The following is a 120,196-nucleotide window of genomic DNA, read 5'->3' on the forward strand; positions in this document are numbered from 1 at the left end:
TATTAACATAGCCACTCCAGCTTTCTTATGATTACTACTTGCATGGCTAATTTTTTATCCTTTACTTCTAACTGATTTGTGAACCTAAGTGTAACTTTTGCAGACAGCATAGAGTTGGCATTTGGTGGTGGTGGTGTTTTCAATCCAGTATGACAGTTTCCGCCTTTTTGGAGACAGGGTCTAGCTCTGCCACCCAGGCTGGATTGCAGTGATGTCATCTTGTCTCACCACTGCCTCCTCTGCAACCTCTGCCTCCTGGGCTCAAGCCAACATCCCACCTCAGCCTCCGGAGTAGCTGGGACTACAGGCACATGCCACCATTCTCAGGTAATTTTCTGTAGAGACAGGGGTTTCACTATGTTGCCCAGGGTGGTCTCAAACTCCTGGGCTCAAGCGATCCTCCCATCTCAGCTTCCCAAAGTGCTGGGATTACAGGCTCAGGCCACCACGTGGTTTCCTCACAGCCTTTTGAGTTAAGGCAGGTAGTATTTCTATTTCCAAAAGAGGAAACTGAAGCTGAGATGAGGCTATGCTGTAGAGAAACTTGAATGCTAGGGCAATTGATTTTACTTAATCCAAAAAGATATGCAGTACTAATTATATATGATTAGAGATGTAGTACGGTCAGGCTAGGCATGGTGGCTCATGCCTGTAATCCCAGCACTTTGAGAGGTCAGGAGTCCAAGACTAGCCTGGGCAACATGGTGAGGCCCTTATCTCTACAAAAATTTAAAACTTCGTCAGGTGTGGCAGCATGCATCTATCTGTAGTCTTAGCTACTTGGGAGGCCAAACTGGGAGGATCCCTAGAGCCCAGGAGCTTAAGGCTGCAGTGAGCTATGACCACGCCACTGCACTCCAGCATGTCTCTTAAGAAAAACTGGTCATGTAAAGAAGGCACAAGAAGAACACCATGTGACAATGAAGGCAAAGGCTGGAGTTACGCAGCTGCAGGCTAAGGAAGTCAAAGATGGTGGAAGCCAGCAACCACCAAGAGGGAGAACCATGGCCCCAATATTAGACTCCCACCCTGCAGAACTCAGACAACACATCTGTTGACTTAAACCACCCAGCTTGCGGTACATTGTCATAGCAGTTCTAATGAACGAATACAGAGAAAAGTAAACATTTTGACTGTTACTTTGGGTTTGCTTATTGCAGCTGATCCTGATCTTAACAAAGGGTATGGTCAGATTTTTTTTTTTGTTTTTTGAGATGGAGTCTTGCTCTGTTGCCCAGGCTGGAGTGCAGTGGCATGATCTCGGCTCACTGCAAGTCCACCTTCTGGGTTCAAGCAATTTCCAGCTGACTTTTGTACTTTCAGTAGACGGGGTTTCACCATGTTGGCCAGGCTGGTCTCGAACTCCTAACCTCGTGATCCTTCGCCTTGACCTCCCAAACTGCTAGGATTACAGGCGTGAGCCACCACACCCAGCTGGTATGGTCAGATTTTATTATCAACCTTATCTGCTGCCTATAAAAATATTCATAAGTTATCAGTATTCTTAGCACAATTTCTGTGGTTTTATGAGGAGAGGCTGTGAAATGAACAGTGATGAAATGGAAGTCACCACTGTTACAATGGTTAAAAAAATCTCAGATGTGAAGGTGATTTGAGAAATAGCACCTAAATTTATAGACTATCTATTGTATCTGCTATTTTGTACACCTCATTAAATTCTCACCAAAATGTGTGAAGTAGACTTCTAACATTTTTACCATTTACAGATATAAAAACTGAGACCCAGAGACCCAGAGACCCAGGTGGCAAAAAACTAGAAATTGAACCTGGCTCCCCAGCCCATACTTGGTTCACTCTAGCGCACAGGGCTGCCAGAATCGAGACAAGAGAGGGTTGCCCGGGAAAAGTCCAGTCTGCTTGGGTGCCTGGGAATGCTGCCAGTGGGAGGGAGAGGATACAAGAAACTATGAGGGAATTGCTACCGAGTTTTAACATGCAGCACTTTCAACACATAATGCTTGATTTGTACCATATGAGCTCAGGGAAGAGAGTGGGGTTACGTTTCTAAGTAATTCATACTGATAATGGCATTATCTCCAAGCTATCTATAGTGTTACATGAAAAGAACAAAACACAGAACAGTATACTATTTTCTTCAACATGCCTAGAATCCCTCTGAAAAGATAGAGGAGGGTGATAACTGGGTGGGAAGAATTTTCACCTTTCGTAATTTTGAATCATGTCAATGTCTTTGTCTTAAAAAAAGCCAACACTGAGCATAAAAAATAAGGTTTTATTTTCAGCTTAGATTTTAGAAAGCTCAGATAAAATTGAAAGAAATTTTATAATTCCATGACCCAAAGATTACCACTGTGACATGTGCACACAAACATCTTGGTGCATCACTTGGCTTTAAAACAAACTGGGGGTCAGGACATGGTGACTCATGCCTGTAATCCCAGCACTTTGGGAGGTCAAGGCAGGAGGAACGCTTGAGCCCAGGAGACCAGCCTGGGCAACACAAGAGATCCAGTCTTTACCAAAAACTGAAACATTAGCTGGGCGTGGTAGCATGTACCTGTAGTCCCAGCTACTCCAGAGGCTGAAGGCGGAGGATCGCCTGAGCACAGGAATTCAACGCTACATTGAGTACAATCGTGCCACTGCACTCCAGCCTGGGCAATAGAGCAAAGCTCTGTCTCAAGAAAACCAACCCACTTTCACACTCTTGACGCTGGGTAAGCATCTTCTATAATGGGTATATTTAAAGGATTTGGGATTAATATTGTAGTAGGCAAGCACTATTTGTATTCTAGAATATTGCCTTTGCTTTCTACCTTTAACATTTGCTGTCTTAATTTACACTATTTGTACTACGTAATATTCGCTTTTCTTTTGGTTGTCATTCTGTTTTCAACACTATTTTCATGACCTATTTGTGTTCAGAGCGGCTCACAGATAAGGAAACATTTTGCCCAGGTCGTGGAAGATAATAGGGAGAGTAATTAACTGCAGCATATGTAGGCAAAAGGTTATGACAAAACATGGCATTATCAGGGCTTGAAAGGACTTTTATTGCGGCTGTGGTGAAGCAGGCCCTGGTCTTGGCAGATGATACCAGAAGGGCACTGAGTGTCAGCGTGCAACTTGAATTTGATCCCATAAAGTTAGGCATCAGGAAGCCATTCAGAATTTTTCACCCGGTCAGATGCTCAGATTTGCTAGAGAACTCTGGTAGTGGCAAGAACCAGAGCTGGTACTCAGAATTGGGACAGAGGCATTGTCTCCCCCATCCCCCTCCGCCAAAAAAGCCCAAACCAGAGCAGTGGCAATGTAAGTGTAGGGAGGACATGATGTGGGATTGTTTAGAAAACAGGCCACTTGACATACAACTACTCCGCAGATACAGATGAAGCAGGAATCAGGCACCCAATAAGTCTCAGGTGCTTTCAAGTAAGGGCATGTAGGTGGAAAGGTGCAGGACTCTGTGTTCCATTCTAAGTAACTGAGATAGAAGCAACAGTGGAACCTCCAGATACAGATATCCACTGACAGACTGAAATATGATCTGGGGACAGCAAGGAGGTGGCAGCTTGAGAGAGGTCTACAATCCATCTAATGGTTTAGAGTCGCCTGACTACCAGGCCTCTGTGTGGATAGGAAAGTCCTGAGGATTGGACTCTGGAAAACCACCACACTTACAAGACAGAGGAAAAAGAGCAGTCACGGAGGTAGGTCACGAAATAGGGGTCAACAGGACCCCTGAAGAGTTCAGGATACTGGAAAGCACTGGCCATGAGTGCCGGATCTCCAGCACACACATCATGAATTTGCTTCTCCCCAGAGGAAGAGAAGCTCCTTCAGGGTGGTGCCCTGGCTCAGGGTAGCTGGTCAACAACTAGTTTTTTAAAAAACAGAGACGAGGTGTCACTATGTAGCCCAGGCCGGACTTGAAATCCTGGGCTGAAGTGGTCATCCCACTCAGCCTCCCAAAATGCTGGGATTATAGGTGTGAGCCACTACTTGTTGAGTGAATGAAGAGGTAGGAGCTGGGCTGTGAGTGGCCACTGGACTTGCTGATTAGAAGGGAGTGATAACATAAATCACGGCCACTTTCAGGACAGCAGCCTGCCTTCTCTCCTCCCACACCTATCCTGTCCAACCCCTAAGCATAGTAAGTACCACTGGGAGTCTGTCTCCTCAAAAGCAAGAATGTTCAGGTACACACGTGTGAGTTCACCTCTGAACAATAGGGGAGAAAGCCTGTCTTTATGTGTAAGTCTCATTCACCCATTTTGACCAAAACCCTTCAGAGGGAGATGCTGTCATTATGATGGGTATCTCTTCAAGCCTATACAACAGCAACAGAGCATATAAAAACTACACAGAGGCCGGGTGTGGTGGCTCACGCCTGTAATCCCAGCACTCTGGGAGGCCGAGGTGGGCGTATCACCTGAGGTCAGGAGTTTGAGAACAGTCTGGCCAACGTGGTGAAACCCCATCTCTACTAAAAATACAAAAATTAGCTGGGCGTGGTGGCTCACGCCTGTAGTCCCAGCTACTTGGGAGGCTGAGGCATGAGAATCGCTTAAACCTGGTAGGCAGAGATTGCAGTGAGCTGAGATCGTACCACTGTACTCCAGCCTGGGTGACAGAGTGGCCTCAAAAAGTAGAAAAAAAAAAAAAAAAAGGCACACAGAACACAAGCAAGTACTTTTAGATTAAAATTTGTCTTATGTGAATTATGGCAAATGAAATCACCTCACTGTTTATCTGTTTTATGAGTTTTTACATTTGCTTAAAATTAGCATACTTCATCTTTTACAGTTCCCACCTCTACCAATTAGTGTTGGCAGCTTTCCACTATATGTAGAAGCCAAAAGATCAGACTTTAAAAATATCAGATATTGTGATTAAGAGCTCCAAACAAGCCTTGCAGTTTCGGAGGCAGAAACCCACCCAGCCAGTTCAGCTGCTTGGACTTCAAAGCCCTCCACCTGGCCATCTCAGCCAGGCTCAGGTTCCTTCTCTCACCCATCAGGCCAAGCAGGACTTGTCAAAAATACACATTCAAGTTCCTAGCACACAGTAGGTGCTCACTAAGTGGGAAGTGATTATAAACTTGAATTTTTCCTTCAACAAATACCCACCTCTCCTGTCCAGCTTGCCTCAGATCTTCAGGTTCTCTTCACTGAGGCAGTTAAGTTTCTACATCCTTCAGGAAGTTTCCTTTACTTCTCGACAGAAGACAGTTCCCTTTAGGCCTATCATCTCCAAATGCAACTGGCTTTCCATTTTCCACTTACTCAACACTCCACAAAGTACATTTGCTACATGGTATTTATTTAATGACTGTATATTTAGTCACCACCTCAATCACTGCTAAGCTCTCTTCATGTCTATCTGTACCACAGTTCCCCATCTTAGATTGTGACGTCAGCTGGCAAGGGCTGGCTATTGGCCGATTCACCATGACCGACATGGTGTGTCACAAAGAGCTCCGAATAAATGCCGTGAAGGAAGAGGATGAGGATGGAGATGAGGATCCTGAGAAGGGCCCAGACTGGCTGCCCAACCCATGGACCTGAGGCCTGAATAAGGCCTGGGAGCTGCTTTCCCCTCTGCCCAGGAGGCCTATCCAGGGGCGATTCTAAGGCACAGTGGTGAAGGACATGATTGGTCCCCCAAGTGTGGTCCTCAGGTCTCATGGCAGCCACTCGCCTGGGAACAGTGCAACAGGCATTCCATTTAGAAGATCTTCCAGAACACACACAAGAAGCATTGTCTAATGAAAATGGAGACAAGGTCTTTCTTGGAAGAGAGTGCCCAAGAAGATACTCTCTGCCCCAAGACTAACCAGGTCCCTTTTAAGGTCCCTGAGAACAGCAGCCTGGGAGCAACCAAGACTTTCAAAGGCTGACAAGGCACAGAGTGGATGAATGGAACGAACAATACATGAAAAAAACACTTTGGCTGATAAAACCTCCAACCTGAGGCACGGACAGTGTCGCTTGCTGACATGCAGAAACATGACTGTAGCAGAGATGATGATGATGAGAAATGCATCACATTTCCCACACTGCCGATATCCCAAGCCCTGCGCTACCACCCTCTCCCCAAACACACAGACACACAGACACAGACACACACACACACACACACACAGCATCTGCAGAATAAGTCAGAGGTTGACACCCAGAGCCTGACGTCAGGATAGGACTCTTGGCACTCTGCACTGAAACACCATTAGTCCCAACTTGACAGCAAAAGTAACGCCAGACTAAGCTTGAAATGAAGGGTCCGTCTTGTGAAAAGTTAGGCTGCACCCAAGACAGCCGGGTCTGGAAAGTCTTTCACTTCTCCTACTTCGCTGAAAGGCTGTCCACCTTGGTTGAATGTCAGCTTGTACCGTAAGCGGATAGGTTCCTGGGATAGAAGAGACAGAAGATGTTAAATCAGTGGAGAGCAACCCAGGAACAGGGTGACCATGTTAAGTCAAGTGAGTGCTTCAAACAATTCTGACACAAAATACCTAGGATACTCACTTTGGGACTACAAACAAGGGGAAATAGGCACATATCCTGGGAACCCTTCGATACTTCTGCAGTCCTGAAATCCTGAGATGGGCTGCAATTCAGAGACCAGCTTAGGAAGACAGGCCTTGCCCTTTCAGAGGATTCCAGAGGATTAGGGAGAGTTCATGTGTCCCTCCCTTGGTCCCCAGCTATGACAATCCATCTGATCTTCCTTCAATGAGCCCCAAAGACAGACTCCAGTGAGGGATATTCCACATATACCCCTACCACCCAACCAAACCAGAGACTGACTGACTTTCTTCTTTCTCTCTTTTTTTTTTTTTTTTTTTGAGACGGAGTCTCGCTCTGTCGCCCAGGCTGGAGTGCAGTGGCCGGATCTCAGCTCACTGCAAGCTCCGCCTCCCGGGTTCATGCCATTCTCCTGCCTCAGCCTCCCGAGTTCACCGTGTTCGCCAGGATGGTCTCGATCTCCTGACCTCGTGATCCGCCCGTCTCGGCCTCCCATAGTGCTGGGATTACAGGCTTGAGCCACCGCGCCCGGCCCTTTCTTCTTTCTCTTTCCTCTTTTTTCTTTTCTTTTTCTCTCTCTCCTTTTCTGTCATCCATCCATCCATGCATCCATCCATGCATCCATCCATGCATCCATCCATGCATCCATCCATCCATCCATCCATCCATCCATCCGGTGGAGTCTCACTCTGTCGCCAGGCTGGAGTACAATGGCGTGATCTTGGCTCACTGCAACCTCTGCCTCCTGGGTTCAAGCAATTCTCCTGCCTCAGCCTCCCCAGTAGCTGAGACTACAGGCATGCGACACCATGCCCAGCTAATTTTTGTATTTTCAGTAGAGATGGGCTTTCACCATGTTGGCCAGGATGGTCTCAATCTCTTGACCCTCATGATCCATCTGCCTCAGCCTCCCAAAGTGCTGGGATTACAGGCATGAGCCACTGCACCCGGCCGACTTTATTTATTTATTTTTTTTGAGATGGAGTCTTGCTCTGTTGCCCAGGAGTGCAGTAGTACGATCTTGGCTCACTGCAACGTCCACCTCCTGGGTTCAAGCGACTCTCCTGCCTCAGCCTCCTGAGTAGCTAGGACTAAAGGCGCGTGCCATCACACCCAGCTAATTTCTGTATTTTTAGTAGAGATGGGGTTTCACCATGTTGGCCAGGCTGGTTTCAAACTCCTGACCTCAGGGTGTCCACCTGCCTCAGCCTCCCAAAGTGCTGGGGTTACTTGGGTGAACCACTGCGCCCAGCAAACCAGAGACTTTAGAGCAAGGCCTCAATGTGCCTCTCTCTACCCACAAAGTTACCTCCTCTTACAGTTCAGGGGCCCCCATCTCCCTGCTACCACAGACACTAGAACATACTTTGTGTGGATTGTCAAGCAGCAGCATCTGAGATATCACAGCTGGAGGCATCAAAGGACTGAATGCAGGAAGCTTGGAGCTGGATGCCGGCTGCAGCTTCACTCTCATTGACTATGGGGGAAGAAAACCAACATGTAACTCATTCCTAACCACAGCTTCCAGGATGAAGATCAGGTGAGGGGGAGCTGGACCTCCCCAACACCCCTCCAAGAGGAAATGGCCCTCTTAGACGTGGTACCCCGAGGCACCTATGGGAGCCCAAGCAGACAGACTCCCACTAATTGTTAAAAGGATCTAAGAGGCCTTTCCTTCCACATACAGAATGGATCTGGAGTTGTGTGGTCAATAACTGGCATCTGAGAAGCAGCATCAACAGCCAGGGCACATTTTAGGTTGAATTCTAACTGCTTCTCACTAGCTCTGTGACCTTGAGTAAAATATTTAATTTCTGAGCCTTGGGTTAACTTATACAACAGGTAGTAGCAGAACATTCCCTACAGGACTACCATGAGAAGTAGAGACTGCATGTCATATTTTTGTCTGTCTTGAATCTTTTCCTTTCAGGACGGGCCCCTTCCCCTGTGACTGTGGGGTGCCTGTTAAGCAGTAGGGCCCCACTTCCTTTGAAAAGGGCTGGATATGTTATCTCACATTGGCCAAGTGCCTCATATCCCAGGACACAAGTTCCTGGTCCAAGGTATGGAAGAAACACCAACAAGGCCAATCAGAGCCCTTTCCTGGGTAATCAGTATACATGCTTCATGCCTGGTGAGAGTTTCTGAGATAAAGAAGGTTAAGGACCATGCAACCCTGGAGCTGTGGGTAGCCACTTTCCTGCTTTGTGGAGAAACTGTCAGAATGGAGACAAAGAAAAGCAGAGTCAAGAGATACAGACAGACTCTAGAGGCATCGTTTAAGAACCTATCTGGATCCACTCATATCTGACACCAGATATTCAGGAATCCCCAGTCAGGTAAGCCATTACATTCCCACTTTATCTTCAGTTAGTTTGAGTGAAGATTCTTTCCTTGACACTCGACAGATAAGTCCCAGCAAAGAACTTGGCACTCAAAAATGACAGCCATTACTGAGAAATCCACAACAGATGACTCACCTTTGGCACAGCCACCTGAAACATGATATCCCAGACAGGCTGGGGAGCCGTGCTCATCATGGTCAACAGCAGCACCTGTACCTCTGGGTGCCCAGGGGCTCCCGTCTGGGAGAAGTGGAGCAGAATTCTGAATCCGTTCCGGTCATACACGATGAGAGGTGGAAGGCTGCCTGGTAGAGAGGGCACGAGCAGAAGGGTTAACACCACTACAAAACCCCCCAGACAGCCAGGCTGGAAAGAGATATACATGTTATCCCCAGATGCTACTGCTTCTCCATGCAGAACATGTCCAGGACTGAATTTCTCTGCACTACAATATTCCAAGTCCCCATGACTCCAGCTGGACTCCTATGACCCTCCAAACTGACCTCTCCCCACCATTCAACCATCAGACACACCACCAGTTATTAAAAAATCACATTTTTTGGCCGGGCGTGGTGGCTCAAGCCTGTAATCCCAGCACTCTGGGAGGCCGAGACAGGCGGATCACGAGGTCAGGAGATCGAGACCATCCTGGCTAACATGGTGAAACCCCGTCTCTACTAAAAAATGCAAAAAAAGTAGCTGGGCGAGGCGGCGGGCGCCTGTAGTCCCAGCTACTTGGGAGGCTGAGGCAGGAGAATGGCGTAAACCCAGGAGGCAGAGCTTGCAGTGAGCTGAGATCCGGCCACTGCACTCCAGCCTGGGCGACAGAGCGAGACTCCATCTCAAAAAAAAAAAAAAAAAAAAAAAATCACATTTTTGAGGAAGATATGATCATGATTAAAATCATGCATGAACACTATAGAAAACAGAAAATGATCAGCCAGGCGTGGGGGCTCATGCCTGTAATCCCAGCACTTTGGGAGGCCGAGGAGGGTGGATCACTTGAGGCTAAGAGTTCGTGACCAGCCTGTACAACATGGCGAAACCCCATCTCTACTAAAAATACAAAAATTAGCTGGGCATGGTGGTGCACGCCTGTAATCTCAGCCATCTGAGAGGCTGAGGCACAAAAATCACTTGAACTCGGGAGGCGGAGGTTGCAGTGAGCCGAGATTGCACCACTGCACTCTAGCCTGGGTGACAGAGCAAGACTATCTCACAAACGAAAAAACAAACAAAAAAACCACATACACACACACAATCATAAAAAAATAAAATAAATGCTCTTTTTTATGAGATGGACTTTCACTTTTGTTGCCCAGGCTGGAGTGCAACGGCATGATCTTGGCTCACCACAACCTCCGCCTCCCAGGTTCAAATGATTCTCCTACTTCAGCCTCCAGAGTAGCTAGGAATGCGCCACCATGCCCAGCTAGTTTTATGTGTTTTTAGTAGAGATAGGGTTTCTCCATGTTGGTCAGGCTGGGGGAGGTCAGGCTTCAAACTCCCAACCTCAGGTGATCCGCCCACCTCGGCCTCCCAAAGTGCTGGGATTACAGGCATGAGCCACCGCGCCCAGCCAATGCACTCTTAATTCTACCCAGAAATAAACACTTATTTCCTTCTAGTCTCTTTTGTGTGACTACAAACACACACACATGCTCACACACACACACACACCACCTTATATTTAATTGTACAAAACCGTAGATACCAAATCACCTCAAATTAGTAAGTTTAATAGCATTCCAATGGAAATTCTAAAGATACTTTTAATTTAGCTCAGGAGTGACTCTAATGTTTATTTGAGGGGGGAAAACTATGTAAGACCAATAAATTTAATAAGGGGGGCAGGGCTATAGCAAATACACAGATAAAATTACAATTCAAGTAAAGTGGCATAAAACAGAACATGCAGAACAGATCTAAATGAGACTGTAACATAACATATCCTTCAAAAATCAGGGCTGGCTCAATGAATGGCACTCAGACTGCTTAATCAGCTGGGAAAACACTTTAATATCAAAATATACATTACTAAAATATAGCTTAGATCTGGGTATGGTGTCTCATGCCTGTAATCACAGCTACTCAGGTGGCTGAGATGAGAAAATTGCTTGAGGTCAGGAGTTCAAGACCAGCCTGGGCAATATAGTGAGATCTGCCTCCCATCCCCAAAAAGACAATAAAAATTTGCTGGGTATGGTGGTGCATGCCTGTCATGCTAGCTACCTGGGAGTCTGAGGCAGGAGGATTGCTTGAGCCCAAGAGGAATTTGAGGCTGCAGTGTGGTATAGACTTATAAAGTAACAGTAAATAGAGTAACATTCTGTACACACTGTGGTATAAAATTATTAAGAACTGTGTATGTACAAATATACGTACATGATAAGACAAGAAGAAAATCTATCAAGACATGAACAGAATTTCCATCTCTGGCTGATAATGGTATAGATGATTTTACTTTTCTAGTACATCTTTTTTTTTTTTTTGAGACAGAGTCTTCTTTGTTGCTCACATTGAAGCACAGTGGCACGATCTCAGCTCACTGCAACCTCTGCCGTCTGGGTTCAGGTGATTCTCCTGACTCAGGCTCCTGAGTAGCTGGGGATTACAGGTGCATACTACCACACCCAGCTAATTTTTGTGTTTTTAGGGTTTCACCATTTTGGCCAGGCTGGTCTCAAACTCCTGACCTCAAGTGATCTGCCTGCCTCGTCCTCCCAAAGTGCTGGCATTACAGGCGTGAGCCACTGAGTCCAGCCTATTCTATCTTTAATAAAACTCTACATTTTGAACATGTATTTTTAACTTTTTTACTTTTTAAAGTTTGCTTTGTAATAATTTCAGACTTATAAGAAGTTATAAAACTAATACAAAAATTTCTATATACCCTTCATGTAGCTTCCCCAGATGTTAACATCGTAACTACAGTACAATTATTGAATTCAGAAAATTAACACTGAACATGTATTATTTCTTAAATCAAAAATCAATAAAGAAATGTGCAAAGAGCTCCCACTGTTTACCAACTCTGTTTATTTACAAATTTGTCTGCCTGGCTTTCAGGGCTCTCTGAAATCTAACCTCATCACAAAGAGCCATAGGAGGGCTCTGTGCTAAAGAGCCCAGGCCCTGGAACAGATGACCTGAGTTGTGTCCTGCTGTGCATACTACGGTCTCTGCGCTAGTATGCACCTTGATTAGCTGAGCCTTCCATTTCCTTCCCTTTGTAACATAGGTAATATCCACTTTTCTGCTTTAATGAGGATCCCTAGAGAAGGATTATCACTAGACAAATTCTTCCACTCATTTGAATTCTACCTCTTGCCAGTCATTTCAGGCCACATTAAACATTCCCTTCTTGAATCCCAAATCAATGAACATTATGTGCCTAAAGGCTTGCCCATATCCTTGACAGTGTCAATACTAAGGAAGGCTAAGAAAATTAGCTAAAAGACAAAGAAGCAAACTTTTTTTTTTTTTGGGAGATGGAGTCTCACTTTGTCACTCAGGCTAGAGTGTGGTGGCATGATCTTGGCTCACTGCAACCTGCACCTCCTGGATTCAAGCAATTCTCCTGCCTCAGCCTCCCAAGTAGCTGAGACTACAGGCATGCACCACCACGCCCAGCTAATGTTTGTATTTTCTGTAGAGACAGGGCTTCATTATGTTGGCCAGGCTGGTCTCAAACTCCTGGCCTCAAGTGATCACCTGCCTTAGCCTCCCCATTTTTTTCTTCCCCCCACCAAATAGAGACAAGGCTATCTTGCCCAGGCGGGTCTCAAACTCCTGGCCTCAAGTGATCCTCCCACCTCAGCCTCCCAAAGTGCTGGGATTACAGGCATGAGTCACCATACCTGGCCACAACCTCTTACTTTTTGCCCTCATGCAAAATCTCTCCCATTCATCAACCAAATTTAAGGGCTACCTCTACCAAACTGCAGTGGAAAAAGCTGGGAGTCTAATAGATTCCCAGGAAAAAAAAAAGGTGGGGAGCAAAATTGTACTTACTGGGCTTAACAGACTCCAAAGGGACAAACACTTGAGCCAGAGGTGTATTCTGTGAAGATGGGGAAGGAGCCAACGGGCCAGCCTCCCAGGACCAACCTGGAGAGGACTTAGTACCTGGGGGCACTTCCTTGGGGACACTTTTCTGCGAAACATAATTCCTACAAAGAAATAAAAAATATCAAAGACTAGCAAAAATTGTAGCGATTTCCTGCAATTTAGGCTTATTACAGAACAAGGGAAAAAAATCACACACACACACACACACACACACACACACACACACACAGAACAAGGGAAAAAAATCACACACACACGCACAGTTAGATGTTATATGCCTTTTTTCTTTTTTTTTTTTTTGATGATACAGTGTCTTGCTCTGTTGCCCAGGCTGGAGTGTAGTGGAACTGCCTCGGCTCACGGCAACCTCTGCCTCCCAGGCTCAAGCAATTCTCCTGCCTCAGCCTCCTGAGTAACTGGGATTACAGGCACCTGCCACCACGCCCGGCTAATTTTTGTATTTTTATTAGAGACAGGGTTTCACCACATTGGCCGTGCTGGTCTTGAATCTTGATCTCAGGTGATTCGCCCACCTCGGCCTCCCAAAGTACTGGGATTACAGGTGTGAGCTAATATACCAGATGTTACATGACTTTTGTCAAGTAATCAAACTCATACCTCAGCTTCCTCATCTGTTAAATGGAAAAAACAAAAGTAATTTACCTTGTAGGGCTGTTACAAGATTCAAATGAGACAATGTGTGAAAAGCACTTAGAGGCTGGGCGCGGTGGCTCATGCCTGTAATCCCAGCACTCTGGGAGGCTGAGGCAGGTGGGTCATTTGAGGTCAGGAGTTCAAGACCAGCCTGGCCGACATGGTGAAACCCAGTTTCTACTAAAAGTACAAAAATTAAAAAAAAAAAAAATTAAAAATTAGCCAGGTGGTGGTGGCGCGTGCTTGTGGTGAGCTGAGATCATACCACTGCACTCCAGCCTGGGCAACAGAGCGAGACTCCGTCTCAGGAAAAAAAGAAAAAGAAAGAAAGAAAAGCACTTAAAATGTCCACACATAATAAGAACCCAATAACCTAGAGCCTTTGTTATGAGGGCTGTTCATGTTGTACCTGTCAGGCAGTCCCTGACAGTAAGTAGCTCAGGCAGGTTGTTTTCCAGGTGTGATCACAGAGGGACGTAAGCCAGGCAGATGATACACAAATTAAACCAGCTACTATCCATTCCATGATTTTGTCCATTTGGGACACAAACTGAAAACATTTTAGAAAACTAAAGTCCCGCGAGAAGAAATAACCCACCCTGCCCAAGTGGCTGAAAAAAAGAAGACTGCAAGAAATGACCTCTGGGCGGCAAATGGGAATGAACTCCCAGGACATCCCACTTCTGCCAGAGCCAGGCGGTTTCTATCAGGAACATAGGCACTTTCAGGCTGTTTGGGTGAAGGTAAGCTGCACTTTTCCAGAGACAAAGGGACAGGATCTATGAAAATGTTGTTACGTTCACACCTTAGAGAACCTCTCCCGGCCGGGCGCGGTGGCTCAAGCCTGTAATCCCAGCACTTTGGGAGGCCGAGACGGGCGGATCACGAGGTCAGGAGATCGAGACCATCCTGGCTGACAGGGTGAAACCCCGTCTCTACTAAAAAATACAAAAAAAACTTAGCCGGGCGCGGTGGCCGGCGCCTGTAGTCCCAGCTACTCGGGAGGCTGAGGCAGGAGAATGGCGGGAACCCGGGAGGCGGAGCTTGCAGTGAACTGAGATCTGGTCACTGCACTCCAGCCTGGGCGACATAGCGAGACTCCGTCTCAAAAAAAAAAAAAAAAGAGAACCTCTCCCTTCAGGGATCTGTACTATAAGGCACTCCCCTAAGCATCTCCAAACTGGAAATTATGTAAATGTGCACAAAAGGGAAATGATCAAATACATCCATGCAATGAATTATAATGTAGCTATTAAGAAGACTGAGGCATATTTATAGAAACTGATATGAAATGCATCACAGATAATGATATGAAAAGGTCATGCTGGAGTGCAGTTTGTAAATTAAAATCCTGTTTATGGCCGGGCACGGTGGCTCAAGCCTATAATCCCAGCACTTTGGGAGGCCGAGACGGGCGGATCACGAGGTCAGGAGATCGAGACCATTCTGGCTAACACGGTGAAACCCCGTCTCTACTAAAAAATACAAAAAATTAGCCAGGCGTGGTGGTGGGCGCCTGTAGTCCCAGCTACTCAGGAGGCTGAGGCAGGAGAATGGCGTAAACCCGGGAGGCGGAGCTTGAAGTGATCTGAGATCCGGCCACTGCACTCCAGCCTGGGCGACAGAGCAAGACTCCGTCTCAAAAAAAAAAAAAAAAAAAATCCTGTTTGTGCAACAAGCCACAAGAACGCACCACTACTTGTACAGAAAAAAAGCAAAGAAGGAACATTCAACCTTGTTTTTAGGGAGTGGTACTTTGCACTTTGTTGTATATTTCTCTATGGATCAAATTTTACTTAACTTCAATTACATGGTTATTAGAAGGGAAAACAAAAACAAACAGCAAAAACCTCATGTTCTATTATTCCTAGTCCTTAAATAAACCCCCTTTCAGATGTCTTGGCCAAAGCAGGTATTTTCCAACGACTTAGGAAAGGAAGTAAAATGAGAAAAGGGAAGCAGCATATTAAACTTTTGTTGAGACAGGGTCTCACTCTGCTGTCCAGGCTGGAATGCAGTGGCATGGTAATGGCTCACTGCAGCCTCGACTTTCCGGGCTCAAGTCATCCTCCCACCTCAGCCTCCTGAGGAGCTGGGACTACAGGCATGAGCTACTACGCCTGGCTAATTTTTGTGTTTTTTGTAGAGATGGGGTTTTGCCATATATCCCAGGCTAGTCTTGAACTCCAGGGCTCAAGCGATCCACCTGCCTTGGCCTCCCAAAGAGCTGGGATTACAGGTATGATATGGTTTGGCTGTGTCCCCACCTAAATCTCATCTTGAATTGTAGCATCCACAATTCCCACATGTCGTGGCAGGGACCCTGTAGGAGAGAACTGAATCATGGGTGCAGTTTCCCCACACTGTTCTCATGGTAGTGAGTCTCATGAGATCTGACGGTTTTATAAGGGGAAACCCTTTTTCATTTGGCTCTCATTCTCTCTTGTCTGCTGCCACATAAGACATGCCTTTTGGCTGAGTGCAGTGGCTCACGCCTGTAATCCCAGCACTTTGGGAGGCAGAGGCAGGCAGATTATGAGGTCAGGAGATCAAGACCATCCTGGCCAACATGGTGAAACCCCATCTTTACTAAAAAAACACAAAAAATTAACCAGGTGTGGTGGCATACGCCTTAATCCCAGCTACTCAGGAGGCTGAGGCAAGAGAATTGCTTGAACCCGGGAGGCAGAGGTGGCAGTGAGCTGAGATTGCACCACTGCACTCCACCTAGGGTGACAGAGCGAGACTCTGTCTCAAAAAAAAAAAAAAAGAAAGAAAACATGCCTTTTGCCTTCCGCCATGATTGGGAGGCCTCCTCAGCCATGTGAAACTATGAGTCCATTAAACCTCTTTTTTTTTTTTTTTTTTTTGAGACGGAGTCTCGCTCTGTCGCCCAGGCTGGAGTGCAGTGGCCGGATCTCAGCTCACTGCAAGCTCCGCCTCCCGGGTTTACGCCATTCTCCTGCCTCAGCCTCCCGAGTAGCTGGGACTACAGGCGCCGCCACCTCGCCCGGCTAGTTTTTTGTATTTTTTAGTAGAGATGGGGTTTCACCGTGTTAGCTAGGATGGTCTTGATCTCCTGACCTCGTGATCCGCCCGTCTCGGCCTCCCAAAGTGCTGGGATTACAGGCTTGAGCCACCGCGCCCGGCTTGTTTTTAAATTACACAGTCTCGGGTATGTCTTTATCAGCAGTGTGAAAACGAACTCATACAAGGCATGAGCCACCGCACCTGGCCTAAACTTTCAATAGAAAGATGATTCTCAGCCAGGCAGACGGATCATCTGAGGTCAGGAGTTTGAGATCAGCCTGGCCAACATGGTGAAATCCCATCTCTACTAAAACTTAAAAAAAAATTAGCTGGGCATGGTGGCATGTGCCTGTAATCCCAGTTACTCGGGAGGCTGAGGCAGGAGAATCGCTTGAACTCAGGAGGTAAAGGTTGTAATGAGCCCAGATTGTGCCACTGCACTCTAGCCTGGGCAATAGAGCGAGACCCTGTCTCAAAAAAAAAAGAAAGATGTTTCTCTAGGGCGAGAGGATGTCTTAGAGCACCATTCTTTGGCCCTTGTCCCATGAGAAGGAACTGCACTCAGGAGCCACACTCTCCCACTCCCCTTGCCCAGAAGACTCACAGAGGGCCTGGAGCTGGCTGTGGTGAGAGGAGGTCCAACAAATTCCTGTCTGCAGAAGGGTTCTGAACGCCACCGCCTGGCAGTGTGCTAGAGGAGGGATTCCTCTTTTCCTCACAGCAATTCTGACCAGCAACCTGTCAAATCAGGAATGGCTAAAGACCAGGGTATGAGTGACCATCAGCCACAGTAAAACCAAGGCACAGCTCTCCTGAACCCACCCAAGCTGCTGTGGCCCAGGGTGGTGACATCTCTTGGGGCAAGAGGGGAAAGAAAGGGCAAGATCACACTCGGCTCCTGGGCAGACCTCCAGGAGGCAGGAGTCTGGTGTAACCTGTCTCCCCTGGGGTACCAGCCAGACAGTATGGGTGAGGAAGAGGCTTTGGACCTCCAAGGCCATGATTCCACCGGGACAGTGTAGGAGCACCTCTCTGCTCGCCAGGCAGTGCTGCCTCACAAGGGCAGGTCTGAGACCCTCCCCTTCTCTCTCTGGGCCCTGGGAAGAGCACCGTGCCCAGGAGCATCCTCACCGTGCCTGTAACAGGAGCATCACTGATTCCTGTAAGAAAGGAGTGGAGTGAGATGCATAACATTAACTCCACCTGCTTCAAGATGGTGATTAATGCCACACCCACCCTTTCTAGGACATCCAGAAAGTCTAGACAAATAAGCAACTTACTGAAGGTCATGTGACTCATCCATGGCCAATCTGTGACTAATATGCAAGGGGGACCCGCTCAACTGCCCAGAACACCTGATTCCCTCGGCAGCAGGTATGTGCTCCCTGAGGGAACCAGCTCACTCCCCTACTCACAACCACCTTGATTCCCTCAGCAGCAGGTATGTGCTTCCTGAGGGGACCAGCTCACTCTCCTCACAACCATCCTGACTCCTTCAGCAGCAGACACGTGTTCCCCGAGGGTCCAGCTCACTCCCCTACTCACACTCATCCTGACTCGCTCAGTAGCAGACACGTGCTTCCTGAGGGGACCAATTCACTCCCCTACTCACTCCCTCAGCAGCAGGTACGTGTCCCCAGAGGGAACCAGCTCATTCTTCCTATTCACAACCATCTCGACCCCCTCAGCAGCAGGCATGTGCTCCGCGAAGGGAACCAGCTTGCTTCCCTACTGGCACCCATCCTATGCCTGCTCCCCACAAGGACCTGCCCTCACCCAAGGCTGCCAGGTCTTGATGAAGCAAAGATGGCGCCACAGTCCCCGCCTGCGCAGGTCCATTGTCCACCTCCAAGTCAATCAGGGGGCAGGTCTTCATGCAGCCTGTTGGATTCTGAAAGACTAGAAAGCCCAGGGTTAGGAAGAGAAATCAGTTGGACATGAGAGCAAAGTCTCCACATAAATCCAATCAGCTTCCCTCAGGCCACCTCCTAATCAAATGGTAATGCCCTTCCTGCCCTTCCAAGAACCTTCCACTCAGGTGAGTGTCCTGACACACAAGCTGAGCTGGCATCCAGGACAATAGGGAGCCAAGGTCTGCCTTCCTACCCCAGGGATCACAGGCCATCATGCAAAGGTCCCATCACCCTGGAGGAGAGCAGATTCGGCCTTCTCCAGCTCAGGCCATTCCGAGGCTTCTGATCACAGGTGATCAAAATCACTTGCAGTGCTTGAAAGACGCAGACCTCCAGGCCCAGCTCCAAGCAGTCTTGATTTAGAAGGTCCAAGCCAGGGACCTAAGCAGTGGCAGTTCAACCAGTGCTCCAGGTGATTCTGATACAGCTGACCTGGCACTAGGAACCACTGAGGAAGACCATTTCTTTTGTCTCTAGCTCCCATATGCAAGCATTTATGAGAATTCAAACCCAGGCACAGCTTAGCCATCTGCTTCCGTGTGTAGTCAAAGCTGGGGTCCAGCCCGGCAACCAGCTCATGACGATTCCTGTGGCTGGGCATGGCAACATGAAACCCGCTTTCACAGGAAGGGGAACAAAGGGCGAGTTCTCTCATTTCTATTCCTTAACCCAGACTATGTTTAGGACCCATTTTTTTTTTTTTTTTTTTTCTGGGAATTGCAGGTTGCCCTGAGGCAGAAGGCAAGGAGAGGCTTTCAAACATACCTCTGGAGACAGGGATGTCTCCCACTGAGCTGGTCACTCTGTTTCCAAAGGTGACCCGGCCCTCCATCACCTGTTTGTACAGCAGAACTCCTTGGGTGAGGAGGTCATTTGCCTGGAGAATTTCCGCTGAAGAATGAGGGAAGAATCAGAACCCCCTGGTTTGGTGACCAACAATCTCAATCCTTTCTAAGCGTTTCCATAAAACAGCCTTCATATGGCTCGACTATGTTCAGTTTATCCACACCTCCAGCCCCTAGATTGTGTCATCGGACCCTATCAGGCCTAGTCAGTTAACCCGAGTCCTAACATGTTAATAGTTCTCAATGCAGAAGGAAGCAAATCTGTTTACCTTCTACACCTGTACTGTCCAGAGTACTGGCCAGCAGTAAGCACTCAAATTAAGGCCCTTTAAATAACAAACTTTTAACTTTAACTCAGAACCTGTTGGCTGGGCGCAGTGGCTCAGGCCTGCAATCCCAGCACTTTGGGAGGCTGAGGTGGGCGGATCACCTGAGGTCAGGAGTTCAAGACCATCCTGGCCAACATGGTGAAACCCAGTTTCTACTAAAAATACAAAAAGTTAGCCGGGCGTGGTGGCAGGTGCCTGTAATCCCAACTATTCGGGAGGCTGAGGTGGGAGAATTGCTTGAACCCAGGAGAGGGAGGTTGCAGCGAGCTGAGATCACGTCATTGCACTCCAGCCGGGGCAACAAGAGCGAAACTCTTTTTCAAGAAAAAAAGAAATATCAGAAACAGAAACATTAACAGCATCATGGGGGATGCGACGAGCAGAACTGAGACTGAGAATACTCTCAATTCAGAGGGCCTATTTTCATGCAAGGAGAAAAGGCTGTGCGTGGTGATTCATGCCTGTAATCCCAGCACTTTGGGAAGCCAAGGCGGGCAAATCACTTGAGCCCAGGAGTTTGAGACCAGCCTGGCCAACATGGCAAAACTCCATCTCTACGAAAAGTACAAAAATTAGCCAGGTATGGTGGTGCGCAACTGTAGTTCCAGCTACTCAGGAGGCTGAGGCATGAGAACTGCTTGAACCCAGGAGATAGAGGCTGTAGAGGCTGCAGTGAACTGAGATCACGCCATTGGACTCCAGCCTGAGCAACAGAGTGAGACTGTCTCAAAAAAACGAAAAAGGATTGCAGAGGGCATGCACATGCTATCCACTAAGAGAGACTAAAGAAATATAAACCAATTATACAGTATGGCTTTTCTTTTGCGTCTGATTTAGAACAATTTTTTTTTAAGTTAGCAAGAGATGATTAAGGAGAAATTTTATCAGGGAAATCTGAACACTGACTGAATCTTTGATTATTCTGAAATGTCCAGAGGCTGGGGATTGTGGCTTACGCCTGTAAGACCAGCACTTTGGGAGGCCACGGCAGGCAGATCACTAGAGGCCAGCAGTTTGAAACCAGCCTGGTCAAATTGGTGAAACGTCATCTCTACAAAAATACAAAAATTAGCCAGGTATGATGGTGGTTGCCTGTAATCCCAGCTACTTGGGAGGCTGAGGCAGGTGAATGGCTTGAACCCGGGAGGTGGAGGTTGCAGTGAACCAAGATTACACCACTGCACTCCAGCCTGGACGATTGAATGAGACTCCATCTAAAAAAAAAATTAGAAGAAAAAGGAATGTCTAGAATTTGCTTCAAAACAGACTAGGGAATGGGTGGGTACAAAAAGAGGTACAGATGAAACAAGATTTGAAAAATCAGCTATGAGCTGGTAATTATTAAAGATGAGTGAAGAATACATAGGATTTATTTTACTATTCCCGTCTCTCATGTTTTGAGATTTTCCATAATAAAGAGTTAAATTTTTTTTTAGTAACTGTGGACAATTTTTCACGTCCCTACGGATGTCCCTTCCATTTCCAATCGGCCAGGCTCTCTTAGGTGACCTACCTGGCCCCTGAAGGTACAAAAGCTGGTGATCCCTTTGAGACACCACCCACAGCTGTTTCTCTGGCCCCTGAGATTGATCAGCTTTTCCTGAAGCCTCCAGAGGGATCTTTCTTCTACCTCTCACACCCCAATCTCCATGGTCAATTTCCACCCCTTTTCAGGCTTTAGACCTGCTGCTGATTTCTTACTGAAGCCTGGATCCTGCTGGAAGTCAGTTCTGAGGCAACTCAAGCCACACCCTACCTAAGCACAAGCTCCACGGAACATCAAGTCCACTCTGTCTTGTTCCTGGCACAGCAGCGTGACAGGAGGGACTGAATCTGTCTTGCACCCGTGCTGCTAGCTACACTCAAAGAAAGAAAACTTACCGAGTGCATCATCGTCATCAGTGGTGTCACTCGCCAGCCGGAACAGCGTGGGCCGCAGCTTTTCACACCTCTCATATACGACCTGAAAGAGCACAACGTGGTTCATGACACATGCCCAGGCACCCCACAACGCCCCCCTTCAGGGCCCCAGGAACCTCTGATCAGGCAGGTGGCAGTGTCTGGGGCTTCCGGAGGCCTCCTGTTGGTCCTGACTTCGAGAGCGCAGGTTTGAAGTAACATGGCAGAGTTTCAGAAAACGATTACAGGCTACAAGTGTATGATTTTTGAAAATAAAAGAATCTGACTGGGCAGGGTGGCTCACGTCTGTAATCCCAGCACTTTGGGGGACTGAGGTGGGCAGATCACCTGAGGTCAGGAGTTCAAGACCAGCCTGGCCAACATGGTGAAACCCTGTCTCTACTAAAAATACAAAAGTTAGTGGGTGCCTGTAATCCCAGCTACTCAGGAGGCTTTCTCTTAGGAATTTGGAAAGACAGTAGTTCATTTCTGCTAATCTTATGAAGTGGAAGGAGTTATGTGGGGGTTGGATCTCCTGTGCAGAGAAACATTTAAAAAAAAAAAAAAAAAACTGGAATGCAGAGGGAGATGGCTGAAACAGACCTGCAGAAGGAGGTGGAGAACAGAGCTCCAAGAGAGACCAAGAGCATGGCTGCCTCAAACCTGCCACAGAAAGGCTGTGGTTTCTTTTTGATTGTTTGTTTGTTTTTGAGATGGAGTTTCGCTGTTGTTGCCCAGGCTGGAGTGCAATGGTGTGATCTCGGCTCACCACAACCTCCGCCTCCCGGGTTCAAATGATTCCCCTGCCTCAGCCTCCCAAGTAGCTGGGATTACAGGCATACGCCACTATGCTCAGCTGATATTGTATTTTTAGTAGAGATGGGGTTTCTCCATGTTGGTCAGGCTGGTCTCGAACTCCTGAACTCAGGTGATACACCTGCCTCGGCCTCTGAAAGTGCTGAGATTACAGGCGTGAGCCACTGCACCCAGCTGGACTGTAGTTTCTTAGATGTGACAACAAAAGCACCAGCAAGACATTTAAAAAAAAAAGAAAAAAAAAAAAAAAAAAGAAGGCCAGGCATGGTGGCTCATGCCTGTAATCCCAGCACTTTGGGAGGCCAAGGCAGGTGGATCACCTGAGGTCAGGGTTCGAGACCAGCCTGGCCAACATGGTGAAACCCTGTCTCTACTGGTCAGGCACGGTGGCTCACACCTGTAATCCCAGCACTTTGGGAGACTGAGGTACGCGGATCACCTGAGGTCGGAGTTTGAGACCAGCCTAACCAACATAGAGAAACCCTGTCTTTACTAAAAAAAAAAAAAAAAAAAATACAAAATTAGCCAGGTGTGCTGGCACATTCCTGTAATCCTAGCACTTGGGAGGCTGAGGCAGGAGAATCGCTTGAACCCAGGAGGAGGAGGCTGTGGGGAGCTGAGATCACGCAATTGCACTCCAGCCTGGGCGATAGAGCGAGACTTTGTCTCAAAAAACAAAACAAAACAAAACTTTCCCGCTTCAAAAGATGCTATCAAAACAGTGAAAAAGATGGGAGAAAACTGTCTGATAAGGAACTTGTATCCAGAATACATAAAAAAACGCTTGTAACTCAAAAAGACACTCCAAAAGATGGGCAACGGATTTGCAGACATGTCTTCTAAGATGTACAAGCTGCCAATAAGCATAGAAAATAAACGAGCCGTTAAGAAACAGAAAGTTGCAACGAGACAGCACTTCACACCCTCCAGGAGGGCTCCGATCAAAAAGATAACAACAAATGTTGGCAGGATGCAGAGAACTGGAACCAATACATTGCTGCTGGGAATGTAAAATGGCACAGCCACTTTGGAAAACAGTTTGGCAGTTTCTCAAAATGTTAAATATGGAGTTACCCCAAGATCCAGCAATTCCATTTCTAGGTATATACCCAAGAGAATTTAAAACCTATGTTCACATAAAAACTTAGACAAAGTTCAAAGTCATTAATCGTAATGAATAATTCAAAGGCATCATTCATAATAGCCAAAAAGTAGGAACAAACCAAATGCCCATCAGCTGATAAATGGAGAAACAAAATGTGGCATAGCCAAACAATGGAACACTATTCGGGCATGAACAGAAATGGAGCAGTGACACAAGTTACCAGATGGATGCACCTGCAAGCATTAGGCTACGTAAAGGAAGCCAGACACGAAAGCCCACGTATTGTGTAACCGCACTTGGACAAAGGATCCAAATAGGCAAATCCAGAGAGACAGAAAGTGGATTAGTGGTTGCCAAGGACTGGGGAAAGGGGAGTTTGGGAAAGGGGGAATGACTGTTAATGGGTACAAGGATTCTTTTAGGGGTGATTAAGATATTCTATAACTAGGTAGATATGATGTTTGCTTTTATGGTATGTTAATTTTTATCTCAATAAAGATGCTATATAAAAATTAAGATCTCAAGATGTGGAGGAGCTAGAACTTGCATATGCTGCTGTTAGGATTGTAAAATGGTGCAATTACCCTGGAAGATAGCTTAGCCACTTTGTTTCCTAACAAGTTAAATATATACTTAGCATATGACCTAGTAATTCCAGACATTTACCCACAAGAAATGAAAATAGATGTTCACACAAAATCCCGTGTACACAACTGTTTATAGCAGCGTGATTCATAATCACCCAAAGATGGAAACAACGCAAGGCCCATCAATAGTTACACGCTGTGGTACATCCAGGTGATGGGATAGTACCTGGCAGTAAGAAGAAACAAGCTACTGCTACGCACAGCAACGGGATGGATCTAGAGTGAGATCGAGAAGCCAGGCAAAAATAGAGGGTTATGTACTGCATCATTCCATTTATACAAGAGTCTGGGAGTTGTCAGCAAATCAGAACAGAAAGCAAATCAGTAGCTGCCCGGGGATTGCAGAGTAGGGGAGACAGGAAAGGAGAACAAAGCAGCACAAGGACATCTGGGGAGGTGTCAGATATGTTTACCATCTTGACTCTGAGATGGCTTCATGGGTGCATACAGGTGAAAGCACTGCGAACTCACTTTAGTAAACACGTGCAGCCCCCTGTGTTACACCTGAAGATTACCTGCAGGGCCTCCTGGTCGGGCAGGGCCTGCCCTGGCCTGCGGTACATGCTCAGCATCTCCTGCAGTACCTTCACATGGCTTCGCACTTCCTCCACCGCACTGACCCTCTTGGACACCTTCTCCGATTTTTCTTGTTCCTTTTGGGAAAAAGAAGAGGATGGGAGTGAAGGAGCAGAAACTCTGGCTGAAGCCTGAACAAGGGATGGGAAAGAGTCACTATTGAGAGAGCTCACTCAGGGGAGTCACCAGGACGTTAAGTGCATGGGAGAGCTCACACAGTGGATGAAAAAATACTCAAAAGCCCAGAATTCCTGGGGAGGAAACTGCAGTTTGGGGAATGGTGACCGTGACCTCTGCCTCTGTGCCACCAGCCTCAAGCCCTTCGAAAAGCAGTTTTCTAAACCTGGACTTTGTCCATACCAATACCTGTTGCTGGGACCGAAGCTGGTGTCTAGGAAATGCTTTGAGCAGCATGGATGAAAGCAGCTGAGAAGTACGGCAGCAGCAGGGTTTCTGCTTCCAATCACCACCTTGCTGCCCTCGAGGGAGCCTATGGCTGTTCCCCAGAGTTCAGGGCTAGGAGCCACTCTTTCTCCCAGGCAACCATTCCTCTATCCCTCAAGCATAGGCTCATGCGCACTGTCCTTCAGCCTCTGTCAAATGCTGCTTCTACTGAACCAACTGGAAGAATGCCCACCTCCTTGACCAAATTCTTGATTAACCGGTTTGCGGCCTGAAGGTCCTCAGGGTGGTTGCTCTTTAGAAGCCTTGTCAGAAGCTGGAGAGAGTGAACAGGAAGAGTAGGTGAGACCACAACTCCCTCAGGACCAGAGCAGAAGCAGCAGCTACAGAAGAGTTAACACTAACAACGGCGCACACATTTTACATGCACTGTCTCACCAAATGGTCCCAAGGACACTATGATGCAGGCACTCTGACTATCCCAATACACCACTGTTTTTTTTTTTTGTTTTTTTTTTTTGAGACCGGGCCTTGCTCTGTTGTCAGGCTGGAGTGCAGTGGCGTGATCTTGGCTCACTGCAACCTCTGCCTCCCAGGTTGACACCATTCTCCTGCCTCAGCCTTCCAAGTAGCTGGGACTACAGGCGTGTGCCACCATGCCCAGCTAATTTTTGTGTTTTTAGTAGAGACGGGGTTTCACCATGTTGGCCAGGGTGGTCTCAATCTCTTGACCTCGTGATCCGCCTGCCTCGGCCTTCCAAAGTGCTGGGATTACAGGCATGAGACGCTGTGCCCAGCCCGCCACTGGTTTTCAGTAGGATAGGGGGACGTGGGGGATTACTTCTCCCAGGGGATGTCTGGCCAAGTCTGGAGAAATCTGGTTGTCACAACTAGAGAGGGTGTGCTACTGGTAGCTCGTGGGTAGAGTCGGGAATGCTGTGAACATCCTACAGTGCACAGGACAGTCCCCAGCGACAGGGAATTCTCTGGCCCAAAAGGGTGCTAGGTCTGCAGTTGCCCTGGACCATGTGCTTTATGATGCGACAGACCCTGGTGATCTTGTTCATCCCTTCATTTCCAATGCCTAGCAGGATGCCTGGCACAGAGAAGTCACTCAATCTTCATGGAACGGATGGCAGGAAAAGTGGGGAAAATGAGGGCTAGTAACACAGGATTCTTTCTCAGAAGTCACACCATACCTCCTTCCTAGCTCCTCCCACCCTCTGCAAACCCAAGGCACCAAGCAGGAGGAAAGCCAGGGAGAAAGGCGGCCCGGAGCCTAGACTAGTCTTGCTCATTCTAACAACAGAGACCTGATGGCCACAGAGTATCTAGGCCCAAGGAGTGGGTACAGGGAGGGGGTGCCGTTGGCAGGCAGACCATACCACACAGAAATGAGTACATAGCGTGTAGCCTTCCAACGCTCCATGAACTAGACCTGTGACTGACCAAGAACAGTCATGACCGAAAACCCTGCCAGCACTAGGCCAAAGGGTTCCCCACTCACAGGCATCATAGAGTTATCCGTGGGTCTTGGCCACCTTACTCTTCTTGTCCCTCTAGATACTGATGTCCAAGGAACAATGATTTGGGGAGTTCATAGTGGATGAAAAATGGATAGGGCCAGGCTCACTGGCACTGAGAAAGAGCTGAACCAACACACAGCAGCAAGTCCTTCCACCTTCCCCACCCCAATACCACACCCATAGAGGACATGACCCATCACCCACACTTCCCATGAGCTAGCCTTCTGCACCTTCTTTCCCCAAGGAAGGCTGTGCAGAAAAGGGAGAAGGCACAAAGAGCCCAGCACCTTTTTAGTCGGCTTATCTGTAAAGAATGCACCCAAATCTTCTGCTACCTCACTCCTAAGGGCCTGTCTGGACAGGAGAATCCACGTAACCTGCCCCCCTTCGCAATCTGATTCAAGCATCAAAGGGCATTTACAGTCCCTAAGGGAAAAGGTCTGATCAGACACCATGTAGGTGTGGTTCTTTACCTTGGACTTTTCTTCATCAGCATCGAAGATGGAGCTCTTGGGCCAGGGAGATGGTGGGGGTAAGATTTTATCCACTGGTAGTTTAGGGTCTTGTTTTATAATTCCTAAAAATGCAATTTACAAAGTTAAGACATCAATATGGTACCCAGAAACTTCAGTCAGAATCCAGTATAAAGTCCAGAAACCCCTGGTTCCTGATACCATGCTAGGAAAGCACTGTCAACAGCCTTCAAAGACAACACCCAGTCTATGAATGAAGTTTTACATCATCTCTTAGGAGAATCCAAGGGACCACCATGGTGCCCGGGACATCAGAGCCAACTATGTCAGAGAAGAGCCAGTCCTGAAGGCCTGCAGTCTGTGGGCCCTATGCTATAAAAACATGAATCAGTTTATCCAGCTACATAACCTCCCAGGGATCAAAAGCGTCTGGAGGGTCCCTGATGAAGCTCCTGAAAATGCTGAGTGCATGTGACAGGGAACAACAGTCCATTCTGAACCCGGGTTCCTTTTTTTAAGAGCCCAATATAAAAAGGAATTCAGATTCCCATCTTCCAAACAGGACACACAAGGGTGGGAACTATCACCCCCACTGTGACAACAACAAAACACTGGAAAGTGCGCAAATTCACAACATTTTTGTTGTTTTTGAGACAGATTCTTGCTCTGTCTCCCAGGCTAGAGTGCAGTGGTATGATCACAGCTTGCTGCAGCTCAAACTCCTGGGCTCAAGCAGTCCTCCCACCTTGGCCTTCCAAGTAGCTGGGACTACAGGTGGGTACCACCACACCCAGCTAATTTTTTAAAAATTTTTTTGTAGGCCGGGCGCGGTGGCTCAAGCCTGTAATCCCAGCACTTTGGGAGGCAGAGACGGGCGGATCACGAGGTCAGGAGATCCAGACCATGCTGGCCTACACGGTGAAACCCCGTCTCTACTAAAAAATACAAAAAACTAGCCGGGCGAGGAGGCGGGCGCCTGTAGTCCCAGCTACTCGGGAGGCTGAGGCAGGAGAATGGCGTCAACTCGGGAGGCGGAGCTTGCAGTGAGCTGAGATCCGGCCACTGCACTCCAGCCTGGGTGACAGAGCAAGACTCCGTCTCAAAAAAAAAAAAAAAAAAAAAAAATTTTTTTGTAGAGATGGGGTCTCGCTATGTTGCCCACACTGGTCTGAAACTCCTGGCCTCAAGAGATTCCTCACCTCAAACTACTAAAGTGCTGGGATCATAGGCGTGAGCCACCATGCCCAGCCTACAACTTCTTTGAATCCATCAGAGAGCTCAGATCACAGGGCAACAACCAAGTAACTTGAAATCTAAGGAAAAAAACAACCTCCAAGGATTGACAAAAGGCAATACCAATAGTAACAACTAAGCTAGAATTATTTTAAAATTGTTTACAGGCCAGTGTGAGCTGCCAAGAGAATACAGAATTTCTGGAGGCTGCAACAGAAAGAAAATAAGCTCTTCTCCAGAGGCTCACAAAAACAGCGGGAAGGCCTGAAGGCAGGATTACAGGGAGAAGAGGAACAAACGCTGCAGCCTTAGAACACTGGTGGAACCCACAGCAGCTAGAGAAGAAATAGGGGAGAAAAAACAAAAACAAACCCTAGTACCCTAGGAGGAGGAGCAGGAATTATGTCCTGGACCCAGATCTACACTGGGGTGAGGCAGGATCACAAACAGATCCTACCAAGACCCAGGATGCAGTGCCTGCCTAAGAACCAGGGTGAACCAGAACAAAGACTGGCCCTGCCCACCACCCTATCCCTCTGACAAGGGACAGCTGTCTACTGCTACAAGTGGCAAGAACAACGAGAAAGGCTCTCTCTGAGGTGCAGAGGAAAGTGAAGACCTACAGCTGAGAGAACAGATCCTGAAAAAACTAACAAACTAGCCCCCAACCTAAATACAGGCTAACACCAGAGGAATCTGAAGTCTGATGTAACTACAGCAACAACAAATCTCACACCCAGTTCAAATCCTGCCTACCAAAAGGAAAGCTCTACCCAATTCCAGGGATTAAAAACTCCTTACCTCACTGATGGATATGCCAATTACCCTGATTTGATCACTACACATTGTATGCATGAACCAAAATATCACATTGTCTCCAATAAATGTGTATAAGTATGTGTCAATTAAAAATAAATCCACGGCTGGGCACAGTGGCTCACGCCTGTAATCTGAGCACTTTGGGAGGCTGAGGCAGGCGGATCATTTGAGGTCGGGAGTTCAAGACCAGCCTGAGCAACATGGTAAAACCCCATCTCTACTAAAAATACAAAAATTAGCCGGGCATGGTGGCGGGTGCCTATAATCCCAGCTACTTGAGAAGCTGAGGCAAGAGAATCGCTTGAACCCAGGAGGCAGAGGTCGCAGTGAATGGAGATCATCCCACTGCACTCCAGCCTGGGCGACAGAGTAAGACTCTGTCTCAAAAAAAAAAGTACTGAAAGATCTGTCTGCACATTGTTACTTTTATCACAATAGCATTTTTCACACTCTGGCTCATAGGTAGCATTTATCTGTACTTCACAGTAAGGTTCCACTATTTCAGGAAAAGAGGTTAAAGATGGACATGGCGGCTCACGCCTGGGAGGCTGAGGTGGGAGGATCATTTGAGCCCAGGAGTTTGAGACCAGTGTGGGCAACATTGCAAGACCTTGTCTCTACAAAAAATAAAAATATTTGGTGTAAGTAAGAGAGCAAGTGAGACAGAGACAGAGATAGAGAGAGACAGAGGGAGAGTGAGTGAGTGTGTGTGTGTGTGTGTGTGTGTGTGTGTGTGTGTGTGTTGGGGTGCGGGTGGGAGAATAATAAGTGAATAAATCAGCTGGGTATGGTGGCACACGTCTGTAGTCCCAGCTACTTGGGAGGCTGAGGCAGGAGAATGGCTGGAGTCCAGGAGGTCGAGGCTGCAGTGAGCCATGACTCCACCACTGTGCTCCAGCCTAGGTGATGGGGCAACACCTTGTCTCAAAAAAAAAAAAAAAAAAAAAAAAAAAAAAGAAAAGGTTAGTTTTTAAGCAACCAAGAATTTTAAAAGATAAATAAGTGCTTTAGTGACATACGTAGCTTGTATTTTGACTTTTCTCACGCTGTGGTTTCCTATGATCCAAGCAACAGGGAAAAAAGCAAGCCTTACATCATCTTTCTAGGTTTGCACTATGGCTTTTAAAGGTAAGTAGATAAAAGATTTATTGCGTAAAAAAAAAACAAAACTCTACCTCAGTGTCTATGGTCCTACATAAGAAGTCCAGCTTTCAACAAAAATTATAAGGCAGACGAAAAAGCAGGAAGATATAGGCCAAGCCAAGAGGAAATACGACACAGTAACGCAAGTCAGACCTTGTTTCTTCAGCATCTGATAGGCATCTCGGATCTTGATGTCTTCCGGAAACCAGACTGTCCAACTAAAGAGTATTTCAATGACTCTTCCTTTAACTTTTTCTGTGGCCCAGGACCCCAGGTACTGAAAGTAAAAAGGAAAGAGAATTCTAGAGCTGGAAGAGACTTGGGAGACCGACACTTTAACTGAAGAGGTAGCTGCTGAGGCCCAGAGACACGAGCAGTACGAGTGTGAGGAGAGACTAGAGGCCACCCCATCTGGTGCCCAGCCCCGGAGTCCTTCCCGGCATTCAAGGAATTGATCTCCACAATACTCACACTAAACCCCACCATGCAGAGGCCTAGGTCAGAGCCTGTTCTACACCACTGGAGACAGTCATTTTTATGCCTCAGACAAGAATATAATAATAAAACTTGGTCTTTGTTTCAGTTCCTGGCACAGAACTTCAGAAACCCTCGGAATTTCCTGAGTCATAAGAGTGTCTTGTTATTCAAGAGACACTCTCGCAGGGTGCACCTGAGTTTTCACTAATGACTTACAGTGAGTGCCTAGAGAGTTTCAAGGGCTGGCCACTCCAAAGAGATCAACCCTGTGATCAGAGGGCTGAAACTTTCAGCCCCATCCCCTGACCCGTGCCCTCACATCCCCACCGACGGAGGTGGCAGGGGCAGGCAGGGGGGTGTGAACTAGAGATTGAGTTCAACTACGTGGCCAATGATTCGACGGATCATGCCTAGGTAATAAAACCTAGAGCTAGTTCAAGCCAGCAATGATGTGTTAAAAAAAAAAAACAAAACAGAAAAAACACTGAAACAAGGAAGCTCAGAGAACCTCTCAGTTGAACCTACGATGGGAGGACGGCAAGCTCAGAGTCCAGGAGAGGGACAGCAGATCTGTCCCCTCTTGCCCCACCAAGACCTTGCCTATGCATTGCTTCCATTTGTATCCTTTATAATAAAACAGGGATAGAAAGTATAGTGCTTTCCTGTCTATGTGAATCATTCTAGGGAATTATGGAATCTGTGCGGCGGCGGGAGGCGGGGCGTTCATGGGAACCCCTGAATCTGCAGCTGGGGATGCAGAAGTGCAGCAGTTTGAGGACACATGAGACTCATGGCTGGCAGCTGAAACATGGGAAGCCTAAGCAGCACTGAGCCCTCACCGCATGGGGTCTGGGTAGTATGCAGCTCTGAGGAGCATCAGAACTGAAATGAACTGTGGGACCCACAGTCAGTGTCAGCACTGTTGTGAGAACACAGTAAGGCAGGGCTCAATGTTGGTTACCTGAGACTGGCTGAGCTAAGACAGGGGCCAGAAGGACAGGTGCAGAGGACAAGGGAGGAGGTGATAGGATAACTTCAGGCCACCCCTGGGATCTCTCACTGTCTCTACCAGGAACCTGTGCCTCCAAGCTGGAGTTCCTCATCTCCTCTAGGCCACATGTCTCCATGGCCTTCTTACAGGGGAAATGTGAAAACGCTAACAGTGAGGGGCACAGGTCAGCTGATGAGCAGAGCCTCTTCCTAGAGCTTGGAAAGAAGAGCGCTTTCACAGGCAGGAGCAGGTTTTGCCCATGTGTGGGCCTGCCTCTGGCCTGAGGAGGGCACCAGGAGTTTGATGGCGGGCATAGGTGTGGCACAGTGGGCAGAGCCAAGCCCAGGTACTCACCTTTGGGGACAACACTTTGATCAGTTCGTTCAGGAAACGAAATTTGGCCACCTCACTGTGGAACTTCTCCCCACAGTGGTTCATGCACATCTCCAGCACCTGCATAGACACAGGACCCCCGTGAGAAGGTGGAAAGCCAGTGGTCCCAGGCTCCCCTCTAGACTGGTAACCACTTGCTGGAGACTGCGCTGGAACCACGGCTAACCCTGCCTCAAGCCTATGAGGACACTGAAGTTTTGATGAAGAGGACTTTTTCAGATCAAGAAAAAAATGCCCCCTGTTCAATCTTGCTATAACTGCCTCAGGTTTATGCCCAGGAAAGAGCTTAGTGGTGTATGTCAAACCCTGAGGTCACTCCACCTTTAAGGAGACCCTTTGAGAGGTAAAAGTGGCTCAAGAACCAACTCCTCCCCAGAGGCAGAAATCTGGTATCCAGTGCCCAAGACCAGCCAGATATCACCCACTGGCACTCAAGAGGCAAGCTGGGCCTGCAGACCCCTCCTCTGGTCCATACTACGGCTTTCAACACTGAAAATTAGTCACCAACATCTAAACTCTCAAACATATACAAAGACCTAAACTAGCAATCCTGAGCCCATACTCATACCTGCCAACAGTCAGTGGGCCCTGTGCTAGAGCTGCCCTCTTTAGACAGGGCACATGAACTTGCCAGCCCTGGTCTAAGAAGGGCAAATGAAATAAAACCTTCCTTTCCTTCTCCCACAGTAGACTCAATGTTGTCCTGAAGAAACAGATGAGAAAGAGAAGAAGGGTGGGGACCCTGGCCCAGAACTCCCTCCTCCAACCTGCTGTGAAGGTGAACCTCTCAGAGGAGCTCCCAGCCCCAATGGAAAGGATCTGGGTGGAAGCAAAGTGCTTCTCAGCTCTCTATAGGACAAGGATAGGAAAGCTTAGGCTACAAGGCAAGCCAAACTCACCGTTAAGGCATAAAGAGCTTCCTTCTCTTGCGGAGACTGGATCTTGTGGGCCAGTAGCCAGGGCGCATGTGTGGGGCTATAGGGAAACAAAAAGACCTAGACTCTGGGCAGGCAAGAAGAAACTAACCCAAGTGGCTGAGCATGCTCAGTAAAGTCACTTTTCTTCCAGGGGCTGGTGTCCAAAAGCAGAGGTGGAGTGTGCCTGACAAACAGCCCTCGTGGGGGCCCTGGAGACGGCCACCTCCCACCCACCCTGGTTGCACCTACAGCACACAAGTTCCTCCTCCTGCCCAGGGCATACTGCCCTCACCTCAGCCAACCCCCAGCCCCCAAACTCCAAGCTTCCAGTCCCAGCCCATTCCCACGCATAGCCAGAGCAGCACAGGCCCTGTATGGCTGTGATAAATGCCCAGGAAATGCTAGAGCAGAAAGTGCGATCAAACTCTGGGTTCAAACTGGCCAAATATGTGACACCACACAGATTAAACATCTGGATGGGCCAGGCACAGTGGCTCACACCTGTAATTCCAGCACTTTGGGAGGCCAGGGCAGTTGGATCACCTGAGGTCAGGAGTTTGAGACCAGCCTGGCAAAAATGGTGAAACTCCATCTCCACTAAAAAAATACAAAAATTAGCCAGGTGTGGTGGCACGTGCCTGTAATCCTAGCTACTTAGGAGGCTGATGCAAGAGAATCACTTCAACCCAGGAGGTGGAGGTTGTAGTGAGCTGAGATCGCGCCATTGCACTCCAGCCTGGGTGACAGAGTGAGACTCTGTCTCAAGAAAAGAAAAAAAAAAAGAAAAGAAAACAAAACAAAACAAAAACAAAACATCTGGATGACTCACTTGATTCTGAGTCTTCAGGTCCTATCCAGATGCTGTGGAAATAGAATTCAGTAAAACCTTCCCCCTTTCCTTTTTCTTAAGATTACATTTAAATGGTGGAGAACACACCGATCTCTTAAATAGGTAACGTGTCTATATTGTATCAGTAACATTCAGAGTTCTCCTCAGCATTAGTGTTTTATAACACTATTTAAAATTAATAACTGCTAGTTGCAAATGAGCTATCCTGTGTTTTTTTTCCCCCACATGAATTTGCTAATTTTAGAAAAATAACATTCTCAGGATTATGGGGGAAAATGACAGCATGAATGCCGGCCTGACTGTATTTCTATTTTTTTGAGACAGGGTCTCACTCTGTCACCCAGGCTGGTCTCAAACTCCTGGGCTCAAGCGATCCTCCCGCCTTGGTCTCCCAAAGTGTTGGGATTACAGGCATGAGCCTCCAAGCCTTGCCTAGAGAACTTAACCCTAAAACAGTCTTGAGAGACAAAGGCCTACACTCAGTGTGGGGTACCCCCAGAGTCAACTATGTGTAAGTCACCTTACCCATTGGGGTCAGTGTTCACCTGCTCACAGAAATTCTGGATAGCTGACCAATCCTGTTCCGACATGCTTGGGTCTGTGGCTTTGTCTGTCAAATAAATAATAAAGTTAGAATATGCATAAGAAGAAGAAATTTACACCCCTCCCCATACACACGGTGGCCAAGGGCTGTCTTATCACGGATCTACAGGATCAGACCAGTGGGCAGACAGCTGGAAGGAGAGGAATTGTGCCTACGCTGCCCACCACCATCCAGCACAGTGTTGGGCACATGGTATGCCCTTACTGAATATTTGCTAATTGAATGAACCAGCAAATTAAAGAACAGCTGGCTGGCCATAGTGGCTCATGCGTGTAATCCCTGCATTTTGGGAGGCTGTGGGGGGATCATTTGAGGTCAGGAGTTTGAGACTAGCCTGACCAACATGATGAAACCCCATCTCTGCTAAAAATACAAAAAAATTAGCCGGCGTGGTGAGGCATGCCTGTAATCCCAGCTATTTGGGAAGCTGAGGCAGGAGAATCACTTGAACTTGGGAGGTAGAGGTTGCAGTGAGCCGAGATCGCACCACTGCACTCCAGCCTGGGAGACAGAGGCAGCCTCTGTCTCAAAAAAAAATTACCTGACAAGTTATTCCCCTGACAGTGGCTTCACTTTCAGTGTAGAGGTTGGCCCGGGTGTTGTCTTCACACCCGAGTTGGGATGCCCCCACCTGGCCTGCGACCAGCGGAGACAGAAGAGAGGCCACCTGGAAGCGTCTCAACTGTGTAACAGGAAGACAAGAACACGCCACCAGAAGGAATATAATCCTGCCCATTCATAAACCTTCTAGTGGCAGCGCGGTGGCTCACACCTGTAATCCCAGCACTTCATGGGACTGAGGTGCATCACTTGAGCCCAGGAGTTTGAGACCAGTGTGGGCAACATGGGGAAATCACGTATCTACTAACATTTAAAAAAATTAAGACCAGGCACAACGGCGCACGCCTGTATTCCCAGCACTCTGGGAAGCAGAGGCAGGTAGATCACCTGAGTTCAGGAGTTTGAGACCAGCCTTGCCAACATGGTGAAACCCTGTGTCTACTAAAAATACAAAAATTAGCTGGGCGTGGTGGAGTGTTCCTGTAATCCCAGCTTCTCAGGTGGCTGAGGCAGGAAAATTGCTTGAACCCGGGAGGTGGAGGTTGCAGTGAGCTGAGATGGCACCACTGCACTCAGCATGGGCAACAGAGCGAGAGTCTATCTCAAAAAAAAAAAAAAAAGAATTAGCTGGGCGTGGTGGCATGTGACTGCAGTCACAGCTACTCAGGAAGCTGAAGTGGAAAGACTGCGTGAGCCTGGGAGGTTGAGGCTGCAGTGAGCCGAGATCAGGCCACTGCACTCCAACCTGGGCGGCAGAGCAAGGCCCTGTCTCAAAAACAAAAAAACAAAACAACAACCCTTCCAATTCCCCTCTGGCCATCCAGTCCTGGCCTGACCAGCTGCTCCGATGAGAAACCGTACTAGTTCTGACAGAGCAGCTCTTTTAGGCTCTGGAAATGAGGTGTTGCTTCTCGGGGCAGTACTTCTGATACCATTATTCTCCTGGCCGGAGTGTCAGCTCTGTGCCTTTCAGTGCCCTATCCATATTCTTCCAGACCCGTCTGAACTTCCAGCTCCTGCAGAAAACTCCCTCTCGCTACAACAGCCCCACTGCTTCTCCCTCTGATTACTCAACACAGCCCAGAGTTGAACTTTTCCTGACTGCAGTCACATTTATGTCACGTGGAAGTCGTGTATCCAGACAGGGAGAGTCATCGGACAGGTAATTACCATCTTCCTGCCCACTGACTCCATTCTAAGTGAAGAGAGAACACAAGGGCGAGGGAAGGATCAGTGATTCCTATATTCTCCTCCCCACTCCCCCAAAGCTCTCTCCCTATGTTCTGTATCTTAAAATCCTATCTACCCTTGAGTTCCAATTCACATTCCACCCTAAAGACTTCTCTGATCTTTTTATCTCCCGTCCCCATAAAACAAAAGCTGTCTCCCCCTCCTCTGAACAGATATTTTATCTGCCCCTTCTCCGATAGGGATTTCCAGCTACACCCCTTATTAGTCACAGGTACTTGGACTCTCTGAGCCTCAGTTCCTCAAATATAAAATAAAATAGGAGTAGGCGCTGGAGCTCATGCCTGTGATCCCAGCACTCTGGGAAGCCAAGAGAGGAGGACTGCTTGAGTCTAGAAGGTCGAGACCAGCCAGAGCAACATAACGAGACCCAATCTCCACAGAAATTTTTTTAAAAAATTAGACAGCTGGGCACAGTGGCTCACGCCTTAATCCTAGCACTTTGGGAGGCCGAGGAGGGTGGATTGCCTGAACTCAGGACTTGGAGATCAGTCTGGGCAACACGGTGAAACCCTGTCTCAACCAAAATACAAATAATTAGCTGGGCATGGTGGCATGCATCAGTAGTCCCAGCTACTCAGTAGGGTTAGGCAGGAGAATCGCTTGAACCCGGGAGGCGGAGGTTGCAGTGAGCTAAGATCACGACACTGCACTCTAGCCTGGGCGACAGGGTGAGACTCCGTCTCCAAAAAAACAAACAAACAAAAAAGGCCAGGCATGGTGGCACTCACCTGCAGTCCCAGCTACTCAGGAGGATCACTTGAGCCCAGGAGGTCGAGGCTGCAGTGACCTATGGTTGTGCCACTGCACTCCAGCCTGGGAGGACAAAATGAGACCCTGTCTCAAAAATAATAATAAAAACAGTCTGGGCACAGTGTCTCATGCCTGTAATCCCAGAACTTTGGGAGGCTAAGGTAGGAGGATTGCCTGAGCCCAGGAGTTCGTGACAAACCTGGGCAACATAGTGAGGCCCCATCTCTCCAAATGAAAAAATAAAATAGGGAAAATAGTACCTTCCTCATGGGACTGTCATATGATTTAAAGGAGAAGGTGTCTAAAATGCTTAGTACAGGACCATGCAGTTAAGAGGTCTATAAAAGATAATTGTTCATTATTATGTACAGTCTCTGGATTTTACTGTAATATGTACACATGCTTTGTCCTACCTAAAGAGAATGAAACCTTGAGGGCAGAAACCATATCTTCCTTACAGTGCCTTACCCATAGGTACAAAATAGAAACTCATCAAATAAATTATTTAAAGCAGTGATTCTCAGCGATTATGTCTGAATCACCTAAAGTCTATACCATTTAAGCTTCTGTTTCAGTTCACTACAAGGTCAAAGTTGACACTTCAAAAGAATTCTGATCTCACATGTGACTGGACCTGGAGGGAGAGAACAGGAGAGGCAGGGAGAGCACAGGGGGAGGCAGGGAGAGAACGGGAGAAGCAGAGAACAGGAGGCATGGCCCAAACTCCCCTCACAGAATCCAGCCTTCTCCCTCCTCCCTGGCTGCCAAGTAAAAGAGACACAGCACTGATGGGCACCAGATTTTTTTTTTTTTTTTAATATGGAGTCTCGCTCTGTCACTTGGGCTGGTGTGCAGTGGCACGATCTTGGCTCCCTGCAACCTCCGCCTCCCGGGTTCAAGTGATTCTCCTGCCTCAGCCTCCCAAGTAGCTAGGATTACAAGTGCCCGCCACCACACCTAGCTAATTTTTTGTATTTTTAGTAGAGACGTGGTTTCACTATATTGGCCAGGCTAGTCTCGAACTACTGACCTCGTGATCTGCCCGCCTTGGCCTCCCAAAGTGCTGGGATTACAGGCGTGAGCCACCACACCCAGACGACACCAGCTTTCTTAAAGAAAGAAAAAATCTCTGAGGTTAAATTACGTTCCAAACCCTTAACCAAGGCCAAACAGCAAAATAATTTACAAACCGTAAGGAGGTTTCTTTCTTATTTGCTAGAACTTGTATCATGAGGACTCAATCAAGATTTATCAGTAACCCCAGCACTTTGGAGAGGCCGAGGCAGGCGGATCACCTGAGTAGGGACAGGGTTTCACCATGTTAGCCAGGATAGTCTTGATCTCCTGAACTTGTGATCCACCTGCCTTAGCCTCCCAAAGTGTTAGGATTACAGATGTGAGCCACCCTGCCTGGCTTGGTTTTACATAAGCCTCTTCGTTTGCTGAAACCGTAAGATGTTCCTCACATTGGAAAAACCTGAAAGCTCCCAGCAGCCAGCAATTGAATGAAAGGTAGGGGCGGGGCCGCCGGCAGGGCGGAAACTGGTGAGCCACGTGCCTAGCCTCCCACATCACAATGGGGGCGAGGGCGCGTGGAGGGGACTCTGGGCCTGATAGGTTCCTGGGAACCAGGAGGGAGCTCTGGTGGTTGGCAGGGCAACCTCCTTCAGTTGGTGGGAAGCAGTGGCAGGAGGAGCTCCCTGTGTGCTCTCTTCTCCGCAATCACAGCTCTCAGGCTTGCTGCATCTAGACCCATTCTAAAGAAACCAAACAGGTTCCCAAGGGACCCTTGTAGACAAGTCAGCTCGGGGAGGCGGCTGAGGGGGGTTGTGCGCTGCTGGTGGAGTGCAGCCCCATAGCCAGGCGCTAGCCCTGCCAGCATGCCTTTGCTGGGAAGAGGTGGAAGTGCTGAGCTCTGCAGACTTGGAAGCAAGGGAAGGCCCAAGTTGCCAGAGAGGAGAGGAGCCAGGAGCCGAGCTGCCTCATGGGGAACACGCTGAGCTGTTGCTTGTATGCCAACGCCAGCCCCAGGCAGGGTCTGCCCAGGGGGTCTGCGGAGCTGTACTGCGGCTCTGACATCTATGAGGCGGTGGCAAGCAGAGGTGCAGGCCAAGGCAGAGAGGAGCAGAGGTGCAGTAGATGGAACATGCTGTTTCCCAATGCCAGCCCCAAGCGGGGCCAGCACAGGGGGTCTGGGGAGCTGTCCTGCAGTGCTGACATCTATGAGGCAGCGTCAAGCAAAGCTGCAGGCCAAGGCAGAGAGGAGCAGAGGTGCAACAGATGGAACATGCTGCTCCCCAATGCCAGCCCCAAGCAAAGCCAATGCAGGGTGCGGTGGGCGGAACCGCCCTGCAGCTATAACATCATGGAGGCGGAGGTGGCAGTAGTGCCACACCCCACTGCTGTGGAGCCTGCCTAGCCGGATTTAGGAGCCCGTGAGGGCCATGACCTGCAGCACATCAGTGACCAGGAGATGCTCAAATATTTTGCTTCTGACCATCCAAGGGAAAGCACACTCTTTTTGAGAAAATATCAAATGAGTGTGCAAGAAAAGAGGAGGAGCTCTCACCTATATTATATACCTCCATGGCATCTTGATAGAAAATACAGCTCTTGTTCCACCATACTGCTAGATAACAGCACAGTCAGCCAGCCTGATCTTAGACACACATTAGAAAGTGTGACTTTGGCAATATATTACAACACAAAGCACAGATATGCAAATAGATCTGTGGCTATTTTTGACAAGCCAATATATCTACTTTCACAAGAGAAGGTTCCAGGCAAATCCTTCGAGCATGATCCCAAACGCAACTGTACTTTCAGATATTTCTGTACTCTTTCAAGTCATAAAACTAACAGCTCCATGTGCAGTCGTTGCTTTGGTGTACATCCAATGATTTTTAACTAATGCTAACATCGATCTTTGTCCTACTAATTGGAAAAAGATTGCCCTCGGAGCCATGCTTCTTGCCTCCAAGGTTTGGAGAACTCGTGGTCTGTGGAGTGTGGATGACAGCCAGAATCCCAAGGACATGGCAGTTGAGAACATGAGCAAGATGGAGAAGTGTTTTTTGGAGCCACTTGAGTTTAATATTCATGTGTCTGCCAGTGTTTATACAAAATATTACTTCGACCTGCATGCCTTGGCAAATGACCGTGACCTGTATTTTCTATTTAGTTTTCTTCACAAAGATAAAGCACAGGAACTGGAGGCTGTGTCACCGCCGCCATGTGAATACAAAGACTTGCATTGACATGCCGCTGCTATGACAAGGGCTATCAGCATGAATTTCATTGGTATTCGGTGCACTAATGCCATCTTAAAGAGAGAAATTAACGTTATAAAATCCTGAACTTCTCAACTGTAAAGACTAGAAAATATCACTTCTGCTGAGAGAAACAACAAAACTAGGCTTTTCTTTTTTTCTTTTTTTGTTGTTGTTGTTTAGATTTTCATCGAGAGGAAACATCTTCACGTTAGCCATATTGTGAAACTGGGTGACAGTGGTATGAACAGTGGGTGCCAGGTGCTTTCTGCCCTTCTTGTTCCACTGGGTCCAGATGGCATTCCTAGGGCACCACCTTCTTGAACTGTTGGGGAGAAGGAGTGTCACATGGACACAGCACATCCCTGCTCAGAGCCCACAGTCACCCACAGTCTCAAGCAGGTACCAGTGGTGTCCACAGTCCCTAGCTGGTGACAGTGGTCTGAGCTGAGCTGGAGTCCAAAAAACTTTAATTGGCTCCAGATTTGTGAGAGCACCTGCGTTTGGTTCTCTGTCCACTGAAGCACTGAATGCATGATGGCCCAAAACTCAACAATGGTGGGAAGAGAGTGGCATCGGGGCACAGCTGTCACTACTCCAAGCACCAGGGTGGCTCAGGCCTGCTCATCTAGTCTTTGGAGGGTATCTGTGCATGTGAAATGAGGCCCCCATGTCATGGTTATAAAGGAAGAGATGAAATCAGCTCATCTTCCCCCAGACCGATAAGAGATGAAATCAGCTCATCTTCCCCCAGGCTGATAATGGTCACGCCACCTAGGGAAGCAGTAAAAGACCTGGCCTTGGGATTGTTAGGGGAGCTATGGAAGTGAAAACTGAATTTACCCAGTTCCAGGAAAACAACAAAGGAGGAACATCTGGGTTCAAAACTTTATGAAAAGATCATTTTCCCAGCGAATCTTGTCGTGGTGCATTGTATGGTCTCAGCTCTTGTCAACAAAACAAAAGCCTCTTAATAATTCTAACACAGGGACACACTGTGACTCACATTTTCCAGTGCACCTCAGTGGTTCAAGAGATTGCTGGTGCTGCCTGCATCTGTCAGTCTGTTCACATATGGAGAGGAGCAGCGGTTCTCACGGGAGCAGCTTCTGCATCCTGAGGAAGTTTGCCCAGGTATTTCTGGTTTTAATAACTGGTGGCACCCACTGACATGCAGTCAACAATGGGAATCCTATGGTGCACAAGACTGCCCCCCTTCTCAATCAAGAAAGAATTTTCTGGCTTCCAAAACAGAAAGTGCTGAGGATCAACTGCCCCAGAGTCTACAAGGGAAACATTTTCTGAGACTTTTTTTCTTACAAGAACACCAGATCCCCACCAATGTGAGATGTTAGATTAAGTTTTTGTGCAAGGATGGATGTGGGGGACAGAATCCTAAGACACCCCATGATCTCTGCTATCTTTTGTTATACTCTGAATCCTCGTCTTCCCTTGGATATGGCCAGACCTGTGCCTTGTTCTAGACATCTGAATACGGCAAAGTGAGGGAGTGGCTCTCTAGGAGTTACCTTTCCTTTCCTTTTATCGGGAACAATAGTAATTCCTATTTTCTTTCTTGGGTTTCCTTTCACAATACAGTGGTTTGGAATATCCCACTGTTGATTTGCAATTTCCTCCTCCAACCATAGTCGATGGCCCTTTATATGTAATTAAATATTTTCATGTATTGATTTTTTGTGTCTGAAGATGAAATGTTGGATGAACCATGTCAAAACATTTCATGCAAAGCCTTCAGTGGTTGTAGAGTCTACTCTTTGGTGAATACATAATTCGATCTATTTTACATATTGAAAATTGTATTAGTTGTAATAATGGTATTTTCCTTTTTATCTTTACTTGTCAGATATAGTTACTTTTTCCCAAAATTAATGATATTGTATATTTGATTTAAAATACTTCTAGAATATTTGGATAGTTGAAAATAAATGGCAAAATAAAGAGTTGCTGAAACCTAGTGATAATGTACTTATGATGGGTTATTATCCCTATCACTGTTAAATGTTTAAATTTCCATGAAAACCTATACATAAAAACTTAAAATTTTGTGTAAAAGCCTTCGTGCCCTGCACTTTAGCCCCACTGCATAATGAATAAAAGGAAAACGGATTCTCCTGCGGCGGGGAAGAAAACAAAAAGATTTATCATGGCTCAAAAGTCACGGTGTTCATTGTCATTTTAAAAAGTACCTACTATGAGGCCAGGCACGGTGGCTCATGCCTGTAATCCCAGCATTTTGGGAGGCCGAGGTGGGCAGATCACCTGAGGTCGGGAGTTCAAGACCAGCCTGACCAACATGGAGAAACCCCATCTCTACTAAAAATACAAAATTAGCCAGGTGTAGTGCTGCGTGCCTGTTGTCCCAGCTACTTGGGAGGCTAAAGCAGAACTGCTTGAACCCAGGAGGCGGAGGTTGCGGTAAGCTGAGATCATGCCATTGCACTCTAGCCTGGGCAACAAGAACAAAACTCTGTATCAAAAAAAAAAAAGAAAAAAAGAAAAAGTACCGACTATGAGCCAGGTACCATGCCAGATGACCTCAGAACCCAGGGTGGCACAAACATCTACACCATTTTACAGATGAAGAAACCTACCCAGCCACAAAGCAAGGGAATGGCAGAAACAAAAATTCAGTTGCAGGCTGGCCCAGCTCCACAGCCTGGACGTGTTTCTAACCACTCTCGCGGTGAGGTCTTCAGTTCCTTGACAAAGTTAGGGCCTCTCTTGGAAGCCAGCTTGATCTTCGCGCTCATAAACTCCTTGAAGGCAAAAAGGAGGCCTGTCTCATTCACTCTCACAGGCTCCAGCACCTAGAAGAGTTGCTGGCAGGTACCTACTGAATAGATGATTCCTCTTTTGCTAGACAGTGTTTGGCCAGCTGGCTGGACATACTGGTATCACGGGGAGATGGCTATCTCAGTCTGAAATAACTGGGCCCCTAAACACATAATCCCAGCCTGCACAAACTATTTCAGAGGACTTGCGCAGATCCAAAAAATGACCCCCAGGGGGCCAGCAGCTGGGTCTGACCAGGCCACAGCAACCCCCGCAGGTCAGTTTGATACTAATCTGCTCCAAGGACTAGCTAGGGGCCAGACAGGGCATGGCCAGGGAGAAATTCAAAGGATGCCTTCTCTGTTTTGGGCTATCCCAGACTCCAAGGTGGTTTATTTATAGCTGGCACTTGAGCAGGACAGAGGGGTGCTGAGAAATAACACTGCTGCCATGTATTTCCTCACTAAAAGCAGTGTTTGTATGATTCATTTCAAGCGTGCTACAGGGCCAGAGGTGTTAAGAAAACAGCTGAGACCTCCAGCTGTGAGTGAAATGGCTCATCCAAGATTGACTAATTCAGAAGCCAAACCATCCCACATCAGCTGCCAACCAACCACCGGGGTCATGACTGGCACCAGCAGCCGCCTGTGCTAGCAAGGGGAGCCCCAACGCTGTAGGGAAGCGGTCACCCCAAGGAGCAGAATGCAATCCTTCAGCAGTCCACGCTGCAGGGGGACTCCTTCCCCAGGAGGAACATGTGGACTCCAAGAGTCCGGCAATCATCCAATTCAGCACATGTGAAAACCTCCAAGACCCAGCATGGGAATGTCCTACACATCATTCCAAGTGGAAGGAAGAAACAGATTTACTGAGCACCCAACTTTTACTAAGCCATGGCCTCCCTGGCAGCACTACCAGAGCTAGAATCCCAAAGTCCAAGAGGAGTCCTGTTTTTAACAGCACAAGGCTAGCAACACCTAAGATGTCCACCAACAGGGACCCGGTTAAAAGGATCCTAGGACACCCATACAACAGGGCATCTAAGGCTTTTCATTTAAAAGAACAAGGTGACTACATCTGCAGTCATGTGGAACAATGACCAAAATACATGAAGTGGAAAAAAAGGCTGCAGAACCAAATGACAGAATGCACAGGCGCTGCCGTTTGTATTTTTAAGGCATGAGATTCTGGTAACAGCTTCCTGATATTCCTCTGGGAACAACCCCTCTCCTCAATTCTACGTCCCCCATTCACCTTCCCCACCCTTGGCCCTGGGTTGGGTACTGCACCCCACCCGCACCCCACCCCAGGTCTGGCCATCTTCATATTTCAGGACCCCAGGTCATGCTGACTCCAAGGTGGACACAAAACCCAAGCCAACAGGCAGAAGAGCAATAACTCTTGCAAATCAATGGAGAAAAGAAATGAATTCTGCTGGGATTGCAGTACAGACAAGAGCAAAGCAGAGAAAATTCAAAGAAGTGAACCATGACTTCTTTGTCATTGCCTCCTAAAGAAGTGAGCTCCTGGACTAAGCCCACCCCTACTCTGGGACTTTCTTTACTTTCCTTTTTTTGGTAAGTGAGTATGGGTATGAGTTAGTTTCGATTACTTGCAGCTATAAAAGCCTAATGATAATAATAGCTGGCTCTTCTTGAGCACTTACTACAAGCATAGTAAGGCACTATTTTAAGTGCTTTCTGTGTACCAAAGTCTTTGATTCTTTCAACAACCCTAAGGACAGGTTTTATTACTCTTTTCCCATCTTAAAGATACCGCTGCCTTGTTTGCAGGGACCTGAGCTTGGCCAGTGACCTGAGCTTGGCCATTCCTCAAACACCTGGTGACTTCATCCAGCTCAGACGCATGCGCATTTGCCTTCAACTACACCCACATCTTGGCCATACCGTCAATCCCACGACCCCCTTATCCCTCCATTGCAGCACCAATGCCCCACAATCCCCAACAAATCTGGCTTAACCCATCGTTCACTTCTTCTCTGCTCCTATTCTCAGAAGAAAAACAACAACAACAAATACAGCCATGAAGACTGCAACCCACATTCCTGATGTCCAGTCAGCACTCCACAGTCCTAATGCAGGATCTCAGCAGGGAGATGGGTAGGAGTGATCCCATCCCACTCAACCCTGGGGAAACGTGGCAGTATCTGGTGACATTTTTGGCTGTCATGACTGGGAGGAAGGGTGTGAGCTTTGGTATCCAGTGGGTTTAGGCCAGGGATGCCACTAAACATCCTATAGTGCACAGGTCAGCCCCCACAACACAGAATTATTGAGACCAAGATGTCATTCATGCAAAGGTTGAGAAACCCAGCTCTCTGTCTGGGTGGGCCCCCTTCGGTTTGCCTCACCAGCCACTCCCCCACGCTTCCCCACCTTCCTCAAGTCCCCTGTTCCACTTGAGCACCTAATACTCAGGTGGTGATAGTGGCACGGACAAACTTGTTTGCATGTGCAATCATCTTGATCTCCTTCCCCAGACAGTCGGAAAAACAAAAGGTGTCCTTCCTCTCTGTAAGGCCAGGTCCCCCCTTTTTGCTCTGGCTCTGAGCACCTTCAGGCCCCTCTGCAATGTATGGGACACTGTACCCAGAATTGGGGAGGGGCAGTTCCCCAAAGGAACATCAACATGAAGGGGGGCTCACATGTGCCCCTCTCCTTCTAAAACAATCTCCATTACTCCTAAATTCCCTCTTGCTACCCTTTCTCCCTCCTTCTACATTCAAGCCTCATGAAAAACGGCTGAGGAGGCCACTGGCTGCACCCTCCCCACACATTTATTCTGCCTGGCCTTCCCCAAATTATGGCCCAAAGTCGGCGCCAACTTCTGAAAACCCAAGAGATTTCACTTAAGAATATAGGTTCTAGTCGTTCCTGAAAAACAGGAAGATCTAGCAACTTTGGGACATTGCCCCCAAAAGCTGGAGCTTAATACAATGTATACGCCATGAAAAAAACCATAATAATAAAAAATAAATTAGGCCGGGCACGGTGGCTCACGCCTGTAATCCCAGCACTTTGGGAGGCCAAGACTGGCAGATAACTTGAGGTCAGGAGTTTGAGACCAGCCTGGCCAACATGGTAAAACGCCATCTCTACCAAAACATATTAAAAATTAGCCTGGGCTGGGCGCAGTGGCTCATGCCTGTAACCCCAGCACTTTGGGAGGTCAAGGCAGGCGGATCACCTGAGGTCAGGAGTTTGAGACCAGCCTGACAAACATGGTGAAACCCCATCACTACTAAAAATACAAAAATTAGCCGGATGTGGTGGCTAACACCTGTAATCTCAGCTATTTGGGAGGCTGAGGCAGGAGAATCGCTTGTTGAACCTGGGAGGTGGACGTTGCAGTAAGCCAAGATCATGCCATTGTACCCCAGCCTGGACAGGAACGAAACTCCATCTCACACACACACACACACACACAAGCCCGTTGTGGTGGCGTGTGCCTGCAATCCCAGCTACTCGGGAGGCTGAGGCAGGAGAATTGCTTGAACCCAGGAGGCGGAGGCTGCAATGAGCCGAAATGGCACTACTGCACTCCAGCCTGGGCAACACAGCGAGACTCCATCTCAATAAATAAATAAATAAATAAAAATTTTTACAAAGCTAGCACTGGGGAGGCTGATGTGGAAAAAATGCTTGAACCCAGGAGGGGTAAGATGCAGTGAGCTGAGATCGTGCCACTGCACTCCAGCCTGGGTAACAGAGTGAGACTCTGTTTCAAAAAAAGCTGGAGTTGAAGAACCGTGTCCTTGGGCAGTTCCAAGCCCAAGCCCTCCTTTTATCTCCTCCACCTGAGGCAGCTACTTTCTCTTACTCCGGCTACATTTTTTTTATTTTGAGACAGACTCGCTTTATTGCCCAGGGTGGAGTCCGTGGTGCAATCTCGGCTCCACTTCCACAACCTCTGCCTCAAGGGTTCAAGCGATCCTCTCACCTCAGCCTCCCAATTAGCTGGAATTACAGGTGTGTGCAACCACACATGACTATTTTTTGTGTTTTAGTAGAGATGGGGTTTTACCCTGTTGCCCAGGCCGGTCTTAAACTCCCGGCCTCAAAGGATCGCGCCACCTCGGCCTCCCAAAGTGCTGGGATTACAGGCATGACCAGTCCTTTTTTTTTTTTCCTGCAACTCCAGTCTAAGCCTTCTGTTCTCCATTGCCTCCTAAAACTACTACCTTCTGTCTACTGTTGAACTCAAGGACGTCTCCTTAAATAACTGGTTGGTTACCAAATTCAAAGTTCCCTCTTCTCCTTCCTCATTCTACCCCATTTTTAAGTAGCAAAATTACCTTACAACCACATCCCTCCTTTGCTATCAGTGGGTGCCCCTGCAGGTCTCCCCCTGCCTGTTTCTGCTCAGCCTTCAGTCTTCTCTTCCCATCTGCCTCTTCAATGCTGGGGCTCCCCACGCTCTCTCCCCAAACCTCTGCTCTTAATATACACAAGCTTCTCCCGCAAGCTGACTGCCAATGAACCAGACTCCCAAACCGTACATCCCACACTCGCCCTCTCCGGTGCCAACCAGCTGCCTAGAGGGCATCTCTTTTTTGACTATGCCACAAGCACCTCAAACTCCACATCTCAACCTTCTCTGTCTGAACCAGCTCCTCCTCACAGGGGAGACATCTGTAACGCACCAGTTCCTCGAGCCTGAAATCTGCGATCTAGCCTAGATTTCTCCTTGTCCCCTATCTCCATTCCAAGGCACCGAGGCTGCTGACTGCGCCTGCCCATTACTTCTCCCTCTCCCCACTGCCTTAGTCCTCCTGCGACCCCCAACCACCACCAAAAGAGCTTTTTAGCTGCTCTCCCTGCCTTAAGTCTCACCCTCTCCGCCCAACTTAGCACCATATGGCTGCAAGTGACGCCTTTAACAGGCTTCCTTGATCAGATTCTCTGGCTGAAAACTCCCAAACAGCTCCCCCGCCCTCGGAAAAAACAAACTCCTTTCTGCAGCACACAAGGCTCATGAAGATCTCGCCCCAATTAGCCGTGCAGCCTTTCCCGGATTCCTGCGCTTTAGGCTTGCACTCCAGCGGACTGACCTACTTGTTCCCGAAGTGCTCCACATTCTCTTGTCCCCAGCTTTTGCACATGCAGTTTCTTCTGCCTGGAATGCGGTCGGCTGTGACGACCCCCAGGTAAACCAACTTCTACCACAACAGGTGAAACGAACGCCCTCCTCCTCCTCGCCAATCCCGTTAGTAAGGTGATGGGACTGCCGGCCTGTACCCACTAAAAAGTGTTTTTGTGAGCAAGGACCCTGTGTTATGCCTCTCAGTGTTCCCGGCACCTAGCAGGGCTGGGTACAAAGGGAATATTATTTATCCTTTTTATCCTCAATCCCTCATTGGTAAAACGGAGATAATAATAGCCCCTAAGATTACTGTGAAGCTTACAGGAGACATGCAGAAGAATTCCGGCCAAGGGATTTGAGCCTAACCAGGGTAACATAATGAGACCCCGTCTCTTAGAGGGGGGGAAAAAAAAAAAATATATATATATATATATATATATATATATACACATATATATATATATATGCATTTGAAAAAAAAAAGTCTGGCCAAAGTAAACACAAGAGGTAAAAAAGCTCTTTTTGACGCGGTAGCCAGATAGAGATCTTTCTCAGCTCCAAAGAGACTGCGTGTCATGCACGACTGCGTCTCCTTAAGCCTCAACGTCCCCGCTTCCCTAGTGGGGTTAATAATAGAAGCCAGCTCGGGGTAGGAACGAGGATTAAGCAGGGCTGAGGCGCTGTGAGCACAGTGCCTGGCGCAGAGGAAAGCGCAGGTCACGTAGCCATTGGTATCGGGGTCGGGGTCCGGGTCCTGTTCTGCGGCTAAGGGACGGGTGGGCGGAGGGGGAGGGGCAGAGCGCAGACGGGGGCCGCAGCCCCGGCGGATGGTTGGGGCGTCTCTCCGCGGACCTCTGGGCGATCCTCCCCACCGCGCAGGGCCCAGACCCCCTACCCGGCCGCCAGCCTTCCCTGCGGCCGCCCGCCCAGAAGCAAGGCCCCGGGAGGCGGGAAGTGAGGCCTCACGTGCGGCGCAGCGGCCGCGCGGAGGGCCTGCCAGGCTACTCACTGAGCCACAGCTCCAGCGCCGCTGCCGGGCCCGGGGGACCCTGGGCCGACTCGGTTCCCGCCACAGCCCCCGCCCCCGCCGCCACCGCAGTCGCCGCCATCGCCTCAGCCCCGACGCCGCGGCCGCGGGCGCCACCGCCTCCTTAGCTGCCGTAGCCGCCTGGCGCTCTACTCGGCTGACTGCGCGGCAGGCGCGGTGGGCACGTGACGGGGCGGAGCCGCTGATGCCACGCCCACTTCCCAGGCCCCGCCTCCACGCGGGGCGGGCCGGGATATTTCCAAGCCCAGATCCCTCTACCCAGCGCGGGTCTTCTGAGACCACTCACCATACGGTTGCTAGATAAAATACAGGACGCCCAGTTAAATTTGATTTTCAGAAGAACGTGAATAATTCTTTTTTTTTTTTTTTTTTTTTTGAGACGGAGTCTCGCTGTATCTCCCAGGCTGGAGTGCAGTGGCGTGATCTTGGCTCACTGCAAGCTCCGCCTCCCGGGTTCACGCCATTCTCCCGCCTCAGCCTCCCAAGTAGCTGAGACTACAGGCGCCCGCCACCACGCCCGGCTAGTTTTTTTTTTGTATTTTTAGTAGAGACGGGGTTTCACCATGTTAGCCAGGATAGTCTCGATCTCCTGACCTCGTGATCCACCCGCCTCGGCCTCCCAAAGTGCTGGGATTACAGGCTTGAGCCACCGCGCCCGGCCTAAGAACGTGAATAATTCTTTTAGAATTTTTATTTTTTAAGAGATGGGGTATTGCTCTGTCACTCAGGCTGGAGTCCAAAGGCGCGATCACGGCTCACTGTAGCCTCCACCTCCCGGGCTCAAGCGACCCTCCCGCCTCAGCCTCCTGAAGAGCTGGGACAACGGGCGGGTACCACCACGCCAGGCTAATTTGTGTGTTTTTGGTAGACACTGGGTTTCACCATGTTGCCCAGGGTCGTCTCAAACTCCTGGGCTACAAAAGATCCTCTTACCTTGACCTTCCACAGTGCTTGCATTTTTTTTTATTATTATTTTCGAGATGGAGTCTCACTCTGTCGCCTAGGCTGGAGTGCAGTGGCGCCATCTTGGCTCACTGCAACCTCTGCTTCCCGGGTTCGAGCGATTCTCCTGCCTCAGCCTCCCAAGTAGCTGGGACTATTGGCGCGTGCCACCACGCCCAGCTAATTTTTTTGTATTTTTAGAGACGAAGGTTCACTATGTTGGCCAGGCTGGTCTTGAACTGACCTCATGATCTGCCCGCTTCGCCCTCCCAAAGTGCTGGGATTACAGGCATAAGCCACTGCGCCCCGCCTATGTGCTTGCATTTTTATTCACAGAAGGGTTTTCCCGGAACACTTTTTTTTGATGGAGTCTCGCTCTGTCGCCCAGGCTGGAGTACAGTGGCGCTATCTCAGCTCACTGCAACCTCCGCCTCCCTGGTTTCTTGGAACACTTCTAAAATAACATGTCCTGCATTCCTCAACACTCTGCTTCATTTTCTGCATCACACAGTACACCATCGATATATTATTTACTTGCTTATTTTATTAAAAGATAATTTTCCCAAAAACGTATGTCATGATTCTCATAATTATGAAATGAACACATGTTAAACATTTTATTTAATTACGAGTGAACCAAGCAGATGTTATAATCAATCCAAAAGTGAAGTCAAAGAAGGGCAAATTTATCTGGAAAAAAAGGAATGTAAAATGAGTGTGCAAATGGACACAAAACTGGTTGTTCCATCGGCGTGAGAGCTGTCCCTCCAGTGGGCAGAATTAATTTACCTATTTATAGGCAAGAATTATTTTGAGTTGCTATCAGGTGTCTACAACTTAACAGAGTTATATAAGACTTCTCAAAGACAAAGGCTGGAACCTGGAAGGTTGTGCTGTCTAGACAACGCATAATTTTCCATTGAAGCTGTTGTGCCGCACCCCTATTAACTTCAGTAGGGATGGCACCATGTTTGAGAGGCGGAAGAGACCCAGAGTCACTGAATGAGGCAGGTTTACTGAGGGGACTTACGGGGCAGTCTAGTGGTAGTGGGCTGGACAGGAGGACCACTACCATTTGTAAAAAGCATCAGTTTATATAGTATTTTCAAATGGCACCCTTCCCTTAGCAACCTCCATCTGGCAACCTCAATTTAACCCCAAACAAAGGGCCTTGATCCCCCGTATGGCCTGCGTACCACAGGATGGGGCCAAGGGTTCAGATGTTCCTCACAAAGAGTGAACCAGCCGGGCGCAGTGGCTCACGCCTGTAATCCCAGCACTTTGGGAGGCCAAGGTGGGCGGATCACGAGGTCAGGAGATCGAGACCATCCTGGCTAACACGGCGAAACCCTGTCTCTACCAAAAATGCAAAAAAATTAGCCGAGCATGGTGGCTGGCGCCTGCAGTCCCAGCTGCTTGGGAGGCTGAGGGAGGAGAATGGCATGAACCTGGGAGGCAGAGCTTGCAGTGAGCCGAGATCGTGCCACTGCACTCCAGCCTGGGCAACAGAGCTAGACTCCATCTCAAAAAAAACACTGAACCTCCAGGCTGGCCACTCTGTGATTCCGTGGCTTGGAACTCAGAATACACATTCTTCTTAGACCATAGGATCATTCTCAGGTACATATGCCATACAGAAGCAAAAATTCTTCCTTGTAGGTAAGTGAATAGCAATGGGCGATGATTCTTGTCCACACACATGCAGATGAATACTGTCCTGGGAACACACAAACTTATTCCTGTGGAAAAACCAGTTCTGCCCCCACTTGCACATCCATTTCAACATTCCTGATCTATATGAAAGAATGCATCCATTCTTTTGACTGGTTTGAACATCTCACCAGTTTCCTCATTAAGGAGTTAAAGAAAATCTTTCTTTCTTTCTTTTTTTTTTTTTTTTTGAGACGGAGTCTTGCTCTGTTGCCCAGGCTGGAGTGCAATGGTGCAATCTCGGTTCACTGCAACCTCTGCCTCCTGGGTTCAAGCGATCCTCCTGCCTCAGCCTCCCGAGCAGCCGGGAATACAGGTGCCCGCCACCACACCTGGATAATTTTTGTATTAGTAGAGACAGGGTTTCACCATGTTAGCCAGGCTGGTCTCGAACTCCTGACCTCAGGTGATCCGCCCACCTTGGCCTCCCATAGTGTTGGAATTACAGGTATGAGCCACTGCATCTGGCCTAAATAAAATCTTTAACACATATTCATCTCTTGAAGATTCTAAACATCTGGCAACACTGAACCCGGCTTTCTACACTGCAACAAAAACCTGGACATGACTAGAGTCTACATATGTTAGAGGGGGCATGAGCTCTAGAGTTTGCCAAGGACCATCCTTCAACTCTTGAAACTTTACTTATTGTAAGCACCTGCAATCCTTTAACATTTTTACATTGCTGGAGCTCAGAAAACCATATCCCAGAGCATGGTGTTTTGGCATAGCAAGTACGTTGAACTCAAAGAGACTGGAAAGCCTCAGAAGCAGCCTTAGAGCAAAGGCTCTCTGACCTCCTGCCCATCTTTCTTCTTCCAAGTCAAGCCACAGAAACTCCAATTCCTCTTTCCTAAGATGGGTCAGGGAAACTCAAACCCCCTCCCCTAAAGCCAGCCATAAAACCTAGACATATTACTCCAACCTTCCCCTATTTCTGTTTAAGAGTTGGCCATAAATAAATTTTCAGTTGGGCACGGTGGCTCACAACTGTAATCCCAGCACTTTGGGAGGCCGAGGCAGGCAGACCACTTGGGTCCAGGTGTTGAAGACCAGCCTGGGCAACACGGTGAAACCCCATCTCTACAAAAAAATACAAAAATTAGCTGGGTGTGCTGGTGTGTACTTGTAGTCCCAGCTACTCAGGAGGCTGAGGCAGGAGGACCACTTGAGCCTGGGAGGTGGAGGTTGCAGTGAACCAAGATAACACCACTGCACTTCAGCCTGGGCACGGAGTGAGACTGTCTCAAAAAAAAGAAAAAAAATAAATTATCTGAGTTACTTTGTCTGATAATAGGTGGTAATGCCCCCTTATTCCTGCCCTATACCTAGGAGGAAGGAATGATATACAGGTAAGCCAAGAAGAATTTCGACAGACCTTGCTGGGTCCTCCCACCAAAGTCTATTACCAATAGATCAATCATACCCTTTTGTTCAATCCTGTTTCTACCTGGCTGTTGGTCATCAAACCTAAGCATAAAAGTAGACAGCCTTCCCTCAGTCTTTATTTCTGAAAGCTCCCATGTCAACATAAAACTTTTTTTTTTTTTTTTTTTTGACGAAGTCTTACTCTGTCACCCAGGCTGGAGTGCTAATGGCTTGATCTTGGCTCACTGTAACCTTTGCCTCCCAGATTCAATTGATTCTCCTGCCTCAGTCTCCCGAGTAGCTGGGATTACAGGCAACCGCCACCATGCCTGGCTAATTCTGTAATTTTTTTGTAGACATGGGATTTCACCATGTTGGCCAGGCTGGTCTTGAACTCCTGACCTCAAATGGTCTGCCCACCTCAGCCTTCCAAAATACTGGGATTACAGGCGTAAAGCCACTGTGCCCAGCCTGCAAAATTTTAATTAAATAAATCTGTTATGCTTTTCTCTTGTTAGCCCTTTTTTTTTTTTTTTGAGACAGTGTCTTGCTGTCAACCAGGCTGGAGTTCCGTGGCACCACCAGAGCTCACTGCAGCCTTGACCTCCCAGGCTCAAATGATCTTCCCAACCTCAGTCCTCAGAGAGTAGCTGGGACGACAGGCGCACATGCCACCACTCCCAGCTAATTTATTTAGTTTTGTAGAGATAAGGTCTCACCATATTGCCCAGGCTGGTCTCAACTCCTGGGCTCAAGCAATCCTCCCAAAGTGCTGGGATTACAGGCGTGAGCCACCATACCTGGTCTTAACCCATCTTTTGTTATAGGAGTGTTGGCCATGACCCTTCGGAGAGGTGAGGAAAGGTGTAAGGTATAGATGTCCCACATCTACATCAATGGTTTTCAAACTGGCATGTGTCAGAATCACCTGAAGGATTTGTTGCAAATTGCAGGGCCCCACCGCACAGTTTCAGATCTAGCAGGTCTGGGATGAGGCCCCAGAATTTGTAATAAATCTCCAGCTGACATTGATGCTGATGGTCTGGAGACCACAACAGAAACGATAAAGGCTAAGCGGGTAGGAAGTGGTTGAGGAGTTTAATGTAGTGGTTGGGTGTGCAGGCATTGTAATTAGAACTATGTTGTTTTCATCTAAGAAATAAGGGTAAGTGCCTACTTCATGGGGTTTTTTTCTTAATCTAAGAGAGATAATATATATAAAAATATGCATCAGCTGGGTGTGGTGGTGCAAATGCCTATAGTCTCAGCTACTTGGGAGGGTGAGATAGGAAGATTGCTTGAGCCCAGGAGTTCAAGATCAACCTAGGCAACATAATGACGCCCATCTCTACAAAAAAAAAAAAAGAAAAAAGAAATTAAAAGGCCGGGCATGGTGGCTCATGACTGTAATCCCAGCACTTTGGGAGGCCAAGGCAGATGGATTATCTGAGGTCAGGAGTTCAAGATCAGCCTGGCCAACATGACGAAACCCCTTCTCTACTAAAAATACAAAAATTAGCCGAGCGTGGTGGTGTGTGCCTGTAATCCCAGCTACTCAGGAGGCTGAGACCAGAGAATCGCTTGAACCCAGGAGGTGGAGACTTCAGTGAGCTGAGATTGCACCACTGCTCTCCAGCCTGCAAAAAAAAAAAATAAATAAAAATTGAACAAAAATAAATTACCCAGTCTCCGATATTTCTTTACAGCAACACAATGACACATTAACACACAGCTTAAGCTGAAATACCAATCTTCTGTCCTTGGCACTCCTGAATTTTAGGTCTTCAGGTTTTGATTAGAATCTACACCACTGGCTCTCTAGCTTTCAGGCCCTTCAACTACACCACTGGCTTTCCTGGGTCTCCAGGTTGCACAAGCAGATCAGATGACTTTTCAGCTTCTCAATTTTTATTTTTTCTAGAGACAGAGTCTAGCTCTGTTGCCCATGCTGGAGTGCAGTGGCACCATGATAGGTCACTTGCAGCCTCCAACTCCTGGGTTCAAGTATCCTCCCTCCTCAGCCTCCCAAGTAGCCAGGTCTATAGGTATGTGTCACCATGCCCAGCTACTTTCTAAATTTTTTGTAGAGATGTGGCCCCCCATGTTGCCCAGGCTGGTCTTGCACCCCTGGGCTCAAGCAGCCCTCCCACCTCAGCCTCCCACAGTGCTGGGATTACAATTACAGGCATAAGCCATCATCACCGACCTATTTTTTTTTTTTTTTTTTTTTGAGACACGGTCTTGCTCTGTTGCCCAGGCTGGAGTGCAGTGGTACAATCACAGCCCACTACAGCCTCGACTTCCTGGGCTCAAGTGATCCTCCCACCTCAGCCTCCCTAATAGGTAGGACTATAGGCACACGCCACCATGCCCAGCCAATTTTTATTTTCTATTTTTTTATAAAGATGGGGTCTTACTATGTTGCCCAGACTGGTCTCGAACTCCTGGGTTCAAGCAATCCTCTTGCCTCGGCTTCCCAAAGTGCTGGGATTACAGGCATGAGCCACCACACTCGGCCTTTTCAGCTTCTATAATTTGATGAGGCACTACCTAATAATAAATCTCTCTTCCTAGATACATATCCTGTTGGTTCTGTTTCTCTGGAGAACCCTAACATAGGCCCTTAGAGGCTGTGATGAGAGAACATGGCTTTATAGTGAAAAGAGCCCTTTTCTGTGCCTCATTTTCCAATCTTCTCCTACCACGGCTCCTTGCTTCCATCTGCTCCTGCTTAAGTCTCTCTTCAGCATATATGCCAGAATGACCTTTCAAAAACCACAAATCTGCTCATTCAATGGCTAAACACTTCAATGGCTAAAACATTTCAATGACTCTGCACCTCCCACCTTATGAAGACCCAACTCCTTGCCTTCATTAACTGAACCCCAACTTTGCCGAGGTATCCACCACTCCCCACCCAGCCATGCACCTCAGGGACACACAGACCTCCTTCATCTCCAGCTCTGGGTCTGACTGATTTATGGAGACCCTCACTTCCCCAGCAGGGATGGCTAAAAATTTGGAAGTTGAGTAGAGGGAGGGTACTTAGGAGTTTCCTTGCTGTTGGGAGAGAGCCATAGAAAGCCACCCTCTCCCCAGCCGACATGAAGGAGGAAGTGAACAGGCCTGACTGCTGCAGGCAGCCAACTGTGGCTGCTGCAGATGCTGTGGCCAGGAGGGCGGAGAGAGAGAAGGACCCTGGGCCCTCACTTATGTCACCACATGTGTAATTAACCAACCCTGCAGCCTGCCTTACCCATGAACTTCCTGCTAAGTAGGATAACAAATCTTATTTAAGATTTATTGCTCTGTTGCCCAGGCTGGAGTGCAGTGGTGCAATCACAGCTCACTGCAGTCTTGACTTCCTGGGCTCAAGTGATCCTCCCGCCTCAGCCTCCCTAGTAGGTGAGAATATAGACACATGCCACCATGCCCAGCCAATTTTTTTCTATTGAATCTGGGTTTTATTATTTGCATGGGATGAAACACTTATACCTTTAACCAGTCAAAGAAGAGCCATTTGGATCTCACATCTGCCTGGTTTCTCAGCAGCCACTTCTACCTCTCTCCCGACTCCTACCCTTGGTCCAGTCCTGACCAACTTTGTGAAGCGTTATTTTTCATCCCTTTCCTTGGAATATCCTTCCAACCCCCATCTACCTGGGAAACTCCTACTCATCCCTCAGAACCCAGTTCAAAGGTCACTTAGTCTGTAAAGGCCCAGCTATCCGCCCGCCTCAGCCTCTCAAGTAGCTGGGACCACAAGTGCTCACAATGCTCAGCTAATTTCTGTATTTTTTTGTAGAGATGGGGGGGTTTCACCATGTTGCCTAGGCTGGTCTCAAACTCCTGTGCTCAAGCGATCCTCCCCCATCGGCCTCCCAAAGTGCTGGGATTACAGGAGTGAGGCACCACACCCAGCCAACAACTTCTAATTTTAGTCCCCACTAAACATATATCCGTCATCTGTCCGTCATCTGTCCCCATCCTTCACTTCCAAGCTTTGTCAAAGGTAGTCTCTCCCAGATAGCTGGATTCAATGCAAATTACAGGCCACAGACTGGACTGCTAATTATAACGGCAAATCTTGCGAAAGAGGAAAGATTTCCCCACTTAGATGGAAGTGATACTGGTAACTGTTAAGAGTCTGGCAGTTAGACCAGCTGATGAGTGCCACTTCTGAAGAAACTCATCTTACTAATATAGTCCTCTAACATTTTTTTCCTCATGAGATCTTGACCCTTACTATGTATCTGGCAACGTGCCAGGTGCTATGGTTATACTAAAAGACTGACTTCCTTACTGCCATAATCTCATATTCTTTTGAGTAAGATAGAGAGTAAATACATACAAATACAATATGTAATTTCATATAGTAAAGAGTACTATGAGGGCAAAAATAAAGTAGGATAAAGGCAGTATGAATGGAATTCCAAATTTGGCTATAAATATGTAATTTTCTGGAAAGGGGAAAGGACACTTTTTTTTTTTCTTTTGTTGAGACAGTCTTGCTCTGTCACCCTGCCTGGAGTACAATGGCACTATTCTGGCTCACTGCAGCCTCCACCTCCCTGGGCTCAGGTGATCCTCCCACCTCAGCCACTCCAGTAGCTGGGATTACAGGTGTGCATCACTACACACCACTAATTTTTTTTTTTTTTTTTTTTTTTTTTTTTGTAGAAACAGGGTTTCACCATGTTTTCTAGGTTGGTCTCGAATTCCTGGGCTCAAGTGATCCACCGGCCTCGGCCTCCCCATGTGCTGGGATTACATGCGTGAGCCACCATGCCCAGCCCTGGAAAGGATACTCTCTAAACAACACTGAAAAAGAACATGCTCAGAGCAAGGAACTGGTTTCCCACTCACTAAAGCGAGTCCCCTGCAGCCATGATCATAGAATATGACTCCCACTGACCATAGCTGATTGGACCAGGGGTAGACACCTGACCCAGGCTAGGCCAATCAGATACTCCCCTGCGAGTTTGTATGTGGAATACTGGTTATTTAATTGGTGGTGTAGGAGAAGAGAGATGATTTAGCTTCAGGGCTGGGGCATTTGTTGGCCAAGTGCAGAGATAAAGAGAGAGGCAGCCTGCAGAGGGAAAACAAGGGGAGCAGACACACACAGAGGGGTGAATGTCAGAAATTGTGCCATCTCAGAGGAAGAGCAGACACACAAAGAGGGGTGAATGTTAGAAAATGTGCCATCTCAGAGGGCCGAGTGGCTGCCTTTGGTCCCAACAGGTTTCTAGGTACAGATTCCATTCTCTTGTGAGGTCCAGTTGGAAGTCCTGCCCTTTATATCTGTGAGAGTCCTAATTCTTCCAGTAAATTCCTTTCATGGTTTCAGTTCGTCTGAGTGTGTTTATACGCATTGCCACCAAGATCACTGTTTCTAAGGATGAAAATAATGGTGATAGTGATACCTAACATTTATTAAATGCCATGCAATGTTCTAAGAACTTCATATATGTTGCCAGGCATCGTGGCTCATGCCAGGCATCGTGGCTCAATCCCAGCACTTTGGGAGACTGAGGCGGGAAGATCACCTGAGGTCGGGAGTTCGAGACCAGCCTGACCAACATGGAGAAACCCCGTCTCTACTAAAAATACAAAATTAGCTGGCTATGGCAGCACATGGCACATGCCTGTAATCCCAGCTACCTGGAAGGCTGAGGCAGGAGAATCACTTGAACCTGGGAGGCGGAGGTTGCAGTGAGCCGAGATCGTGCCATTGCATGCCAGCCTGAGCAACAGGAGTGAAACTCTGTCTCAAAAAAAAAAAAAAAAAAAAAAAAGAACTTCATATATATTATCTATTCCAATCCTTACAACTCTTTGAGACAGGTACAATTCTTATCCCTATTTTGCAAACAAGGAAACTGAGGTACAGAAAGTCACACGTGAATAAGGGGCAGAATGTTTCTGAATCTAGACAGCCTCTGTGCCCTTCACCGCTGCAGTATACTCTCAAAACACCGGGGATGGGCTTGAGGTTATTTAAAATGTATGAAATTCCTTCAAACACTTTTACTTAGCCAGGTGTGGTAGCATACACCTGTGATTTCAGCTACTCAGAAAGCTGAGATGGGAGGATCTCTTGAGCCCAGGAGTTAGAGCTGCAGTGAGCTATAATTGTGCCACTGCATTCCAGTCTGGACAAGAGAGCAACATCCTCTCTCTTAAAAAAACAAAACAAAACAAAACAAAACAATAAACTAGTCTTACTGATCCTGAGCAAAACCCCCAAACAGAAGACAAGACGCCTGGAGCTGCTTTCAACATAGCACAGCACACTCCACATGAGGAAGAAGTAGCAGCAGCTTTATTATTTTCGCTTTTTTATTAATTTTTTTTTTTTTTGAGACAGAGTGTCGCTCTGTTCTCCAGGCTGGAGTACAATGGTGTGATCTTGGCTCGTTGCAACCTCCCCTTCTGGGGGGTTCAAGAGATTCTTGTGCCTCAGCCACCCAAGTAGCTGGGATTATAGGTATGAGCCACCACACCTGGCTAATTTTTGTACTTTTAGTAGAGATAGGGTTTTACCATGTTGGCCAGGCTGGTCTTGAACTCCCAGCCTCAAGTGATCTACCTGCCTTGGCCTCCCAAAATGTTGGGATTATAGGTGTGAGTCACCATGCCCAGCTCTAATTTAGTATTATTTAAAAACTATGGTAAAATACAGAAAAACATAAAATTTACCATCTCAGTCATTTTTAAGTATACAGTTCAGTGGCGTTACATATCTTTATAATGTTGTGCAATTATCACCACCATCCACCCCCGTAACTTTTCATCTTGTAAAACTGAAACTCTATACCCTAAACAGTAACTTCCCATTTCTGCCTCCCCAAGTCTGACAACCACCATTCTACTTTCTGCCTCTATAATTTTGATTATTTTAAGTACTTTGAATAAGTAGAATCTTATGGTATCTATCCTTTTAACTTTATTTTATTCATTTTTTTTTTTGAGATGGAGTCTCACTCTGTCGCCCAGGTTGGAGTCCAGTGGTGCGATCTCCACTCACTGCAAGCTCCGCCTCCTGGGTTCATGCCATTCTCCTGCCTCAGCCTCCCGAGTAGCTGGGACTACAGACACCTGCCACCATGCCCAGCTAATTTTTTGTATTTTTTAGCAGAGACGGGGTTTCACCATGTTAGCCACAATGGTCTCCATCTCCTGACCTTGTGATCCGTCTGCCTTGGCGTCCCAAAGTGCTGGGATTACAGGCGTGAGCCACCGTGCCCAGCCTATTCATTTTTAGACACAGGATCTTGCTCTGTTGCCCAGGCTAGAGTGCAGTGGTGCATTCATAGCTCACGACAGCCTTAACTCCTCAGTTCACATGATCCTCCTACCTTAGTCTCCCAAGTAGCTGGGACTACAGGCATATGTCACCTCACCTGGCTAAGTTTTAAGTTTTTTGTAGAGACAGGATCTCACTATGTTGCCCAGGCTGGTCTCAAACTCCTGGCCTTTGACAAGCCTGCCACCTTTGCCTCACAAAGCGTTAGGAAGTATTTGTCCTTTTGTGACTAACATTTCATTTAGCATGAAGTCCTAGAGGTTCATCCATATTGTAGATATACCAGAATCGACTTAGTATTTTGACCACTCACTTTGTTAAAAACTCTCTCTTGACTGTGAGCCAAGGAGCTCCTTGTAACCATTCTTAATGTCTTAGAAACACATGCTCTGACAAAACTCAGTAGATCAGGTTAAGCTTGGACTCTGGATCTGCACAGATCTGAGTTTAAGTCTTGGTTTTTGCCTCGTACTATAGCCTCAGAAGCTTTAGTTAACTTTTCAGAGCCACGGTTTCCATATCTGTAACAGAAAAATAAAAATACTGCTTCTCTCATAGTGTTATAAAAAAAATTGACTGAGATAGAAAGTATCTCAGGATGGATTAAGGCATTTATGAGCATTATCTGACACCTGGGAGTGGGTGAGGCTCATGTAAGTGCACGATAAATTAAAATATTGTTATTATTGTCCCCTTCTGTGGTCAACAGCTATTTGTTGTTTCTGCCATTACATCTTCTGGAGAAAGCTCCCTAGTTTTCCTTGGGAACAACTTTTCGTCCGTTGCATATAATCCCTGTGAAACTACCTATTACTGGCCAAGGAATGGTAGCAAGACCTCAGCTACCCCAACAGATACTCGCTCCTCAGAATCTGAACCTTGAGCAGAGTTATCCAAAACTGAGGGGAAAACACGGAGAAATTAACAACAGCAAAACGGTTGTAGTTCATGTGTTGCCACCAAAGAACTCAGACAAGAATGGCCATTAACTCCTGTAGCCAATTCCTGTCTATTCCAAGACCTGGTTTTTTGGCTTTTCCGTAGATGCTGTGGCTCTCTTATGGCCTCCAATAAACATAAGTGAGGCAGAGCTGGTTTCTATTGTTTGCAACCAACGAACTTAATGGATTCTGTATCAGAAAGAACTGGTATATTCTTTAAGCAAAGACTAGGACTCTATGGGGCTCAACAAACTCTGTAATCACCTTTCCACTCCCCTGGACAAAATAAATATATTAATTGTCTACTGCTGGAGCGCAAATTATCCCCAAACCAAGTAGCTTTAAACAATAAACATTCACTATCTCACAGTTCATGTGTGTCTGAAAATTCCAGGGCAGCTTCTCTGAGTTGTTCTGGCTCGGAGTCACAAACGAGATCAGCCAGGACTGCAGTCATGTGGCTGCTTGGCTGGAATTGGAGGACCGGATTCCAAGATGGCGCACTTCCATGGCTGTTGGTGGGAGGCTCGATCCCTTGTCATGTGGAGCACCCCATAAGGCTGCTTAAGTATTTTCATGACCTGGAAGCTGACTTCCCCCAAAGTAAGCAATCAAAGAGAACAAGACAGAAGGCATGATGTATTTCACGACTTACCCTCAGAAGCCAAACTCTCCATTTCTTCAATAGTGTAGTGGTTACACAAGTCAGGCCTATTCAATGGGGGAGGGAACCACACAAGGATGTGAATAGAAAAAGGCAGGGATGCTTGGGGGCCAACTTAGAGGCTGGCTACCATGCAGGGGAAGCCTAGAAGCCTTGTAGGGGTTTGTCTACCCCGCCACCATCCTCCTTTCACTTGCTACTCCTCTTCACTGAAGACCCCAAGAAGCATATCTCATTTCAGAAACCAGCAGAGATGACGACTTATAAGTCATGGAGGAAGGAAGAGGTGGATTTGAAGAGAAAGCCACAAAATAGGCAGGGTGGAGATCTCCAGTCCAAGGACCAGGTCTGGAAGACTGGAAAAACGGAACATATGACGTTTAGGGAAGGGAGACACAGGCTGCCCCAAGGCTCAAGAATAAAGGGTAGCATAAGACAAGAGCGCTTACCCTTGGCAGTGGAGTCACTTCTCCTTTTACAACCCCAAAGGCTGGCTGGCATCCAGTTCAGCCCTGCTTGTGTCACATATCCTTTACTGCTCTGAGTCCTTGGGGCCTGAGAACTGGGACCCATGAGTCCCACTGCCCAGCTTCTATAGGCTGAATTGTGTCCCTCTAAATTCTTACGTTGAGAAACCCCCAGCACCTCAGAATGAGACTTTACTTGGAGAATGAGCATTTAAAGAAGTGATTAAGTTAAAATGAGGCTGGTTAAAGTTAAAATCCAGTGCAACTGGTATTCTTAGAAGAGGAACGTTGGGCACAGAATGAAACCAGAGATGTGTATGCATGGAGGGAAGACCGCACAAGGACACAGTGAGAAGACAGCTGTCTGCAAGTCAAGAAAAGAGGCCTTCAGGAAAAACCAGGCCTGCCACCTTGATCTTGAACCTCTAGCCTCCGGAAATATAAGAAAATAAATCCCCGTTGTTTAAACCACCTGGTTCTGTGGCATTTTGTTATGGGGACCCCAGCAAACTGAAACCCAGGGCTTCTGCATTGTTCCGGGATGTTAGCTTTTCTATGAACTAACTCCGAACCTCTGCTGTGTAATGTGTGAGAAACCAGACCCAGAGAATGCCTTTCCAGAGTCAAGGAGGTTAGATGGGTTGGGCTTCCCCAGCCAGCTGACAAGGACGGGCCGGTAGTGGATCCATAAATGCACTTGTGCGCAGCCAGAAATTGTTTCCACTCTTAGTTCCTTCGGCAAACTTCCCAACAGGCCCCAGTCCTCCTTCTGGTCTCTGAAAGCTGTTTCTAAGCTCACAGGTTCTCAGGGCGATCTCCATTGCCCGACACATCCTCTCCCTAGCTGGAAACCACCTTCTGGATCCGTTCCCGCACTTCCTTTGGTCCCAAGGACAACATCATCTCAGCTACAGGAGGTCCTTGCTGAGAACAAAAAGAGCAAATATTGCCTTACTACCTTAAACTGCCTAAAGAACTGAAGCTTAGCCTCAGTCTGCAGAAATTATTCCCAGGCCAGCCCCCACACTGCTGCCTGTGTTCTGAGGATCCATGCTTGTGTTATTTCCCTGGACAAGGATGGGTCCTAGGAGCCTGTTTCTCCCCCAACCACAGCCTTTTTTTTGAGATAGAGTCTCACTCTATCGCCCAGGCTGGAATACAATGATACGATCTTGGCTCACTGCAACCTCTGCCTCCCAGATTCAGGCAATTCTCGTGCCTCACCCTCCCAAGTAGCTGGGATTACAGGCACACCACCACACCCAGCTAATTTTTTGTAATTTTAGTAGAGACAAGGTTTCACCATGTTGCCCAGGCTGGTCTCAAACTCCTGACCTCAGATGATCCACCTGCCTAGGCCTCCCAAAGTGCTGGGATTACAGGTGTGAGCCACCATGCCTGGCCTGTTTTTCCCATATTAAGTAAGCTGTTGTTAGGTCTGTTATCCCCAATAAACTGCAAACCCCATGAAGGCAGAGATTATGAATGTGTGTTTCATTCTATACTGTATCCACTGTACCTAACACAATGCTTGCACATAGTAGGTACTCAATAGTGTCTGTTGATTGACTGAAAGAGGGGAGTGATCATATTTCTTTCATCCTTGTACCTTGAACATTGAGCTCAGTGCCTGCCAGGAAACAAGTTCAAAGGATCAATGAGGGGCTCCAGGGAACAATCCAACCTGTGTCCCTGCCTCACCTGCTGTCCACTGAGGGCCACCCGGAGGAGTTTCATCACATTACTGTGCTTGGTGCCTTCCAGACCTTCTGATAGCTTCTTCAGTTCTCCACTCAGCATATCCTGAGTTAAGCTCATACCAGATCTTTCTAGAAGCCTAGAAGAAGAGGGCCAGTTTACAGGGTCTGCATGGGCCAATGGCAAGTGGGTGGGAGGAAGGGCTTCAGAAGGTTATTGATCAGCTACAGTACAAGCAGCACAACCAATGTTCAAGCCTGTTTTGAGGGAGATGAGGAAGATATTGACCACTTTCTCCCTTATCCAGGTCGGGAAGGAAAAACTACCAAGGGACCACACACAGAGAAGCCAGTGGTCACAATGCAGGGAGGTAAGAGGTGCCATAAGAGGCTTTACTCATTGCTACCTCTGTGTCATTCAATCTTTATGCCTCAGTTTTCTCATCTGTAAAGTGGGGAGAATAATAGTATCTGAGGCTGGCACAGTGGCTCACGCCTGTAATCCCAGCACTTTGGGAGGCTGAGGCGGGCAGATCACTTGAGGTCAGGAGTTCGAGACCAACCTGGCCAACATAGTAAAACCCCATTTCTACTAAAAATACAAAAATATTAGTCAAGGGTGGTGGTGGGCGCCTGTAGTCCCAGCTACTCAGGAGGCTGAGGCAGGAGAATTGCTTGAACCCAGGAGGAGGTTGCAGTGAGCCGAGATAGCACCATTGCACTCCAGCCTGGGCGACAGAGTGAGACTTTGTCTCAAAATAAAAAAAAAAATAAATAATAGTATCTGTCCTGCACAGGGATATCCTAGAGAGTTAAAAAGAGTTATAAAGCACCAAGTGCCTGAACACATGATAAATACTCAGAAATAGTACTTTTTTTTTTTTTTTTTTGAGATGGAGTCTCACTCTGTTGCCCAGGCTGGAGTACAATGGCACGATTTCAGCTCACTGCAACTTCCACCTTCCGGGTTCAAGTGATTCTCCTGCCTTGGCCTCCTGAGTAGCTGGGATTACAGGCACATGCCACCCTGCCCGGCTTATTTTGTATTTTTAGTAGAGACAGCGTTTTACCATGTTGATCAGGCTGGTCTCAAACTCCTAACCTCAGGTGATCCACCCACCCTGGTCCCCCAAAGTGCTGGGATTATAGGCATGGGCCACCATGCCTGGCCAAGTATTACATTTTGTATTTGAATTTAAAAATTTAAGAAATTAGTTAAGTACATTCAAGAGCTTTGAGACATTACAAAATGATCTTAAAAGAAACAGGTCTGCTTGTAGGCACGACAAAAAAGAAACTTAGGAATAGATTTGACATAGAATGGATAATTTCTGGGAAATTATCTGAAATATAGCTTTAATATTGGTAGAGGGAGACTTCTTTGGAGACGTAGCCAAGAAGAGAAGAAATCAGAAGTCCCCACCCAGCTCCAGCAATGGTCCTGCCACCAACTTGCTATGGCTGTTCTTCCACAAATTGAAGCCTCTAGGATTCCAACGGGCCAGCAACCAACCCCCACATCCTGGCAGTCCAGCTGAGCAAGATGCTCTCCCCAAAAGCTTTAGTTTCAGGAGAAATTCTCCAATCAGTTAGAACTGGACTTGCAAAAATTTGCCCTGGCCCTGATTCTTAGTCAAGAGATGGGAATAGGCTGGGGATGAGTATATTTCACTGCAACTTCCCAGTTCCTCTCATTTTTCAAAAACATTAATTTTTTTTTTTTTTAAAGGGAAAGGATCTTGCTCTGTCACATAGGCTGGAATGCAGTAGTACGATCACAGCTCACTGCAGCCTCAAACTCCTGGGCTCAAACGATCCTCCCACCTCAGCCTCCTGAGCAGCTTGGACCACAGGCGCCCACCACCATACCTGGCTAATTTTATTTTTACTTTTTGTAGAGATGGGGTCAAGCTATGTTGCCGAGGCTGGTCTCAAACTCCTGGCTTCAAGTGATGCTCCCATTCACCCTCCCAGAATACTGGGATTACAGGCATGAGCCACAGCACCCAGCCTCTCCTCAGTTATTACTGGAGATTCCAAAGCGGAGACACTGAAGAGGAACTGAGGCTGGACATCTTCCTGGTGCAGATGATCTGTGATGGCAATTCTGACCCTGCCTGCTCAAACATGGTCCAGGCAACTGCATTCCAAAGTCAACTCAGTATGGACCACTACTGTCTCAGGGAACTGGGTTCACAAGTGATTTGAAGAAACAGCCTTTCAGTGCAGACAGATTTCCTTACTAACTGTCAGCACTGAAGCAGATGAGTTTCAATTTCAGACAAGGGTGATCATTCTTACTGCATCATCTCTATGTTCTGAGTGTTTGTGTTCCCCTAAATTCATATGTTGAAATTTTAACCCCCAAGGGGACAGTATTCAGAGGTGTGGGCTTTGGGAGGTGATCAGGTCATGTGGGCAGAGCCCTCATGCACAGATGAGTGCCTTTACAAAAGACACCCCAGAGAGGTCCCCCATCCCTCCACCACGTGAGGACACAGCAAAGGGCCAGAAAAGGGAAGGGCCCAGGAAGAAGGCCCTCACCAGACATCGAATCAGCAGCACCTTGACCCTGGACTTCTAGCCTCTAGACTGTGAGAAAGAAATGTCTGTTGTTGAAGCCGTCAGTCTATGTTATTTTGCTATAGCAACCCTACGGACTGAGACAATTATTAACTGGGTCACATGAGTACTGCTATTTACAAAATCCAGGAGATGAAATACTGAAGACATAAAATATAATGTGAGAAAAAAGCAGACACTCTCCCCAGTGGCACTGCAGGGAAGCAGGCTGCCGAGGAGCTGATGAAAGAATGACAGGCCCCAGCCTAGGAAAAATGGCAATTCCAGACTCGCTAGAGCTGGCCCAGAGCTTGGCATGGGAATAGAAGGGATTTCTAGTGATCTGGCAGCTCCTGAACATTTGGATATCAGCTTTCCTGACTCGAGAGGGAGTCCCAGAGCAAATCTGAAATCCAGCCTCATGGTGGAGAAAGGCAGTTATGACACTGAATCCTGGTGAATTAGAACTAATAGGCCCCGGCCAGGCACATGGCTCACGCCTGTAATCCTAGTACTCTGCGAGGCTGAGGCGTGAAGATCGCTTGAGCCTAGGAGTTTGAGACCAGCCTGGGCAACATGGCAAGACCTTGTCTCTACAAAAAGTAAAAAAATTAGCTGGGCGTGGTGACCTGTGCCTGTAGTCCCAGCTTCTCAAGAGGCTGAGGTGGGAGGATGAGCCCTGAGCCACTTCCTGCAGATTGCTACATAAGGAAGAAATATAATTCCACAGGGGACGTGTGCTGTCATTTCTTTTGTCCGGTAGAGAAACTTGCCCTCTAGTTACCTGATACAGAGCCTCTGCAGGAAAAGTGGTCAGCATCGGGGAGGAGGGGCAGAAGGGGAAAGGCAGAGAGAGAAAGCGAATCTTGGTAATGGAGTACTGACTCCTGCATTAAGCTGTGCCTCCAGCAGCCCTTCTTCTAGCATCTGCAGCTACATAAGCAATCATTCCCCTCTTGCCTAAGTCAGCTTTGGTTGCATTTGTAATTGAAAGTTATTACTGTTAACAGTAAGAATTAGCATCATCTCTCTCTTACCAAGAAGGAAAAGGAAGCTCAAATAGGTACAGTAACTTGGCCAAAGTGAAGCCGCCTGAGCAAGGTGACATAATCTGGTGAGTACATGGCAGAGCTGGGATGCAACCAGGTTGGTGCAAGCAGTGAACACAGGCCTATGTACAGGGAAAGCCCGGTCCTCCAGGTAAGCCCTCCCACCAATGAAAGCCAGTGAAGGGTCACATTTTCACTGGCCATGAGGTTGTGCTGGGGGCCCAACAGCCTAACCTTGAAGGAAAGGGAGCCATGGGAGGGAGAGGGGGAAGGAAGGTGTGGAATCCTGAGCTCAGCCTGCGGGTACTCACCCCAGCACACGCTTGGCAATCACATCCACCTCCTCCGAGATGGCGTCCAGCTGTGCTCGACCCACCGAAGGGCGAGTCCACAGATAAGAGTACACTGGGGACACCAAGTCCTGCAGGCGGCAAATGTGACCCTGGGGAAGGAGGCAGTCATTGAATGCACTAGCGACAGGGCTCTGGAAGGGAGGAGGAATTGAAGCACCCAGTAGCCCCTCCCTCAGCCTCCCAGACCCCTGACACCACACCTGTCTCAGCAGGAGGATCCTCTCCATGTAGATTGGGTTGAGGACATCCCTATTTTGCAGTTGGCTCCCAAAGGCCTCCTCCACAAGGGCCTGCAGCTTCTCCACCAGCTGGCACCTCTGGCTCTCATTGTTCACCAGCCGCTGGAGGTGCAGCCTGCGGAAGAAATCAAGGGGCTGCCCTACTGTCAACACCCCAACCCACCCAAACCGTCTCTCCCCTGGGGAGAGGGTGAAGTTGGAAGAATGACATATCAGGTTCCATGAGCCCTCCCTTTCGCAAGCTAGAAGTAGAATTCTCTTTACATTTATAAAAAGAAAGGGATGTGACTAAGGTCACAAATAGCCTGAAAGTCCCAAGCAACTTGGAGACATGCTTTGTTTTTAGGGGTTTTGCTTTTGTTTTTGTTTGAGAGTCTTGCTCTGTTGCCCAGACTGGAGTGCAGTACCACAATCATGGCTCACTACAGCCTAGACCTCCGAGGCACAAGTGGTCTTCCCACCTCACCCTCCCAAGTAGCTGGGCCCACAGACACATATCACCATGCTCAGCTAATGTCTTAATTTTTTGTAGAGACAGGGTCTTGCTATGTTGCCCAGGCTGGGCAACAAGCAATCCACCTAGCTTGGCCTCCCAAAGTGCCAGGATTACAGGTGTGGGCCACCATGCCCAGCCACGTTTTCAGTGTTTTCAAAATAGTAGCTGACATTTTATTTTTATTTATTTATTTTTGAGATGGAGCCTCACTGTGTTGCCCAGGCTGCAGTGCAGTGGTGCAATCTCCGCTCACTGCAACCTTGGCTTCCCAGGTCACCTGCCACTCAGCCCTATTGGACCTGGAGAAGCTTTTGGCCAGGTGCAGTGACTCGCTTAATCCCAGAACTTTGGGAGGCCGAGAAGGGAGGATCACTTGAGGCCAGGAGTTTGAGACCAACCTGGGCAACAATAGTGAGATGCCATCTCTACAAAAAAATATTAAAAATAATAAACTTAGCCTGGCATGGTGGTACACACCTGTAGACAGCTACTCCGGAGGCTGAGGGGGAAGGATCACTTCAGCCTGGGAGTTTGAGGCTGCAGTGAACTGAGATGTCACCATTGCACTCCAACCTGGGTGACAGGGCAAGACCCAGCCTCTAAAATATATAGAAAGTGGCATTTTTTTTTGAGACGGAGTTTTGCTCTTGTTGCCCAGGCTGCAGTGTAATGGTGCAATCTTGGCTCACTGCAACCTCCACCGTTCAAGTGATTCTCCTGTCTCAGCCTCCTGAGTAGCTGGGACTACAGGCACCCACCACCACATCGGGCTCTCTTTTTTTTTTTTTGTATTTTTTAGTAGAAATGGGGTTTCACCATGTTGGCCAGGCTGATCTTAAACTCCTCACCTCAGGTGATCCACCTGCCTCGGCCTCCCAAAGTGCTGGGATTACAGGTGTGAGCCACCACACTCAGCCTACATTCACTCTTGAATGCCCCATTCAAAAGATGCCCACTGTTTACTGTGTGAACTTTGGCTAGTTTCTTAACCTCTCTATGTCCTGGGTTCCTCATATGTAAAACAGGGCAAAATCATGCAACTGACCTCATCATAAGTCTGATGGAAGAAGTAAATAAACAGCCCTAAAATATCTGCAACTGATGTTAATTATCTGGGCTCATGCAAGTAAATGCACTGAGGATACTGTGTCCCCAAACCAGTGCTCTAGGCAAAGTATCAGTAAGACCCTCACCCCAGGTGCACACCTGGCTGATGGTCTTAACCACTAATAACTTTTCTTAATGACAGAATCTCACTTTGTTGCCCAGGCTGGAGTGCAGTGGTATGATCCTGTCTCACTGCAACCTCTGCCTCCCAGGTTCAAGTGATCCTCCTGCCTCAGCCTCCCAAGTAGCTGGGACTACAAGCATGTGCCATGTCCAGCTAATTTTTGTATTTTTAGTAGAGATAGGGTTTCACCATGTTGGCCAGGCTGGTCTCGAACTCCTGACCTCAGGTGATCTGCCAACCTTGGCCTCCCAAAGTGCTGGAATTAAAGGTGTGAGCCACCACGCCTGGACAACACTAATACTCTTTGACTCAGACATGTTAACACTGATTTGAGTTGGAACGATATTTGGAGGTTTCCAAGTGAAGAGCTACTTGCAATATCAAATACATGAAATATAAAGTAGATGCCATGGGACAGTGCTCACTCACTGTGTTGGCTGGGTGAAAGGCTGATGGGGGGAGGTGAGTCTAAAATGAAGATACCCCTCTCCAGGCTTTGGTTCTTAACAGAGTCCACACAAGGGGTGGCTAGGAATACAACGCTAATGATAAATATATATGTACTGCCAGGCGCGGTGGCTCACGCCTGTAATTCCAGCACTTTGGGGGGCCAAGGCGGGTGGATCACCTGAGGTCAGGAGTTCGAGACCTGCCTGACTAACACGGTGAAACCCCTACTGAAAATACAAAAAAATCAGCCGGGTGTAGTGGTGGGCACCTATAATCCCAGCTACTTTGGAGGCTGAGGCAGGAGAATTGCTTGAATCCGGGAGGCAGAGGTTGCAGTGAGCTGAGATTGTGCCATTGCACTTCAGCCTGGGCAACAGAGTGAGACTCCGTCTCAAAAAAAAAAAAAAAATATATATATATATATATGTATATATGTATACCATTTACTGAGCACTATGTATGTGCCAGGGCTATACAACATACTTTCATAGAACAATCATATAAGATTGGTACTGTTATTAATCCCATTTTAGAGAAGAGGAAAGAGAGGCTCAAAAAGGTTAGGTGATTTAGCCGTGGTCACACAGAATTAGGTACCAGAGTCCATTATACCCTCTGTTGTAGGGACTGTCTTGAGCAAGAAAGCCCTTTCCCACCAGGGGATCTCCATGATCCCCACTTACCTATTGAATTCTGGGAGCTTCTCCAGGTCCAGCAGGGCTGAGTGACAGGTGACCCGGGTCAGGTTGAACTGCGTGATCAGTTCCGGCAGGGTCCTGCCCATTTGGTTCTCTGCAAAGAAGAGAGGCCCAGCCATTCAGCTTCCTCCCTCCCTTCCTCCTTCCACTTTATCTCTTTTTTTTTTAAGAGACAGGATCTTGCTCTGCTGCTCAGGCTGGAGTGCAATGGTACAATCATAGCTCACTGTAACTTCAAACTCTCAGGCTTAAGCGATCCTCCAGCCTGTCTTCCAAGTAGCTGGAACTACAGGCACATACTGCCACATCCGACTAATTTTTAAATTTTTCTATAGGGTCAGGCATGGTGGCTCACACCTATAATACCAGCATTTTGGGAGGCAGAGGTGGGCAGATCATGAGGTCAGGAGTTCGACACTAGCCTGGCTAACATGGTGAAACCCATCTCTACTAAAAATACAAAAATTAGCCAGGCGTAGTGTCGCACGCCTGTAATCCCAGCTACTCAAGAGGCTGAAGCAGGAAAATCACTTGAACCTGAGAGGCGGAAGTTGTAGTAAGCTAAGATTGTGCCATTGCACTCCAGCCTGGGCAACAGAGTAAGACTCCATCAAATAAATAAATAAATAAATAAATTTTTCTGTAGAGACGGAGTTTCACTATATTGCCTGGGTTGGTCTCAAACTCCCAGGTTCAAATGATCTTCCTGCGTTGGCCTCCCAAAGTGCTGGGATTACAGGCATGAGCCACTGCGCTCGCCCTCCTTCTACTTTCAAACATAAGGGAGGCTGAGTAAGCAAGCCCTGGGCCCCCGATTCCACTTTGCCCAAAGGGATTTCACTTCTAGCTATTTATATATCTAGAGCCTGAATAGGTTTTCATTTTCAGAAAGGGTTCTGTCTTTAATGAAAAAAGGGTCTGAAAACAATCAGGCTAAACCCATTTCCATTACTCTCAAGACACGAGCTGCAGAACAGTACACTCATTGCCTGGCTATACCAGAGAGTCTGAGTCAACTGGGTTTGGTTGGGGTCTGGGCATATTTTACAAGCTTCCTAGTTGATTCCAAAGCACAGTCAAGAGTTAAGAACCAGGCCGGGTGCAATGGCTCAAGCACCAAGGCGGGCAGATCACCTGAGGTCAGGAGTTCGAGAACAGCCTGGACAATATGGTGAAACCTCATCTCTACTAAAAATACAAAAATCAGCCAGGTGTGGTGGCAGGTGCCTGTAATCCCAGCTACTCGGGAGGCTGAGGCAGGACAATCACTTGAACCCGGGGGGCGGAGGTTGCAGTGAGCCGAGATCGCACCATTGCACTCCAGCCTGGGGTACAAGAGCGAAACTCTGTTTCAAAAAAAAAAAAGTTAAGAACCATGGTGCTGGGAGCTGCTTCTTGTAAGCAACAGCTCAGTCCCACACAGTCAGCAGGCACCGTGATCAGGCATAGGCCTAAAGCACTATATCCCTCAATAGGTGCGTGACTTTGGCAAGTTACTCAGCTTCTCTGAGCTTCACAATCCTCTTATGAACAGTGGAGACATGTATCTACCCCTTAACAGTATGTTGTATTAAATGAAGTGAGACCAGCAGGCAGACTATTCTGGACACATTTTCAGAAATCCTTCAGGTCATCCTATCTGATGCTTGCTTCTTCAAGGTTTAGGTCTAAGTCTTGGACCATGGATAAGTGCTCAGCTTGAAATAAACTAGATTCATCTGGCAGTAAAATGAAGAAGGAAAAAAAGAAAGTAAATCCATATTAGTTCTAGTCATACTGTTCGCATACATGCTTGTAATAGTAGCAATAATTGTCATAATCATAGGGTCTGTCATTTTTTGTGCTTATTGTGTGACAGGTGCTGGGCTCGGTACCTTACACTCCTAAGCTCAGTGAATCCTAACCCTATGAAGTAGACACTTATCCCCATTTTCCAGATATGCAACTGAGGCTCAGAGACTATAAGCCCCTTGAGGGCAGGGATCATGTCTATCGTGCTCACTATTGTAGCCCCAGCACTTAATGCGGCGTCTGGCAAAATAAACATCTGTTGAATAAAAGAATAAACTTGTCCAAGGTCACCCGGCTGGTAGATGGCAAAGCTGGGACCAAAGAGCAGGACTATCTGAGCCAAAGCCCTGCTCCTCCTGGCCACACTCTCTGCTGCTGGGACCACTTAGGTGGACAGGTACCTGCAAAACCTGAGCCACAGTTGGTGATGATGTCCAACAAGGAATCGGGCAGGAAGCCTTCAGCAGCAAAGTGCTCCAGGAAAATGTCCCCTTGCCTCTTGGAGAGCTTGCTGCCATCCCTGTTGAGGAGCAGGGGCAGATGGGCGAAGTGGGGTGGGTGCCAGCCCAGGGCCTGGTAGAGAAGCAGGTGCTTGGCAGTGGAGACGAGCCACTCGGAGCCTCGCAGCACGTGGCTGATGCCCATGTGGTGGTCGTCCACCACGCAGGCCAGGTGGTATGTGGGGAAGCCGTCGCTCTTCATGATGACTGGGTCTCCCTCCACGCTGGCCACATCATGCCTATTCCAGCCATACACCAGGTCCTCGAAGGCCGGCACTGCCTGCTCCAGGCGGAAGCGGATCGCAGGCTTGGGGTCCTTGGCCAGCTTCTGGGCCACCTGCTCCTGGCTCATGTTCCGGCACCTATTGTCATACCTGATGGGGAGCAGAGCAGCGTGAGTACTGCTGATGGACAGGATGATGGACAAGAGTCCTACCTTTGTCATAGCTGTGTGACCTTAAGCAAGTCAGTTACTGCTGCAAGCTGCTTCCTCAGTCTAGAATGGGGATAATAATACAGTTGTGTGGAAAACTGAGATAACATGGTGTAGCAGACACGAATGTCTGCCTATCTACCAGCCATTCCATGCTTCTTCCTTGCTAACAAGAAAATAGCAAAATGCTTAGTCTGAGGGGTTGAATCCTGATTGGTATAGCCAATCTTGCGATCCTATTGCCCCATGCCAGTGACCAGGCAGGAATATAACCCCATCCTAGTCACTAGGATGTGAAGAAAAGCACGCCTTGGGGGTAACGAAGAATTAAGGTTCTGGGAAAGGTTTTTCTCTCCAAAGGACAAGGAGAGACAGCCACAGGAGGAAAATCCCTTCTTAAAATTTCCCACTACCCCACTTCTGTCCTCTTTGGATGTTGTCCTGTGAGGGGACCATGCTTAGACCTGCCGCAGCTACTTGCAATTGCGGGAGGGAAGGCAATGAAGGCAGAGAGAAGCCAAAATAGAGCCCTGGCATCCCTACACTGCTAGTCTCATCCTGGAGCCACCCACCTCCAGCCTTGTGCAGAATCAAAAGACAAACGTCTATGATTGATGTCCTGGCCACTCAAAGTGTGGTCTGTGGGTCCCTAGCATCAGCCTCCTGGGAGTCAGTCAGAAATGCAGGCTCTCAGGCTCCACCCCAGACCTACTGAGTCAGAATCCGCACATTAACTAGGTCCCCAGGTGATTCATCTGTGAGTTAAAGTATCGTTTGTCCCTTCTAACAGGGTATTCCGCTAACTACCCAAAAGCGTTCTGAGACACAGACGGAATGCTTGTAAGGTTAGTCTTTGACACAGCTAAGTGTTCAATCAATCAATAAATGGTGCATGGGACTAGATACCGTTGCTCATGTCTGTAATCCCAGTGTTTTGGGAGGTCATGGTACGAGGACAGCCTGACCTCTAGAGTTTAAGACCAGCCTGGGTAACATAGCAAAATCCTGTCTCTTATTTAAAACTTTAAAATACCAGCCTGGGCAACATAGTGAGACTCTGTCTCTACAAAACAAAATGAAACAAAATCAGCCAGGCATGGTGGTGCATTCCTGTAGTCCAAGATCCGTGGGAGACCAAGGTAGAAGAATCACTGGGGCCGGGCGCGGTGGCTCAAGCCTGTAATCCCAGCACTTTGGGAGGCCGAGACGGGAGGATCACGAGGTCAGGAGATCGAGACCATCCTGGCTAACATGATGAAACCCCGTCTCTACTAAAAAATACAAAAAAACTAGTCGGGCGAGGTGGCAGGCGCCTATAGTCCCACCTACTCGGGAGGCTGAGGCAGGAGAATGGCGTAAACCCGGGAGGTGGAGCTTGCAGTGAGCTGAGATCCGGCCACTGCACTCCAGCCTGGGCGACAGAGCAAGACTCCGTCTCAAAAAAAAAAAAAAAGAATCACTGGAGCCCAGGAGGTTGAGGCCGCAGTAAACTATGATGGCGCCACTGCTCTCTAGCCTGGGTGACACGGTGAGACCCTATCTCAAAAAAAAAAGTTGGTCTTTTTTTTTTTTGAGATGGAGTCTCACTCTGTCTCCCAGGCTGGAGTGCAGTGGCGTGACCTCGGCTCACCACAACCTCCGCCTCCCGGGTTCAAGCCATTCTCCTGTCTCAGCCTCAGTACTCTGTACTCAGTACTCTGTCTCAGGGTAGCTAGGATTACAGGTGCCTGTGACCACGCCCGGCTAAGTTTTGTATTTTTAGTAGAAACGGGTTTCACCATGTTGGTAAGGCTGGTCTCGAACTTCTGACCTGGTGAACTGCCTGCCTTGGCCTCTCAAAGTGCTGGGATCACAGGCGTGAGCCACTGTAACCAGCCAAAAAAAAGTTTTTAAAAATGAGTCAGTTGCACATGAGTGAACAGGAGGGTGTTCAGCTGCAGAAGCAGGGCAGCGCAATGTCTAAATCAAAGGAATTTGCTTCTTCAAGCTCTTCTGGCAGCAATTCTGACAGTGAGGTTGACAAAAAGTTAAAGAAGAAGGCCGGGCGCGGTGGCTCAAGCCTGTAATCCCAGCACTTTGGGAGGCTGAGACGGGCGGATCACGAGGTCAGGAGTTCAAGATCATCCTGGCTAACCCGGTGAAACCCCGTCTCTACTAAAAAATACAAAAAAAACTAGCCGGGCGAGGTGGCGGGCGCCTGTAGTCCCAGCTACACAGGAGGCTGAGGCAGGAGAATGGCGTGAACCCGGGAGGTGGAGCTTGCAGTGAGCTGAGATCCAGCCACTGCACTCCAGCCCGGGCAACAGAGCGAGACTCCCTCTCAAAAAAAAAAAAAAAAAAAAAAGGAAGAAAAAGCAAGTTGCTTCAGAAAAACTTGTAATGGAACAAAAGACTGGCAAAACTTCGGGAGCTCTGTCATCTTCCAAACAGAGCAGCGGCAGCAGAAATAATGTTTTTTTTAAATTTCATATAGAGATGGCGTTTCACCATGTTGCCCAGTCTGGTCTCGAACTCCTGGTCTCAAGTGATCCACCCTCCTCGGTCTCCCAAAGTGCTGCGATTAGATTACAGGCCACTGTGCCCGGCTGATAACATGTTTCAGATTGGGAAAATGAAGTACCTTAGTGTTTGGGATGTTAAAGGGGAAGTGCTAATTGATGATATTAGAGATTATTGGATGGATCTCAAAGGTTAAATAAAACCAAGAAGAAAAGGTATTTTTTTTTTTTTTTTTTTTTTTGAGACGGAGTCTCGCTCTGTCACCCAGGCTGGAGTGCTGTGGCCGGATCTCAGCTCACTGCAAGCTCCGCCTCCCGGGTTTCCGCCATTCTCCTACCTCAGCCTCCCGAGTAGCTGGGACTGCAGGCGCCCGCCACTTCGCCCGGCTAGTTTTTTGTATTTTTTAGTAGGGACGGGGTTTCACCGTGTTAGCCAGGATGGTCTCGATCTCCTGACCTCATGATCCTCCCGTCTCGGCCTCCCAAAGTGCTGGGATTACAGGCTTGAGCCACCGCACCCGGCCGAAAAGGTATTTCTTTAAATCCAGAGCAAAGGGGCCAGCTGAAGAAACATTCATTCACTCATTCATTCATTCATTCATTCATTCATTCATTCATTGAGACAGTAGACAAGGTTTCACTCCCTTTGATCAGGCTTGAATGCAGCGGTGCAATCATGGCTCACTGCAGTCTTGACTTCCTGGGTTCAGGTGATTCTCCCATCTCAGCCTCCTGAGCAGCTGGGACTACAGGTATGCATGACTATACCCAGCTAATTTTTTGTATTTTTAATAGAGACAGGGTTTATTTCTTTTCTTTTATTTTTTCTTTCTTTTTTTTTTGAGTCAGGGTCTCACTCTGTCACCTAGGCTGGAGTACAGTAGTGTGATCACAGCTCACTGCAGCCTAGACCTTCCCAAGGGTAAAGTGATTCTCCCACCTCAGCCTCCCACGTAGCTGGGACTACAGGCATGCATCACCATGCCTGGCTAATTTTTGTATTTTTTGTAGTAGAAATGGGGGCTCACCATGTTGCAAAGGCTGAGTTTGAATTCCTGGGCTCGAGCAAGCCACCCGCTTTGGCAGCCACTGTGCCTTCCTGGAACAGATATTCTACATCGATACATTGATGATGCAGTAAGAAAACTATGAAGTCTGAGCCATATAAAACCTATACTGTCCTAGTTGGGTTTTTTTGAGTTTGTTTTTGAGATGGAGTCTCACTCTGTCACCCAGGCTGGAGTGCAGCGGCGTGATCTTGGCTCACTGTAGCCTCTGCCTCCCAGGCTCCCAAGTAGCTGGGATTACAGGTGCACCCCACCATGCCAGGCTAATTTCAGTAGAGATGGGGTTTCACCATGTTGGCCAGGCTGGTCTCGAACTCCTGACCTCAGGTGATCTGCCTACCTCAGCCTCGCTAAGTGCTGGAATTACAGGCATGAGCCACTGTGCTTGGCTTCTAGTTGTTTTAATCTGTCTTTTTACACTGACTTTTGTTTTCTAAATGCTGTTCTCCAAGCTGTCGTGTTTGGATTACAGAACAACTTGTAAGATGAATACTTGTTTTAAATGTGCATTATTAAATATGTTCTGTCCAAGTGCAGTGGCTCACTCCTGTAATCCCAGCATTTTGGGAGGACAAGGGGCAGGAGAACTGCTTGAGTCCAGGAGTTCAAAACCAGCCTGGGTAATGTGACCTTGTCTCTACTAGAAATTAAAAAAAAAAAAAAAAAAAAAGAATTAGCCGGGCATGGTGGGTACATGTGTGGTTCCACCTACTTGGGAGGCTGAAGCAGGAGGATCCCTTGAGCCCAGGAAGTCAAGGCTGTGGTGAGTCATGATTGCATCGCTCTAGTCTGGGTGACAGAGCAAGACCGGGTCTGAAAACAAAAGTTTTCAGGGATGCTGTCAACTTTATTAAGGAGGATTGCTTTGTACCTACCACCTAGTGTAAAATAAAATCAAGTAATATAATCTCAACAGTTGTGGCCCTTTTTTTTTTTTTTTTTTGAGACAGGGTCTCATTCTGTCTCCCAGGCTAGAGTGCCGCGGCACAATCTCAGCTCATGGCAACCTCCAACTCCCTGGTTCAGGAGATTCTCCTGCCTCAGTCTCCTAAGTAGCTGAGATTACAGGCACACACCACCATACCCAGCTAATTTTTGTACTTTAATATAGATGGGGTTTCACCATGTTGCCCAGGCTGGAGTTGTGATCTTTTCTTGATCCTAAGAGCTGGTACTGTTTAAGGCCCAAAGTAATAGTTTTTACAGATCTTTTGGTTTCAACTAAGCTTTTACGATAAAAAGGATTTGTATTGCACTGAGTTTTCACAAACTTTTGGTTTGTGAAATCCATACTGGATCTGTTCTTTTCCAACCAAATGTCTAGGCTTATTTGACTTTTCCACCCCAATGACATTTCACTCTCTTTATTAAACATTAGCAGATATACTTTGATAACCAACACAGCTTGTATGAACACTGAGCAAGTGTCCATCATTATTACCTTACTGTTTAGTCTGCAAAAAATAACGACTTAGATGAGCTGTCTGATTTGCTTTCACTTATTAAACACGTTCACCATGAGATGATGTGTATAACATCAGATACTGTTAAACGAAACTAGGATTTAATACAAATCCTGAAAGTTTGAAATAAATAAATAAATAAATAAATAAATAAATAAATAAATAAATGGCTGCATGGATTCCACAACAGGGCATGACCATAACTTAAAAAAAATAATAATAATCTGTTGGCCAGGCATGGTGGCTCATGCCTATAATCCCAGCACTTTGGGAAGCTGAGGTGGGAAAATCGCTTAAGTTTCATACCAGCCTGGGCAAAATAGGGCAATTCCATCTCTACAAAAATTTAAAAACTAGCTGTGTGCCAGCCAGGCATGATGGCTCACACCTATAATCCCAGCACTTTGGGAGGCTGAGGTGGGTGGATCTCCTGTACTCAGGAGTTTGAGACCAGCCTAGGCAACATGGAGAAACCCTGCCTCTACCAAAAATACAAAAAAAAAAATTGCTGGGCATGGCAGCATACACCTGTGGTTCCAGCTGTTTGGGAGGCTGAGATGGGAGGACTGCTTGAGCCCAGGAGGCAGAGGTTGCCTTGAGCCGAGATCACATTGCTGCACTCCAATCTGAGGGACAGAGTGAGACCCCATCTCAAAACAAAACTAAAAAAAACAAAACACTAGCTCTGAGTGGTGGTACGTGGCTGTGGTCACAGCTACTTGGGAGGCTGAGGTTGTAGGATTGCTTGAACCCAGGAGATTCAAGGCTGCAATGAGCTGTGATCATGCTGCTGTACTCCAGCCTGGGTCACAGAATGAGATGGGGAAAAAAAAAATCTTCTGTCAATAAATAGATTGTTTATAATAAAAAGGCAATGTCACCGTAAATGTCATGACCTTGGCCAAATAGCTGAGCCCTTGACCAAATAGTTCACTGGCACTGCAATGTAAATGTGATGATGCTATTGTGGATGGGAGTATAAACAAGCAAAGGGCCAGCCACTTGGCGATATCCATCAAAGCTACAACTCGACCCAGGAATTCCACCTCTAGGACGGTATTCAGCAAACACACTGCACAAGTGCAAAATGACATATGTCAACATTAGTAATCACAGCTCTCTTCTTTTATAACCAAATATTAGAAATAACATAAAGGTTTGGGCCGGATGCGGTGGGTCACTCCTGTAATCCTAGCACTCTGGGAGGCTGAGGCAGGTAGATTGCCTGAGCTCAAGAGTTAGAGACCAGCCTGGGCAACACGGTGAAACCCTGTCTCTACTAAATACAAAAGAAAATTAAATTAGCCAAGTGTGGCAGCGTGCACCTCTAGTCCCAGCTCCTCAGGAGGCTGAGACAGGAGAATTGCTTAAATCCAGGAGGTGGAGGTTGCAGTCAGCCAAGATCACACCACTGCACTCCAGCCTGGGCAACAGAGCAAGAATCCTTCTCCAAAAAAAAAAAATAATAACATAAAGATTTGTTAAGGCCGGGCGTTAGTAGCTCATGCCTGTAATCCCAGCACTTTGGGAGGCCACTTGAAGATCACTTGGGCAGATCACCAGAGGTCAGGAGTTTGAGACCAGCCTGACCAACATGGTAAAACTTCGTCTCTACTAAAAAAATACAAACATTAGCCGGGTGTAGTGGCGGGCGCCTGTAATCCCAGCTACTCGGGAAGCTGAGGCCAGAGAATCACTTGAACCCGGGAGACGGAGATTGCAGTGAGCCAAGATCGCGCCATTGCACTCCAGCCTGGGGAATAGAGCAAGGGAAAGGGAAAGGAAGGGGGGGGAGGGGAAGGGGGAGGGGAAAGGAATGAAATGAAATAAATTAAAAATAAAGGTTCAGATGAAACTGATTAAGTAAATGAAGTTATATCCATAAACGGAATATTATGCATTATTATGGACTGATATCTGATCCTCAAGATAGTAAGTGGACATGGTAAATTGCCCCACATAGCATGTACATAGTACATTGTGTGCTACCATGTGAATAAGGAAAAAGAGAAAATATACGCCCTTATTGGTATATGTACTGAATGTCTCTGGAGGAGACATAACAAAATTTTAACATTGGTTGTCTCTGCAGAACTGAGTGGCCGCAGTCAAGACTGGAAGAGAGTTCTTTCTTTTTTTTTTTTTTTTTGTTTTTTTGAGACGGAGTCTCACTCTGTCACCCAGGCTGCAGTGCAGTGGCCGGATCTCAGCTCACTGCAAGCTCCACCTCCCGGGTTCACGCCATTCTCCTGCCTCAGCCTCCCGAGTAGCTGGGACTATAGGCGCCCGCCACCTCGCTGGGCTAGTTTTTTGTATTTTTTAGTAGAGACGGGGTTTCACCGTGTTAGCCAGGATGGTCTCGATCTCCTGACGTCGTGATCCACCCGTCTCGGCCTCCCAAAGTGCTGGGATTACAGGCTTGAGCCACCGCGCCCGGCCTGAGAGTTCTTTCAATATATGTCTTTATGGACCTTTTTTTTTTTTTGAGACAGCTTCCCTCTGTCACCCAGGCTGCAGTACAATGGCACAATCTCAGCTCACTGCAACCTCCACCTTCTGGGTTCATGTGATTCTAGTACCTCAACCTCCAAGGTAGCTAGGATTACAGGCATGCACCACGAAGCTCAGCTAATTTTTTTCTGAGACGGAGTCTCGCTCTGTCACCTAGGCTGGAGTGCAATGGCACGATCTCGGCTCACTGCAACCTTCACTCTCCAGGTTCAAGCTATTATCCTGCCTCAGCCTCCCAAGTAGCTGGGATTACAGGCACCCGCCATCATGCCCAGCTAATTTTTGTATTTTTGTAGAGATGGGGTTTCACCATATTGGCCAGGCTGGTCTTGAACTCCTGACCTCAGGTGATCTGCCCACCTCAGCCTCCCAATGTACTGGGATTACAGGCGTGAGCTATCACTCCAGGCCTAATTTTTGTATTTTTAGTAGAGATGGGGTTTCACCACGTTGGCCAGGCTGGTCTCGAACTCCTGACCTCAAATGATCTGCCTGCCTCCGCCTCCCAAAGTGCTGGGATTACAGGCATGAGCCACCACACCCAGCCCTTTGTGGACCTTTTGTTTTTCTTTTATTTTTTTTGTGGGGACAGAGTCTTGCTCTGTCACCCAGGCTGGAGTGCAGTGGTGCACTCTCAGCTCACTGCAACCTCCACCTGGGTTCAAATGATTCTCCTGCCTCAGCCTCTTGAGCAGCTGGGACTACAGGCATACCACCATGCCCAGCTAATTTTTGTATTTTTAGTAGAGACGGGGTTTCATTACATTGGCCAGGCTGATCCTGAACTCCTGACCTCATGATCCACCCACCTCAGCCTCCCAAAGTGCTGGGATTACAGGCGTGAGCCACCATGTCCGCCCTGTGGACCTTTTAAATATAGAACATTTTGCCCATTCAAAATAACAAGTAATTAAAATTACTTTACACATTACATTCTGAGACCCAATGTGTCAGGCAGCTTCTAACATGGCCCCCAGTCATTCTCGCCTTCTGGTGTTTCTGTCCTTGTGTAGTCCCCTCCCCTTGTGTGTGGGCTGGGCCTAGTGACTTCTGTCTAATGAACAAAAATAATGCCAAGTATGTCTAATCTGAAATGCTACAATGGTCCAGGTACAGTGGTTCATGCCTGCAATCCCAGCACTTTGGGAGGCTGAGGTGGGAAGACTGCTTGAGTTCAGGAGTTTGAAAACAGCCTGGGCAACATGACAAAATCCCATCTCTATTAAAAACACAAAAATGAGCCAGTTGTGGCGGCACGCGACTGTAGTCTCAGCTACACAGGAGGCTGAGGCAGAATTGCTTGAAGCTGGGAGGCAGAGGTTGCAGTAAGCCAAGATGGCACCACTGCACTCCAGCCTGGGCAACAGAGTGAGACTCTGTCTCCAAAAAAAAAAAAAAAAAGGCCACAACTGATCCGATATTTGAAATCTTTTGAGTGCTGACATGATGCCATAAGTAGAAAATTGACCACCCAAACACATGTGACAGGCTACAGTCAAAATAGTCAAAACTTTGTTTCATGCACAAAATTATTTAAAATATTGCCTAAAATCACCTTCAGCCTGTGTATAAGGTACATGAAACATAAAAGAATCTCATGTTTAGACTTGGGTCCCATCCCCAAGGTATCTCATATCTATGCAGATATCTCAATATGCAAAAAATCCAAAATCCAAAACACTTCTGGTCCCCGGCATTCCAGATAAGGAATACACAGCCTCTAAAAGTGGTGAGCTTTTACCACAACTAGGTGGACTCCAGCTTGTACCTGCTCACTCTCTCCTCGGCTGGCTTTGAGGAATGCTGGCTGCCATGCTGTGAGCTGCCCTATGGAGAGGCCCACACGGCAAAGAACTGATGTCTCCAGGCAACAGCTAGCGAGGACCTGAGGCTGGCCAATAGCCTTATGAGAGGAGACGGAAGTAGATCCTCCCCAAGCTAAGCCTTAAGAGAACCCCAGGACTGGCTAGGACCTGTAGTTGCTTGTGGCTTTGAGAATCCCTGAGCCAAAGGAACTGGTGAGGCCACACTCAGATGCCTGACCCAAAGAAACTGAGAGATAATACACATTTAAGGAAATTTCTTATGCAGCACCAGGTAACAAACACACCCAATGTCGGTGAGGCATATGCAACAAGTTGGGGTTCTTACCGGGGCATCTGGTGGTTCCGCAAGGCCTCCTTCTTCAGGAGCTCCAGTCGCTGGGGTGAGCAGAAACAGGGATAAGCAGCTCCGGTCTTCAGCAGCGCCTCTGTGGCCTGGGCGTACAGTTCCAATCGCTGAGATTGCTGATAGGGCCCAGCAGGACCACCCCGGCGGGGACTCTCATCAGGGGGGATGCCTGGAACACAGGCCATAATGACAGCTAAGGTGCACACAGCACTTGTTCCCAGGCATTGCTCTAAGTGCTTTATGCATATATTAAAGCTTTAATCCTTATAACAATCCATAAGGTTGGCATGAGTACAATGTCCCCCCCGACTTTTCTATTTGAGGCAGAGTTTCACTCTTGTTGCTCAGGCTAGAGTGCAGTGGCGTGATCTCAGCTCACGGCAACCTCCGCCTCCTGGGTTCAAGCAATTCTCCTACCTCAGCCTCCTGAGTAGCTGGGATTACAGGCATGTGCCACCATGCCTGGCTAATTTTTGTATTTTTAATAGAGATGGAGTTTCTCCATGTTGGTCAGGCTGGTCTTGAACTCCCGACCTCAGGTGATCCGCCCACCTCGGCCTCCCAAAGTGCTGGGATTACAGGTGAGCCACCGCTCCCAGCCCTACCCCCCCGCCGACCCCCCTTCTTTTTGAGGCAGAGTCTCGCTCTGTTGCCCAGACTGGAGTGCAGTGGTACAATCTTGGCTCACATGAACCTCCACCTCCCAAGTTCAAGCAAATCTCCTGCCTTAGCCACCAGAATAGCTGGGATTACAAGCATGTGCCACCTCACCCAGCTAATTTTTGTATTTTTAGCAGAGACAGGGTTTCACCACATTGGCCAGGCTGGTCTTGAACTCCCGACCTCAGGTGATCCACCCACCTCAGCCTCTCAAAGTGCTCGGATTATAGGTGTGAGCCACTGCACCCGGCCCAATGTCCCTTTTGGAGATGAAAAGTTAAAACACAGAGGTAAAGCACTGAAAGTTGCATGGGCTCGTGGACTAAGGAGCAAACAGAGGTGTAGGGCTCCGAAGTCCACACCCCCAATTGTATGTCCTCTCAATCCATTGCTTCCCTGGAGAGGGAGAAACAAGCCCAGGCCTGGGAACAGCTGACTTAGGAGAAAAAAATTGTGGTTCAGAGAACAGCCCATCAGGCCCTGGTTGGACTCCTGGTTCTGCCACTTAGTAGTTGTGACAAGGGATCCCAAGGTGCTACCAATGTGTGAGTACCAGGGTGCTGAGTGCCATAAAAGACACTTTTGGCTGGGTGCGGTGGTTCACGCCTGTAATCCCATCACTTCGGGAGGCCGAGGCAGGCGGATCATGAGGTCAGGAGATCGAGACCATCCTGCCTAACACGGTGAAACCCCGTCTCTACTAAAAATACAAAAAATTAGCCAGGCGTGGTGGTGGGCATCTGTAGTCCCAGCTACTTGGGAGGCTGAGGCAGGAGAATGGCGTGAAGCCGGGAGGCGGAGCTTGCAGTGAGCCGAGATTGCACCACTGCACTCCAGCCTGGGTGACAGAGCAAGACTCTGTCTCAGAAAAAAAAAAAAAGACACTTTTCCCTGAAGCCTCAAACCCACCCTAGCAGGTAGGTGCAGTTATTTCCCCATTCTGTAAGGAGGACACTGAGGCACAGAGGTGCTTTGTCACCTGGCCGAGTAGAAGGGGCACGATCAGCTTCAAACCCAGACTAATGGGCACCGGAGCCAACACTCAACCACTCATCACACTGCTGTTTGTGGTACTTAGCCTTTCTTTTTCTAAGAGATGGGGTCGCACTCTATCACACAGCTGAAGTGCAGTGCTGTGATCATAGCACACTGCAGACTTGAACTTCCAGGCTCAAGCCACCCTACCGCCTCGGCCTCCCGAGTAGCTAGGACTACGGGTGCACATTACCACATCTGGCTAATTTTTTAGTAGAAAGCGAGTCTTGCTGTGTCACTCAGGCTAGGGTGCAGTAGTGCAATCATAGCTCACTACAGTATCCAATTTCTAGGCTCGAGTGATCCTTCCACCTCAGCCTCTCAAGTAGCTGGGATTATAGGCATATGCCACCATGCCCAGCTAGACTTAGTCTTTCTAAGCCTCAGTTTCCTGTTTTGAAAAGTGGAGCTAGCAGCCTCCTGTGCAGAGGGAACTGTGAGAATAAATGTGTCAGAGCTTACAAGTGCTTAGCCCAGTGGTGTATATTTAGGACAGTTTCAATATATGCTATAGACTAAATACGATCTACTGTAAGCCAAACTCCCAATCCAAAGTCCAATTCCCTCTGGTTACGTAGGATAAATTTCATTATGAATGCTTTCAGGAGAGGGCACAGGGACACGAGAACTGGAAGATGGTGTTTCTGCCCTCAAAGAGCTTTCAAATGAATTGGGAAAATAAGGACATTGTTCACCCTGCTACCCTCAATGCTAACACAAACTGAGCTGAGTGTGCCTGGGTTCAAATGTACCAGACAGCTCAGACACCTTGGGAAGTCATCTTTCTGGGCTCTGGGTACTCATTTGTCAAAGAATGAAATAAGTAGTAACTTTCTCATGAGGATCATCATGAGACTAGAATACGACGATGTAAGTAAAGTACTCATCATGTGGCCTGTGCTCAGTGCTCTCTATGCTTTGGTATTTATTTATTTATTTGAGACAGGGTCTCACTCTGTTGCCCAGGCTGGAGTGCAGTGGCATGATCTCAGCTCACTGAAGCCTCAACCTTTCAGGCTCACGCAATCCTCCCACCTCAGATTCCCAAGTAGCTGAGACTACAGGTACATGCCACCAGGCCTGGCTAACTTTTTTTAAGTTTTCTACAGAGACAAGGTCTGCCTATGTTGCCCAGGCTGGTCTCAAACTCCTGGGCTCAAGTGATCCTCCTGCCTCAGCGTCCCAGTGCTGGAATTACAGGCATGAGCCACGGCACCCAGCCAGCTGTGATTATCATGTTACTTGGCTCCCTCTCACAGGACCTCCATTTCTTCATTTGTCAGAAAGGAGGGCTGAATCGGGTAAATTTGGGGGGGTCCCTTCTTGATCTAATGCTAAACAAGTCTCTTTAATGTGGTATCTTGGAATGCCCCAGGGTTTAAGAGGGACTCCCCTAGGAGAACGGAAAACCTGTTAATTTAAAAACTGGCAAGTAAATGTTCATAGAGTTTTATTCGACAGCCAAAAACCAGAGGTAACCAAAATGTTCATCCACTAGTGATGAATAAACAAAACGTAGTATATCCATACAATGAATATTATTTGGCTATAAAAAGAAACGAAGCACTGACAGACCACAGATGAGCTTATGGTAAGTGAAGGAAGCCAGTCACAGAAGGACAAATGTTGTATGATCTCATTCACATGAAACGTCCAGAAGAGGCAAATCCATGGAAGCAGAAAGAGATTGGTAGTCGGAAGGCATAAAGAGATTGATAGTTGCCAGGCGGTAGGAGAGGGTAGAATGGAGAGTGACTGCTAATAAGGAAGAGTTTCTTTTAGGGGTGATGGAAACGTTCTGGAATTAGTGGTGATGGTCGCACAACACAGTGAATACATTGAAAACCACTGAACTGTACACTTTGATATGATAAATTTCATATTATGGGAATTATATGTCATTTTTTTTCTTCCCCCACAACAGAGTCTAGCTCTGTCACCCAGGCTGGAGTGCAGTGGCACAATCTCGGCTCACTGCAACCTCCAACACCCGGTTCAAGCAATTCTCCTGCCTCAGCCTCCCGAGTAGCTGGGATTACAAGCATGCGCCACCAACCACGCCCAACTAGTTTTTGTATTTTTACTAGAGACGGGTTTCACCATGTTGGCCAGGCTGGTCTCGAACTCCCGACCTTGTGATCCACCTGCTCTGGCCTCCCAAAGTGCTGGGAGAGCCACCCCAGGTGAGAGCCAGGCGAGAGCCACTGTGCCTGGCTTATATGTCAATTTTTTTTTTCTTTTTTGAGACAGAGTCTCGCTCTGTCGCCCAGGCTGGAGAGCAGTGGCCAGATCTCAGCTCACTGCAAGCTCCGCCTCCCGGGTTTATGCCATTCTCCTGCCTCAGCCTCCCTAGTAGCTGGGACTACAGGTACCTGCCACCTCGCCCAGCTAGTTTTTTGTACTTTTTTAGTAGAGACGGGGTTTCACTGTGTTCGCCAGGATGGTCTCGATCTCCTGACCTCATGATCCGCCCATCTCGGCCTCCTAAAGTGCTGAGATTACAGGCTTGGTATGTCAATTTTTTAAAAAGGCCGGGCATGCTGGGTCATACCTGTAATCCCAGGACTTTGGGAGGCCGAGGTAGGTGGCTCATTTGAACCCAGGAGTTCAAAACCACCATCTAGACGGTGAAACACCGCCTCTAAAAAAATAATAATAGCCGGGCGTGGTGGCTCACATCTGTAATCCCAGCACTTTGGGAGGCTGAGGCAGGCGGATCGCGAGGTCAGGAGATCGAGACCATCCGGACCAACATGGTGAAACCCCGTCTCTACGAAAAATACAACAACAAAATTAGCCGGGTGTGGTGGTGGGCGCCTGTAGTCCCAGCTACTCAGGAGGCTGAGGCAGGAGAATGGCGTGAACCTGGGAGGTGGAGCTTGCAATGAGCCGAGATGGCGCCACTGCACTCCAGCCGGGGCGACAGAGCAACTCCATCTCAATCAATCAATCAATAAAATGAAAAACATAAGAAAAGAAAGAACGACTCCCAAAGCAAGGTGCTCTAGAAGTCAGCCACCACAGGGTGCCTGAATACCTGTCCTCTGCCTCGACAAAATACCAGGGTGGGGGACAAGGTCTGGGTTGCAAGCCTCATTCTCACAATGATGCTGCCACAGGAGTTCCAGGAGGGTGGGGCCCAGCACCATCAGCGCTGGTCATCACTGTATCCCTCATGCCTGGCATGGTACCTGATAAGTAGCAGATCCTCCGTGAAAGTGAAGCCTTCATCTCGGTCTGTGAAGCACCAGGTAATGTGGCTCCTGGAAAGCCTTCTTTTTTTTTTTTTTTGAGACAGCGTCTCACTCTGTCACTTCAGGCTGGAGTGTAATGGCATGACTGACAGGAGACAGACGAATTCCTATGCAGTCACGGACAATCCCTGGTGAAATCTGACCTCTAAGCCAAAGACAGCCCAAAGCCTGAAAACCAAACTGTCAGTTCAGGATAGAGTCCATGACTGGAGTGAGAACTTCTTTCTCTGTCTCACCCACTCTCTCTTGATTGGTTCCTTCTGGATGATATGTCTTAACCAACTGAATGGTTCTTTTTCCAAGACCACTCATGGACCAATCGGCAGGCACTCCCCCACTCTAAGCCCATAAAAACACCAGACTCAGCCTCACAGATGGCTACCACTTTCAGGGCCCACTCTCGCAGTGGAGAGTTTCCCTTCTGTCACTCAGTAAAATTCTTCTCTGCCGTACTCACTCTACAGTACCTGCACACCTCTTCCTCTTGGTTGCAGGACAAGAACCCAAAACTCGCCAAGCTGCGGGTGATGGGAATAAAAGAGCTGTAACACAGTCCCACTCACTGGACTAGGGAGAAAGAGAGCTGTAACATGCTCCAGCTCACCGGACTATGGGAGAGAGCTGTAACATGCTCCTACTCAAAGGACTGAGGGAGAAAGAGAGCTGTAACATGCTCCTGCTCACCAAGCTAAAGGAGTGAAGAGCTGAGACAGTGCTGGGGGCTCGGACCTGGGGGCTCGGACTTCAGGATTCCCCAAACAAGAGCCGTAACACCCCTTGGAGCTCCACAACTGCTGGCATCTCCCAAGTTTTTGGGTGCCACCATGTTCCCCTCATCTAGATGCCGGCACCCAACAAAGAAGCCACCCAGTGGCACATCCAGTCCAGCCATGGGCCGAGTGTGGGGCCACAGCAGGTGTGGGATCCAAGTGGGCATGAGCCAAGTGCGGCCTGCTGGGCCAAGTGGGCCCAGAAGGCCCAAGCAAGGCCCGACAGAGGTGACGGCAGCTGCAGAGATTTCTGGCTGGCAAAGTGGCACTGAAGGAATCCTGTAACATGATCACAGCTTACAACCTCAACTTCCCCAGGCTCAGGTGATGCTCCCACCTCAGCCTCCCAAGTAGCTGGGACTATAGGAGTACACCACTACCTCCGGATAATTTTTTATAGAGACAAGGTCTCACTACGTGGCCCAGGTTGGTCTTGGACTCCTGAGTCCAAGTGATCCTCTCTCCTTGGCCTCCCAAAGTGCTGGGATTCCAGGCAGGAACCCCTGTGCCCGGCCTGGCAAGCCTTCTATCCTCACATCCCTGGTCATTCTGCTCACTATGGTTAGACTAAGCTGGTTTTTTTGATGCTCCTCAAATACATCCAGAACTTTCTTTCCATGGGGCCTCTGCATTGGCTATTCTTTTTGCTTTGAACATCTTCCCCCAGGTCACCACGGGGCTGCCTCCTCACTTCATGCAGGTCTCTGCTCCAGCGTCACCTCCTAAGAGGAGACCACCCTATCTACAAGGGCATCCCTCGCCCCAGTTTCTAAGCCTGTTACTCTTTTCTCCATACTGGTTATTATCATTTAATATCCTATGAAGAATGAATTAGGAGCCAGGAGTGATGGTTCATGACCGTGATGCCAGCACTTTGGGAGGCCGAGGCAGGAGAATTACTTGAGGTCAGGGGTTCAACAGCAGCCTGGGTAACATAGCGAGACCCGATCTCTACAAAAACATAAATTAATAAAATTAGCCGGGCGTGGTGGCACACAGCTATAGTTCCAGCTACCCAGGAGGCTAAGGTGAGAGGATCCCTTGAGCTCAGGAATTTGAGATTACAGTGAGCTGTGTTTGAACCACCGCACTCTAGCCTGGGCAACAGAATAAGACTTTGTTTGTTAAAAAAATTTTAAAAAAGAGAAATAACTAATCCACTTATCTGTCTTTCCCCTTGTCACTGAGCACAGGGTTTTTTTTGTTTTTTTTTTTTTTGAGACGGAGTCTCGCTCTGTTGCCTAGGCTGGAGTGCAGTGGCGTGATCTAGGCTCACTGCAAGCTCTGCCTCCCAGGTTTACGCCATTCTCCTGCTTCAGCCTCCCGAGTAGCTGGGACTACAGGTGCCTGCCACCACGCCTGGCTGGTTTTTTGTATTTTTAGTAGAGATGGCGTTTCAGCATGTTAGCCAGGATGGTCTCAATCTCCTGACCTTGTGATCCGCCTGCTTTGGCCTCCCAAAGTGCTGAGATTACAGGATTATAGGTGTAAGCCACCGCATACGGACTTTTTTTTTATTTTTATTTTTTTAAGACAGTCTCACTCTGTCACCCAGGCTGGAGCACGGCGGCGCGATCTCAGTTCACTGCAACCTCTGCCTCCTGGGTTCAAGCAATTCTTGTGCCTCGGCCTCCCAAGTAGCTGGAAATACAGGCATACCATACCATACCAGCTAATTTTTGTATTTTTAGTAAAGATGGGGTTTTTGCCATATTGGCCAGGCTGGCCTCGAACTCCTGACCTCAAGTGATTAACATGTCTTGGCTTCCCAAAGTGCTGGGATTACAGGCACGAGCCACCGTACCTGGCCATGTGCAGGGTCTTTGTTAAATGTCTCTAACACCTAGAATGGTCCCTTGATCACAGTATCTGATCTTGTATAGAATCCTTTATTCAACGGACCTTGACTGAACACCTGCTAAAGCCTTTTACAATAAAAGATATGAAATCATTTTGTACTCTTTAGGAATCCAGAGTCTAGTGAGTAATTTATCTGAGATTGGAACACACATCTCAAAACAGTCTTGGGATTTTTCTTTTTTCTTTTCAATCTCTAGACTAGCAAAGTCTTGGTATTTTTCCTTGGGAATCTCCCCTTTTCTAGTCACACCTGTCCATATAGGTAGACAACTGTCAACCCAGGAAAAGGAAACACACTCCTCTTTGTTCTCCCTAACCTTAGCTGTCCTCAGGATTAAACTTCCCACAAGATCAACTTCAGAAGCTGTACGTGTTTTGTGTGGCTTATACAATGTGGTTAAAAAAAAATCTGAGCCCAGATTTAATAACGGTAAGTATTCATCCAGAAAAACTATTTCTGGCTCTTGTTGGAACTCAGAAGACTGGACAAGCTGGGCCAGCGTTCCTGCATAGGTACAAGGAGCTGGAGCTCAGAGGCACTCCCTCCTCTGGATGAGATGTGGTTTCCACAGCTCAGCACCAGCCCAGCTCCTCCAATTCCCACTTGGTCTGTGTTTCCTGCCTGGCCCCTGTAGGGAATGGACTTGAGATTCTGAGGTGAAAATAGGAATCTCAAAACAGCCTTGTCAGTGGCTCACACCTGTTATCCCAGCTCTTTGGGAGGCTGTAGCAAGAGGATTGCTTGAGCCCAGGAGTCTGAGAATAGCTTGGGCAACACAGTGAGATCTCATCTTTACAAAAAAATAAAAAACTAAAAATTAGCCAGGGGTGGTGGTGCGTGCCTGTAGTCCCATCTACTTGGGAGGCTAAGGTGGGAGGATCACTTGAGCCCAGGTCAAGTCTACAATAAGCTATGATTGTGCCATGGAACTCTAGCCAACAGAATGAGACCCTGACTCTAAAAAATTAAAAAATAAAGAAACCAGTCTTGGAGCTGTGTTTCAGAGAGCTGCAGCATTTTTTTCAGGTGGCATCTGCCACCCCGGGCAGTACAAACACAGTTATTTCTCCAGAAACTCCTCATTTTCCACCCTGAGCTCCATGAGAAGACCCACAAGCTCCTTTTCCTGCTTCCTGTTCCTCCCCTGCAGAAAGATCCTTTCTCTGCCAGGCTCACCTGCCCACTCCAGCATGTCCTCAATATTCTCCGCTGCCCCAGGCACAAAGCGAGTCTGATCTGTGTCCTCCAGCCTCAGGATGAAGCTCCCCTGGTACTTCTTAGCAAAGATGTAGTTGTACAGGGCAGTGCGGAGGCCACCCAGGTGCAAGAAGCCTGGAGAAGAGAACAGCTCAGATAAGACAGGGAAGATGAGCTAATAGGCCTCAGCAAGGGGCAAGTAAGCACTACTGTGACAGAATGTTGCAATAAATTTCAAAGACCAGCAGGACACACTGGCTCACGCCTGTAATCCTATCACTTTGGGAGGCCAAAGCCAGGGGGATCACTTGAGCCCAGGAGGTTTTTGTAGGTTTTTTAAGACAGAGTCTCGCTCTATCACCCAGGCTGGAGTGCAGTGGCACAATCTTGGCTCACTGCAACCTCTGCCTCTTGGGTTTAGGCAATTCTCATGCCCAGTCTCCCAAGTAGCTGGGACTACAGGTGCGTGCCACCACACCCAGCTAATGTTTGTATTTTTGGTAGAGACAGGCGTTCACCATGTTGGCCAGGCTGGTCTTGAACTCCTGACCTCAAGTGATCCCCCAGTCTTGGCCTCCCAAGTGCTGGGATCCACCAACCGCATCCACCACTCTATTTTGATATTTGTCTCAAGGCCAAGTTTTGCCTGAAAGAGAAGCGGGGTTATTCATTGAGGCCGTATCACGTACATTTAACTTACAGAAATTCAGTGATGTGTGCTGGGAAAAAAATTAATTACAAACGAACTAGAAATTTAAAATACTGTACAATCACACTGTGGGCCAGGTGCAGTGGTACAGTCATGGCTCACTGCAGCCTCAACCTCTCAGGCTCAATCAATCCTCCCACGTCAGCCTCCTGAGTAGCTGGAACTACAAGTGTATGCCACCACGCCTGGCTAATATTTGTACTTTTTTTTTTCTAGAGGCAAGGTTTCACTATGTTGCCCAGGCTGGTCTCGAACTCCTGGGCTCAAGCAATCCTTCCACCTCAACCTGCCAAAGTGCTGGGATTACCGGCATGAGCCACCACACCTTGCCAAGATTTTCACCCTAATTGCTGGCTTTACACACTAACCAACAGTAGCGTTTGATTCCACTATATTTGTCTTTATCACTTTAAACCCATAAGATTTTCCTTTTTCATCATTCCTGTCTGAAAACTGAAAGTTAAGTTTTTCCAGGGTTGTCATTACCTCTTACCCTACCTTCTTTGGTCCAGCCCACAGCCCTAAGTCTCCACAACGAGCTCATCTACATTTACAGGTAAAAGAGGCAGCAGAGGAGAGGAAAAGCTCTTCTGGGACCAGGCCGACCCTGCTTCAACACTGATGTGTGTAACCTTTGGATAGTTACTGCAAGGACACCAGAAAACCAGTGGTATTCAGTGGCACTGGGTCCCAAGAGTCCCCAGGACAAAAGAAGGACCCAGCTGCTAGAAACAAAGCCTCTTACGTTAAGCACACCTGGAGTCAAATTCTGCATCCACCATTTATTAGGTGCTACCCCTTTGGAAGGAACTCAGCTTTTATGAGCTTCTATTTCCTCAACTGTCAGAGGGATTAAGAGCAAAAAAATAAGAATTTTCCTCATTATAGGGTTGCTCTCAGGTCTAAATGCTGACCAAAGTAAACCCTCAAATAATTTCAGCTACTGTAATGATCTGTGCCTGGTAATTCTTTTATCTGTTTATAGTCAAAAGCCTTTCCCACATGGGCTTTTCCCGCAAATGAGCAAGAAAATAAAAATTATAATCATCATAATAGAGGACATTTATTAAGTGTCTTCTGGGTGCACTAGACCTTGCTAATTGGTTCAGCTGCATGAGCTTAACCCCATAAGACAGACACTATTAGCCCTGTTTTCACAAATAGTAAAAGTGAGGCTCAGATTCATTAAATAATTTGCACATCTAGGCCGGGTGCGGTGGCTCACACCTGTAATCCCAGCACTTTCGGAGGCTAAGGCAGGTAGATCACTTGAGCTCAGGAGTTCGAGACCAGCCTGGACAACATGGCAAAACCCCATCTCTACAAGAAAATACAAAAATTAGCTGGGCATAGTGGTCACACACTTGTAGTCCCAGCTACTCGGGAGGCTGAGGTGGGAGGGTCACTTGAGCCCCGGAGGCTGAGGTTGCAGTGAGCCAAGATTGCGCCATTGCACTCCAGCCTGGGCGACAGAGCCAGACCCTGTCTCCAAATAATAATAATAATTTGCACATCTAGTAAGTTACACATCTAACAAATGGCAAAGACAGAAATTTGTATCCAGGCAATCCCAGGCTTTGGCATTCTACATAGTGCTCAAAGCAAAGTGTGAGATCCAGTGCTGGTCTGAAAACAGTTGTCAGTTCACAATCATGTACAGAAACTGAGAGTAAAGGTTTAGAAACTTTTGTTGTTGTTGTTGTTTTGAGATGGAGTCTCACTCTGTTACCTGGGCTGGAGTGTAGTGGAACGATCTCGGCTCACTGCAACCTCTGCCTCCTGGGTTCAAACGATTCTCGTGTGTCAGCCTCCTGAGTAGCTGGGATTACAGGCCTGGGCCACATTCTCGGCTAATTCTTATATTTTAGTAGAGACAAGGTTTTGTTATGTTGGCCAGGCTGCAGAAACTTACATAGCAACCTGACAGCATGATTTTACCTCTGCTAACCCAAATAAAAAGAGATGGGTTTGTATTTTGGATGTTTTCAAAATTTTATTTTTCTGGTCATTAATTTATACTAATTTTGTGGAAATACTGACACAATTGATTGGAAATTTAAAACCAGCACTTCTACCACAGATGGTTTGAAAGGCACTGCTCTACGCTATACTGACCACCAGAAAGATCCTATTATGTACAGCTGGGATTTTGCCACAAAGATCCTTGTATGTTCATCCCGGCATTTCGGATGAGAGGCATACTCAGTGCAGAGAAGGTAGAAGGTAGCCTTACTGGTGGGAACCAGAAGGCCCTGACAAGATCTCCAACAGGCTATAAAATGGGCCTCTGTTACCCTCTAGCTTGCTAAGATCCCAACAACACTAGCACAGTGCCTTGGTACCTGCGATTTCCTCTACCCAGAAGATTCCTCCTTTTTTGTTTCTGAGACGGAGTTTTCTCTTGTTGCCCAGGCTGGAGTGCAATGGCGAGATCTTGGCTCACTGCAACCTCCACCTCCCGGGTTCAAGTGATTCTCCTGCCTCAGCCTCCCAAGTAGCTGAGATTACAGGCTTGTGCCACCATGCCCGGATACTTTTGTACTTTCAGTAGAGACGGGGTTTCACCATGTTGGTCAGACTGGTCTCAAGTGACCCACTTGATCTCAAGTGACCCACCCGCCTCGGCCTCCCAAAGTGCTGGGATTACAGGCTTGAGCCACCCCACTCGGCCTCCAGAAGGTTCCTTCTATAGGCTTCACGTAGCGTGCTCTTTCTTGTCATTTGGATCTCAGCTCAAATGTTACCCGCTCAGTAAAGCCTTCTGGAGCGCCCTTCTTTCAACTCCCAGTCTCCTGTCCTGTTTCACTTCCCGCATGGCACATGTGACTCTAAAATTACATTCATTCTTATAGGTGTCTGCGGCAGCCACTGGAGTGCAGACTTCTAGAGAGCAGGGCCCCTACCTTTCTCAATGATCACTGTATCCCAGTGTCTACAACACCTGGCACACAGTTTGTCATCAATACACATGTACGGAATGCATGAAAGATCGAAAGAGATGGGACGGCACAAAAAACACAAAGAAATTCCTGGCAATTTGAAATATTTCTGTTCCTGCACCTCAGTTTCCGCCTCTGTAGAATGGGCTAGCGCTGCCTTAACCCTCCTCCGCCCGCCCAATTGACACCACCGGAAAGGATTCATTCGGGAACATTCGGGGGGCGGAGACGAGACAGGGGGCGCCTAGGCCTGTAGTGTCACGTCCGCCAAGGTTACCTGTGGGGCTGGGAGCGAACCGCACTCGCACCGCAACCCCGGGACCAGTGCCCAGTCTGGCCTCGCGCCGTCCTACGCGGCGGCCAGAGGCCGCTAAGGGCCTCCCGCGCTGCAGCAATCTCCTCAGGAGCGCCGCCATGTGCGATGGAATCGCACACGTGGGCTTCTCCTGCGTCACATCCGGGGACTGCTTCCAGCCAATCGGCCTCCGCCACAGCAAGCGCAGCCCTGCCCCTTAAAGTCACAGGCCTCCTAGCGCGAAAGTCCACGCCCCCCTGGACGGCTGCGGCCGCACTCGCCACCAGGGGGCAGAGCCCAGAGAAAGGGCTATTTCCCGGACCCGCCCCCTTCGGCTTGGGAAAGCTAAAGCGTGGCAGGGGCCGGACCGGGGAAGCGGAGGAGGCGGGTCTCCATAGAAACCTCCACCTGTTTCCGGCTGGGCTGTGAGAGATTAGGGGCTGCTGCGGGGGCCAATCTCAGCCAGCTCGCCTCTTCCCAGCGGCCTCTGCGGGAGCGGTGGGTGTTGTACACAATCATCATGGCGGCGGCCGGGGCCCCGGATGGTGAGTGCGGCGGGGGTGGCGGGCGCCGGGCCCGGGCTGAGGTTGCGGGCGCTCCTCTGGTGGATGCGGCCCGGCCCGGGGGGGAGAAGCGCAGCTCGGGAACGGAGGTCCGGCGGCGCCCGGACAGCATCCGTTCCCAAGCCCAGCCCGCGGCAAGCGCCCACCCCCTAACCCCCTTGCAGGCATGGAGGAACCTGGCATGGACACGGAGGCCGAGACCGTGGCGACTGAGGCGCCCGCGCGGCCCCTCAACTGCGTGGAGGCTGAAGCCGCGGCGGGGGCGGCGGCCGAGGAATCCGGCGCCGCACGAGGTAGCCTGCAGCCGGCCCCGGCCCAGCCCCCTGGGGACCCCGCAGCCCAGGCCTCGGTCAGCAACGGCGAAGACGCGGGCGGCGGCGCGGGCAGGGAGCTGGTGGACTTGAAGATCATCTGGAACAAGACCAAGCATGACGTGAAGTTCCCCCTGGACAGCACAGGCTCCGAGCTGAAACAGAAGATCCACTCGATTACAGGTAATTCCTGCGGCGCTGACAGCCAGTCTTCCCCACCCCGCCTCCTGATGGCCCTTGCACCGTGCTAGGCACCTGGTGGCTTTCCTTGCATCAGGCACCCCCATCCTCACAGCAGTCTTCTGAAGAGTATTGGATGCCCATTACTCAGCTGGGGAAAGAGACTCAAGTTTATAGAGCTAGTAAGTTGCAGAACTGGGATTCAAGCCGAAGTCTGACGTTTAGACCCCAGTTTCTCATTAATGTTGCCCTAACATCTCTAATTAAAAAATCACCTAAGGCACTTGTTTTACAGCTTCCGGGCCCTTTCCCAGGAGGTTCTGATTCAGTGGGTCTGGTATGTAGCCAGGAATTTATTTTTAGCAAGTATCTTAGGTAATTCTTCTAAGTGAAGTTGAGGAAACACTGCTATTGACTTTGATGCTGGTTCTTCACAGTTGATTCTGTTTCTTGATTTTACCTTGTTTATAGTGCTTTACCATCTGAAATTTCTTTTCTTTTTCTTTTCTTTTCTTTTTTTTTTTTTTTTTTTTTGAGACGGAGTCTCGCTCTGTTGCCCAAGGTGGAGTGCACTGGCGCGATCTCGGCTCCCTGCAACCTCCGCCTCCCAGGTTCAAGCGATTCTCCTGCCTCGGCCTCCCGAGTGGCTGGGATTACAGGCGCCCGCCACCCCACCCCGGCGGGGCTAGTTTGTTTATTTTAGCTGCCCGCCTCGGCCTCCCAAAGTGCTGGGATTACAGTCATGAGCCACCACTCCTGGCCTTGAACTTTTTTTTTTTTTTTTTAAAGCTTTCTACATGTAGCCTTGTAAACTCCATTAAAAACAGGAGTTTTGTCCCTGTCGGCTTCTGTAACTCTGATGCTTGCGGATTCTCACTTAATATTTGAATGATTTAGATGACTGAGGAACAACTTGGAAAGAATGAGAGCTATTATTTATTGAACAGTTATTGAATGCTAGGCACCGTACTAAATGCCCCACATTGGTCTCATCTCTTAATCCTTGAAACAATTCTATATAGAAGGACCTACTCTCATAAGTCTTCCACAGTTCTAGAAACTGAGGTTCAGAGGTTGCAAATCTCCCAAGAAAGCTAATAGGTGGTGGAGTCAGTATACACTTTTTGGTCTGTTAACCAAAGAGTTGTGTAGTATCCATACATTTTTCTTTCCTTCCTTCCTTTCACTGTCCACCTTCTACCTTTTCCCAAGGTCTCCCGCCTGCCATGCAGAAAGTCATGTATAAGGGACTCGTCCCCGAGGATAAAACATTGAGAGAAATAAAAGTGACCAGTGGGGCCAAGATCATGGTGGTTGGCTCCACCATCAATGATGTTTTAGCAGTAAACACACCCAAAGATGCTGCGCAGCAGGATGCAAAGGCCGAAGAGAACAAGAAGGAGCCTCTCTGCAGGCAGAAAGTGAGTCCATCTTGTGCTTCTTGGTCCTAAGAAATTTGAGGCTTTGTCCTCTCGAGCCTTGGCTGGTTATATTCTCCCTAGAATAAGCTCCTTTTTGGACAGGGCCCATGATGGAAATTTATGGCAGCAGTTGGGTGCCGCAGAGTGGAGGTGACAACTACCTGAGATTTGCAACTTTGTCTCATCTGGCGGGTCAGTGTGTCTCAAGTCTACCTACTTTAGGATAAGACCTTGGTAAAGGGAGGCTTCAGACCATGTGTTGAAAGGAATCAGACATGGGTTTCTCTCTCCTATTTAGTGCCAGAGAAAAATACCAGTAACTAGAAGTAAGCCCTCATTTTGCACAAGTGCTTACATTTGGCTTTTTGGTTTGTGGCTTTTCCCAAGTCAACAAGCCTGGTTAGGCATGGAAATCAACAACTCTCGGACATTCCTCTAAAACTGACCATTTCAGGAAGCTGAATGAAACTGAGTAGGAAGACAACTACACTGATGGATTTATTTATTTATTTTTTTGTCCTGATGTGTGAAATAGGAGATTGATTTTTTTACATTCTTTGTTCTTTTGGCTGCAAGAGATCCTGCCTTGTCTCGTGCTCATCATAGCCATTAACATTCTTTTATGAATGAGGACAAGTGAGATGATTTTACTGTAGAAGGAACAGGTTATAAGAATCATCACTTGGTATCTTTTTACCTGGCAAATTCTACTGATTGCTGTGTAACCTCCTGATCATTCTTCCTAGCGTTCCAAGGAAAACAGGTATTCTCAACTGTGTCCACAGTAGAGTAGATCGACTTGAATCAACATTATTTAGTGACCATAGACACTAAGATGTATGACCAACAGTAAGAGAAGGACACAGTTTGTGTTACATATCCGTAATCACTCATGTGTGCTTCCAAAACCCCAAAGAAGTCTAAAAATGAAAAGTGTTTTTATAAACTTAACAGGACCAGAATTAGTGTGAATTTTCCTCTTTGGTGACAAGGTGCTGCCCCAGACTCCACAGAGAAGATTGTTGTGTATTTTAAAGCAATGTTATCTCTATAAGACTTTGAAAACCCTTAAAGTTCAAAACGCTAGGGTTTCGGATAAGGGGTTGTAAACCTATATTGTCTAATTATCTAAAAGGTGTTGATTTGGAGACTTCACCCCCACATATGGGGTCGCACTGTCTCGAAACCGATTGAGTTTCTTCTCATATTCCTGTTTTCCTCTGCCACATGTATGAAATAGTGAAATGTGAGCGTCAGATAGGAGTGGTCCCACTGGTCACACCCTTGGAGCATAAAACATGCCTCTTAAATACAGGTTTTTACTTACTAATGGTAGCTTAACAGGCCTAGAACTGTTCTCCACAGTACAGGAAGTCTTGTTCAAAAGGTACTTGAAAGGTGTGACTGGAATTGCACTTTCAGCCCATGCTGCTGTGTTTCATTGATGCCAATTATGATGCATCACATGACCTAATGAGCGGGATATAGTCCCTTGCCTTTTTATCAGCTTATTAAGGGGTCTGGGGCTGATGTCTGGAGTGAATTTTTGCTAACAGTCTGGCAGTGCTGTGTTTATTCCTCCCAGAGGGATCCCACCATGCCAGTGAGGATTTGAGCTGGCTTGTGGCTGCCTGGTACTTACATTTGATTAAATTGTTACCTTCTATCCATTCATTGTCCTGTAGTTCCAGCTTTTCCAAGCAGTGGCTGTGCCTATAAGGCCACAGATGGAGAAGAAATAAGACTCAGGTGGGCCAGGCAGGAGAGCTGTTTAAGAGGCCTGAACTTAGAATCCTTAAGGAGCTACCTCAAGGTTCTTGGGGCAGGCTGGTAGGGGTGGAGTTTAGAGGCTTCTTAATGTCAGATTATAGAGTAATCATTTCTTTCCAAAAGGTGGCTCTTCCAGGTTCCTGTTTAGCTGGAGTTAAGGGTAGGGCAGTGGGGAAAACTTCAGCGATGGGCTGGGTCTCCATTTGTTGAAGAACTGCTCTTTCTAGGCAGTTAAACAGATTACCAACATCTTATAGGGTTCGCTGGGAGTTTAAGTTGAAAAAGGTGGGTGCCATTTTTTTGTCTGCTAGGAGAGCAACACCCTTTGTTGCCCTCTTTAGCTTGACGGTTTAGTCATTTAAGTGGTGGTTTTTTTTGAGGGGAGAAGGGCAATCTGGAAATCCCGTATGCTCTAGAACTTTGATAGCTAATATGGTAACTAGCTACATGTGGCTGATTAAAATGAAATTAAGAATTCAGTTCCTCAGTCACAGTAGCCGCATTTCAAGTGCGTAATAGTCACAGCAGTAGGTAGTGGCTAGCACAGGTACGAACATCTTCGTCCTCCCAGAAAGTTCTGCTGAACAACACTGTGCTATAGTTTCAAAGGATCCATAGTCTGTCGTCATTAAAAGCTTTTGAGCCAAAACACTAAGGCTTGCTTCATCCTGTCTTTCAAAGGAATAGTAACATGACTAAATGTAGTCAGCTGTGTCATTTCATTCTCTCTTCTGACTTATAGCAACACAGGAAAGTGTTGGATAAAGGAAAACCCGAAGATGTGATGCCATCTGTTAAGGGTGCCCAGGTAAGGCGAATCTCTTTGTGAGCATTCTGAAAATGAGCCAACCCCACCGTCTGACTTGAGGTTCCTCCAATCCTGTCCCTTCTCTTTTTTCCCTTTTTTTTTTTGAGACAGAGTCTTGCTCTGTCGCCCAGGCTGGGGTGCACCACTACACGTGGCTAATTTTTGTATTTTTAGTAGAGACGGGGTTCTACCATGTTGCCCAGGCTAGTATTGAACTCCTGACCTCAGGTGGTCCACCCGCCTTGGCCTCCCAATGTGCTGGGATTATAGGTGTGAGCCACTGCGCTTGGCCCCCTTCTCTTTTTTTCAGACCGTCCCTCCATCTCTTACCATGCTCTTGTGCCTCCAGGAACGCCTGCCAACGGTACCACTGTCCGGCATGTACAATAAGTCTGGAGGAAAAGTGAGACTCACCTTTAAACTAGAACAAGACCAGCTGTGGATTGGCACTAAAGGTATGTTCTTCCTTGCCTCCTTGCTGGCCCACTGCCTGCCTCTGACACCCAGCAGCACTCACGTTGTAGAGTACGATTCCACCCCTCCTTCTGAAACCTCTCTCTCTCCACTGTGCTTTGCGTGCTTCTGGCTTTTAAATTTGCTTTTAGACGCTCACCTTTTGTTTGGACCCTTTTCCCTCATTGTTTTCATTCTGATCTCAGGGCTGATCCACCAAACATTGGCTCTTCAGTTGCACACAGATTCAGAGGCCCCAAACACATGGCTCAAAGGCCAAATCTGGTCCACAGAAAAAGGTTTTGTGGGATGACACGCAATCTGTAAAAATTGAGAGATTTCACTTAATCTGAATTTTTTTTTTTTTTTTTTTTTTTTTGGCTTCTCTTGAAAAATCAAATGATCTGGTCCTTTGGGGCCTGCATTCTCACATGGCATCGATCCACGAGAGCCGAGTAGTGGTTTCCAGTGGGCCATGCTACAGTCCTCACGGTCCCATTTATCTCAGAAGTAGCCAGCTTTGTTCATTTGTCACCTGCCTGGCCCCTGTAGGTCAGAGTTTGACCCTATAGTAGGTGAAGTTTTCCTCACTGCTGCCTAGGAATCTGCCTGCCCCTCCCCGCCTCGTTGCCCTCCGCCTGCCCCACCCTCGCCTATGCACGGTGTCTGGATCAGCCTTGCTGTTTGCCGGGAAGTGTCTCTGACTGTCCTCCCTCTTCCTTCCCCCAGATGTTTACAAAGTCTTGTCAGTTACACTGCAGAACTGTCTGTCCCTTTCTTTGCCACACTGTTGTGCCAGTTAAAGTTCCCAAGCATCTTCACATTTGGTCTGTTAAAAGCAAGTTACCCTGTTTCACTGCCGCATCTGTGTTTTCTTCTGTCCTGTCCATCTTACCTACTGCTTTTTATCCTGGGTACCTGTGCTCAAGGACCTTTGGCTCTAAGGACACATTCAAATGCGTAACCATAGCGTTCAGTGTTCTCAGCACTGGGCCTTAAATTTTGGTTCCAGCTTCAGGCCCGTTTGCCCTGTGGTCCCCTGTGTATTTCAGCCGCATCTTTCTGTGAAACTCCCAGTGTGCTTTGCACAGCTCCTTGTCTTTGCTCATGCTGTGCCCTTACCCGGAATGCCTTCTTCCCATTCCTTGTTATTAATAAAATCTTCCAAGGCCCTACTTAAATGTTCTCTCCGAATGAAGCCTTCCTTGATTCACCCCCCACCCTCCAAATGACTTGCTGCCGCTTCTGTTCATAGAGCGCTTCGTTTATATCCCCAGAGCACTCATTACTCTCTGACTTGTCTGTCCCCCTGTTAGATTCCTGGAGGGAACCGAACATGCCTAAATCACCTGTTTCTGGCCAGCACTGTAGGTATTCAGTGTTCGAGGTAAATGCTAAAGAGAAGTATAGGGGGTCCCATCATCTGACGTTCACTGGTTTCAGGGACAGACCATTTAGTGAGACTCCACTTAACATGGAACCAAGTTTTATGAAGAATAATCGGGGCAGGGGTGGTGGGGAGAGAGAGTTTTTAATCATCTAAAACACAAAAATCAGTGTTCAACCCTATACTGATTGTTAAAATGAGCAAAAATTGAAATGCCAAAAATGCTTGAGTTTTCTGTCAATTTTATGATAACTCGCTGTTTTCTTCATTTCACATTCAACTCTAACTGCATGGTCAAAGCAAGTTTTGCAGAATATCTGAGGGTTCCCCCCAGTTTTTGTAAGGGCCTTTGAACCCTCTGCTACATCATTCTCTTCTGCAGAGCCTGTCCATCTTCCCCTTGTCAGTAGTTAGCTGCCCAGCCTCTGTCGACTTTGCAGGTGATTTTGCTTAGTTCTGTCCCATCGCATTCACTTGCTGAAGTGCATAGACTTCCTGTCTCTTGCTGGACCTCTACTTTTGCTTGTGGGCAGCCTCACTGAAGGCAGTTGCTAAGGCTGATCTGGAAAGACCCTGCCATGAGGATAGGTGCGGGCAGAGAAGTCTGGATGGGAACTAAGTCTGTAAGTGCTCGTTGGTTCCTCGGGGAATATTTCTGTGTCAGGAAGTTTGTATAGGGAACACATCATAACTGTAGGAACTGATAGAACAAGAACTTCCTGACCCTGTATTGGAGTTTTCTTTTTGCTAGTAGGAGCAGCTGCCTTCCTGCTTTGGCCTAAAGGCAGAACTCTAGAAGAAGCTCAATATGTTGGGGCTTCTGAGCCCTTGAAAACCTCCTTACTCACCAGCCCTGTCAAGGACATGAACTACTCATGTTTTCTAGGGTTGAACAAGGCTAAGATTTTCATTCCCACCCATAGCACTGTACCTCTGGAGCCCAAGGGGCAGGCACTCTTCCCACTTGCCCAGGAGTCCTGTCACCTTAGTGTCATAAGCACTCATAAGAGGACAGCTTGTTCTGGGAGTTGGCTACTAGCCACTGGCTTCGTCTTTCTGCTGGCAAGAAGAAGCGGCTATGGAATGACCATCCCAGCAGCGAGTTGGCCTCTCCATGGGGCATTTTGCTGAGTAAGTGACCCTTAAGGGCTGCTACTCTTGACTAAATTCTGCTAGCTTGTGTAGGAGGAGGCAGTGCTAACAGCCTCAAAAGAATGAGAACAAGCTCCAGGCAGGAAACCGGAAGCCGCTGGGGAAGAGCATGTGCCCTGCTTGTAGGAAAGTTGAATCTGGCTGAAGGTCTGATGTAGTGATCAGGAGTATATGTCCAGAATTGCCCAATTTTCGGAGTTTTCAAGAGAAGCCAGAAATCTGTTGTATATTTTTGTGATATCTCCAGACATTTCAGGATGAAAGGTGTTTTAAAAGTTTCCATCTTAAAGACAACTGCTGCCCAGGTCCTGCTTTAGGGCCCACTGTTGTAGAGCCGCTAGAAGTCCAAACCTAAATGAACATCTTCAGGTTCCTTCTCCCCAGCCCCCAGTTTTCAGAGACTGAGGCCCACAGAACTGCAGTAAAATGTCTTAAGTCCCCAACTAGACCAGAACCGTGGTCTCAATTCCTAGTCTGTTTGGCCAACTTACCTATTTTTAGACTCTACCTTTCCAGATTTTTCTTTCTGCAAAGGCTACAAGTTTTTTTCCACTTGGTTTAGCTGTTTGCTGAGCCTCCCCGCCCGCCTCCCCCCGCGCCCCGGTCCCTGAGGTGTCTGCTGCTCTGGGGTGGCTGTGTCCTGTTGTGCAGGTGCACCACGCCTCCCCCTGACCTCACCCAGTTCCGCTTCACTTGGCTCACTCCCGGCAGTGTCATCTCACTCCAGGCATCCGTTGCTGCCCCCCTCTCTTACCTGCCATCCTCTTAAACTCACCTCAATGTCTTCTGACCCCATGTGACCAGTGGTATCTCAAGTGTTAATCATAAGAGGTTATAAATGTTTTAAGAGAACTTCATAAAAGTGTGTGAATATGGAGTGGGGAGGACTTGAGGAGGGAGGCGGGAGAAGGAAGCAGGGTCGTGGTATAGAATCTAGCCCTAAAACCCAGGCAGTCCCCTGCCCTTGTGAGAGCCACAGGAGAATGTGTTTCCTCTGTTTGTAGGCCTTTTGACTCTCCCCACTGCCCAATACTTTAGCCAATGCCGGGCTTGCATAAGGTTACAAAGGAATTTCTTGGGTATTTATTTATTTATTTATTTTTTATTGTTTTTTTGTTGAGACGGAGTTTCGCTTTTTGGCCCAGGGTGAAGTGGCACCATCTCGGCTCACTGCAACCTCCGCCCCCCAGGTTCAAGCGATTCTCCTGCCTCTGCCTCCCGAGTAGCTGGGATTATAGGCGCCCACCACCAAGCCTGGCTAATTTTTTGTATTTTTAGTAGAGACGGGGTTTCACCATTTTGGCCAGGCTGGTCTCGAACTCCTGATCTCAGGTGATCCACCTGCCTCGGCCAAATCCTAACTCCCAAAATGTTAGGATTACAGGTGTGAGCCACTGTGCCTGGCCTTTCTTGGATATTTATTAACCATCAGACTTTAAAAAGTAATCCCAGGGAAGATACATCTCTGCCCTCAGAGACCTTTACTATACCATTGCCAAACCCAGTTTCCCACTTGCTCCTGCGGAGTTCCCAGCTCCCACACAAGGCCTTACGTGCACTGGTCAGAAGACCCTGTCATGTTGTCCCCTGAGTGCATGGTGCCAGTCACTTAAGTTTACCGTAGATCCCACAGCCACCAGACCTGATGAGGGACTGCTGAGTCAGAGGAGTTAGAACAGGAGGGCCTTTGAATAATCACTGTAATCCCTCTCAACTTAGAGCGGACTGAGAAATTGCCCATGGGCTCCATAAAAAATGTGGTCAGTGAACCTATCGAAGGACATGAAGACTACCACATGATGGTAAGTAGCGCTGGCTGAGTCCAGCCTCTCACTAGACTCCTGCTTCACCTGGCAGGAAACAGTTTTAACTGAGCATATTTAATGGAAGCAAACTCAGTCTCCAGAAGATGCACTTTTTTAAGATCCTCATGTTTTTTTCATCTACTTCGAACTTAATCCATGGCCTCTATTCCTAGTTCTGTTTATTTTGTACCCCCCAACACACACCTTCCATCGGTTTAAAGGGGATGTATTTTCTCTTACCTCTTTTAGAAAAGTCTCTTTTGCCTCCCTCTTGTCATGTGTTGTTTCTAGATCAGGAAAACAAATATAAAGAGGAGGAATGGCTGGTGGATTTTCATTATAAGTTTTGTCTTGCGTATAAAACAAGACTTGCCCCAGCCTTGGTGTTGGTGAGGGCACCAGGCAGCCTCTTTTCTGTAATAATGATGCCGCTCTTGCCAGGCCCAGTGGCTGAGGGCCTTGTGGGGAGGACAGGCTCTGTGGAGCATCTATTCTGCATAGAGGCCACTCTGCAGAGAGCAGGCTTCCTGCAGGAAGACAGAATGTTTGGACATGGTCCGCAAGTCTGCAGAACAAAGCAAAAAATTCATTCCTCCCGTAAAATGAGCAGCTTGGGCAAAGTTTCCAAAATTTTCCCAGCGCTCTTTGGAGGGGCCACATTGACAACGAAGTTGATTCTGCCGTTGCCTATCAGGGTCCTGGCCTGAGCAGCTGTAGTGTGAGGGTGGGGCCTCCTGCCATTGTTCATCCAAGGAGGCAGGCCTTTCAGTGTCCATTCCATAGTGATGAAGCCACATCCGCCCCATCCCGGGAAGAAGGAACTAGTGGTTTGGCCTGTGGATTGGGGTACCAAGTCCCAGGCAGAGAGAGGTGTTGGAAGATCCTCTTGCTATAGAAAAAAAACCAAAGCGGCTTAAAGTATGGTGGACAAGGGAGGCAGCCCTGTCGGCATCCTGCCCAGTGCTGCTGTAGCAAGGCCGTAGCTGGGAGTGCAGTCCCTAGGCTGTGGGGCTCCTGGGGTTTTGTCTTCTGGAAGTGATGATGATGTCACTGGGGCTTCTCTCAGGCCCCCGGCAGCCCTTCCACCCTACTCTTTCTGTGGTCTTTTTTTTTTTTTGGAGACAGAACCTTGCTCTGTCACCAGGCTGGAGTGCAGTAGCACTATCTCGGCTCACTGCATCCTCTGCCTCCCAGGTTCAAGCGATTCTCCTGCCTCAGCCTCCCGAGTAGCTGGGACTATAGGCGCACGCCATCACACCCAGCTAATTTTTGTCTTTTTAGTAGAGACGGGGTTTCACCATGTTGGCCAAGATGGTCTCAATCTCTTGATCTCGTGATCTGCCCGCCTCAGCCTCCCAAAGTGCTGGGGTTACAGGCGTAAACCACTGTGCCCAGCCCTCTGTCTGTAGTCTTTATTATAAAGATTGCAAACAGATTGGTTTGCCCTGGTTGGTGATTTTTTTCTGTTTTAACAGTTGGGCCAGGCGCAAAGAAAGAAAAAAAAAAGAAAGAAAGAAAAAAAGTTGGAGTTGAATATTTTTAACTGGGCTCCATCACTCCTTTTTGAATAATTTGTGTTACCAGTCGCACCCTATAGGGTTTGTAGCCTGAGTTTTCAAGCGGCCTGGTGGTAGGAAGTACAAGGAAGTTGAGTGGACTGTTTTGGACTTCTTTGGAGGAATTGGTGTGGATGGGTAATGACTTAGTATTTCATTGAAAAGTTCATTTCTCTCGAGTTATTTCCGGCAGAGGATAGCTCTGATAGCCCCCTTCTCTCTTCCAAACACCTTTACCTTTGTCCTAATGAAAGTATGTAGTTATCTCTTTGTGCAGATGCCATTTCTTTAACTAAATTAACATGTCATCATTCACAGTTGGAAAACTGTGGCTGTGCTTTTTCATTTTTAGAGAAATGTTTTTAAAATACAGAAAAGAGGCTGGGCGCAGTGGCTCACACCTGTAATCCCAGCACTTTGGGAGGCCGAGGCAGGTGAGTCACTTGAGGTCAGGAGTTCAAGACTAGCCTGGCCAACATGGTGAAACCCTGTCTCTACTGAAAATAGAAAAATTAGCCGGGCGTGGTGGCATGCACCTGTAATCCCAGCTACTTGGGAGGCTAAGGGAGGAGAATCGCTTGAACGTGGGAGGCGGAGGTTGCAGTGAGCTGAGATTGCACCGCTGCACTCCAGCCTGGGCAACAGAGCGAGACTCCAGCTCAGAAAAAATACAAATAAAATACAGAAAAGAAAAAGAATAACTGTCACAAGCCCATATATCCGACACTGAGAAGTGGCAATTATAAATATTTTGTAATTTGCTTTAATTTTTTTTTTTAAATAAAAGAAATAAAGTTTATTCACAGCAATGATGGCCCCACTGTCTTCCCCCCCCCATTACCATCGTCATGTGTCACGTGCGTCCTTCCCATCTATCCATTCTTTTATTTACACGTGTATCCACGAACAAGATGGAGTATTGTTTTGTGCTTCCAGTTTTCATAAATGGTATCATGTATTGTGGTACAACTTGCTTTTCTTTGGTTCAACATAAGAATCTGTCAGTATTAACTGTAGATCCATATGGACCCAGTTGATACCTCTTTAAAAAGAACTCCAGTATTGGTGTGATTAAGCCTTGTCACTTTGAATTCTACATTCCCTTACTGATGGATATGTAGGTTGTTGCCAGGTGTTTGTGGTTTCAGACAGTGCTGCAATGAACATTCATACCTGTTTTCTTGAGCATGTGTGACAGGTTTTCTAGGGCAGTGTTTCTCAAACTGTGGTCCCTGGATCAGTAGTGTTGCATCACCTGGGAGCTTGCTAGTTTCTCAGGCCCCACCCCAGACCTCCCCAAATTAGAAACTTCACAGCGGTGGAGCCTGCTGATCTGTGTTCCAACAAGCCCTCTAGATGGCTCTGATGACCACTTAGGTTTGAGAACCACTGCTTTAGGGTTGGCTCAGCTTAACCCTTACCCTGCCTGTTTTTGCTTTTGGTTGGGAGAACGCTCCCCACGTGCAAAGTTCTGTTTGGTTTTTCTTCCCTTTTTAATTAACTCATATCCCAACCCTCCCCCATGTTTGTCCTGCCTGATTGGTCTCCTGACCTCTGAAGTACCGCTTGGTTTTCCTTTTTCCCTTCCAGGCATTTCAGTTGGGACCCACGGAAGCCTCTTACTACTGGGTGTACTGGGTTCCAACTCAATATGTGGATGCAATCAAAGACACTGTGCTGGGGAAATGGCAGTATTTTTGAAAGCACTTTCACCTCTGGCCCAGGAGACTGACCCAAAGTGAAGGACATTGCCGGGAGAGGCCTGCAGCATCCCTGGATTTCAGAGTTCTGGAACTTTGTTCACAAAAAATCTATATTCAGTCTGAGGTGATGTGGTGACTGAAGCCAGAGGTGATGTACTTTCACCATTAGCTTAATTTTAACTTAAAATGACCAGTTCCCTTTCTTGTAGTCAGCTTCATACCATTTTTAAACTCAATACGATGGAAATCAATAAATCTGAATTCCGAACATGTTGTGTGGAATACTCTTAAGTGTGTTTGAGAGTAGATCTGCCAATTATGTTGACAAGGGAATGATCAAAAGCTTTTTTTTTTTTTTTTTTTTTTTTTTTAAAAAGCGGTTTCAATTGAAATATTTTCATACATCTTTGGTTGCAAACATTTGGACTGCATTGCAATGAGTTGGGGTGTTTTTTTTTTCCTTTTTTGTATAAAATTGTATGCAAAATGGAGGGGGGTTAGTAAGCCATATATTTCTGTCCATTGATTCAGATTTAATTCTTTCCCTTTTTCATTCTCTCGCTTCCTCGATTTGAGTTTTTGTTTTAAGAACCCAAAGATGTCAGTTCCTCTTTTGGTACCTCATCAACGCTTCCTTTCCTGGGCTCCCTCCCGCCGTGCTGCTGCTGCCTGTGAACGCACGGTGGGAGAGGAAGAGCTGCTCGGTCTTGGGCAGGGAGCTCTCACACTTGCTGTGGTGTTCGTTGAGCAGCAGAGTATCTCCCAGTGGCTCCTGTTTAAACGTCTTGCCCTTTGGGCCCCATCTCCGAGGAGTTCCATTGCCGATTGGATGATTGTCTGCACCCCTCTCTGAGCTTGGCCTAGAGGCCCAGCCTGGCATGGTTGTGCCTGGGCTGTACCACTCAAAAACCCCAGCTCCCAAGCAGACAAAGGCCTCTTCCAGGAGGAGCCAGGTAGAAGATAGACTATACAGCCGTATCGCTGCAGATCCAGATATAAACTTCTTTCTTTGGAAGTTTTCAAGAAATTCTTAAGCAGTCCAAGGATGATTTCAATTATGCTTCTCCATTGGGTCCTTCTGCTCATGCATTCAGTTCAAGTGTCCTTTATCCCAGGTTCAGAGATGCTGCCTTTCTCAAGAAGACATCTGACCCTAGCAGGTTGGCCAATGCTATTGAACAACAAAAATGGGATAAATTGCTTTCATGATTAGCTCACCCTCTTCTGGTTTTAGCCCTTCTGCCCTTCTGTTCTTTGTACACGTGAACTTCTGTCATCTCCGTCTGGCTTGGTTGCCTCTGAAAGGAGGGAAAGTCTCTTGGTAAATGATCTCCTTTGTGCTGTTTGCTGTTTCTCTGCTGCTGTCTTTGCAGTTCTCCTCTCACTGGTTGCAGGCTCTCATAGTAAGGTTTGGCGAGAAATGTTCCAAACGTCACATTTTGGATTCTAGGCTGTCATCCCTCGTTCTGTGAAACGTATTAGCATGTGTTCGCCCAAGATGACTATTTCTTGTGAGCCAGTTAATGATGATATTGTACGCCCTTCCCTTCTAAGCTGTAGTTCAGGAATCCAGCCCACATAGACTCTTGCTTTCCATGGTGTGTTCAATGCCAAGTGATGCATCTAGGCAGGAAAATCTACTCTTTGCTTTTTTGGGGGCAATTAGTACATTTGTGAAGTGCAGCATCCAAGAAACAGCCTGTTTTTCATCCCTTGAGAAAGGAGCAGTCATTGCAGCTTTTCTGTCCTTGTCGGCCTGCAGTTCCTGAGGAAAAGAGTGCATCTGAGCTACTTGTCCAAGCCTCTGTCTGCAGGTGACAGGTTTCGGGGAAAATGAGATGCATTAAGTAGACCGTCATCTCGGGTCAGACACTGCCCCTTTTGTTTGCCAATGCCCCAGTCCTAGAGACTTGTCCTGACAGTGCCGCACACCTACTTTCGATCTCTCAGAGCAGGCGGCTCCGTCCCCAGGCTGGCCTGGCTGCTCTTGGAGGCCTCTTCACTTGCTCCCCTTATTGCCCCATTCTTGTGGCTCGCCAGGCCACTTGGCCTCCCCTCTTGCCAGTGACAGCAAGCGTTTCCATCATCTCCCTGCTGCCCAAGGGCCAACTGCTTCTCACTCAGGCTGGTGTCGTTTCAGGAGGACCAAAGCCTGCGTGAGTGTTTTTATTTTCAGTAAAATGGTGCTTTTTTCCTTACTTCGAGATACTATATATAAATAATAATGTAAATGACACCTTTTCGTATGGAGCTGTTTGAGTATTGCTTTACAGAGCTTACTAAATCAGCTTCAGCAATCTTGAGCTGTGTGGCTCCTCACCCTGTCTGCATGGAAGACCTTGCTGGAAGCTCTCGGGAGAGCAGACATAACACCAGAAGCCACTGGGAGAAGTGTTTTCGATCGTGTCTGGGTCACAGTAGTATTCACTGTTCAGTCATTGAGTTCCGTGGGCAGTCTCTTCATACATTTCTTACAGTCTGGAGTGTACTGACTAAATCTGTGTAAGCAAATTGAAATACTCTTTCTCTTAGGTAGCGTCACAGTGGTTTTTTTTTCCTCAGGATAATTTCTATACAGTTTCCTCACTGTCAGAGGGAGCAGATCTTTCCCTCACTGTGGCAGGGGGCGTGCAGGTGGATAAAGGAAGAGCTGGTTTCCGGAGAGTGACCATAACAGCATTGACTGGAAGCCAGAGATGGAGGGGGTGGTCATCTCTTACACACTGAACACCTCTCAGAGCCCCCTGAGGGCTTCTTTGTCTTCTAGAATCTGTACCAGTGGTCCTCCTGCAGGTTCTGGCTCACAGACATCATCACGCTTTTCTTTCGCTCCCTGAGGCGCCTTGGCAGAAGAACATGACCCTGTGAGCCAGGCCCCCTCAGCTCTGCTTCAGATCACAGAACGCAGACAGACTCGCGAGTTGCTGGACCTCTTTGGTATTAAGTGTTTGAATCCATGATGGGCCTTTTGCAAGTAGCGTTAGCTCTTTTTAAATGTTGAACTGAGCTAAGGATGCACTTTCTTGTGGGCATAGAAGGGGCCCACGTGAGGCCCTGAGTAGGCTCCTTAGTTGCTGCTTTACCTAATGAGGGCCAAAGAGATTAACTCTGCCTCATTGCCATGTTTCAGAAAAGTTGCCATATTTCACCCAGAAGGGGCTCGTTTTCCTCTTACTCTTACTTTAACCATGTGCCTGGAGGAGCCGTTCTGGGCTCTTGCACTTGCCCAACCTTTCTTTGCCAGGGGCAGAGAAGGGAAAGGGGGTAGATTGAGTGTGCCAAGGGCCGTGCAAGGGCAGGCTTGCTTTCCACCCATCTGCTGAGGGAACCCTCGCCTCTTGCTCCTTGCCTCTGTTCACGCCTGTTGTCTTGGAAAAGGATGGTCCCTTTGTCTTAAGGCTTTGTGATAAAGGCATCTCCAGTTAGGATCGGCACCTGTTTCCTTCATCATAGTGCCTGGCAGCCTTTCTGAAGTTACAGGTGGTTGGGAGCCCTCTCACGTGCAGAACATCTGGTAGATTGACCTGCCAGGCTGGGTGGTTCTACTGCTTTCTCAATTTCTAAGAATCTTTTTTTTTTTTTTTTCCCTTAAAGAGTTCTGCAGAATTATTTGACAATATTTGTAAGTACCATGTTTCCTTGTGGTGTACGCTCTGTTCTCGTTTCTGTTTTTAAATCAAATGCCTGTTTGGGAGGAGATGAACGTATTTAGTCTATTAGATTTGCGCTGCTGGATTTTTTTTTTTAAAGTGTAACCTTGACTAGCTGTCTTATTGTTTATCCTGTAAGATTAGTCTATTGATTAAAGTTTGATAATTAATTGCGTCTCTTTTTCCTTCCAATTCTTCATGCGCCTAATTCATACTGGGGATTAACCAACATTTGGAATTGGGCCCAGAGCCATTTCTTTGCCAGTTGTGGTCTTATTTGGCTTTAAGTATATTCAAATGTATTCTCTGCTGAAACAGTTGACGTTTACTCTGCAAAATGGTGAAAGTGACTGGCGTGCCAGTGAGCCACACTCCTGTTACAGTAGCATGGTCTGCTCCCTGGTCGGCCCTGGCCTCCACATGTTGGAAGAGAAGCTGCCTCTCTGTACTCATACCTCCCAGCTAGTGCCATGGGCAACCCCACCTGGCCATTTAGCTTTCGAGGACATGTTTTAGAAAACACTGAGATTGCGGCCGGGCGCGGTGGCTCAAGCCTGTAATCCTAGCACTTTGGGAGGCCGAGACGGGCGGATCACGAGGTCAGGAGATCGAGACCATCCTGGCTAACACGGTGAAACCCCGTCTCTACTAAAAATACAAGAAAATTAGCCGGGCGAGGTGGCAGGCGCCTGTAGTCCCAGCTACTCGGGAGGCTGAGGCAGGAGAATGGCGTGAACCCGGGGGGGCGGAGCTTGCAGTGAGCCGAGATCGCGCCACTGCACTCCAGCCTGGGGCACAGAGCAAGACTCCGTCTCAAAAAAAAAAAAAAAAAAAAAAGAAAACACTGAGATTGGAGCTACAGGTTTAGCCCCAAGCTATAAAGACCCAGGAGTCAGGAGGAAGAAAATCTGTTACCAAAAAATGGGCCAGGCTCAGTGGCTTACACCTGTAATCCCAGCACTTTGGACACCACGGTGGGAGGATCCCTTGAGCCCAGGAGTTTGAGACCAGCCTGGGCAACATAGCAAGAGCCCCATCTCTACAAAAAATACAGATACCGGCCGGACACAGTGACCCACACCTGTAATCCTAGCACTTTGGGAGGCCGAGGCAGATGGATCACCTGAGGTCAGGAGTTTGAGACCAGACTGGCCAACATGGTGAAACCCCGCCTCTGCTAGAAAATACAAAAATTAGCCAGATGTGGTGTCAGGTGCCTGCCCCAGCTACTTGGGAGGCTGAGACGCAAGAATCGCTTGAACCCCGGAGGCAGAGGCTGCAGTGAGCCGAGGTTGTGCCACTGCACTCCAGCCTGGGTGGCAGACGAGATTCTGTCTCAAAAAAAAGGTGGAGACTAAAACAGAATCCTTGGTATATGAAGAATGATGGAGTTTGTCCCTGCTGGTCTTACTTCTTCCTGTCAGGGGGAGGGGGTCAGCTCTTCACTTTTTCCCAGTACCTCATAATCTTGAAACAACACTGCTGGATGCTTAGGGATCTGACTGCTACATGGGGGAGGGGGAGCAGTGGGATTGTGTCACGTGCTATCCGTTGGCTGATGCCCACCTAGAGAATCTGCTGTCTGGTACTTCTAGGCTGGGTGTGGTGGATCATGCCTGTAATGCCAACACTTGGGAGGCTGAGGCGGGCAGATACCTGAAGTCGGGAGTTCGAGACCAGCTTGACCAACATGGAGAAATTCCATGTCTACTAAAAATACAAAATTAGGCGGGCGTGGTGACCCGTGCCTGTAATTCCAGCTACTCAGGAGGCTGAGGCAGGAGAATTGCTTGAACCCGGGAGGTGGAGGTTGCAGTGAGCTGAGATCACGCCATTGCACTCCAGCCTGGGCAGCAAGAGTGAAACTCCATCTCAAAAAAAAAAAAAAAAAAAGAGACCACCTAGCAGGATGTTTTGACCTCTTGCTATGTGCCAGGCAAATGCTGCTTCTCGAGGCCTCCAGCCCTGGAGCACCTTTGGGTGCTCTTCCACCACGTACTTGCTCTAAACACTCTGCATTCAGGTCCTGTGACATCAGCTCCTTATGTCTTAGTGTGAAGAATGTTATGTGCATTATGTAGTCAACACCGCACCACATCCCTCCTGTGACCCCTGCTTCGGCCACTAGAGGAAATCTTAGGTTCAGAGAAGTTAGATGGCTTAGCCAACGCCACATGCCTGTTACCAAGTGAAGCTACAATTCAGAACCCAGCTTTGCCTGATGCTCAAGTCTGTGCTGTTAGATACTTACCTCGTACTTGAGAAGTTAGGAAAGAACCCAGCTGCTTTATTTTGCTTTCAGATTTTTTCTTTCCTCGGTTTTGCTGTGTGTCCTAAGGGCACTAACCTGGGTGCATGACTTGCTTTTTTAAATTTTGAACCTTGGCATTTGTTTATTGGCTTTATTAATTAGCCTTGCGTATTAATAAAGTTAATTTGTCAGTTAAATTTGTTTAATTGGTTTTATTTATTAGCTGGCTACCACTTAAAACATTAAAACAGTAACACATGCACTTGATAAAGAATTTCAGGTGATAGGTAAGTCTTTCACTCAGTTCTCCTAGCTTCTCAACCCCAGCACCAAATCATCCCTGAAGAAGTAGAATTCACATTACGCTCAAGTACTTAAGTGTGCATCCCAGGGGCAGAGGACCAATCATTCCCACTTAAGCCACTTCCTAGAGTGGGGTGAGTGGACTCCTCCATGGGAACTTAGCAGGAGGGAGCCGGCACTGGGGAAGCACCTCAGCAGCGCTCAGACTCCAAACCTGACATTTTTCTTGAGCTCTTGCTCATTATCCGTTGCCTGCTCGGGTATCCCACAGACACCTCAAATTCAATGCATCAAATCCAATCCTCTGGTCCCTGCTTTAGACCACAACTCACCCAGTACTGGTAGGTTGGGAGATAGCTTAGACACAACTGATCAGATTCTGCCATTTATTTGTTTTATTTTATTTATTTTGAGATGGAGTCTCTGTCGCCCAGGCTGGAGTGCAGTGGCGTGATCTCGGCTCACTGCAACCTCTGCCTCCCGGGTTCAAGCGATTCTCCTGCCTCTGCCTCCCAAGTAGTTGGTATTACAGGCACCTGCCACCATGCCTGGCTAATTTTTGTATTTTTAGTAGAGAAGAGGTTTCGCCATGTTGGCCAGGCTGGTCTCGGACTCCTGACTTCAGGTGATCCACCCACCTCAGCCTCCCAAAGTGCTGGGATTTCAGGTGTGAGCCACTGCACCCCATCTATTTGTTTTTCAATTCTTTTTTAGAGAGAGGGTCTCCCTCTGTTGCCCAGGCTGGAGTGCCATGGTGCAATCATAGCTCACTGTAGCCTCTAATTCCTTGACTCAAGTGATCCTCCCACCCAGCCTCCCAGGTTCTGCCATTTTTTTCCCAGAATCTCTTGCCAATCCATCTCTCTTTATCCCAACCTCCAAATCTGGGACTAACCGGTACTACAGGCATGTGACACCACACTCAGCTAATTTTTAATTTTTTTGAAGAGACAGGGTTTCACGATATTGCCCAGGCTGGTCTTAAACTCCTGGCCTCAAAGTGCTGGGATTAACAGAACAGGCATGAGCCACCATGCCAGGCCCCTCATGATACTTTTTAAAGTCCAGGCCTTATAAACTGTCCCACCTTCCAGATTTGTTTCCTCATAGTCAGATTCAAGTGACATGATTTTCGCAGGAGTGCCTCAGAGGTGACGTGACCTCGGTGCCTCACATCGGGAGCAGCATAGGAGGTTGGCTTGTTGCGTCATTGGTGATGCTGAGTGTGATAACCTCCACCTAGGTTGTACCTATCTCCCTTACAAGGTGGTGAGTTCCTGGAGATGGGAGACAAACTATATGGTGTGAAACTGTACTCAGGCTCCAGGAGTGCTTAACACACAGTGGGTACTTCCTTGTGTGTGGAGGACACAGTGAGAAGACGGAAGCAGCTCCACTGGAGATGGGGTGGGGCTGGCTGGAGACAGGGCTGGGACCAGGTCATGACAGGCTTCACAAGCCACCCTTTCCTAGTGGGAACGGTGTACAACAGGCACAGATCCTCAGAGGTGTCTTCAGCAGCTATTAAATACCATATGCATACAATTCCATTTACCCTGTTCTTGAATTCACACACTTTGGAATGCTACATTTGGCCAGTTTGCTGCCTATCTATAGCGGCACAGAAGTCTCTCAGCAGAACATTCTGATAAGCTCTTAGAGCAGAAAGAACAGAAAGGCCTTTGCTATTGCTTGAACAACCAGACCCTAAATGGCCCTGGAGATGAATGATCTGTGTGTGTGAGATCCAGTAAATGTCTTCCCTCATTCTGGCTTCTTCGGGGCTTACACCAGCTGCTGGATGACGTGAATGGGCTGTTTCACTGCAGGCGTCTGCTGAAGATAGTAGCAAAGCAGGCACTCAAGTGGCAGTACAGTCAGACTTTGTGATCTTACGCAGACACAATCACAGACGCTTTTTTTGGCAAAATGTACAGCTGCCATGGGATTTAAAATAGCCAGAACAACTTGGGGACTATACCGGACGTTCCAATCAAAGGAATAACACACAGCCTGTTTACTCCCGATTTGATCACCAGTGCTTAGTAAGTGCTCAAGCTATTGTTAAATAAATGCAGTTGTAAAAAAACAATGAAGAAGCACCTTATCCTCCAATTTGGCAGTTTTCCAAGATATGTTGCTGAGTATTGAAAAAAAATAAAAAAGGTCTAGTGTAACAATGTATGATTTTCATGACTGAAAAGGATATGCTTTCTATTGCTAAAAAGGGGCCAGGCTCAGTGCCTCACGCCTGTAATCCCAGTACTTTGGGAAGTGGAGGCAGGAGGATCTTTTGAGCCCAGAAGTTCAAGACCAGCCTGGGTAACACAGTGAGACCCCATCTCTATAAATAACTTAAAAAATTAGTAGTGGTGTGCCTACTTGAGAGGCTGAGGGAGGAGGATGGCCTGAGCCTGGGACGTTGAGGCTGCAGTGAGCCACTATCATGTCACTGCACTCAGACTGAGTGACAGTGAATGTCTCAAAGAAACGAAAATGAGGTTTGCATTCGACCCAGCAATCCCATTACTGGATATACATAAAGGAATAGAAACCATTCTACCATAAAGACACATGCATGCCTGTGTTCACTCACTACAACACTATTCACAATATCGAAGACATGACATCAACCTAAATGCCCATCAATTGCAGACTGGGTAAAGAAAATGTGTAGGCTGGGTGCAGTGGCTCTCGCCTGTAATCCTAGCACTCTGGGAGGCCAAGGCAGGCAGATCACTTGAGGTCAGGAGTTCGAAACCAATCTGGCCAACATGTTGAAACCCTATCTCTAATAAAAATACAAAATAAGTATCTGGGCATAGTGGCGGACGCCTGTAATCCCAGCTACTCAGGAGGTTGAGGCAGGAGAATCACTTGAACTGGGGAAGCGGAGATTGCAGTTAGCCAAGATTGCGCCATTGCATGCCAGCCTGGGCGACAGAGCGAGACTGTCTGAAAAAAAAAGAAAATGTGGGCCGGGCGCGGTGGCTCAAGCCTGTAATCCTAGCACTTTGGGAGGCCGAAACAGGCGGATCACAAGGTCAGGAGATTGAGACCATCCTGGCTAACACAGTAAAACCCCATCTCTACTAAAAAATACAAAAAAACTAGCCGGGCGAGGTGGCGGGCGCCTGTAGTCCCAGCTACTCGGGAGGCTGAGGCAGGAGAATGGCGTAAACCCGGGAGGCGGAGCTTGCAGTGAGCTGAGATCCGGCCACTGCACTCCAGCCTGGGCGACAGAGCAAGACTCTGTCTCAAAAAAAATAAAAATAAAAATAAAAAAGAAAATGTGTATACACATACATGCAGACACACACACACCATGGAATACTATGCAGCCATAAAAAATAATGAGATCATGTCCCTTACAGCAACATGGATGCAGCTGGAACCAGTATCCTAAGTGAACTAACACAGGATCAGAAAACCAAATACCACGTTCTCGCTTGTAAGTCTGAGCTAAACATTGAGTAAACATGGACGGAAGGGAACAACAGGCACCGGGGCCTACTGGAGGGTGGAGGGTAAGGATCCAAAAAAGACCCATCGGGGGCTGGGCACAGTGGCTCACACCTGTAATCCCAGCACTTTGGGAGGCTGAGGTGGGTGGATCACCTGAGGTCAGGAGTTCATGACCAGCCTGGCCAACATGGTGAAACCCCGTCTCAACTAAAAATATAAAAAATTAGCCAGGTGTGGTGGCAGGTGCATGGTAGCGGGTGTAATCTCAGCTACTTGGGAGGCTGAGGCGGGAGAATCACTTGAACCTGGGAGGTGGAGGTTGCAGTGAGCCAAGATCGGGCCACTGCACTCCAGCCTGGGCGACAAGAGTGAAACTCCGTCTCAAATGAAAAAAAACCCATGGGGTGTTATGCTTATTACCTGGGTGAAATAATCTGTACACCAAACCCCATGACACATAATTTACCTATATAACAAACGTGCACATATACCCTTGAACCTAAATAAAAGTTTAAAAAAAAAAAAGAGGAATATGCCTGCCTAACATGCCTGAAATAACTCTAGAGCAACCCAGAAGGAACCAGCGTATTGGTACCTGCAAGAAGGGAAGCAGATGAGTGTGGACCCAATCCCAGAGCTGACTTCCATCCTTCGACCACCTCATCTATCAGCCATGAGATTCTCGGCTGGCTGAGGGCCCCTCACCTTAGTCCCTCTGCCTCGAAGACACTACTTACTGTAGGCCTTT

At 47.8% G+C, this 120,196-nt stretch overlaps 3 protein-coding genes across 9 annotated transcripts; 1 reads left to right on the forward strand and 2 right to left on the reverse strand.

Moving 5' to 3' along the window:
* Nucleotides 1–3,011: 3,011 nt before the first annotated feature.
* On the reverse strand, nucleotides 3,012–49,484 carry LOC105485018 (golgi associated, gamma adaptin ear containing, ARF binding protein 2). 2 transcript variants are annotated; one of them, XM_011747173.2, is made up of 17 exons: nucleotides 49,301–49,484; nucleotides 34,486–34,570; nucleotides 33,093–33,168; nucleotides 32,155–32,253; nucleotides 30,486–30,609; nucleotides 27,138–27,241; nucleotides 25,374–25,454; nucleotides 24,676–24,813; nucleotides 21,575–21,656; nucleotides 19,285–19,410; nucleotides 18,383–18,505; nucleotides 17,738–17,766; nucleotides 17,211–17,344; nucleotides 12,866–13,023; nucleotides 8,987–9,156; nucleotides 7,873–7,983; nucleotides 3,012–6,387 (listed from the first exon to the last, which is right to left on the reverse strand). In XM_011747173.2, exons 1-17 carry the CDS (start codon nucleotides 49,398–49,400, stop codon nucleotides 6,277–6,279), a joined length of 1,851 nt encoding a protein of 616 aa, XP_011745475.2. In that variant the 5' UTR covers nucleotides 49,401–49,484; the 3' UTR covers nucleotides 3,012–6,276. The 2 variants fall into 2 exon arrangements, with proteins under 2 accessions (XP_011745475.2, XP_024649643.1); XM_024793875.2 differs by lacking the exon at nucleotides 49,301–49,484 and adding an exon at nucleotides 41,402–41,497.
* Nucleotides 49,485–50,879: 1,395 nt separating this feature from the next.
* On the reverse strand, nucleotides 50,880–96,909 carry LOC105485020 (glutamyl-tRNA synthetase 2, mitochondrial). 4 transcript variants are annotated; one of them, XR_011616351.1, is made up of 10 exons: nucleotides 96,653–96,877; nucleotides 92,707–92,862; nucleotides 83,930–84,119; nucleotides 73,708–74,180; nucleotides 71,501–71,609; nucleotides 68,602–68,755; nucleotides 68,360–68,490; nucleotides 64,442–64,577; nucleotides 62,723–63,664; nucleotides 50,880–62,629 (listed from the first exon to the last, which is right to left on the reverse strand). XR_011616351.1 is itself a non-coding variant. In XM_011747176.3 (9 exons), exons 1-9 carry the CDS (start codon nucleotides 96,789–96,791, stop codon nucleotides 63,581–63,583), a joined length of 1,572 nt encoding a protein of 523 aa, XP_011745478.2. In that variant the 5' UTR covers nucleotides 96,792–96,877; the 3' UTR covers nucleotides 50,880–63,580. The 4 variants fall into 4 exon arrangements, 3 of the variants coding, with proteins under 3 accessions (XP_011745478.2, XP_011745479.2, XP_070940341.1); XM_011747176.3 differs by having other exon boundaries at nucleotides 50,880–63,664; XM_011747177.3 differs by lacking the exon at nucleotides 64,442–64,577 and having other exon boundaries at nucleotides 50,880–63,664; nucleotides 96,653–96,909.
* Nucleotides 96,910–97,035: 126 nt separating this feature from the next.
* LOC105485019 (ubiquitin family domain containing 1) lies at nucleotides 97,036–113,599 on the forward strand. Of its 3 annotated transcripts, XR_989317.2 has the most exons (8): nucleotides 97,036–97,215; nucleotides 97,398–97,727; nucleotides 98,937–99,145; nucleotides 101,658–101,723; nucleotides 102,073–102,178; nucleotides 103,493–103,563; nucleotides 106,435–106,517; nucleotides 109,667–110,143. XR_989317.2 is itself a non-coding variant. In XM_011747175.2 (7 exons), the coding sequence occupies exons 1-7, from the start codon at nucleotides 97,191–97,193 to the stop codon at nucleotides 109,775–109,777; spliced, it is 930 nt and encodes a 309-aa protein (XP_011745477.1). In that variant the 5' UTR covers nucleotides 97,036–97,190; the 3' UTR covers nucleotides 109,778–113,599. The 3 variants fall into 3 exon arrangements, 2 of the variants coding, with proteins under 2 accessions (XP_011745477.1, XP_070940342.1); XM_011747175.2 differs by lacking the exon at nucleotides 103,493–103,563 and having other exon boundaries at nucleotides 109,667–113,599; XM_071084241.1 differs by lacking the exon at nucleotides 109,667–110,143 and having other exon boundaries at nucleotides 103,493–103,543.
* Nucleotides 113,600–120,196: the final 6,597 nt, after the last annotated feature.

Source organism: Macaca nemestrina, chromosome 18, assembly GCF_043159975.1.
Source record: "Macaca nemestrina isolate mMacNem1 chromosome 18, mMacNem.hap1, whole genome shotgun sequence".
Lineage (NCBI taxonomy): Eukaryota > Metazoa > Chordata > Mammalia > Primates > Cercopithecidae > Macaca > Macaca nemestrina.

Coding starts and splice junctions, on each gene's coding strand:
- LOC105485018 (XM_011747173.2), bottom strand. CDS start 49,400: ATGGCGGCGACTGCGGTGGCGGCGGGGGCGGGGGCTGTGGCGGGAACC. Junction 19,411..21,574: donor TGATGACGATGATGCACTCG/GTAAGTTTTCTT, acceptor CTCATTCTTCAG/CGGAAATTCTCCAGGCAAAT. Junction 7,984..8,986: donor TTCAGGTGGCTGTGCCAAAG/GTGAGTCATCTG, acceptor CTTCCCCCATAG/TCAATGAGAGTGAAGCTGCA.
- LOC105485020 (XM_011747176.3), bottom strand. CDS start 96,791: ATGGCGGCGCTCCTGAGGAGATTGCTGCAGCGCGGGAGGCCCTTAGCG. Junction 84,120..92,706: donor GGACATGCTGGAGTGGGCAG/GTGAGCCTGGCA, acceptor CCTGTGTTCCAG/GCATCCCCCCTGATGAGAGT. Junction 74,181..83,929: donor CGGAACCACCAGATGCCCCG/GTAAGAACCCCA, acceptor GCTCCCCATCAG/GTATGACAATAGGTGCCGGA.
- LOC105485019 (XM_011747175.2), top strand. CDS start 97,191: ATGGCGGCGGCCGGGGCCCCGGATG. Junction 97,728..98,936: donor GAAGATCCACTCGATTACAG/GTAATTCCTGCG, acceptor CCTTTTCCCAAG/GTCTCCCGCCTGCCATGCAG. Junction 101,724..102,072: donor CATCTGTTAAGGGTGCCCAG/GTAAGGCGAATC, acceptor TTGTGCCTCCAG/GAACGCCTGCCAACGGTACC.